The sequence below is a fragment of the Castor canadensis genome, chromosome 5 (genome assembly GCF_047511655.1).
Source record: "Castor canadensis chromosome 5, mCasCan1.hap1v2, whole genome shotgun sequence".
NCBI lineage: Eukaryota > Metazoa > Chordata > Mammalia > Rodentia > Castoridae > Castor > Castor canadensis.
In genome coordinates, this window is record NC_133390.1 from 90160031 (window position 1) to 90304209 (window position 144179).

The 144179-nt window shown below is 36.6% G+C and overlaps 3 protein-coding genes and 1 non-coding gene across 5 annotated transcripts; 3 read left to right on the plus strand and 1 right to left on the minus strand.

The window, feature by feature from the left end:
* Window positions 1-30080: 30080 nt before the first annotated feature.
* Kcnmb3 (potassium calcium-activated channel subfamily M regulatory beta subunit 3) lies at window positions 30081-46266 on the plus strand. The gene is given in 5 exon segments (XM_020168619.2): window positions 30081-30381; window positions 37631-37770; window positions 37773-37821; window positions 41187-41385; window positions 42118-46266. Coding segments are annotated over 5 exon segments (831 nt in total). The 5' UTR covers window positions 30081-30319; the 3' UTR covers window positions 42499-46266.
* On the minus strand, window positions 44815-120714 carry Pik3ca (phosphatidylinositol-4,5-bisphosphate 3-kinase catalytic subunit alpha). The gene is made up of 21 exons (XM_074073724.1): window positions 120575-120714; window positions 80286-80712; window positions 79565-79774; window positions 77443-77693; window positions 75512-75757; window positions 74678-74763; window positions 72493-72598; window positions 71861-72013; window positions 71631-71765; window positions 65622-65746; window positions 64612-64693; window positions 64135-64299; window positions 62784-62887; window positions 61800-61971; window positions 59160-59266; window positions 58580-58701; window positions 57190-57268; window positions 52727-52897; window positions 51990-52107; window positions 51730-51881; window positions 44815-51022 (listed from the first exon to the last, which is right to left on the minus strand). The coding sequence occupies exons 2-21, from the start codon at window positions 80635-80637 to the stop codon at window positions 50752-50754; spliced, it is 3207 nt and encodes a 1068-aa protein (XP_073929825.1). The 5' UTR covers window positions 80638-80712; window positions 120575-120714; the 3' UTR covers window positions 44815-50751.
* On the plus strand, window positions 63027-63984 carry LOC109696704 (small ribosomal subunit protein uS5). 2 transcript variants are annotated; one of them, XM_074073726.1, is made up of 2 exons: window positions 63030-63145; window positions 63191-63984. In XM_074073726.1, exons 1-2 carry the CDS (start codon window positions 63050-63052, stop codon window positions 63974-63976), a joined length of 882 nt encoding a protein of 293 aa, XP_073929827.1. In that variant the 5' UTR covers window positions 63030-63049; the 3' UTR covers window positions 63977-63984. The 2 variants fall into 2 exon arrangements, with proteins under 2 accessions (XP_073929826.1, XP_073929827.1); XM_074073725.1 differs by having other exon boundaries at window positions 63027-63984.
* LOC141423760 (small nucleolar RNA SNORA51) lies at window positions 84665-84794 on the plus strand. The gene has a single exon (XR_012448573.1). It is a non-coding gene; the product is annotated as a small nucleolar RNA SNORA51 (small nucleolar RNA).
* Window positions 120715-144179: the final 23465 nt, after the last annotated feature.

The following is a 144179-nucleotide window of genomic DNA, read 5'->3' on the forward strand; positions in this document are numbered from 1 at the left end:
ACAGAAGTGATAGACAATACCAATATTTTCATGTAAAAATATGCTCAATATCACTAATCATCCAAGAAACACAAATCAAGCTACAGTGAGACGCCATTTCACACACAGTAGGACAGTTGTGATAAAAAGATAATAACAAGTTTTAGTAAAGATGTAAAGAAATTGGAACCTTCATAAATTGTTAGGGGGTAATATAAAATGATGTAATAGCTTTGGAAAATGGTCTTGAAGTTTCTCAGAAAGATAAACATAGACTTATCGTATTAACCAGCATTTTTACTTCAGTTCAGGAAAACTGAAAACCTATGGCCACACAAACACTTGTGTTCACAAGATCAGGACAGCCTTGTTCATAAGAGCCAAATGAATAGTCCATGGATATATAAAATGTATATCCACTTAAACATAATATCCAAATATTTCTTGGCAATAAAAACGAGAGAAGTACAATCCATGCTGCAACATGGATGAACCTTGAAAACAGTATGTTAAGTGATAAGAGCTGGGCATAAGGAATGCTATATAAGTGTGTGATTCCATTTACATGAAAGGCCTAATAGGCAAATCTAGAGAGACAGGAAATAGATTAGTAGTTGCCTAGGATTAGAGGAGAAATGGGATATTGAGGGGGTGATGTTTAGTTCTATAGGGTTTCTTTCTCTTTTAGGTAATTGAAATGTTCTAAAATTGGTCCTGACTTTGTATGCACAACTCTGTGAATATACTGAAAACCATTCAACTAAAATATGACCTGCTGAGTTTTTCAAATGCCTTAGTCTGGCTTTTCCAACTATCTACCATTAGGGCTTTCTCTCTGTTCCAATGTTGGTTTTATCTCTTCTATATCTTTTTTATACTCTTTCTTAGGTGACAGCCAAACTGAACTTAACTGGTTTCCCTAGCATTCCTTGTACTTTCCTCTCTTGTAATGCTCCACTTGCCCCCTTCTTCCTGTAAGCCTGATCTTAAAAGTGTGAGTGAAACGCCCCTCCTCTATCCCTCTCATCTCAGTTCACATCACGTTTTTGTTCAGTCTTCTAAGCTCTCAGTTTGGATTGAATATGGGGAAAACTTTGCCTTTTTTCTCTGATTTTTTAGTCACTATATTGCCTCTATTTAACTGCTTTCACCCTCTTTTCTTATGATCACAAACATGTGAAAAATGAAGTCAAAATAACTCTTTTTTTTGGAGGAAAAGACAGTCTAAAATACAGCTGTGTCTTTTCAGCTGCTTGGGAGGATGTTTATATGTTGAATAGTTTGTGTCCAGAATCTGATTATAAAGGTCAGGTTGCCCCAACCAGAACACACCTGTCCTGTTAGAAACAGATCACCTTTTACTGAGTGAGTGGGATGACAGGCACAAAGAAACCATTCTCCGGCTTGGAGTCCAGTGCCACCACCCCAGAAGTTGCTCACAGGAGCCTGTGACCAGTCTCCCAGACTCTGGCAAAGAACAGAAAGATGATCCCTCCTCTTGTTTTACAGAGAGTGTCCTTCTCTTTCTTCACTCAAGGCTGGAAGAAAGCTTTCCAGGCGATGGTAATGAAAGCACAAGAGGGAACTAAGTATTTGTCCTCATTTTCTCTCAGATAAAAAGTGACTTATGGATCTGCAGGACATAGGGCAGGAGTTAAGATTAAAAAGGAATTACTAGAGCCACAAAAGCTGAGCTAATCGTTTAAGTACTCACCTGCATGCATTCCTTCCATTACACTCTCCTTCCTATAGATGGTAAGCAAATTACAATTTTTCTTAGACCATAATTTGGTCTGAGAATAGTAGGTAATTTTTTGTTTTGAGAAGGGCCTGGAACTTTATTTTCCTGCCTCAGCTTCCCAAGTGTTGGGGTTATAGACATGTACCATCACACTCAGCCTTTTTCCCTTTCATTTTCTTTCTTTTTTGTTAGTGGTGTATATTAATTGTACAAAGGAGTTTCACTCTATTTCCATAATCCATATAATATACTGATCAAATTTGCCCCATCTATACTTTCTTACCCCCCACCCGCTTTTTAAAGCAATTTAGTGGGGCTCATTATTCTATTTTCATACATGTGTAGGAAGTGTTTTGATCGTATTCAACCCTACCTTCCCCCTCTCCTTTGGGACTACCTCTTCCTGCTGGTTCTCACCCCCAAATGGTGCCCCCATTTTATACTCATGTCATTCTTTTCTTCTTTTTAGGTATAGATTCCACATATGAGACAGAACATGCAATGTTTGTTTTTCTGCCTGGTTTATTTTGCTTAACATGATGACTTCCAGTTCCACCCATTTCCCTGAAACAACATAGTCTCATTCTTCTTTTGGGCTGAATAATACTCCAATGTGTATATATACCACATTTTCTTTATTTAAATATCACTCATTGGACACCCAGATTGATTCCGTGGCTTGGTTATTGTGAATAGTGCTACTATAAACTTGGGTGTACAGGAATCTCTATTGTATATAGATTTACATTCCTTCAGATATATGCCAGGGGTGGTAGGGCAAACTTACGTGGCAATTCAGTACTGAGGTTTATTTTTAGTTTTTAAGGAAACTCTATACTGATTTCCATAATGGCTGAACTAGTTTTCATTCTCACCAACAATGCATAAAAGTGTTCCTTTTATCCCTCATCTTCATCAACATTTGTTGTTGTTGTTTGTTTTCTTGATGATAGACATTTTGACAGGGATAAAATGGAATCTCAGTATAGGTTTAATTGTGTTTCCTTTGTGGATAAGGATGTTAAACATTTCTTTGTGTATTTTTTTTTTTTGGTGGGACTGAGGTTTGAACTCAGGGCTTTGCATTTGCAAACCAGGAGCTGTGTCAATTGAGCCACTCCTCCAGTCTATTTTGCTCTGGTTATTTTTGGAGATGGGGAGGTGAGGTCTTGAGACATGTTTGCCTGGGCTGCCCTTGAGACTCAATCTTCCTAATCTCAGCCTCCCAAGAGGTAAGATTACAGGCATGAGCCACCAAGGGCCCAGATTCTTTGTGTATTTATTGAGCACTTATACTTCTTTTGAGAACTGTCTGTTCAATTCATTTTCCCATTTACTACTTGCATTGTATGTTCTTTTGGTGTTTCATTTTTGGAGTTCTTTATATATAAATCCATTATCTGATGAATAGCTGGCAAAGATTTTCTTCCATTCTGTAGGTTGTCTGTTTTTTTTTTAAAATTGTTTTGTTTTTTTCATTTGTTTGTTTTCTTACTTTTGGTGGTATTGGAATTTGAACTTGGCTTCATGTTTTTAAGACAAGTGCTCTACTACTTGAGCCATGCCTCCAACCCTGTATGTTGTCTCTTGACTTTGGTAATTGTTTTTGTGTGTGAGTGTAGAAGCTTTTTATTGCTTTTGTTTGTTTGTTTTTGCAGCACTGGGGCTTAAACTCACACCTCACACTTTCTAGGCAGGTGCTTTGCTGCTCAAGCCACTCCACCAGCTGAAAGTTTAGTGTACCCTTTTTTGGTAGTACTGGGATTTGAACATAGGGTCTCATGCTTGCTAGATAAGTGCTTTACCACTTGAGCCACTCCACCAAACTTTAAAATTTGATGCAATCCCAAATTCCATTTGTCAATTCTTGCTCTTCTTGAATATGTGGAGGCCTATTCAGAAAGACATTACCTATACATATTCAAGGGGTTTCCCTATGTTTTCTTCTCATAGTTTTAGGTCTTACATTTAGATCTTTGGTCCATTCCAAATTAATTTTTATACAGGGTGAGAGAAAGGGCTCCAGTTTCATTCTTCTACTTGTGAGTGTCCAGTTTTCTCAACATGAAGAGACTGCTTTTTCTCCAATGTAGGCTTGTGGTGCTTGGGTTGAAAATCAGATGACTGTAGCTGTGTGGGCTTATTTCTGGGTCTTCTACTTCAGTGCTCTACATGTCTGTTTCTGTGGCAGTATGTTGGTTTTGTTACTGTTTAGTTTAATTTGAAAGTCAGGTATTGTGATACCTTCAGCATTATTCTTTTTAGCTCAGGATTGCTTTGTCTATGCAAGGTCTTATTTTCTTCCATCTGAATTTTAGGATTGATTTTTCAGGGTCTGTGAAAAATTTCATTGAAATTTTGATGGCTATTGCATTGACCCTGTAGCTTCCTTTGGTAATACAGCCATTTTCACAACATTAATTTTGCCAATCCATGAACATAGGAGGTCTTTCCATCTACTAGTCTTCTTTAATTTTTTTCTTCAGTGTTTTTATAGTTTTCATTACAGAGGTGTTTCACCTGTTTAGTTAAGTTTATACCTAAGGGCGCTTTTTTTTGGCTATTGTGATGAGAATCATTTCTTAATTTATTTCTCCAGTGTTCAGTATCATTATATAGAGAAGCTGCTGATTTTTGTGTCCTGCTACTTCGCTGAGATGAAAGTAGTTATTAGAACTAAGAGTTTTTTTAGTGGAGTCTTTAAGGTCTTCTTAGTATAGGTTCATATACTCTGCAATAGTGATAATTTGACTTTTTCCTTCCCTATTTGAATCCCTTTTCTTTCTTTCTCTTGCCTTATTGCTCTGGCTAAGACTTCTAGCATTATATTGAATAAGGGTGGTGAGAGTGCACACCTTGTCTCATTCCTGACTTTAGAGGATGTGGTTTCAGTTCTTCCCCATTTAATATGATGTTGGCTATAGGTTTATCATATATAGCCTTTGTAATGTTAAGGTATATTTCTTCCATTCCTAGTTCCTTGAAGGATTTTATAACGAATGGATGTTGAAAAGGGCTGTTGTCAAAGGCTTTTTCTTCAACTATTGAATGATCATGTGATTTTTGTCTTTTGTTCTGTTTATATGTTGTATTATTTTTGATTTTCATATGTTGATCCATCCTTTCATCTCTGGAATGAAGTCACCTTAATAACTATGATCTTTTTAATGTGTTGTTGAATTTAGTTCATGCATACTTTATTTTGAAGTGTTGAGTATATCCTCATCTAGGAAATTGGTCTGTAATTTTCTTTTCTGTGTGTTCTTATCAGGTTTTGGTATCAGGATAATATACCAACTTAATAAAATGAATTTGGTAGAATTCTTTTCCTTTCTATTTTACGGAATAATGTGAGGAACACTTGTATTAGTTCTTCTTTAAATGTCTGGTAGAATTCAACAGTGAATCCGTCCATCCTGGGCTTTTCTTTGGTGGGAGATTGTTTATTACTGCTTTAATTTCATTACTTGTTATAGATTATAGGTTTTTTTAGATGGTTTATATATCCTCATGGTGCAATTTTTATAAATCCTATTTTCTAAAAATTTATACTTTCTTCTAGATTTTCCAGTTTATTAGAATATAGATTTTCAAAGTATTTCTTAATAATCCTTTGAATTTCTTTGATATTTGTTTTGATATCCCCTTTTTCATCTCTAATTTTGTTAAATTAGGCCTTCTCCCTCTCTCTTTTGGTTTGGCTAAGGATTTGTCAATCTTATTTATGTTTTCAAAGAACTAATTTTTTGTATCACTGTTTCTTTGTAGTGTTTTTTGGTCTCCATTTCATTAATTTCTTCCCAGCTCTTTATTATTTTTTTCAACCTACTGCTTTTGGATTTGGTTTGTCTTTTTTCCTAAGAGCTTGAGGTGCATCATTAGGTTATGTATTTGGGATTGCTGTGATCTTTTTAAATGAAGGCAGTCATAGCTATAAACCTCCATCTTACTGCTTCTTTTGCTGTGTCCCAAAGGTTCTGGTATGTTGTGTTTTCATTTTTATTTCATTCTAGGAATTTTTCAATTTCTTCTCATTCAAGAATGAGTTGTTCAGTCTCCAGGTGTTTGGCTATTTTCTGTAATTTCTTTTGTCATTGATTTATAGTTTTATTCCTTTGTGGTCTGATAAGGTAGAGAAAATTGACTCAACTTTCTTGTATTTTTAAGTTGTTTTATGTCCTAAGACATGATCTACTTTGGAGAATGTTTCATGGGTGGCTGAGAAGAACATGCATTCTGTGGCAGCCTGTTAAATCTGTTTGATCTCTAGTGTTTCATTCTGAAGTTTACTTATTGATCTTTTTTGTTTGGATGACCTATTGGTGACAGTGGGTTATTAAAGTCACCCCCTATTATTGTGTTGGGGTCCATCTGTGTTTTTATGTCCAGTAATGGTTACTTTATGAAATGTGGTGCACCAATGTTTGGTGTTTATATGTTTAAAATTGTTATATCCTCTTGATGGATTGTTCCCTTTATCAATATGATGTGGCCTTCTTTGTCTCCTCTGAATAATTTTTGTTTGAAGTCTGCTTTGTCAGATATGAATGTAGCTACTCTTGCTTCCTTTTAGGTTTCATTTGCTTTGAAAATCTTTTTCCATCTTTTAAGTCTATGTTTGTCTTGACTAGTGATAGGCATTTCTTGTAGGCAACAAGTTTTTTAATACAGACTTGTAGTCTATTTCTTTTTATTGGAGAATTGAGACCATTAATGTTAAGACTTACTATTGAAAGTTATGTAGTAATTCTTGCTATTTTATTGGTTTTGTAGTGTTTGATTTCCTCTTAGTCTATATTTACTTATGTACTTGTCTAGTGAGAATTATTTTTTTCCCAAATTTTCATGGTTGTGTTTATTTTCCTTTTCTCTGTGAAGGATTCCTTTAAGTAACTCCTTCAGTGTTGGTTTAGTGGTCATGGATTACTTTAGTTTTTGTTTATCATGGAAAGTCTTTATTTCTCTTTCAATCATAAAAGAGAGAGTTTTTCTGGGTATAATGATCTAGGTTGGCATTATTTTCTGTCAGGGTCTGAAATATATCATTCCATACTCTCCTTGCAAAGTTTTTGTTGAGAAATTTCTATCATTCTGATGGGTTTGTCTTTATATGTGACCTGATGCTTATGTCTTGCAGCTTTCAATACTCTTTCCTTGTTCTATATGTCTAATACTTTAACTGTAATGTGAGGTGGGGAATCCCCTTTCTGGTCTTGACTGTTGTGGAGTCCTAAAGCCTCCTGTGCCTGGATCATTATCTCTGTATCAAGATTCAGGAAATATTTTGGTTTTTTTTTTATGGGACTAGGATTTGAACTCAGGGCTTTGCACTTGCAAAGCAGTCACTTTACTGATTGAACCTCATCTCTAGTCTATTTTGCTCTTGTTATTTTGGAGATGAGGATCTCAAAAACTATTTGCCCTGGCTGGCCTTGAGCCATACTCCTCCCAATCTTAGCCTCCCAAGTAGCTGGGAGTACATGTGTGAGGCACTGGTGCCCAGTTTCTGGTATCATTTTATTGAATACATTTCTATGTCTTTCTATGGCTTACCCCTCTTCTCCTTCTTCTAGGCCCATAACTTGTAAGTTTTTTCTTTTAGTGGTTTCTCATAGGTCTATGTGTGATCTATTTGTACTCTTTTAGTGTTTTTCTTTATCTTCACCTGCATATTCTAATACATCTACCTTGTCTTTGAGCCTGATATTTTGTCTTCAGTTTGACCCAGTATACTGCAGAAACTTCCACTTGAGTTTTTTTAATTTGACCTATGGAGGTTTTCATTTCCAGAGTTTCAATTTGATTTTTTTTCAGAATTTCTGTATCTTTATTACTTTCCTCTTTTATATCCTGCATTGACTTCTTATTTCATTCAGATCTTGGAGTTTTCTTGGAATTCATTTAAGAGTTTATTAGTGTCTTATTTAATCTTATTGATTACTCTTACAATTATTTAAAAAAATAATTTATGATTTCATATACTTCACTGTCATTAGTGTCTGTTACTGTGGAGTTGTTGAGTTTTGGAGGAGTCATGTTGCCTTATTTTTATATCATTCATTCTTTCTTTTTTCTTGAAAGTTTTAGCAAATTGGCACATCAGTATAATGTAGGGAGATATGGGGACAAAAAGGGAGAAACATTTTCTGCTCTTCACACAGGAATGTGAGTAAAGATTCAAAATGGTTGTTCTTATCTACAGTCCTTATACTTTCTGAGCTGGGTGAATATATGTGGGTTATATCTTCTAGCAACACTAACCATTAAACAATGGTTCTGGACAAGATGGGAGCTGTTTTTGTTTTTTCATATTTCTTGTGTTTTCACATTAGGATTTGCGCATCTGGGACAAAGTCACTGGTTGGAAGTTTTTTTCTTGTTTTTGTTTTTTGGTGGAACTGGGGTTTGAACTCAAGGCTTTGCACTTGCAAAGCAGGTGCTGTACTGGTTGAGCCACACATGGCCTCCCCATTTTGCTCTGGTTACTTTGAAGATGGAGTCTCATGAACTATTTGCCTGGTCTGGCTTTGAACCATGATCTTCCTGATCTCAGCCTCTGAAGTAGATATTATTACAGGCATGAGCCACTAGTACCTGACTTGAATGGAAGTTGTTTTAATCACCTGTAATCTTTCAGTTGAAATACTCTCAGTGTTCAGACAGGACATTATAGTGACTGTGTTGAGATGCTATTTCTCACCATTGGACTGGAGGTATGACTCAGTGGTCAGGCATTCACCCATGTCCTTAGGGATGAATGAATGAATCCCTAGGCCAGATCTCCAGCACTGTTCAGGTCTAGGAAAACTTCTTGGAGTCCTTTGAAGAAGTGTCTGTTGTCTGCTTCTGCACTACTTTCACTATAGAAGCTTCTCTTCATTGTACCCTGGAGGCTGCTGCTGGCTGCAAGGAATCTTACAGCCTGTTGGTTGGACAGGTTCCCCTTTGCTTCACAAGCTCCCCAGTGTGTTTCCCAGAGTCAGCAAACATCCAAGTGGTGACCCTCAAATGCATCAGAGAAGCGGGCAGCAAACAGAGCACTGAGTTCTGTACTGGTTGGGGGAAATTGAGGTACCTAGGTATTCTGCCTGCTTCTCAAGGCTTACAAGCCCTGTCTAGCAGTTTACCTGCTTGTGGGAGAGGAGTAGGCTGTGAAGCCTGTGACTTGGGTGGTCGGGCCCAGGGCCTTCCTGCAGCACGCACAGCCAGGAGGCCTTGAGGGCCAACACTATGCCAAGCACAGGCTCGCTGCTTTGTTTCTGCTGCAGTCCAGGTGATGAGACTCGCTCCTCCCAGGTCCCCAGGGAGGGACCTCTGACCACCAAGCTCTTCACTTCTGGAGTTCCTCACTCACTGTGGCTGGGTGTCCCAAAACTCCTTGAGCTATTATTGGTCCTTGTTTTCAAGTCCCTACAGTATTTCTCTCTTAAACCCTAGGCCCTCTTTCAAGATGGTGCCTTGCTATTGCTCTCAGAGATAAGGGGAGTGACAGAATGTCTTTCTTCACTGAAGTTAGCTTTCCAACCAGAGTAATCACCATCTCACCAAATCCCCACCCTGGGTTTAAGGCTTACAGGAGTGTGGGGCTCATTCTGCAGCTAGAAATGCCAGTCTGTAAACAGAGCCAGCTAGCTTACCTGTGATTATGTCTTCAGTTTCCTTTCCCCTCCTGGGGAGCCACGGTTGGGTTGGAACTGCTTGCTGCTGTTCTCTATTACCTCTGTTTCTTGGTGACTTTCTGCTGTCCTGCTACCTCTTTTATGATTCCTGATATTATTTCTCTCTTCAGAGGATGGTCTTTCTTTCTTGAGAATATAGTCTTTCCTATGTTACCTGAATCTTTTCATTCAAAGAGTCAAAATGGTGGCTATTTGTAATGTGTAATACTGCCCTGTCTGAAAATATATCTTTTTTTTCCTTTTTTTTATGCTGGAGTTTTGAACTAAAGGCCCCACACTTGTGAGGCAGGTGCTCTACCACTTGAGCCATGCCTCCAGTCCTCTTTTTTGCTCTTTTAAACAGGGTCTTTCTATGTTGCCCAAGCTGGTCTCAAACGTGGGAACTCAAGTGATCCTTCTTTCTGCTTCAGCCTTCTGAATAACTGGGACTACAGATGTGCACCATCACACCCAGTTGCGGTTTAGTACCTTTTCATTGGCAACTCTATTTTCTATTTTGCAAAATACCTTTTCAAGTCTTAATAATTTTTCTCTTGGATTGTATGTCTTTTACCATGGAAAGTCTCCATCTGCTAACCATATAATGGAAGCCAATTAGTTGAGAGGCAGGGTATTAAAGAAAAAAAATTTATTGTGACCTGCTATTTGATCAGAAGATGGCAGATCCTAAAGTGATTATCGTAAAGGGTCATTTTAGCTAACAGCCACAAGCTGAATAGCTTATATAGAAAATTTAAGTGAGTGTATTTTTAGCCACAGATGGGTGGAAACCATAGTAATCATTAATTCTGAAGTGGTCCATTTCTTAGAGGCCCTTTTGATGTTATCTGACAGTCAACAGATGTTCTGAGTTCTACAAACCTAAAGAGAGGTGATTAAGAGGTTTTTTGACCGATGTTTCTCTTGTTCCCTTTTTCTGGAACAGCTGACTGTAGCAGTTAATATCTTAGTCATTTAGGGTGCAGCTTTTATTTGTAATTTAGAATGCTAGGCAAAGGGAAGGCAAACAAAAGCAAGTGTGCAAAAGACAAGTTAACCTATTAGTTGGTGTCATGCCTCTTCCTTGATAAATTTTCCCCGTTTCACAAATTATAAAGGTGGGAGCTGATAGAAAGTGGAGTTTCTGCAGTCATACTGAACCTTTTAGGAAACTGATAAGTGCACTGTAAATTTATTATATAAGCCAGTAGATTTATGGCAGTGCCTCGCCTTGAGTTACTCCATTTTATAAAGCAACAGTTTTGACTTAAACTACTCCACTTTGAGTGTAAGTGCCAAGATAGAATGACTCTACATTTTGTTTATACAAGTAAACAACCACCATCTGCCTGCACACCAGCACACCATGAGGCACAAACTGATAAATCATTGATTTGTGCCAATAAACAATTATCCTGGTAAATATATCAAATCAAATCAGAAACACCAGACACATATCAGTCACACCAGATGTAATCCCCTTGCCTGGGTCTGTAAAAGTATTGTCCCAAGATTGAGATAGGGCAGGCATATTGACCAGTCACCCAATCACCCATCATGAGTTTAACCCAGGAAAATTGTCAAAGTGAAGGCCTCTGCTTCTGTCTCTGGGCTCCATCTTGAGTGAAGTTTCTCCTCTCCATGACACACAGCTCATTTCAAACTGACACTTGAAATAGTGTTCTACAGACCTGCATCTGACAACTCTGCATCACAAACAGCTCTGCCTCTTCAGTTGGTAAAACTCTTCATTTGGACCCTGCAAAGACTTTTCCTTGTGTCTGAATCAGCTCTCTGTCCATGTCTTCATTACAGTCCCTCTGAACTCTGGACCCTTTATTAACTCATTCTTAGCATTCTGTAACATATGTATATTCACACTTATATAGATCTACACACATATGCATATATATTATTGTGTGAAGTGTAATATGTGATTTGAGAGTTAATATTAGTAATTGAGATTGGAATAAATGGACCTGTGATGCCAGGGACCCTGGTTATCAAATAAACCCAGTAGAACTTGGCAAATTATAGCTGAAGAAATTGCCATAGCTTATGGACTTATTGTTATTCAATAAATTCTGACATTGAGGAAAGACACAAGCATGTCTATCTGTGTTTTTGAAATAGCTCACTCACAACACTAGGTAATGTAACTGAATTTCTACCCTGTCCTAATCTTGTTTATTTTTGAGGGCGGGTTGCCTGTTGTAGGCCAGGAGTTCCTCTTCAGGTGGGCCAGCCTTAACTAGTTGGAGCTAAGATGCCAACAAACTCAAACTTCATTATAATCTCATCTACATACTAAATGACACACCACCAGCACCATGGAAGTTGACAATTGCCATGACAACAATAACAAAGACCGTAAGAGGAAAAAAAAGTAGTAGTGCTTGAATTCCCAGAAAATCTCTCTTCATTCTCAGAAAGGACATGAATATTATTAACTTGTCCTTCCCCTGCATTTCTTTTACCCAACATATATAACTTCTTGATCCACAACTGGTTGAGAGGTTGATTTGTGAGTTTATCTCCCAATTTTTCTTTTCTTGGCCAAGAATAAAGTCTACTTTGCTGCTCGATCAGCACTCAGTCTTGTTACTCATTCCACAATTCTGAGAGGAGGAAAAATGACCCAATTTGGGACTAAAAATTGGCAACAATATCAGGAGGTCATTTAATGGGGGACATCAAAGGATGTCCATTGCTTAGAGAAGGCTTTTGGCTATTGCCTAGAAATGGGGAGCAGAGCATGGGTTCATCAATCCCCTGAACTGGTAACTCCCCTTTAAATCAGTGTTCGAAGATACTCAAATTCCCATTGGACCCATTAGCTCTGCTGGAAACTACTGTTAATTTGGAAATGAGCCAAATGAGAAAGGGATTCTCTGAATAAACCCCACAGGAATACATCTTCTGTTAAACTAAGTGGAGGACAGAGAGGGAAGTAGGAGAAAGTCTATCTCAGTTTCCAAAAGGTCAGCTGCTAGAACACCAATGAATATCTCGAAACATTGCTTTAGAAGAGCTGATAGACTGAGTTTGCAGTATAGTGACTTATAATTAATCTGTGAGCACTTTTTCTACATAAAGGATTAATCCTAAAAACTTTCCTTTTAGCCAGGAATAGTGGCACATGCCTGTATTCCCAGTACTCTGGAAACCAAGGCTGGAGGATCACAACTTTGAGGCCAGCTTAGACTACATAGTGAGATCCTGCTTCAAAGAACACCTCCCCCTGACAAATTTTATTTCCTTTAAAAAAAATTTTGCAGTGCTAGGGATCCAACCCAAAGGGCTTTGCTCATGAGAGGCAATCACTCTACCACTGAGCTACATCCCCAGCTACTGCCTTCCAAATTTCTTTTTAAAAAATATTTTGCCATGCTGGTAATCAAACCCAAGGCCTTCCACATGTTACTGCCATGAGCTACACCAACAGCCCCTGGATTTTTAAAATCTGATCCACAAGAGCAGAGATCTGAGTCTCATACTCAACATTTTTTTCTTCAGAGCTTTGAGCAGTGTCCTGTCATGAGAAGCACTCACATATTCATTGAATAAATGAATGAAGTAATGACTTGAGGGGACATTGGTGGTTATTGAATGCTAATAGCCCAGTAACAGAAGAAAGCAAAGATGATGGCCAAAAGGTACAAAGTTTCAGTTTTGGAGACCTACTATACAGTACAGTGCTGTATATAGATAACAAAACTGTATTGTATACTTAGAATTTGCTAAGAAGATAGATATTAAGTGTTCTTACAACAACAATAGCAAAGATGATAATAATAATAATCATGATTAGGGATGGCAGGAAACCTTAGAAAGTGATGATGTTTTCTTTCACAGATGTTTGTCTCCAGACTCATAGATTGCATACATCAAATATGTGGAACTTTTTACATGGCAATCACACCTCAATAAAGTGTTTTTTAAAAATGATTCCTATTATCATGTAACACATGTAAGAACACATACTCACACTACTTTAATTTGACCATGTTTATGACTTTTCAGGGAAAAAGATGCACACTTTCTGTTTTTTTTGTTTTTTAGAAGATACTGCATATAAATAACGAGCATGAGAATAGTTCTATAGCTGTAAGTCACAAACAATAGACTTAAAGGGAAATCTTAGTTGTTAAGAGCAAAACTTGACCGTGTTTCCTCTTTCTATTTTTATAAGGATCCTCTGACTTATGAATGCTTGAAACAGGCTCTATACATGAAAGATTCTCAAAAAATATCTAGAGAATGAACCTCACTTAGAAATGGAGTTCTAAGTCAATTCACCAAAATAAGCACATATTTTGTAGCAGTTTTTGCCTGTTGGAAATAAGCTCTAAGGTGGGCAGTATATGGAGGGGAGGGGACAGCACGCTTGTGTTTGTGTTCTTAGTGCATGGCCCATCACTTAGCATGTAACAGGACTCAGTCATGCTGACTGAGTGCATGAATCAACTCTACAAAAGAGAGTTGAAAGAACTGAGCCTGATTAACCTGGAGAAAGAGAGATCTCTGGAGAGTGGACAAGATTGCTGTCTTTGAGTAATGAAGACCTAATGTGTGGCAGAGGGGACCTGGATACCTCCAGTATGCAGACTTTTATTCATCACATGTCAGCAGAGGAACAGCTTGACTTTAAAACCAATCCTAGAAGAGAAAGAAGTTACCTTCTTTTTCTGGCTGATTTTTTTCCCAAGGCATTTATGGGAACACCTCATTTCCCCTATTTTTCATTCTCTTTTTCTTTTCCCCGAAGGTTAACTGTATGTGTTCCTTGATTCAGCAGGAAACTCTAATTCTATGCCCTTTGATCTCTGAGGAGTGGTGATTTCTCTCTGGATCATTGCATATACATTTCAAGGCTTGGGAAGACCACGGCTGCACTTAACAGTAATATATGGTCTACTTTTGTCTATATAAGGGATCTAAGATGTGGTAAGACACAGATCAATTCTGGGTCTACTTAAGCCTCCGTAACTACTGATGGATGTCATATTGCTCAGGACATACTAAAAATCAGTATGAAAAGTTAGTCTCTAAAGACAGTGATGCATCTGTTGCCCTTAGTATTGTTTGTGTATTATCTTGCTGTCAGTGTTAAAGTTGGATTAAATATTACCTTGAATTTTGTTTGATAAAACTTTCATTCTTTTCTTCTTTATTCAGACCTCATGCCCTGTCTGGAAATGGAGATAATTAAAGAGAAGTGCTACAACTTACAGAAAGAGACACAAAGTCTCACCTTAGTTCTGCTTCTGAACCCTTACATAATCTTGGGTAAAATGTTCAATTTCTCAGCCTCTCATTGTTCTACCTATACAATAATGTTAACAAAAGGAATTTACCATTCATTCTGTCAGAGTATGGAGATATATTTAAAATTCTTGGTATACAATGTTAAATTGCATTAATTGGAATAGTAAAAAAAAAAGCTTTGAATTATGTAGTTATATTAATATTTTTCTTTTCCTCTTCTTTTTTTTTGTTTTTTGGTAGTACTGGGTTTTGAACTCAAGGCTTCATGTTTTAGGCAGGCACTCTAACACTTGAACCATACTCCCAGCCCTTGCTTCAGTTATTGTAGCGTGTTCCCTCCCCTCCCCCCTCCCACTGGTCTCAGATCTAAATCCTCCTACTGATGCCTCCCAGCAGCTTGGATTACAGGCACATGCCAAGTGCCTGTCTTGTTGATTGAGAAGGGCTCTCATTAACTTTTTGTCCAGGCTCGCCTTGAACCACGATCCTTCCAATCTCTGCTTCTTGCATTGGTGGGATTACCGATGTGTGACACCTAACCCAACTAGCTTTTTAAATGAACTAGATTGTGTGGGATCTGGCTTTGGGATGCTCAGTAGCTAAGGTTTGCAGACTGAATCATAGTGAGGAGTCTCTATGAAGAATTCATCCAAGGAGACAGAGGGCTGGGATGGGAATGTGGGCAGTTTGAGGGATGGCCCAGAAAGGGGCAAGAAATCAACTGCAGAAACCCATCAGTTTAACAGTGCCTCATGACACTTGCTCAATGTTAGAAAAGTAGAGTTAGCTCTGGCTCAACTGCCAACTGCCAACAACCTCAAGCAAGTCACTTAGCCTCCCTGGACTTCAGTTTCTTTGTGTGCGAGTCAAGGAATTTGAGTGTGGCCTACACTGTCCATAGTAGCCAGTGGCTACATGAGGCTCTTGAGCGCTTGCAATGTGGCTGGTGCCACTGAGGAGGAATTGCATTGGAAGCTTCATGTAGTTTTAACAAATTTAAATTAAAAGACATGAGCAGTGGAAAGTATTTTTCTTTTAAACACAAGTTAATAACTTTGGTAGGATGGCATTTCAGTTTAGCTCTTGAAAATTTAGTGTCCTTATTGACATGTGTTAGAAGTGTAAAATGCACACCATGTTTCAAATATGGTATGATAAAGAATGTGAACTACCTCTAATTAATAATTTTTGTATCAGTTACATGTTTCAATGATAATATTTTGGATATGTTGGTTTAAAAATATATTGTTAAAATTAATTTCACCTGTTTCTTCTTAACTCTTTTTTTTTTGTTTTCTACAAAAAAAGGGGGTTTGGACTCAGGACCTCATGCTTGTTAGGCAGGTGTTCTACCACTCGAACTATATCTCCAGTCCTTTTTTGCTTTAGGTTATTTTTTAGATAGGATCTTGAATTTTTGCCTGGGGTCAGCCTGGACACTGCTCCTCTTATCTATGGCTGCCTGGATAGCTGGGACCATGTGTGCATGCTACCCTGACTGTATTATTTCTTGAGATTGGGTCTTGCTAACTTTCTCCCTTGGGCTGGCCTAGAATCTCTGCCTCCTGAATTACAGATGTGAGATACTGTTCCTGGCCTCTTTTTAACTTTCAAAAACATGTCTACTAGAAAAAATTAAGTTAAATGTCTGGTTCAAATTGTGTTCTATTGAATAGTGAAGAGGTAGATTATCTCAACTGCATCTTCCAAAATAAAGCCTACTGTCAGTAGCTATTGGGAAGGTTCATCATGTCAAAGTAGAAATTTGACTTATAGCCACATTCCCAGCTAGCTGTGACATTCAAGCAAGTGAAACATCAGCTTCCTCATGTGAGGTCTTCATAGTGTTGTGGGGTTAGGTATGTAGCTCAATGGTAGAGCGTGTGCTTAGGATGTGTGAGGTCTTGGGTTTGATCCCCAGGCCCCCCAAAAAGTGCTGGTTTCGTCCATATTTGACCCACTTTTTTTGATACAGGGTCTCCTTAATAGCCCAGGATGGCTTCAGACTCTCAATCCTTTTGTCTCACCTTCCCAATTGCTGGGATTACAGATGGGTACTACCATGCATGATGTTAAGGAATAACTTGGTGACCTTCTGGCCTCATTACTTGTGTCACAGATGTAGCTTTATAAAGAAATAAAATTCATATCTTTAGAATAATTATTACTGAGTTTGGGTCACAGCTGTAGAAATCCCAACCAGAAACAGATTCACAGTATGCACACAAAGTAGGAATGAATTTGACCACTTCCTTAATGAGGAACAAGGAGCCAAAGGGGTGAGATTGAAGGTTGGTTACCCATCTTGGATTCCTTCAATTTCCTGAATTCATACTTCACTGAGGAGAAGCTCAGCCCACAACACTAATGAGACAGTGCCCCCCCAACCATCAACCACACCCTCCCCACTGACTTTCCCAGCTCAGATGAATAAATGGTTTTTAAGCACTATGTGTCAGGTTTAGGGGTGGCCTCTGGGGTTCTCACTTCCCCCTGATCCTTTCCCCTCAGCTGCTGGCCTTGTGTGGTGGGGAAGTTAGAAGCCACATCCTCTTTAATGAAGAAATGGAACCCAACCTGTTTCTTGAGTGTTAAAATCAAACATAAAAGCATGTAGAAAATAATTTTCTCCTGACAAAGCCTGGTTTTCAAATTCTGTTACGTTGCTTCAGCCAACAAATCATGTATTTGTATGTCAGAGACTGAATATTGACATTCATATGGAAAATTCTGTATATTTCTTCCTCCTGGTGTTCCAGACAGCTATGTGTCTCTGCCTCACTAGAGAGAAGCAATACATGGGGAAATAAAAAGAGAAAAGCCCATGAATATATTTCAGAAATGAAATGACTCTGTAATACCAGAATTCATGTGGGTAAAAAGACTCAACAAACTCTCTATGTTCCAGATGAACATTTCATGGAGAAAATGCAAAGAGGGAGCCAATCCCAAGTGTTAGGACCTAAGGATATGGTTCTCTCTCAGGCCATTTGTCTCCTTACTCTTTGACTCCTTACTGTCCCCATCTCAGTTACCTTATGGTGCGTAAGTGGAGGTGGTGGACTACACGCCTAACAGGATACATACCAGGTTTTAGAGATCAAGTGTCTAGGGCTCTCTTCCTGAGGAGCAGCTGGGAATAAATCAAGCTTGTTAGTAAAGAATAGTAAGAATTGACAGGCCATGCTATAAAGCATAATTTGCCCAAGGGTAAATAGACCTTTGCATTTTGCATTTGCGATCTGGTCCAGACTATGGCTTACAGAATTTGTTGCTGCTTTTTGTATCTTGGATGGGAAATAGAGCATGGATAGCTCAGCTTAGACAAACCAGATGGGACAATCCATGAAGTTGCTGATCATTTTTGCCCATATGGCTGCAAACCTGGGCAAGCAATTGTATGCTCTGGGAAAAAAACCTGTCCTTAAAGGAAGGCCTGTTTCCTTGCTGCCAAAAGTTAATGGAGGTTGGATAATTTAACCCTGCCATATTCATAGAGAGCTGGCTTCAATTTATAATTAACAATTCATAATCACTTATGATTAATAGCTTCTATCCAGTTATAATATTGCCTTCAATTTATAATTGATAATTGGCACATAGAGGAGCAAATTTGATTGTATGTCTATTTGCTCCTTTCTGGATCAAATAGACATAAAGTCTATTTGACTTACCCATAAAGTAAGTTGATGGGTACTGCTGCCTTTATCATCTTGGTTAGTGCAATTGTATCCTCTATCTATGGTTTTGCATTCCAGTTTCAGTTACCTGAATTCCTCTGTGACTTGAAAATACTAAATGGAAAATTCTAGAAATAAACAATTCATACATGTTAATTTGTGCACAGTTCTATGTAGTGTGATGAAATTTTGCACTGTCCTGCCCTGTCTCTCCTGGAAGATGAATCATCCCTTTGTCCAATGCTCACCCATTAGCCAGTAGCCATCTTAGTTACTAGATCAACTCGTTTCCCCACGGTGCTTGTGATCAAATTGTCCTGATGCAGTAGCCTCAAGTATGTCACAATGCCTACATCACTCACCTCACTTCATCACTGGGCACTGTGTACTCTCACATCATCACAGGCAAAACTGAGTATAGTAAAATTAGAAAGAGAGAGCGACCACATTCACATGGCTTTATGGCTGTGTATTGCTACAGTTGTTCATTATATTGTTATTGTTTTTAATTTCTTACCATGCCTAATTTATACATTAAACGTTGTCAGGCATGTATGCATACGAAAAAACACAGTAAATATAGGGTTCAAAACTATCTGTGGTTTCAAGCATCCACTGGGGATTTGGGGATGTATCCCCTATGGATAAGGGGAAACTACTGCATTTGACCGGGTAGGCTTTCTATAAAAGAAGGCCAAAAATAAGAATATTTACCTATTTTAATAGATTTGTGAAATTTATTCATTTTAACCAAAATGACTTAGGAAAAAGAAAAAGTGAGAGACAAATGGCAGAAACCCAATTCCATCTAGTTTCTGCAAAAAGTGAATGTATTGACTCATGTAACAGGGAAGTACATTTAGGAGTGGATTAGCTTCAGCTGGATCTAGGGGTTCACACACTGTCATTCAAGCAACATTTCTCTCTTTACCTTTTTGCCTCTTCTTGTCTTCTATAGGCAAGTTCTGTTCATGTGATAAGAATGATGGGTGAAATAGCCATAGGCTAAATTATTTTGAGTAAAAAATTGTCCCCATATAAACCTTGGAAAATTTTTCATTCACTCTGTTTGGGCAGCGTGTTCATTCTTAAAGTTGTCCCCTTGGCTATGGGGATGGTACACGTGAACTGGATCATCTGGGTCCAATACTCATCCCTTTGGTGGTTCCTATAACTGAGAAGTCCCTAGCACACAAAGGGCTAAGAAGAGTTTCTATGAAGGAGTCAGAAGAGAGCTGGGAAAATGGGATGGTCAGTCTTGGACAGTTTTGCAAATGATTTCATAAAGTAACTCCCTTCCTCTCATTCTACCAGATATTGCTTTTTTTTTTTTTCTGGAACTGTCTGAGTTTCTCTGGTTTCAGGAGGCCTCCTTTAATCCTCTCCCTCTTCTTTTGAATTAATGAAAGCATTTTAAGTTTTATAAATGATTCTATCACACAGCTGATCACAAAAATGACAACAAAGTTAGTAAAAATAAAATCATATTTTAAAAAAAGGGACTTTGCTTAGCGCCCTGAGTAGAGTGTTTGTTTAATAATATTTATTGATTTGATTTGTGTTTCATTGTGAAAGAAGGCCAGCTGCTGCAGGCATGGGTCCTGTGCCCTCTGAAAGTCTAAACCAGTGGCCAGTGTGTGGCATCTGTGTGGCAAATGCTTGAGAGGTAACAATGATGGCCTGCTGCTCAGTTGTAAACTTTTTTTTAATATAAATTTTTATTAGAAAATATTCTTTATACAGGGGGATTTGTAGAGACAATTCTGATTAGACTTATACTGTACATTATTTACATTGCCCCCATTGGCTTTAGTCATAAACTTTTCTAGTGCTCATATAACTTAGATCCAGTCAGGATTTACTAAATAGCATATGGCAGAGTTAAAATACTAAAATCCTGGTCTTTTACCAACTCCTGCTATCTAAGCAAGATCCAGTCTTTGCAGTGCTAAGCCCAGGACACTTGTGCTGATTGGTGTAAAAGCTAAACAGAAAGTTTGGAAGAAATGGAGGAGTTAGTGAATTATGTAGGACTGGCATGGAGCTCAGTGGTAGAAAGCTTTCTTGCATGCTCGAGATCCTAAGTTTGATCCCCAGTGATAAAGACATCTCTTGGGAGGAGGCATTGAAAGGAGGAAGGTTGAAATATTTTGTAGGGGTCAGTAGAGAAGAGAGAACAGTGGTAGTATGTGAGATCACGGGGAAAGAGAAACGTAATACAAATTTTTAGGACACATTCATGGATTGTGATTTCCTCCCTTATTTACCCTGCTCAACTCTGTTGGCGTTCAAGTCAATCAGTTAGTGCTCCCTTGTTAAAAGTAACAGAAAATACAAGCATTTAGTGGGAAAAAAAAACAAAAACAAAGAAACCCCAATCAACCAACAAAAAACATTATTAGGAGTTTGACTGCTTGATTCAGGTAAAGTATGTGCTAGGCTCTCAGGCAATGTGTGGTCAGACTCTAAATTCTGTCTGACTTTTGACTCTGCTGTCTGTTATGTTGTTACATTGGTTGCTATAATGAGAAGCTTCAAAGCCCAGTGGAACTTCAAACAACTCCTAATAAATTTTCTTTATGTCTCATTGGCTCTGATTCAGTCCCTGAATCACATGCATGACCAAGGAACTGTGATGCTTATTGACCAACCTTAAGTCATGTGCTTTGCCCCTGGAGACAGAAATGTGGGGCAAGAAGGGAGAGTGAAGGAAGGGTGCTGTCCAAAGAAAGTTAGGCATGGGCAGGGGGAAGAGTAGAAGCTGGCTGGTGAACACAAAAACATTGACAAACCTTAATAAGAGGTTGCCTTTGTTGTTTCCACCCAAGGCTGTGTTTGCTTTTTTTTTTTTAATGTGACACTATATCGAGACCTAAGGGTACATAAATTTACCCTAGTTCTAGACACTTAAATTTGTAAAGTGTTCTTGATTTTACAAAGTTCTTCCACAAATCCTTTTAATAGTCCCATGTGGGTTATGACCTTCTCCTTTTATAGGTAAGGGAGCTAAGGTGCTGGAAGGTTAAGTAGCTTACCCTCCAGTGTGAATTTCCAGTGACCAGAGGAAGTGGCATTAAGGCCCAGATGGGCTGACTACAGTCCTTGCATTTCCGCTCCAACAGGAGAGAGAAAGAGGCTTAGTTGGAGCAGCTCTAGTTGGGGGAGGAGGAGGGCACAGGATGCAGAGAGAGATCAGTGGGGTTATCAGCTTACTGTAGTGACTCACCACCCTGAGTAGAGGTGTTGGTGAAGGAGACACATGTGACTCAGACTTCATTTTGGGTAACGGATGGGGTGGATGCTGTCATTAATTAAAACAGAGCATGCAAGGAGGAGCTGGTTCTCTGTCTCTTGGGTACATCTCCCATCTCACTGTGGTTCTGACACCAATCCTCTTGGGGCCCAAGCGATGACCAGCCTCTTTGCCCTCCCTGTGTACTCTTTCTTGTAGGCCTGGGATGCAGAGATCTACTTCCACGCAGCACTCATGGTGGTCCAGGTGTCATGTCTTCTCTCAAAGTTCCGCTAGGACCCATGTTCCTTGCTGCCAATTCAGACCAGGGTTTAGTCACCCTGAGAGTGAGTCCTGATGCTTGGATGGCCTGAATTTCAGACATAGTAGGATGCCTCAATTTCCATTCTTTCTTTAGACCTATCCCTCCAGTGTTGCTTTGAAGGCTGGTGCAATGGTTGGGCCTTGGTGTCGCACACAGATCCAGCAATTGCTCTCTGTTTAGCACGGGTGTTCTTCAGTGATAACTTCTGATCACCAGCCACAGCTTGGAGGGCCCAGAGTGTTTTGCGGTGTACTACTGTGTGGCTGGGGGCCACTGGGATGGCCTCTTCTCAGACTTTTAGATAAACTTCCTTCTCCTACTTGGGTGAACCAGAGTTATCAGGTTTGTCTCTTATCCTTGTCAATCCAACATTTTCCCACTCAAAGCCTTTATGCCAGCTGTGCCCTTGATTGCATTCTCTGCTCTCTGCTTGGTTGGCTTTTCCTGGCCGTTCAGCTCCCAGATTAACTGGCACTTTTCCATTCAGTGTTTCTTGCCTTTATTCATTTCTATATCATCACCTCATTTCTCTTTCTTTATATATGGATGTATTTGGATTAATTTTCTTTGGGTTCATGTTTCTTATCTCTGTCCTCACTAGAATGAAATCTCCTAGAAGGTAGAAACCTCTTTGCTTATGTTGATGATTATATTTTAGAGCCTAAAAGGTATCTGCCACTAGTATGTGCTCAATACACTATTTATGAACCATTATCTGGATTCTGAGACTACATTGTGCCTGGTCTAACCTAGGTGGGAGGGAGGGGGAAAATGTAGATTTTGTGCAGGCTGAATTGGAGCACTGTCCACTGGGAGATGTCCAGCTCCCTCTGCCAGAATTTGCCTCCTTGTCTATTGGACTCAGCTTAGGAGATGTGTCCTCTCAACAGTCATCCTTGCCTTGACCCCAAAGCAGTACCAAGCATCCCTTCTTCCTTGTTCTGGTAACATCTTCTTCCAGTCTTTAGTTATCCACTTGCACATAGAAGAGTATACTTGTTTGCTTGCCTTCTTTCCCCCTATGACACTATGACCTTTTGCCAGCAGGAATTCTGTGGAGTTTGTCTTTAGGTCTCTTACATTCCACAATTATTAGTGTGGGGAAATGCAAGTTGAGTGCATTAGTAAACTGAATGCAATAATAAAAATAATTGATTTAACAGACATCACTCTAAAATCATGTGACTGAAGAAAGAAGCCTTTGAAACTTTGGCTACTTGTCAGCAAAGGAACTGATGTCATCATTTTTGTGTCATGTTCTTAAGCTTATCTGAGCCATCCCTCCTATTCACAAGCCAGGATAGAAATCCAAACAGTTGTGTCCTGAGTCACTCAGGATAACTAACTCCAGATTCATGGTCCTGACATTCTCAGCTCTCAGTTATATTAATCTAAACTGAGTTATCGTCATGAGCTTCAGGGAGATCAGCCTCATTAATCACAAGGGTTTGTGCTGGGGAGGGCACCTACCTCATCTTGCCCATGTGTAGATCTAATGACGCAAGACCTGAGGGTCAACTCAGGCTCATTCTATTCACTTTTAATTCATTAGTGGTTTTATTCTGCACATCCCTCAGCTCACTGTGCTGCCAGAGATTAGAGATCTGAAGACGTAATTCATTGGGCAATTTTATGTAATGCCATCCCTGAGATGAAATTTTAATTGGGAAAGAAAATTAGTTGTGTTTTCAGCAACCATTTTTAAGCTGCGTATTGCATTCCAGGCATGATGGAGGAGCTAAGGACAAGTATGAGTAAGATAATGTCCTTTTCTTTGAAGAGCCGGGTCTAAAGGGTAACGTGAGACAAAGGACAGATGATTTAAAACCAATTTGAGCAAAGTCTTAAAGGATAAATACCAGCTGCTCAGACAAAAGAGAGAGGTGCAGGGAGGGAACAGCAAGAACAAAAAAATAGGGGAGTGTGGCTCAAGTGGTAAAGGGCCTTCCTTGTAAGCACAAGGCTCTGAGTTCAAACCCTAATACTGTCCCTACCCCCCCCCCAAAAAAGGTAGGAAGGAATGGCCAAAAAGCCATAGGAGGACACACCTGAGAAGTATCTGAGCCATATAAGGAAACTAAATTTTAATCTACAGACCAGTGTTTCCCAAAATGTGTATGTGTGTGTGTTAGGATACTTAAAATCTACTCTGTTTAAAAATTTTAAGGGTGCAAAAGAAAAAATTGTAGGTGTACAATACAATATTGTTAAGTATGGGTACCATGCTGATAGCAGAGCTCTTCCTTCCTCCCTTCCAGGGTCCTGTGATTGTGTCACATTTTCTTTACTCATTCGTCTGTTGATGTTTAAGTTGTTTCCACATCTTGGCTATTTCACACAGTGCTACAGGGGTTGGGGATTTAGCTCAGTGGAAGAGCGCTTGCCTGGCAAGTGTAAGGCCCTGAGTTCGGTCCCCAGCACTGGAAAAAAAAAAAAAAGGAAAAAAAAAAAAAAAAAGCAAAACAAAAAAGACAAAAAAAAAAAAAAAGGCAACTGCTCACACAGTGCTACAATGAACATAGGAGTACTAATAGCCTTTTGAAATAATGATTTTGAGTTTTGGACAACATACCAGAAGGAAAATTGCTAGCTCTGTTTTAAATTATTTGGGGGAATCTTTATATTGTTTTTCATAGTGGCCACTTTGATTTACCTTACTATCAGCAACATACAAGGGTTCCAATTTCTTGTTACTTTTTGTTGTTTTGATAATAGCTGTTTCTGGTTTTGATGTAGGCTGACCTTGCCCAAACTAATGTTGAGATTTAATTCTTCAATTCAGCAGTTTCAGGAGATGGGGTCTTTGGCAGACAGGTCATGGGGGTGCTGCCCTCATGAATGGAATCATGCCTTTCTTCAGAGCCTGGGTTAGGTCCTTTGAGTCTGGAGTAGGTCTCTAGAGAGCAAGTTGGGTTTCATGGGACTAGATTAGTTACTACAAAAGTGGGTAGTTATAAAGCAAGGTTACTCCCTGGTGTTGTGGCTTCTTCTACATGTACCTACTAACCACTCTCACACAAGCTTCCAACATATGATGCCATCTTCCATGTTATGACATCACATGAGGACCTTACCATATGATCTTAGAGGAGAAACTTTCAGTTTTTCACCGTTGAGTATGATGTTAGTTGTGTGCCTTATTACAACTAGGTAAATTCCTTCTATATCTACCTTGTTGAGAGCTTGAATTAGCAGAAGGGAGGAAATAAAAGAAGATTAAAGCAGAAATAAATGAAATAGAGAATAGAAAGACAATAAAAAGTCAATGAAATTGAGTTTTTTAAAAAAGTTAAACAAAATAGACAAACCCTTAGCTAGACTAAGAAAAAACAAGAGAGAAGACTTAAATGAGAAATGACAGAGACTTTAGAACCAATGCCACAGAAATAAAAAAGGAATATGAATTCTCTATGAACAATTTTATGCCAACAAATTGGATAACCTAGAAGAAATGGATATGTTCTTAGAAACATAAAACCTTTGAAGACTAAATCATGAAGAAATAGAAAACCTGAACAGACAGTAGCAAATAAGGAGATTGGATAATTAACAAAAAAAGTTCTAACAAAGAAAAACCAAGGACCAGGTGACTTCAATGTTGAATTTTACCAAATACTTAAAAAACAAATACCACCAATCATTCTTAATCTCCTCCCCCCAAAAAATCAAATAAGAAAGAGCCCTTCTAAATTCATTTTATGATGCCTGCATTACCCTGATACCAAAGGCAAACAAAGACACTATTTAAAAAAGTGAGACCAAACAAAAATATATGCCAATATCCCTGATGAACAGAGATGCAAAAATCCTCAACAAAATACTAGCAAATGAAATTTAACAGTGCAATAAAATGATCATAAACAATGACTGAGATTTTATCTCTCTGGGATGCAGGGATGGCTCAACTTATACAAATAAATTAATGTGAAATTCCACATGCACTAAAGAATAAAACCCACATAATTATATCAATGGATGCAGAGAAAAAATTTTATGAAATTCAACATATAGAACATATTTTAAGGAATATTTGGTCTGTGTGATGATAAATTGCTCTTGTATGGGAAGAGTTTTCATGATTAGTCAAATTTGGTAAGCACTGAGTTAAGACAATATTAATAATGTTTAATTGCTATCTGTTTTTATTGGGCAGTATGCAGCATCCTGTGTTAGACAGAGGCATACACTGGAGAACAAATAGATACCATCTCATACTAATAATGCTTGCAGGCCAATAAGGAAAGGAGGAACTAAACAAATTGTTACAAATAATTGACTGGATAAGCCCAAGTGAGAAAATTCCCAGAAAGGAGACTATAGAGTATTATAGAGGGTAAGGTGACAAATAAGAATAATTAACATTCTTAAAGCCTATGTCATGAGTCAGACTTTGGGCTAAGGGCTTCCCAACCCTGAGTAGATTTAACTAAAGCTAAGTGGAGCACACACTAATGTGCCTTTTGCATTTCCTGATAGGGACATAACAATAGGGCATTTCCCAGATGGATTTGACTATGGAAGTCCATTCAGGAGTATCTATTCATTTCAGTGACAGCTTTGGCAAGACTGCTGAGAGATACTGAAGTGTTCTTAGCTGGGGAAAGATATGGCAAAGTTTCATTTGCTAGAACACATTTATTTTATGATCCTGGTGATTCAAATATGGCTTTAGATAACATTTAGGGATCCCCAGTCTTGCTATTTTTCAAAATACTGACCTATTAAATTTCCTGGATAACTATCTGTATTTTAAAAAAAATTCCAGATATGTAGAAAATTGGTAACCTTGGTTGTCCCTGGGGAGGAACTAGGTGGCAGTGTAACAGGGACAGAAGGAAGATTCTTCACTGTAAAATAGTAAACTGTGACTAAATATTACACATTGAAACATCAGTATGTGAATTTAAGAAAAGTTTCCATGGGTGATCTGAATGTAGCCAAGTTTGAGAACCACTGGTAGAATTAGTGAATTAAAAGCAAAACAATGTGAAACAAGTAGTTAAAATTTTCTATTTAGAATTAGATTTGATCACTGAGAAGTTATTAACCTTATACAAAACAGCTTTCCTGTGATGAGGCCCAAGAGACAGAAAAGAGGGAAGCAGAGATCAAAGACTATAAGCTCTTTTTTGGTGGGCAACCACAGGGGGAGCTGTTGAGCCCTGACCCCTCTGCTCACTAGCTGTGGGATTTTGTTTAGGACTTACCGGCAAACTGTAGGAAGTCTGTCACATCGAATCCCCTACTCTGTAAATGCCAATGGTACCTCTCCAATCATGGCAACAACCAAGAACTACCCCACAGATTTCCAAAATTCCCACTAGAACCACTAACATGGAATATGTGTATAGTATTGAACGCTGATGGGAGAGGTCACTACCAGCATGGTCAGATCCTCAGGACCATAGTTTTAAATTTTAATTCACACTGTAGAGGGGCTGTAGATATGAATGGAAGTTCTGGACAGGGATAGCCTACTATTTTTATCTTTCAAGCTTACTCCAGCTGGTTGGAAGTGGCTGCCCTTCATGTCATATGCATAATAACTTTTGAGGTAGTGTCCCTCGTTATCTGATCATTCAGGAACTGTTTACTAGGCAACCATGCTTAGTCAAGGAGCTGGTGATTAGTAATGAATAAAACAGATTTGGGCCTTCATGGAGCTAAAAATTATAGTTCAGCAGGAGCTGATGAAGGTGTCTGCCAAAGAGTCAGTTTCAAATTGACCACCAATTTATCTTACTGAAACAAGAGTTATATGAATCACTACTGACTTCCAGGCATACTCCTGGGATTTTATTTTTAAAACTTAATTATATAATACAGGTTCATTTTCCTATCAGTTGTCCTTTTCTTTTCAGAAAGAGAAACACAACATAGCTTCTAGTTGATGGAGAATTCAGATTACTTGGAATTTTTAGACGGGGGTTTGCTATGTTGCTCAAGTTGGGCTCCAATTTGTGATTCTCCTGCCTCGGCCTTCTGAGTAGCTGGGTTTATAGGCATGCACCACCACACTTGATATACCCATAATTTTTATTAGTTATCCATCTAGTTGTCTATGCCAGGATAGACCAGTTCTATGGCTCTTAAGAGGTTGTGTGAGTCAGTGTAGCTCTCTGCTCTTGGAAAATTCAATGAATGGATGTACAGCTTTAGAAGGGTGCCTGGCTTACTAAGTGTCCAGTAAGTGTCAGCTATTAGTATTATCACTCAGATCACCAAAACATCTGCAGAGAGGTAGTGTTGCTTTCTCAGGTGTGAGCCTAGTTCATAAGGTCAAGTGCCCATCTGATTAGCAAAAGTGGCTGGAGAGGATGTCAGGATGAATGAAAAAGGAAGGTCCACATAAGACTCCAGTAGTGTGTGGTGCAGACTCATTCTTCCTTGTTTTTAATGTAATATCAGATATGACTTTACTTTGGACAGTTGAAATTGTTACTTACATCAACAAAATTCCCCATCCTGGATGGGGAAGGTAGGGCTTATTTATTCCCCTATAAACAAATACAGACACACCAAGAACAGAAGCTGTTATAAACTTTTTAGGCTGTTGTGAATGACTTGTGCATCTCTATACTTGGAAGCACAAATACAATTTTCATGAACAAGGAGAATTTCAGCTACAAAACAATTCTTAGGTGGTGTGTAATTGAGAGAATGAAAAAAGAATGAGGAAGTAGTTTCGTCAGCATGGAGAGAGAGAAGGTTTCCTTCCCCTCTGAGTAAAGCATCTATTAAATGCAAAAGAAATGGCTGCATCTTTGGAGCCGGGAAGCCACAATGCCAGAATTTTGTAATAATAGCTTATTTTTTAATTTTAATTTTTTTTGAAACAGGTTCTCACTACATAGCCCAGGTTGGTCTTGAACTTGGAATTCTCTTGCCTCTGCCTCCATATGTTAGGATAACAGGTATGAAGCACCATTTTTCATATATGGATCTCACAAGAGTTTATGATACTAAGTCTTACCATAATCATATACCTCATGTTGAGTTTTTATTTATTCCTTTTTTGCTGAGGAAAGCCAAGACAAGGAATTTTTGTAGAGTTGCTTGAAGTTACAAATCTAGCAATTGAACCCAGTCTCCAAAGTGTCTGCTGTGAAAACATTACCATAGTTTTGAGGTTGAAACAAATACATAAAAATAGCAGCAAGTCATTCACTTGTTCAAATAGAGTTACACACCAAGTTTCAGTGGGAATTTACTAGCACACTGGAATGTGAAAAGGAAGCTGTCACATGTTCACAAGACTAAGGAGGAAGTAGGAGGCAGAAGAAAAAAATACTAGTTGCTATCAGTTTTTATTCTAAAACTCTGTCAGTTCTCTAAAAACAAATATTTACTGAGGACTTAGTCCATAACAGTAACAGAATAATAATGTAAATCAGAAACATTAAATAATATTGAAATAGTTACAAGTAACAGTTATATATTTATAGATGTGATTATGCTTACATTCTTGCTCCTGCCACTGTTTTAGGAGATATTAGGATTATTTTGCCTTGACTGAAAAACATACAGCAAAAGCGGTTTATTTGGTATTCTATCAACAACAGCTCAGTAAACTACAATACTGTATAATAATTATAGATGTTCACGATCTTGAGAATTTTGAAAGATTTCCAAATTCCTTTTAAGTCATCAAAGACAGAGAAATGGTATTTAAGAAATAGTTGTTTCTTAACTTTGAGGTTATTATTATTAGTTGTGACAGGGTCTTGCTATGCAGCGCAGGCTGGCCTGGAACTGGCAGTCCTCCTGTCTCAATCTCCTGAGTGTTAACTTTGAGATAGTTTAATGGTGAGTTATCTTATGGCCCTTCGAGCCTTGAAAAGTTGGGAGGTCATGTATGAGATAAAAGCTAATTCTTTTAATCAGAACATGCAATTAACCAGAAAAGCTGTTCTCTGCATTTGTACTCCTACAGACAATTTGTGAAAAAAGGAAACATGGTCAGGACAAAACATTCCTTCTTCTTATGAACTGTGCACTAAGTGTGTCCCTCTCCAATTAGCAGATGTCTCTTGGGCCTCAGACTTCCCCAAGCACTTAGGTCTCTATGACGATGCACCTGGCTGCTGGAGCGGAAACACAGGTGCTAAGGTGGTGGCTTGCATTGGGCAACAACAGGCAAGAAGCATGGCTGTAGAGAGCCCTGCAGGTTCTTCTTCAGTTCTAGGGCTCACGGCTGTACCTGCCAGCAATCTGCAGAGCCACCCAGCAGGCTTCCCTGAGTCCCCACCTCTCCAGGAAGGTTCTAGCAGGCTGGCAGCCCTGGAGGCACCAGTGCTTCTGATGGCTGTTGCTGCACTAGGGGCTGGGGACTCCCTCTGGGACTCCATTTCCGTTGATGCTTGAGCTTCACCTTCTCATGCCCTTAGAGGGCATGACTCAGTGAGAGGAGTCCATTTTGTCCAGTCTCCAGGTCTCATGCGGCCGTTCAGCATCCCCATTCAAATTACACTCCAGGGCAGCCGGAGGCACCAGGGGAGGTGAGTCGCCACCAGAATCTCACAGCCTATAAGGGGCATCTTGCTGAACAGAGGTTAGAAGAGGGGGCATAAGGAGCTTGGAGCTTGAGTTTGGTCTTTGAGCTTGGAGGATACTCATTTGCCTCCTTGGTACCCTGGAGGCTTCCCAGCAACAGTAATATCCTGGGGGCTGTATCCTTTCTTATTGAATTCCTCTTCTAGATTTCAAGTTCTTAGAGACCAGGTCCCTTTTAAAACTGTATCCCAGCACGGGAACATTGCTCAGCACATAGTTGGTGCTCAATAAATAGTTGAATGAAGGAATGAGGAAATGATACCAGCATTTGGTCCCATTGGTGAAGCCTTGATGTTACCGCCCTGGGTTGAAATGCCCACTCCGTCACTAAAGCAGCTATGTGACTCTGGGCAGGTCACTGTCTCTGCCTCACCTTCTTATCTGTGGAATGGAGATATGGGGAGTCCCTATATACTCTATATCAGTGACACACACGAACTCTAACTAGGTCAGTATATTTTGTGTGCATTTAGCTATTGTATTAAGCATCCAGCTCTACCCTTTAAGGGGGAAAGTGAGACAGATTATCTTCAGGACCCTTTCTTTTCAGGGGAGTGCAAAGCAGAGCCTTTAGTGAGGGGGAGCCCCTGCTGAGGACCCTAGGGTTAGGGCAACCAGGCAGTCAGAAGCAGGCACCCAAATGCAGAGAAGAGCAATGCCAGAGGGCATTTGAGAAATGATATTGTAAAAGTGTGCTAGCATATTCTTGGCAGGGGTATACTTCATGGCCAAGTTTGTGTGCTATTTGGAAACTTGGGTGATTTATTAGTGGCTTAACAAGTGGAGCTGAGAGCTGAGAAAAGAAACATTGACTACTATAGTGGTCATCGTGTTTACCCATGTACATTGCCCTTAATTATGCTTGTGGTATTTGGGAGTGAGAATGCAGGAGGAGTAGAGTCTTTCTCCTAGAAATGAACTAATGCTTTTGTGAGCAGACAATTAAAGCAAATCACTGAATGGGAAAAGATCAAATGACAAACATGCAAACAGGCAAGTTTTAATGCCCCAGTCGTAATGTAATTAACTAGATAGAAAGGTAGTTGTGTTGTCCTGAAAGCAGCATATCTCATGTTCATTTCTGAAATGCACAGATTGTCGCTCTTTCCTCTTGTGAACTTGATGAACCATGCTGCCCTACTCAACTTCATTTGCTATTGCAAAAGGAGTTGTTAAATAATTTTGTGATTAAAAATAGAAGGGTAAAAACAATTACCAAAGTCTTCATTGCAGATTATGGGGAAATATTAATTCAGTATGTTACATACATATGTGACATAAGTGTCAGATGAATTTTCTAGGGAACACTTCTTGCACAAGTTTAAGTGTTAGATGAGAGGCTGCTGATTTTCGCCAGGCCTCCCCCAATTTTGTAATCAGTTTGCCTAGGTCTGTGCCAGAAACTGCCTATAGCAAAGTGTTGTTCCCTGTCTGATGGGAAAGTCATCCTATGTGCAGGAAGACATCAAGGCAGAGTGAACACTGCCTTGACTATGAATAAAGATCTCAAGGTAAGTGCACAGGTTAGAAGTGAAGAGGTATTCCTGGCTGAAAGGAATAAAAATGCCTTTTACTCATCTTACTTACAGAGAGCAAATTTGATCATTCTTCAGTGCTTTGAGTCTTTGGATGAAAGGTCCTTGCCAATACCAAAGTGTTAATTGCAGGGTTGTTTATACCCTCAGAAAACCAGAGACAACCCAGTAAAAATCAAGTGTAAGGACATGGTTAAGGAAACTCTGGCATATCTCATTGATGGAACATTATGTAGCCAAGAAAAGGTTACAAACAATTGTTAATGACATAGGAAATTAAGTGATAAATACAAGACTAAAAACTAGTTGTGTGCAGTGGCTCGTCTTATAATCTTAGCTACTTGGGAGATGAACATTGTGAGGATTGTGTTTAGAGGCCAACCTAGGCAAAAATTTCTCAAGACCCCATCTCAACTAATGGCCGGGCTCTGTAGCATGTGCCCATCATGCAAGCTACATGAGGAAGCACAAACAGGAAGATTGTAGTCCAGGCTGGCCTGGGCATAGAAAACCCTATTTTAGTAATAGCTAAAGCAAAAAGGGCTGGTGCAGTGGCTCAAGTGGAAGAAAGCCTGCCTAGCAAGTGTGAGGCTCTGAGTTCAACCTCCCAATACTGCCAAAATAAACAAAAAAACCAAACTACATCTAGTGTGATTTAATTCATTTAAAATAGTATAGAAGTATAGAGAAAGACAAGAAGAACCCAGCAAATGAATGTAATGACCCATAAGTGGTAGAACTGTGGGTGACTTTGTTCTCTTCCTTGGACTTTTCTGTATTTTCTAAATCTTGTACGATGTGCATATAAAATGAATATTACATTCATGATCCTATTACATTTGTTGATGATTTTTTTATGACTAAGTTGTGGTCAGGACTCATAAATGTTCCATGAATGCTTTGTGTGTTTTGCAGAGGACATAGTCTATATTTATCATTTAGCTAAAACTTGTTAATTGTGTCCTCAAATCTGTTTCCTTACTGATTTGTCTGAATGAGCTATCAGTTACTGAGAGTATGTAAATATTTCTCATTATTTGACAGTTTTTCCTTATAGTTCTGTTGATGAGGTAAAGATATAGACAAATTAGAATTGTATCTTCCAGGTAGACTGAAGCTTCAATCAATGTTGCTATACTGTCTTTTACTTCTAATAACGTTATTATTATTTTTTTTTTTTGGTGGTGGAAATGGGGCTTGAACTCAGGGCCTTAGGCTTGCTAGGCACGCTGTCTACCATTTGAGCCACTCCCTCCCAGCCCTTTTTGGTTTAGTTCTTTTCTGAATAGAGTCTCAAGTTTATTCCAGGGCTGGCCTGTACCATGACCCTCCTATTTATGCCTCTGGAGTGGTTAGGATGACAGATACACCATATCACACCCAGTTTTTTTCAATTGGTTGAGATCAGGACATGAATGTTATGCCAGGACTGGCCTCAAACTGTGATCTTCTCGATCTCTGACTCCCCAGTAGCTAGAATTACAGGTGTGAGCCACTGCACTCAGGCTAATAAAGCTTTTAGAATCATGAGGTTCCTATCAGGTTGCTTTTTGTTGCACTTTGCCTGATTTTGTTTCTCTTTTAAGGGCTACTTCAGATATTTTAGCATGTAGACTTGAACTTATCACAATGAATTCAAATACCTTTATCCTCACCACCCCCCACCCAAATACCAGGCATTCAGAACACAGTAACACTGTTCCCCACTCTACATTATATGATCTTGTCATTTATCTTTTTTCTGCTTTGGTGGGACTGGGGTTTGAACTCAGGGCTTTGCATTTGCAAAGCAGGCGCTCTACCACTTGAGCCACACCTCCAGTCCATTTAGTTCTGGTTATTTTGGAGATGGGGGTCTCAGGAATTATTTGCTTGAGCTGGCCTCAAACCTTGATCCTCCTGATCTCAGCATCCCAAGTAGCTAGGATCACAGCTGTAATCCTAGCTGACGCCTGATTTATCTTTTATTTACTCCTATATTTCTTTTTAATTTCTGTTAAATCTCAGTTCAGCCACCTGGATTTCTTCTGCCTAAAGTAAATACTTGACCTTTTCCTTTAGAGTCTATTGAGGGCAAACTCAGTTTTATGTGTGCCTAAAGTGTCTTTATTTCATACTTAGGCTTGAGAGATTTTTGGTTAGGCATAGAATTTTGTATTTACTTTCTCTCAGTATACTGACGATGTTCCTGTCTTCTGGCTTCCATTCTTGCTAGAGAGGAAGAAGTAAGCTCTCAGCTCATCAGTCTTTTGAAGGTAATCTGTCTCTTTCTCTGGCTGATCCTATTTTTCTTTCTTATCTGTGTGGCTGTGTAATATATCTGTGAATGTGTCTAGGTGTGGATTTCTTTTTATTTTATGTCATAGGGCTTCTGGAGTCATCAGACTGGGCCCTTCATCAATTTTGAAATTTGATTTTTTCATTTAAAATATTGCTTCTGACTACTGTTTGAAATTTGGAATTCTGCCTACATATCATGTTAGACATTTTCAAAATATCTTTCATGTCTCTTCACATCTCTGACATTTTCTGTGGAAAGATCTGTCTGTATTATACTTTGGCTATTTTTCAGATGTATCCAATTGACTGTTAAATCTGTTCATTAAATTTTTTACTTTTAATTAATTTAATTTTCATTTCAAGAAATTCTATTTGGTTCTTTTTAATATTAGCTTGGTCATATTTTAGAGTGTCTAACTCTTGATAGTTTATAAACTTTATTTCTTTAAATATCATAAATACGTATTTTATATTCTTTCCAAAATCTGAATTTTTGGGGCTCTAATTCTGTTGTTTACCTTTTTGTATTCAGAGGCCCTTCATTCCTTGTGTGTCTTATGATTTTTGAATGTAGACACATACTTCTTGGAAATTTATGGTATTCTTTGAAGTCCTAAGTTCCTGGAAGGTTCCCACAGAGGAGGTATGGATATGTTTCTGCAAGGTGGTAAAGGGCACTACCTACTTGAGAAAACATTAAACTTACTTCTTAGCTTGAGGTTTTTGGAATACCCAGGTAGTATAAATTCAGACTGCAAACTTTGCCATGTGTGGTGGTGGGGGCCTGCACTAGGGACTACAGTGAGGCTGAGGCAGAAGGATTTCAAGTTGAGGCCAGCCTGGGCTACATAGTGAGATTTTGTCATAAACAAACAAACAAGCAAATCAAAACAATAACAGATTAAAAATTCTCCTGAGGATGTCCTTAGTTATAAAATTTCAGGGGCGATTACAATTTTCTTCCTCTACTGGGTGTCAAATTTTGAGAGGTATTCTCCTTGCATCTCCTATGGGGTGTCTCTGTGTGTTATTTCTACTTTAACACTGAGTCTTAGGTACCTTGGGGCTCCAACTCCAGCTGAATGGTATATTAAATTTTATAACTTGGTGAGGCCCTGGGCTTTGTTTCCTGTCTTTGTGAGCCCACAAACTGTGTGAGATTGAAGTTCAAATTTACCTAGTTCTCAAATGCCTTGAAGGTAAAACTTTACTTCCATCACTTTCCCCTTTTGGGTCTCTCCCAGGCTGTCCTCAAACTTGTGATCCTCCTGCCTTAGTTTCCTACATGCCAGGATTACAGGTGTGAACCACCCCGCCAGGCTTTGGGCTTCCATTTTATGTACTTTTTGTGTTTTGATTTTTTTTTCCAAATCTTTATTTTTAAGCTTTGTCCAGAATTCTTAGCTATTTGCAATTAGAGTGAATGTAGTCTGAAACAGAAGCCTATTACTTTTATAATTATGAAAATATGTCTATATGTTAACTTTTAATGATCATATTATTAAAAGAGCAAACACGAAATAAGCTTCTTTACAAAGGATTTGTGTGGTTGTCAATTTCTCATAAGGCCTTGGAACAAAGTGGAAATAGTATAGAAATGGGAAGTCTGGTCTATGATGTTTCTGGCTGTCTTACTTCTATATCAGACCAGACTCTGACAGGTTCTGCCAGTTTCATGTCACATACCATTGTATTTAGGTATGTTTAGTGAATGTATTAGAAATGACAAAGACCTCATCATGAGTGTCGTCACCCATGGATTCCAAGGCTACCTTACAATACACTTCAAGGAGACCTTATAATACAGAGCAACCACAGTGCTGTGTGAGAGCACAGAGGACGGTGAGGGGGCTGGGTGTTGAAAACTACAGAAAATATCCAAACCTCACGTTAGGGCCAAGACTCTGTCCTTGAACACTGGATCAGATTTGTTGATAGATTATAATTTTTTTTATGTTTCCATTGTCTGACGAGGGGATGATAGAGGAAGAGTAAAGTATGAAGGGAGATTAAAGCCACCCACACCAGGTCCTCAGATTTCGAGATGATATTAACCATGGAGTGCTGCTATTCTCCCAGGTCAGGATTTCTGGGTACAGGCTCCCAGGATGACCTTGATTCCCCAACATTCCCCAACTCTTCACTGTCTTCAGATGCTGTTGGAAAGAGTAAGGGAGAGGGATTAGGTGTGATATATGATTTTGGAAAGCAACAAGTAGCAATTTCTTTAAGAGGAGTTTTTTCTTTTTTGGCTTTGCTTCAAAATTTAGTAAGCTTTTTAGGCTTGATGGAGCCTGAGAATTAGAGCTGCATTTGTTTGGCTTATATTTCATAAAGTCTCTTAAAATGGAAATATCACTGGGACTCAAATGGCTGCTGCTTGAGCAAGGAACTGCCAAATCAGTGGCACTTAACTTAAGAAGTTTAGGACTGTGGCAAACCAGAGAACGCAGCCCTGTCCACAGGGGGAGCTGCTGCAAGGCTTGGCCAGCTGCTTAAATGCAGGAATGTGGAGCCTGTGATGTTTTCAAAGGCACAAATCAGCATTTATGAGTAATGTCATGGTTTTAAAGTGTTAGTAATTAATCCCACATTAAAAAAAAAAAAATCCCAAAACCAACCCCAGAGAGAAGGCCAAACAAAACACATGCATGGGCTAGGGTACAGTCCATGGGCCTCCAGTTTGTGACCTTTGCCTTGGACTTTACTGTTCACTAGACACACAACTGTGAGGGAATTTATCACAGCCTTTGCTACAGCAGGTTTTCAGGCAGAGCCAAGAGGAGAAAAGAAATGAGGGACACCCATGCAGAGCCTAGGCAGGGAGGAGAAGCAGGGGGAGGCAGAGGAGCTTTGTATCTGAGTAGACTGGGCTGTGAGAATGCCCAGGGGTGGACATGTGGCCTCTCCCCAGTGAACAGGAGTGAACAAGAGGAACCTACTGTTTTGGGAGCTGCTAACTCCACATGTGAGCCTTTCTAACCAGGCTTTCCGTGTGGAATTCAAGAGAGAAGGTAAAAAGTATTTTAGGAAAGGATATGCACTATCCCTGAAAGATAAATCAGTTGACAACACTCATTTACATAAAATAAATGAAAGCTACACGTAGGTGATTCTTTGGTAGTCATTGATTAAACAGATCTCCAAAGACTTCCACCAGACACAACAGTCCTTTGTCTTGTTAAAGATATCCAGTAACACATCATTTTAGCTTATTTCTATGGACTTTTTACCAAGCTCTGAACATGGGAGCTTATGTTGTACTGAACCTGTTCATGCTCCTCGGGTGGCTGCAAATGGGATTATTCCTCTGCTCCCATGTTTGTAAATGTAAATTCTTTATGAGCTTATCACAATATCTCCCCCCCACCCCCAAAAGGACAGCCCTTGCTACCTCAAGGAGGAGGAGATACAGAGATCACAGCCATAGAGACCCTCCAGATGTGCACAAGAAGCTGCCGTTCAGTGCTGGGGAGGACTGAGCCATGTTGCTGGGGTTTGCAATGATGGGCTTCTCAGTCCTATGTTCTTCTTGCTTGGAACAACCACTCTGAAGCCTTTCATGCTCAGGTAAGAAAGAGACACAAAGGCTATAGTTTCCAAGTCGATGAGGCCCAGGCAAAGGGGGAAGGCTGACCATGGTTTCTCCATTCTTGGACCTCCTGACAGTAGTCTAGGACAGGGAAGATGCAATCATCTGTGTCTCCATTCATGCAGGGAAGAAGCTCGGTGTAGAGAACAAGGTGGTAAGAAAGTGGAATATATTTCTTCACTCCCGCTTCCCAAATCTCATAATTCACATATACCTTTATCCATAATCTACAAATTGGATATTCATTCAGGTCACACATTCTCCCTTTAAAATGTTGATTTCCCAGGGAAATGCTGTACCTTCTGGGTGAACAGAATCAAAGTTTTTGAATTTGACAGTGTCTGCTTGGTACATAATAGTTGCTCAGTGAGTATTAGTTTCCACCTTATCAAGTACATGTAAAAGCGAGAGATGCTTTCACTTTGGACATCCAGAGAGCAGCAGAAGTCCTAGGGGAGAGGATTCCAGTGCGGGAAACGTGATAGAAAGATCATAGAAAATGGAGTGTCCTACTTTTGTTATTTTCATATTCAGCTCCTGCCATCCCTTGGTTACCAGTGTTAAGGGGAAAGGTAGAGGTCACCATCCACTATAGTACAGAGTGTCACTATTAAAAGGGGAATTTTCTCTCTGGTATAAATACCAGGATAAATTGTTCTGCTTTTTATCAATAAGCTTACATTTACTCAATAGATAAAGGAATCTTGCATCTAGTTGTATTTTCTTTATTGTTTTGGCTGCTAGGAAGCTCACAGCCAGATTTGTAGCTTGGTTCTCTTAACTATAAGGTCCAACAGCTGTTCAATTAGAGGTTTGTATTTTACTCCCGAGTTCATTCTAGCTTTTTCTCCTCCTTTTCCTATTATTCAATTTTCCTTGTCTATGTATTTTTATACATACAGCCATGTTACATTTATCCATATACATTGAATAAATGAGTGCTTGTGTGCGCATGTGGCTGGGTCAGATTTTTTTTAAAATATGTGGTATATTTGAGAGATGGTTTAAGGATGTCTGCTGTAGGTCAGCATCAAACTGTTGTTCAAATAAGTTTTACTTATCTAAGCATTTCTCAAAATTGTTTGGTTAAAGTAATTAAGTGAATGCGTAAGGGTGGCCAGCGTTCATGCCTCATCATCTTGAACCATCTTAGAGAGAAGGTTTTCCACAGAAGATAATCGTTAACAAGGCTTGGGTAAAGCCAGGCATCATGGCTCACACCTGGAATCCCAGCTGCACAGGAGGTAGGGGTAGGAGGATTGAAGTCTGAGGCTTGTCTGGGTAAAAGTATAAGACCTATCTGGAAAACAAACTAAAAGCTAAAGAACTGGGCTGTGACTTAGGTGGTAGGTGCTTAGCGAATGTGAGGCCCTGAGTTCAACAGCCCTCACCTTCCACTCAAACTGTGGATTTTATCACAGCAGTAGACAAATAGACACATGATGCTATTGGAGCAACATAGTCATTTTTCAACCCTAAATATATCCTTGGTTCCACCTGGAAGGCTCTGGCCTGGTCCTTGTACATAGAGCAGGATGTCATACTCTACATGGGGACTTTCTGAAATCCAAGAGAGATTCAAATCACAGTTAGTTTGTACTTGGTTTAGATTTAGAGAACTTAAGGTCTCTTAAGGCAATTCTAAAATAGTATTTCAAAATGCCTAGCTTAAATAGATAATTTAGTGATGAAAAGTAGGCCAGAGCTAAACCTATGAAAGAACTTTATTTTCCAGTTTTGTAATTTTCATTTGCCCAACAGTTTTCTTAGGCCTCCTCCAGGGACTGCTCTTTACTTTGTTTTGGAGAACTGCAGTAATTTTATTTTAACAGTATCCATATTGCTTTTCTATGCTGCTGTAACAAGTTACCATAAGCATGGGGACTTAACACAAGCTTATCACCTTGCATTTCTGTAGGTCCAAAGCCTGACACAAGTGTCACTAGGCTGACATCAAGGTGTCAGCTGGGCCACATTCTTCTCTGGAGGCTCCAGAGAATCTGTTTCCTCTTTCTTTCCAGCTTGTCCTGGCTGTCCCCACTCCTGGCTTGTGTGGTCCATCCTCTCCATCTTTGAAACCAGAAATAGCAGGTCAAGTCCCTCTTACACCTCATGCCACAGCACTCTAATATCACTTCCACCATCATATCTCTTGCTCTCCACCTCCAGTGATTTTTATGCCCCGGGCCTTGAGGTCAGGTTAAACCATATAGTATGCCTCAAGTTTATTAAATTAGTAAGAAAAATGTTTATAGTCAATGAATGATATTAATGAGAATGCACTATGACTGTAAAGATTGCTGATCCAACTTCTTGTTTAAGCAAAAAATAAAGGAAATAAACACAGAGGCCCACCTAGATGTGAGTGAAGGATACATGAGGAGCTGTTCTCAGCATTTCCTCACCCTCATTTACATCACCTCTGACTTATTCTCAAATTATTTCACATATGTAGGTCCTTTCTCAACACCACCACCAGTTCTTTATGGCAGGAGCTCTGTTCACCACTTCTGTAGCATCTAGGACATTCTGTGTGTGTGGTACCTATGCAAATCCTCAAGGATTGTTTTCTAAGTAAAATTTAATTGAGTGCAACACTTATGGTGCATCTAGCTTGTGAGAGGCAGTGTGCCTTATGGTTCAAGGGGCATAAAGACGAATAGGATATAGCTCCTGAGTTTAAGGAACTTACTGACTGCAAAAACAAGGTAAATATTCTAATAGAGAATCCCTACATGCTTGCATTTGACTCTTTGACTCTCTGAAGCACAGTGGGTATATGAAATTGTACCTTCTGCAGGCTGTGGTACTCCTTCCAAAGCCATGTTTTCATCAGGACAAGCCTGTGGGTATATCTCAAGATGATGAAATACGAGAGATAATTCCCAATGTAATTCTTGGTGGTACAGGAACATTACTCAGAGGTGGTCTCTCCAGATACTATTAAATACCATTAAATATACAAAATTCCCCAGCCTCAACTCAGACTTGAGCCAGAATCTCTAGGATGGAGGCCCTGGAATCTACATTTAACAGATGCATCATGTAACAAATGCCTTCAGGTGATTCTGAAGTCTGAAATCCACAGTCTAAGGGAGTCTCGGATTGGTACAATGAGAAATAAGCCAGTAGGATTGGGGCTGAGATTGAACTTGGCAATTTGCTGCTGTTGATCCCATTTCTACGTCTTCCATACTTCCTGATCATTATGGGACTTCTACATTAATAACAATCCTACATCATTTTGAAATGGACAAATGCCTGGGGCTGCCTCAATAGAAATGCAGAACTAAATTTTCTAGTAGGTGAAAAACATGTATATATATATATTTTTGCATTGAAGCATGCAGAGAGAAGAAGTGAATTGTACCACTATCCACACACATATCATGGAGGACTGGCTGAACTGTGCTTTCACCTGCGGTGTGGACTGCCATGTGCAGGGCAAGTACCCGTGTCTTCAGGTGTTTGTGAACCTCACTCATTCAGGTCAGAAGGCTCTCCTACATTATAATGAAGAGGCTGTCCAGATAAACTCCAAGGTAATGTAGAGTTCTTGCTACCACCATCCTTCCATGGTTGACTGTCCTGGATAGGGCGCAGCATTTAGACTACAGGGATAAATGTTTCCTTCTAGTGAACATTTTTGTAGTGGTCCAAGCAGGATAAATGAACATAAAAGCATTGTTGGAAGAGAAATGGGATATATCAAAGGAAATGCTTTATTCCAGCTTCCTAATGTGGTGTCTGAGATCTGCAGCCAGGCAATGGGCAGTCTCCCTTTAGAAACTCCTCCTCCCTATAGTAGCAACATTAGAATGCACTCACAGCCTACCTTTAGTCAAGCAGGCAGTTTTTCTTGAGGAAATTTAAAGAATTAAGTTACACAACTTAATTTTTAATATGGTTTAGAGCTTATATTTACACTTAATTATAAAATTTGTATCATGTCATGCTACACTTTGGTGTCTTTAATTATGCACTCATTTTAATATCATGTGTCCTGTTTTTGATTTTGGATGCAACAATTTCTAAGGTCTCAAACATTTTTATAGTCCATTAGCACAGTGCTCCCAGCGCGTAATGGATATGGTAACAAACCAAGTTTTTGGCCTAGTACCTGGAAATGGCCATTAGCTCTGTAATATTTGACTACCTTCCAACATTGAAAGGTCCCACTCATAGCATTAGCCTAAGGTTTTCTCAATTAAAACTGTTAAGTACTCAATATTGGTGACAGCACCCTTATGTTTTTTCCTCCTCCACACTCCTAGTGCTTTTATACACCCAAGTGCCACCAAGATAGGAATGATTTGCTCAACAGTGCTCTGGACGTAAAGGAATTCTTCGATCACAAAAATGGAACTCCTTTTGTGTGTTTCTACAATCCAGACAGCCGGTCTGAAGATGTCATTCTCATAAGAAAGCCTGACCAAATGGTTGTCTTCCACTGTTTATTTTGGCCTTCACTGACTCTGCTTGGTGGTGCCCTGATTGTTGGGATGGTGAGATTAACACAGCACCTGTCCCGACTGTGTGAAAAATACAGCACTGCAGAGAGGAGGGAGGTGGTAGAGCCCCCGTTTGCAAGACACCACCAATTCAGACTGTATGGGATATGGGGAAGAGCAAAGGAAGGAGCACAGAGAGCTTAAAATGGTGACCAAACTAAAGCACTGGCCTTCAGACACTGCAGTTTAAGACTTAGTTATGCCTGTTTGCAAGCTAACCATGTAAAGGGTTAAGTATCATTTTCATGTGGAGAAACACTTTTAAAAAGCTGCATTATGTATTCTATAAATATGGATAAATTCACCATTATTTTTTCTACTCCAGCTTTCCTTCCACATGGACCAAGGAAGCACAGAGCAAAATGTGTTCGAAGTCATTATTCTTTATCTAGCATCAGCTTTATCCAGAACATGTTAGTATGAAAACAATGAGGAAGGCGTCTAGTCTATTGAGCATGCAAATTATCAGCCTAACTCTGCAGTACAGTTCACGTGAAAACAGTCCTCATAAAAAAGTTCTTAGTGAAGAGCAGTTCACTACAAACACTGTAGAAAATTTAAGAAAACTTAGGCCTGCCATAGTTTTTAAATTTTTCTTTACCATTCTTAACACAAGGAACATTCAGTAAGCTCATAGTTATTTGTACTTAACCTTGTCATGTGCCATGTAATTTTTCTTACAGTAACATTTTTCTAGTCAATTATGCTTTCGTTAAGCCCGTTTTACTCTTTGTGCACTTCTGGTGGGAAGAGAAGAAATGACTAGAAATGTGTCTCAAAGGAGAAGCTTACTTGATTTCAACTTTCACCTCAGATAATACACATTGTAGAAAAGTTCCACATTGATAGTCAAGTTGTCTACACTTTAATGAATTAACCATGATTATTAAATAATGGTGTAGTAAGACTTCCAGCAAGTGCTTTCCAGATTCAGTTGAGTACAACTTGAAAACAGACTGCTCCGGTTTTCCAATGTGCCTCAAACTATCTTTAAATTTTTTTAAAAAGGGGCTAGTGGAGTGGCTCAAGTGGTGGAATGCCTACCTAGCAAGCATGAATTCAAACCCCAGTGTCAACAAAAAACTTTTGTTTTACTAAAAATTCTTAAGTCATGGACAATAGAAGGAATGAGACTTTTGAAACAACTTTTATAGGTAAGTGTAACCAAACCATGCTTTGATCCTATGTCAGTTTAATGTCTTTTAGAAATTAATTTCAAGAAACAAATAAACTGAGTAACTAAGTAGAGCAATACTGACCAGTAAATAACAATCTTGGTGTCTCACCCTCTCTTTTGTGTGGAATAGTGGCGAGAACATATGTCTAAAAGTAGGATTCATTTCAGTTTGCAGGCCATAGTTACAACTTTTTAAATCTTTAACCTCCTTATTTAATTTTAAGACATAATCAAGGTAGGGCATGTGAAATACCTAGCTTAGTTCCTGATGTCTAGTAGAGGTGTTCAAAATGTTAGTAGTTAAGAAGACCTTGTGCTGCATTGTGCAGTGGGTACAAGGTAGGGTGAAGAGAGGAGGTTCTCAGCCCTGCCCCCATTCTCTTGGCTAATATACATCCGAAGGCACAGAACTTGCTATTTAAAGTTCTGGGAAATTATTTTGTAAACCAAAGACTTCCCTGTAATAAAATATATGCATGCATCCACATTTTAAATCATTCTGAAAATGGAAATTCTGTAGGTTTCTTAAATTAAGGACACAGCTCTATTCCATTTCTTAGTAAATTTGACTACCACCTTAACAATATGCAATGCTTGTGATTTTTCTCCTCTAACAAACTCAGAACTGTTAATTTGAAGCCTAAAGTGGGCATTTCAATTACTGCAGTTTTCCATTTGGGTAGTGGCTACTTGAATCATCCCAGAAACAGAGACATTATAGTTGGGGAACAGTCAATTTAAAGTTCAAGCCATTTGGCAAATGAATAAAATTTAAGCAATGATATGTTTAATTGTTTAAAAGTATTTAATATTCAATCCCCATGTGCATTCCTGGTCAAAGAAAGGCTCAGCCTTACCTCTTGCAATGTTTAGTGATAAACCAGCTTGTTTCCAGCCTAACTTCACTTTTAGATACTGGTATTTAGCAGACTTGTGGAAAAAAAAAAAGTGCATTTGCCCATAACTAGGCATACATACATTCATACCCATATGTATATACATATTTCTGCTTAAAATACAAGTATGTAATTCTTTATGCTTTAAAGAAGTTAACATACATTTCTTTAATATTACTTTACCAGAGCAGAAAAATGGGCTTTTACAGCATAATAGTTTAAGGTTTTCAATCAAGTATTTGTAGTCATTTTTGAAAATAACTCAAATTTAGTTTGATTTTGATTATTAGCAACACTGATTTGCTCTGCAAAAGAAACGGCAAAGTAGAATTATCATAGCTTTTTGTTTACATAATACACTAAGGATCGTTTGGACACAAGTCAAAGTTATTTTCTTCTTCTTTTTTTAATAAACAGCATGATGTTACAGACTGCAAAGTTAAAAGCAGACATTGACAGTTTCTGAGAAGCACAAACAGTAAGTGCAGTCACAGGCCAAACTTCTTGCTAAGAATAGCAAGACTGGGAAGAGGTCTTAAATTTAGTGATACTGTATTATTCTATATTCTCAATATAATAACACATGCATCTTGCTGTGTCAAATACTTTTTTGGGCCATTGTTAAAAGAACATTAGAAACATTTTTTTCTATCTAGCGCATTATACCACAGGACTTCAATTCATTGAATGAACAAAATATAAAGAAACAGACTTGCTACAATTAATGGGGCTAAGAAGGGTGGCTTAAGTTCCTTGCTGAAGTCTCCGAAGTGAAGTTGAAGCTTCAGGCATTTTGATGTGTCAGTAGTGCTTCTTTTGGTGGTGCTATATTCCCCAAGATATCAAAGTGTTGTGTTCCAAAAGGACACATTCTTTTAGATTTTACTTAATTAAATCAAGTTCAAAGACTTAAATTACATAGAATTCATTAATTGTATTTAAAACTTGGGTTCTCGGGGATGGGTGTGGTGGTGTATCCCTGTAATCCTAGCACTTGGGAGGTGGAGGCAGGAGGCCAGCTTGGGCTGCATGGCTAGATGCTATTTAAAAAAAATCAAAACAAAAAACTCCAACAAAACAAAACAGAACAGAATTTGGGTTCCCTAACAAAAAATATTTCTATAAATCAGATAAATGTGAGTTTTCCAACAGTTCTTAGGAACATAAATAAAATCTGCTAAGGGACTTTTCCTTAGGAAATCAATAATGACCATTTTTAGAAACTCACTAGAATTAAGGAGTTTAGTAAAAGATATTTTAAACATGAAACACCGAAGCTTGCTAACCTAGAGGGCTCAACAAAAATAAGAATACTTAAAAATATACACGGTCCTCTCACAAAATTATTGTAGCGACAGGTTGAATGAGGTTGCAGTCATAGACCACTTGGCTTACAAAATGTACTTAAAACCTTTTTCTATACTTACCAACATGAAGAATGGAGTCTACTGTTGGTAGTGAAAGTCAGTTATACCTAACTAATTATAGACACAATGGGCTAAACTTGGCCCTCCCCCCCACACTTAAAATCCTTAAATATTTGTGTAAAAACTAAGTCAGAAAATATTCTTATGGCTTACATCTGCCACTTTCTGCTAACTAGAATGATTGAAATATTAATATATTTAAAACCAAGCAAAAGGAATGGTGCTGCACTGATAAAAAAGAAGGGCAAAACCTTAATTGAGTGGAACACTTGAGAGAAATAAATAAGTTTAAAGACTAGCTTCCTAACTTGGGAGACTCCTAACAATTTCTAAACTCTTCTGAATTTTAGAAAGTTGATAGATGTTTACACCTTTTATAAAAGATCCCTCTTGACTAGGGTTAGCAATGTGTGCATGCGTGCAAAAATATACACAACAAATGCACAAATAATGAAGAAAAGACAACAGAATGAATTTTAAATGGCAATTCGAAGAACCTAGTACCACGAACCTCTCTGCACTATAGCCTTTTCCAAATGGCTGGAGAAAAGATTAAATTCTAGCCCCAGTTTTTTCTTAATGTCTTCTGTCCCATAAAAAAAAAGCATGTAAATTCTGACTATAAACCTAAAATATAGTGCTCTGCAAAATTTTTGTAACATGAGAGGCTGAAGTATTGAATTGTAACTCATCTATTTTTTTCCCTATAAGCCTTCTGAGGTAGAGCTGACCAATCCAATCTTATCAGGACCATAGTTATTTTAAGCTAAATCCCATTATCTTTTCAGAGAATGAAAATAATTTTTTATAAGGAAAGAAAACAGGCTTCCCAGGCCTTGGCACATAAGATCCATTTATAATTTTGATATAACAATTAAAATGGTTTTGTGTTGTACTTTTAAAAGCAGCCCGGCTGTGTTATTGTATCACCAAGAGTTCCTATCTGAGGATGCTGTCAGGGTGCATGCTATAGCTCAGCCTTCACAATCTCATCCTTGGTAAGACAGTTAATTCCTTCATGTATGCACAATGCATTCTCACAACTATTCAGTTTCCTTTAGACTTCTCCTCCAAGCAGGACAGATATAAAGAATACAATTCACTTAAACTACTCCTTTGTTCTGCCCCCTCCCTTCACATTCCATCTCAAAACATGACAACATGAGAGTTGTCTTTAAATGGTAGAAGCACCACAATTTATGATACCACATATTATCTTTGAGTATTTTAGTGAGGTCTTGGACATCAAAATAATTGTTAAAGGTGGTTTCTGAGTATGTGGGTCCAGCCCAGGTCTGCAGGTTGTACAGACGTAGAGAACAGAGGAACTTGTAATATTCAGAAAAGATAACAGATTAGCTTTAACATACTGCTGGAAATTAAATTTCTCCAAAAAGCTGACAAACACGGGCTATGGACCACAACATGAATTAAACAGATTTGCAAAATCATTATCTAAAGAAACAGATCCAAGTTTATGTGCTGTGAGATTTCCATGGTACCTTTAAAATAGGCTTACAATTTTTTGCTTAAATAATGCCAAATCACTCAGTTTTTGATGGAAGAAGAACACAGATGGACTATGCTTTACCTGTGTGAAAATCACCAATCCATTTAAAATAAAATCCAAGAGGCTATACACAGTCTAATCAAGTTATCATTTTCCTGATTAATAAGAACTACACTTTACACAAAATACTTTATCAGCAGCTGTTTTCATCAAAAAACCAATAGTCATAGTTTCACAGTTGAAAAAGTTACACATTAAAATATTTTACAATTCATTATATATTCACCAGGTTCCCATTTCCTAATGGGCTTGTAATATAAAGCAGAATAGAAGGGAAAACCTCAAAGTTGATTACTCTGACACTAAGTTTTACAGAGAACACTAAGAACCACAAAAAGCTTAGGTTGTATCATAAAACAGCAACCAAATTCCATTCTTTTTAAAAAAATCCAATTAGAAACATCTTTTTTTAAAAAAACAAATTCCACAATAATATTAACAGATTTCAAATTAACAGCAGTCTAAAAATCTTCAAAATAAATGTTTTTGTATAGCTGAGAATATGGTAAAAAGTTAAAGCATGATGTTCAAACAGTTGAATATTTGCTACAATGTATTTGAAGTTACTTTTTTAGATTTGCTTTTTTCCCCCTCCAAACTAATTACTGAAGGAATATTTTTCAAATGAAACTGTGTAACTAAAAGTCAGTTACATCATGTTCAATGACAAGGAGGTCAGCTATGGAAACTGACCAGTCCCTTGGTACTGATCTTTGATATTCAAGTACCTGGAAGCAGCTGTATTATTGCTCACTTGAAACAGATCCTAAATTACCCCATGTAGTTTGCAATTCACTTTTTGGTCTTTGCCTTCCTGAACACTACCTGTCATTTCTTTCTTAAGTTTAATCTGTATTCTTTACAAAATTTGTCTATGCTTCTCCAAACAGAATTGGGTTGTAATTAATTCTTGAAAATAAATATAAATGATGAAATAAGCTATGTGGCTTGTATGTTTTAATGGTGGAGGGGTCCTGGGAGTATGTGGGGAGGGGTGGTTGTGGGGGAGCTATCTAAACTATTGTGGAAAAATGCAAAAAAAAAAACAGTATAAATTTTGTGCAAGGAGGCTCAAGGCTTTTTTTTTTTGGGCACTTAGGTAAAACACAGTCCTCTGTTAATTCTTCATTTTACACCATCAAAGTTTTGTACCATTTCACTGAATTTTCCTATAATCAATCCCTGATATACAAAAGACTGGGATGTTAGTATGTGTCAACTGCAAATATCTAAATAACACAAAATGTTAATTGTGAAGCTTAAGTAAGTTATGAAATCTTCTATAGTTGCAAAAGGATATATCTGGTTTTCTGCTTAAAACAGTTTAAACTCTGTGTAACTATTCCAAGACAGTTTACAGAAATAAGTTCACTTAAATTTCAAATTTATTTTTCTTCTTGGCAATACTATTTACATGCTTTAGTGAAGTACCTAAATCTTCAGTAATTATGCCCTTTAAGGGTTCTAAAGTAGCCAGATATTAAGAGTATTTGTATTAGAGTCCCTTGTTCACTACTCAAGACTTCTACTATTGGTATCTGATTTTGTAGATGAATACTTTAAAAGTGATGCTGTTTTACTAGAGTATATAATGTGCACTCTTTACAAAATTGTTCTCCAATAATATATGCCTAATCTAGAAAACTGTCAGTAAATTATTGCACTTTTCTTTTTTTTTGGTGTGGCACCTGGACATTTGCTAAAGCTATTTCCTAGGACATTAATCATTCATTTCAAATACTGAGTAAAATATCAGTTCTACAGTGATGACTAGCATTAGCTTCTACATCTGGGGTGAGCATTTTTCAAAATGTTTAAGAATGTGTCCTGTGCTGAATGAAGATGGAATTAAGACTTGACCACTTGAAAATGGAAAATGATCTTAACATGTTTAATGTCCTACTTTTTATTATCAAGATATGGATAAATAGATTAAAAGGGTAAAAAAGTTATGGTTTCTATTCTCCCATACTATAAAGTACTATTTATGAGCATAATACCTCAGCAGAAGGGTTGAAGCAATCAGGATGATAGTCTAAATTGTGTTAATTTTGGTAACTAATTTCATATGATTGTGCCATTCTCAACTGTAAAGAGATGGAAGATGAGGGACTCATGTGAAAACAGAAAGGAATAAAAGGAAAAGAGGATGAAGACCATTCTGCTTTCCTCAAGTAGTTATATACTGGTTACTGATTTAAATGGGATAGTGCCTGAGCCTCATCTATAGACCAGGAGAAAAGCTAACCATGCTGCTACCAACAATAAAAAATTTGGGGTGCAAAACAATGCATGACTATGGGACAGATTATGTAAATAAAGAATATATATTAATGATAGTTTCTATAATATAAATAGCCTTTAATAAAAAAAATAATCTTTTTAATAACATTAATACTCATTTCTATTTTCTGGAAAACATGCATGAAAAAATGTATTCAGTTCAATTGCAAAAGGAGAAGAAAAATCAACTTAAGGTGAATACTGTACAATTCTGGAACAAGAACTACTCCTGCTCATACTTTTCTATGATGATTATTTTACTTTGTGGGGGCCCAGAATTTCCCTAGGAAATAAGAGTTAGATCCTTGTAAATACTGTCCAGAAGAAAACAAACAAACAAAACAACAAAAAACTCTGCCTTCTAACAGGTCTCATTTGTGACTGCTTCTAAAACTGTGCAGATAAGACCCCAGATCATCAAAAGGTTTGATTTATTAAAAAGAAAATGTCTCTAGTGAAACCTCAAGAGTCCCTTCCACCCCAACCATTTTTCTTCATTAAACAAGGAGTTAAAAAAAAACCAAACCCACTTCAAATTGTAAATTTGAACAGCAATGGGAAAATAAGAAACTTTCATTTTTTTCATTGTAATTTAACATAAACCTCTGTTTACTTAGACCTAAATGTAATAATGGTCTTTTTGTTGCATCCATATTTTAAAACATAAAACATATGCAAGACAAATAGAACATCATTCTTTTCCTTCTCCATCATTTGTATATTTTGGGAATTTTTGTTTTGTTTTGTTTTTTAAAAAAAGATACAAACAATCTTCAAAGTTTACCTTTTTTGGACTTAAGGCATAACATGAAATTGCGCATTATTCTAAAGCTTAATTTTGAAATGAACTAGTTTAGTGCTATCAAACCCTGTTTGTGTTTACATTATTTAAATTATATAGTATTTTATTTCTGTTCTTGCTGTAAATTCTAATGCTGTTCATGGATTGTGCAATTCCTATGCAATCAGTCTTTGCCTGCTGACAGTTATTAACAGTGCAGTGTAGAATCCAGACATTGGGTTTTCAGTTCCTCAGTTACCATTTCAGTTCAATGCATGCTGCTTAATTGTGTGGAAGATCCAATCCATTTTTGTTGTCCAGCCACCATGATGTGCATCATTCATTTGTTTCATAAAATATTCCAAAGCCTCTTGTTCAGTTTTATCTAAGGCTAGCGTCTTTCGAATATATGCAATATCATCAAAAGACTGTAGTTCTGGCATTCCAGAGCCAAGCATCATGGAGAAAAGATTTATGAAGAGATTGGCATGTTGCCGAATAGCTAGATAAGCCTTGTAACACATTTCCTGAAACCTGTAAGTGGTGAGAACATTTTGGTCAGTATGGAGCAAATGTCACAATATTTGAGAGGCTTACTCAGACAAAGATATAAAAAAATTGTACTCCTTCCCCTATTCCCCTTGCCAGTATTTTCTATTTCCTTTTCCCTACTAAAATGTAAAATCCATGCGGATAAAAACTTTGTTTACTGCATTATCACAAGCATACAGAACAATGCCTGTTTAGAGTATTCATTAAATACATGAATTAGTCCACACTAAAGTAAAGCCTTTAGGGCTCATGCTAGGGTCAGAAGACTGAGCTACAGATAAAACATAATTTTACAAAGGTACTTTAAGGTCTAAAATGATTACCAATGTACCATAAGGTGGAAGAAAGATTATGAATAAATATGGAAATTACAGATGACTGACTTTCCTCAAGTTATTTACCAACAAGGAAAAAGGGTGGAGTCCAATTATTTAAATAGGCAACAAATAAAAATTTTAATGTGCTATGAAGTTTAAGGATTACTAAATTTTTAGGCCTTAATTAGTTCAATAAATGGAATTAGTTTTCATTTCCATTCTTCACAGCATCAGATAAACAAAAATAAAAACATTAAAAATATTCTGGTTTTGCTAAATAGCATCTATTATTTTGAACTGTTTAAAAATATGAATTGTTTCTGACAGAGCAGCAAGAGTCTTTATTTTGTGTTTTTGATTTCTTGAGCTTACCTTTCAAATTCTCTTGTCTTTGTGCACTCTTGGGCTCCTTTACTAATCACAATTAAGAAATCTTGTGTCAAGACAAATGGCACTCGTTCTCGTTTATAACCAAACTTTTTCTTCTTGTGATCCAAAAAGTGTCCAAAATCTATATGAAACAGCTTTCAAAAATAGGAAATTATATTATAGTTTGACATATGCAGCCATACTGTATCTTGAATTAAAGTATTTAAAGAACTTCAAACATTTCAAAGAGAAAAAGCCATTACTTGTCCATCATCTTTCACCATGATGTTACTATTGTGACGGTCTCCAATTCCCAAAATGAAGGTAGCGACACAATATCCAGCACATGAACGTGTAAACAGGTCAATGGCCGCATCATATCTACAAAGAAGACATATAAAGACCTCATGACTACTGTGGAAATACAGATGATCTAGCCCAAACTCGGAGAAAGTGGCTGAAGTTTCTCACTGACATTAGGTAAGGAAGTAATTATGTTCAAAGACCTGAGGAAGTTTGATAGTACTAGGGTTTGAACTTGCGAGGCAGGTACTCTACCACTTTAGCCATACCCCCAGCAGAATTTTGAGATTCTGAAGTTTTTAAGAGTTTCTAAGGAAATTTCTAGATGCTCTCTGACCAAAGCATAATTTTTATCATAGTGAAAAAAAACCCTTATCATCAAAATTAACTTTTTTCTAATCATTTTTATTAACAATGAATTAGAAGTAAAATTTTGAATGTACAGTATTAATTTTTTAAAGGCAGTAAGAATACATGTAAGATATATAAGGAGAATGTACAGGATTTATCAAATCGTAAGGAATTCTGTTCATTTAAAGACAGTAATTTCAAATATTTCAAAAGTCAAGTGTATTTTTTTCCAAAGTAAGTATAATTATTTTTTTTTGGTCTAACTCAGAGGAATATACTTAACTACTAACAGACTCATCTATCAAAAACTTACATTAACACAGGAAGAGAGAATAATAAAACTCACATTTCCCCTTTGTTCTTGTCTTTGAGCCACTGATGTAGTGTGTGGCTGTTGAACTGTAGTGCACCTTTCAGGCCACCTTTGCACTGAATCTGCATGATTGTGTGAGAATTTCTCACCACCTCAATAAGTCCCACGCAGTCACCAATTGACAGACAACCATAAGGTAACATTCTGAAAAATACATTTATGATTAAATGATGGAATTTTAAAATGGAAAATATTTTAATAGGCCAAAACAACAATATTTTATTTGTAAATTTGTCATGCATGACCTTTACTGTCTTAACCTACTTTTAATTTTCTTTTTTATAGTGTGACAAATACATTCCTGGCAAGATCCTTAAAATTATATGCCATCATTTATTGCAGCCTCCATTTGAGAAAGCACTCAATTACATATCAGAAAAGCATTATTATAGCAAAAAAATATAAACACTTATGACTTTAAAAAGATGGGTGAATTTTGGTCAGGTGTGTTGGCTCATGCCTGTAATCTTGACTAGGGAGCAGAGATTGGGAGGACTGTGGTTCAAGGACAGTCTGAGCAAAAAGGTGACAAGACCCCATCTCAAACAATAAAAGCTGGGTGTGGTGGTGGCATATACCTGTTATCCTAGATAGATGCAAGACATAAATAGGATGTATGGGTGCAGGCTGGCCTGGGCATAAATATGAGATCCTATTTAGAAAAATACCTGCAGCAAAAAGGGGTGAGGATGTGGCTCCAGTAGTAAAGCACCTGCCTAGCAAGAAAAAGGCCATGAGTTCAACAACAACAACAAAAGGATGGGTGCATTTAGATGTTTAAGTGACATCAAAGTAAAACTTGAGGATGGCAGTTCTTAAATTTCTAGTCTCAGGACACTTTTTATACTTGTTGAAAAAAAAAAAGCTTTTATTTATGAGGATTATATCTACTGACAAGAGAAATTAAAATAAAACTGAAGTATTAATTTGTTCAAACACAATTATGTGTTAATATAAATAATATCTTTTATGAAACAAAATACCTATATTAAAAAAAATTTAGAGATATGGGTGTGGCTCAAGTGGTAGAGTGTCTGCTTAGCAAGCCTGATACCTTGAGTTCAAAACCCTAGTACAGACAAAAAAAAAATTAGTGAAAAGGGTGAAACACATTTTCCAAAAACTTTGAATTTCTGGTTTGGTTAGCTGGATTTTCAAATATATGCTTCTGTAACCTAGCTATACATAATATTTTAAATAGAGCATGTAAAGAAAAGGTGCCTCAGACAGGCAACTGGAAAAAGGAGGTGCATAATAGCCTTTTCAGATCATTGTAGTTTTCTTTGATACTATTCTAAAACTTGACAAGAGATAATGACTTAAGTTGCAATATGGAATCTGAAGCCATATCAATAACCTTTTCTTACTGTTAAATTAAAACTGATTTGTTTGTCTTGCCTTTGAGTGGGTCTTTTACATTGGTCATTTAGAATGTACTAGTTTAGTGAGTTTTATAGCTACTCTAAATGTTGATACTTTTTATTACACCATACTTAAAAAAAAAGCCCACAATTATTAGTATTACCCCAATCTCAGCAGAACACTGTTAAATTTCAGTGATGGATACATATTTTTCAAAATTTTAATTTTGCGCCCAAAGCTCAAGTTTTGTCATTGGACACAAATACCATCAACAGTTGTTTTCTTTGAAGAAATAAACATATATAGTTCATTTTCAAGAAAATGTCTGCCAAATACCCATGTCTGAATAACCATAGCTTGCCTCTTAGGTTTTTGAAATAGGTTTTCACGACGTAGCCCAGGCTGGCCTTGAGCTCTCGATCCTTCTTGCATAAACCTCTGGAGTGTTGGGAGTACAGGTGTGTACCATCACCTCCAGCCAATCAGTTATTTTATTTTTTTAAAAATAAAATGGCATTCTATGAAAAAAGAGGCTAGTTTTGCTCAAAACTTATTCCCATAAATGCTTTTCCTTGATATAACCATCATATTTTGGCACATGGCAGCGTACTTCCTGCTTTTTCACACTGAATATTACATAGAAAAAAGCATTAAATAGTACATGTAGTCAAGGTGAAGCCATAGGATTTTAGGTGACAATAAAAAAGGATGGCTTTCCGTGCTTTGATCTCGTAAGAGCACTGTCCACTCGTTCTACCTTTACTTTAGCTTCTAAAGTAATGTCCACTTACTTTCACTCTCATTTTAATTCCTTGTCACCTAGCTTTTAGTCTACCTCTCTACTGTAAACTCTTGTTATAACTATGAGTCATCAAATTCAAGGGCTTTTTCACAGTCCCTATTTTCTAACACTCTGAGGCACCTGGCAGTACATACTGTTTGGGAATTCCTTCTTTTGGATTCTGTTGATTACTTTCTCTGGTACCCTACCCCTTTGACCATTTCTTTTATGCAATCTTTTCTACCTGCCCTGGTAAATACAGAAATTTCTTAAAAGTTGTATTCCATGCTCATTCTCTCTTATGTCATATTTTATTACTATTGAGCATATGCATATAGTTTAGATTCAAGCTGTCCTATAGTTTTGTTATATAAAAAGCAATGTTATAATAAACCTGAATCTAAATTAAATGAGTGAAGTACAAATAAAGGTACTGCTGACTTTATGTTAAATTAAGTATCTCTTACTAAAATTGAAATTCAAATAAAAATTTTTGCTTAAGTTTACTTAAGAAAAAATATTCAGAACATAAGACTGAAAGCTCCTTATTTCCAATGATCTTATTAACATTAGATATTTCTTCCTGCATAGCCAACTAATTTACAATTCATAGTCTTTCTAGTTCTGCAATCTCTTTTACATTCTACTCCTAAGAGTGGTGGTGCTAGTGGCATGTGGATATCTCATGACACAGGAAATTATACCAAAAAGTAACTTGATGCATATAACGTTAATTGTCTTTGGAAAGCAGCATGGATTAAGCAATGAATCAGAAGATAAGAATTTGAAGCTGATGGCTTAATTTATGCCTTAGCAGGGTATTTGAAATGTCTTTTTCCCTTCTTTGCAGTAAAGGATACTATTATTCGTCAATGACTTTTTCTCTTTTTTAATATATACTAGCTACTCTTTTTAAATCCTGTTTTATTTTATTGTTGTGCTGGGTGGGGGTACACTGATTCATTTACAAAAGTTCTAACAATATGTCACAATGAATATCTCCCCTCCTCTCATTCCTGGAATAATTTCAATAGGTTATCATTTTTCCATCTGCATTCATGTGTACACAGTATTTGTACTATATTCACTCTTCCACATCCTTTCCCCCTCACTGGTTACAACTACCCCCCAGCACCAGGCAGGACCTGTTCTACCATTCTGTTCTCTGATTTTTGTAAAAGAAGAAAAAAAATGACATTTTTGCTTGTTTAAGATAGCTACACAAGGAGTTTCCTTATGGCACTTCCATTATACTATCTACTCTTAAGAGGCATACAAATAAGCTTTCTTCCAGTATTATTTGCTATTGCTTCCTAGTCTACCTTGTTGCTGCAAGTAGACTTGACTTTACTCATGTTTACCTACAGACAAAAGTACTTTCAGAGAAGATGTATTTTGCTTGGGTGATGTTTTTGAATTTATGAACAGGTGAATCACAGAAGGAAAAACTATTAGAAGCAACAATAACTAGAACATGTGAAGTATATTAGAGAACATGGAGATAATACTGATTAACTATGGAAAACTGGATAGAAATAAAGGAACTAACTAAACTTCAGTTGGTTTCATAAATTTTGCTGCAAAAGCGAGTCAAGATTAGAGGATTTACAAAGCTCTAGGATCAGAAAATTTCTATTATGAAACTTGATTTTAAACTTTTGTTTGTTTTGTTTTTATGAGACAGGGTCTTATTGTGTATTCTGGTCTGGCTTTGAACCTGTGATTCTCAAGAGTCAGCCTCTTGAGTGTGATTACAGGTGTGTACCACCAAGTCTGGCAAAACTTAATGACCAATTAAAAACAGAAGCCTTGCCGGATACTGGTGGCTCATGCCTGTAATCCTAGCTACTAAGGAGGCAGAGATCAGGAGGATTGCAGTTCTAAATGAACCTGGGCAAATAGTTCATGAGACTCTATCTCAAAAATACCTAACACAAAAAGGGCTTGGTAGAGTGGCTCAAGGTGTAAGGCCCTGAGTTCAAGCCCTGGTACCACAAAATAAACAAACAAAACAGGAGTCTTTTGTGTCTCCTGTGTCTTATTTCTAATGGTGATATTTTGAGCCATTTGCAGAGTCTTTACAAGCTTACCAGACAGTTCTTATTTAGCTGAAATCTCACCAGCTATTCTAAGTAAAAGGAAACAAATGAAAGTACCACAGTATAATCAACTCCTTTGATTACTATTGTATACATCTTTATATGTTTCAATATGCTTTTAAAATTAATACTTATTAAGAGTTTATCTTTTCAAAATAACTTTCAACATATAGATTATTTTATTCATTACCTACCGAAGATCAAGGCCTTGATTTTGCCAGATATTTTCCATAATGCGAATAATTTGAAGTGTTAGCATATCTTGTCGTAAATCTGAAATTCAAGAAATATGTATCACCATTTAATGCCATAAATGCAAATTTGAGAATCATGCCATCACATTGTTTTCAAATGGAAAACAAATAGAACTATATTTAATCCTCAAAACAATTTATAAGATAGCAATATACTGATTTATAAATTTACTTCTAAAGTATCTGCATAAACATATCTGTGTAACAATGTAAGATGAGCATGTATTTCACAAAAATTCTAAATACATTTAAAGTATATATTTTTATGAATACTTAAATTTGAATATATGTTTATGTTAAAATATTGAGATCAATAGAATTCACTGATGAATTGTCATTTCCTAACAGGAAGCCACTGACGAACCTCCTCCTTCAGTCTATTCTCCATGTAAATTAGGACTTTTTTATGGTCCTTAGCAGACTACACTCTTCCTTTGTCCCATGGTTGTAATTTTATTTTTAGAACTATCTGTTTAACATTCCTCTTTGTCTTGTAGACTGTAAGTCCCAAGAGGGCAGGACCCAGAACAAAGAATATTTATGGAATGAAAGGATGCTCACACCATTCATACAAATCAAGTGAAGTAAATGACAGAACTGATTTCAGGACTTCTGATTCTGAAGAGCTCCAGGAAATGCCACCAAAACCAGGGAAAATCAACTGGAGGCTGACTCTAGGCCAGAGAGGCTATCATCTATTCTTCTGAGAGCTGCCCTGAGAAAACTTAGTCATCAAATCTTTGCTCCCCTGTAACTGTGTCACCATCAGCCCCTACCCCTAACAAGTTTCTACTTCTGTCTGTAGTTCAGGATGCTATATAAGCTTCAATCACTGACTGTACTTCAAATCTCATATTTTGTGGAACTCCCTTGTGTATGGATGTAATTAGATGTTTTTTCCCCCAGGAGCCTGCAAGGGTGGAGATGAGACAATTTTTGCTCCCCCACACATGTATAGTGACTGAAAAGAAAAGAAGTACTAGATTTAGAATTGTACAGATCAACCTCCAGTTGTCTTCCCTGGTTAAGAAGATTCATGACAAATGCGTTCCTTCTGGAGAGTCCACCTTTAGGCAGATAAGGAGAGCCTCTACCTGCATGCGCTGCTTCCTCAGTACCCTCAGTTAAAAGTCATCAGCACACCAAACCGTCATATTTTAAGGTCACATTTCCTGAACTCCTTCATATGTGCATTATAAACATTAAGACATCTGCTTATCACATGTGTGGTCCTTAAATGGCTTTCAATAGTTTTCATGGTTCATAAATATCCTATGTATAAAAAATAGCTAAATTCATGCATCATAAACTTATTAATACTCTTCCTTACCATCGCCATTTTTAAAGATGATCTCATTGTTCTGAAACAGTAACTCTGACATGATGTCTGGATTTTCCCAATTCAACCAGAGTGGCCTTTTTGCAGAAGACATAATTCGACACTCTTCAAGCCTTTAAAAATTGTTAAAAATTTTAATAGGCACTTTAGCTCTGTTATATTTTTTACCCTCACATTTACGTTAAAACATGTATAGAGTATAGCTTTTTGAACTTTCTCAATTTTTAATGTGTGAATTGATTTCTAAGAACTATAAAGAAAAAATGTCTACATAACTATGATTCAACAAATCATTAGTTTTACAAATACTACTTTCCATTTCTTATGTATGATACCAGAAATTCTGACCACAGGTTTCAAACTACTATTAAAGTAGGAAAAACTCATTCTGAATAAATGTGGTTCTAAAGACACTTTCACTATTCTATTTTGCAGGGTAGAAGTATGGGAGAGGGAAGCATATGTAATCGGATATTCTAATTATATGGTTCATTTTTACTTTTCTCAAGATTTTATTTGGAAAAGGTACTTATTTAAATATACCAATAAAACTCCTAAGAAAGTACCTTACCTGAGATTTCCTAGTTGATGAGCAGGGTTTAGAGGAGACAGAAAACCCTGTAGAGCATCCATGAAATCTGGTTGCCTCATCTGCTCAACTAAAAACTTCATCTGTACCTGATGAAAAGCATGATCAAAGTTAGAAATGGATTTCATAAAAGATAAAACTAACTGCTAATCTTTTTTATACACTGAAGAACTCTGTATTGTGTCATCTTGAATCTATACCCTGGACTGGCTGCATTCTAATGAGAATGGGTTCTAATATACAGAGCAGCATGCTCAGTGAGAGAGGCAAGCACCATGTACCTTCCTGTGAGAAGATGAACTCTGCTAGCTGACAGAGGCACACTTTGGCTCTAGAGCAGGACTGGCTGACCAAGACCTACAGCTCACCTGCTAGTTTTTATAAATCAAGCTGCATTAGAATACAGCCATGCCCACCCATCTCATATTGACTGCTTTTACATTAGAAGAGCAGAGTTGAAAAGTTAAGACCAAACCACATAGTCTTTAAAATCTAAAATATTTACCACCTGGCCCTTTTAGAAAAAAAAACTGCTGATCCTTGTTCCAGAAGAAAAACTAAAGAGACCATGCTATTTTAGCTTAATATTGTTACTTTGAGGCTTTTCAGAAAACACCACATTCATGCTGTGTTGGGTAAAAAAGATCTAGTGAGGCTAAGAGAAGTTGGGAAAAGACTTTGTACAAATACCTGCTACAAGAGTCTGACACAATACTCAGTTTCTAGTATGTACCTACAAAGAAATAAACCTCTTAATCATTTTGAACCAGAGCCAGAACCAGATTTGACCTGAGTGATGAATTTCATGCTGCTAATTAAGCCATTATGTATCACATAGTCAATGCATCATATGAAAACTCTTGCACAAATGTCCAAATTCACAAATACTAGTTCACAAATTCACAAATAGCTAGTTTCTTTCTATAGCTCAGTTACAATATAATTTTGTTCTTTCAAAGCAATCTAGTCTTGCCCATAAATTCCAGCATCAGAAATAGTACAATTATTTCCTAATATTCTGTATTTGGACACATATCCCACAACTTCAATAAAACCAATCACATACTACATGACATTAAGTTGAACAATGACTTTATTTTTAATTAAAATTTTTTGAGAAGAAACACTAGGGTTTGAACTCAGGGCGTTGTACTTGCCAGGAAGATACTCTTAACACTTGAGCCACATGCCCAGCTCTTTCTGCTTTTGTTAGTTTTTTAATAGGATCTTTTTTTTATGCCTGGGTGGGCCTGTATTGAGATCCTCCTATTTCATTTGTAGCTGGGATGTACCACTGAGGCCAGCTTTTTTTGTTTTTGGGTGGTACTAGAGTTTGAACCCAGGGCTTTGTGCTTGCTAGGCAGGCACTCTACCACTTGAGCTATTCCACTAGTCCTTTTTTGTGTTGGGTATTTTTGAGATAGGGTCTCTTGAACTATTTGCCTGGGCTGGTGCTGAACTGTAATCCTCCTGATCTCTGCCTCCTGAGTAGCTAGGATTGTAGGTGTGAGCCACCAGTGCCTGGCTGAGGCCAGCTTTTTATTGGTTGAGATGGAGTGTCATCAACTTTTTGCCTGGTCTGGCCTTAAACTACAATCCTCCCAATCTCTGCCCCCCAAGTAGCTAGGGCTAAAGGTATGAGATACCACATTCAGCTATACACAGGGACTTTCTTTTAGATTAATACAGCAACTTTCTTTGATATTACTTTTAGTCAGGCATGGTGGCTCACAGCTATAAAGCCAGCTACTTAGGAGGCAGATATTGGGATGATCACAGATCAAGGCCAGCCCAAGCAAAAAGTTAGAGAGACTGCGTCTCAATCAATGACACGGGTATGATGGTGTGGGTCTGTAGCCCCAGCTATGTGATGTATAGTAGGTAGGAGGACCATGGTCTGAGACAGGCTCTAGGCAATAATGCGAGATTCTACTTGAAAAAATAACTGAAGTAAAAAAAGGGTGGGGGTCAGGCTCAATTGGTAGAGTGCCTGCCTAACAAACTCAAGGCTGAGTTCCTGAGTTCAAGCTTCAGTAATGTTTTAACAATTTTTTTTTTCCTTTTAGTAATATTAATGAAGATGTTGGAAAAATCTATTTGGTACTACTAATTTATGTTTTCTACCCTTTAGATATTAATAAACTGGGCTGTTTGTTTTACCATTTTACTGGAGGTAAGGACTTTACTTTTTACTGTAGGATGTGGTAGACTTAGGATGCAGTAGATTGAACTAAATAAAGAATTGGGAGTAGGAAAAGGTCATGAAAACCTTTACTTTTCATATTCCTTACTTACACTGAGCTACACTGCAGGTGATTAGAGTATGTGATATATTTACTGAGTGTCTATGAGTCTGTTTTAAACTTAGAAATGTAAACACTCATTATGTGGGTCATTATAATAAAATAAATGAGTGAATAAGAAAGACTCATTTTAATTATTTAGGGCTATATAAAAAGAAAAGATGAGAAAGTAGAGGGACTTAGTGGGAAGCTGTGGAATTTGGATCCAAATCCCAATCTGCCCTATGCCAAGAGCTATAATCTACAAATACACTAGGCTTCTAAATAACACTGTTATCACTGCAATGAAGAGAGTCTCAAGAAACAAAGAGTCACATACCTTTTGTGTTTCATCCTTCTTCTCTTGTTTGAGAATGTCAGTTAAGTTAATGAGCTTTTCCATAGCCTCCACTTGCCTATTCAGGTGCTTCAAATACATCCCACAGGCACGACAATAGGACTCCAAAAGCAGGCCAAACCTCTGACTAACTGTTTTATTGTGCATTTCAGATCTAAAAGAATAGTGTGAGATCAAAAAAAAAGAATAAATATGTAGTCTTAAATGAGTATATACATAATCTTTAAGACAACAGGGAAACCCATTTTCTAAATCTAGTAATTATTACAATCATGCTTACAATAAAATGATTCAAAATCTACCATTTAGAAGAAAATAAAATGTCACGATGTACCCCACCCCAGTACAATAATGTTAATAAAAATAAAATTTTTTTAAAATAGAAGAAAACAATGAAGAGTTTCAGGTAGTTTAAAATATTTTAAGTTAAATTTAAGATATTTTAAATCTACCTTCCAGGTCCCATTTTTACTTTTTAACATTAAAAATCATAATAGACACAAATCTCTTTCTAAATTTATTAAAAATAATATAGTTTATGACCTCAAATTTTGAGAACTAGAAGATATATTGCATTCTGCAAAATGTTTATTAGCTTTTTTTCTAGTAGGAAACACGGAATTTTGTGATTATTGCTCTGAATTCCATGGTGAGACTTTTATTTTTGGCTATTTTAATCTGAATATATAGTAATCTGCACATAATAAATTTTACTTAAAGTAGAATCAAAATCTTTAAAAGTATTTCATTCTCACATTCATGTATAAAATTCAGTTTTGACTTCTATAACTTATTTAATTTTAAATAAAAAAATTTAGGAGTTCATTACTGGTGCTGCCTATTTTTAGTATTGAAAACTATTCCAGACTAATAAAAACAAAGTACATAAGTAACTCAGATTTATATTTATCAAGAAAGCAAATAAGATACGTCTCAAAAATTTAGCAGGGAAATAATTTGACTTACTTTAAATGCCAAAAGAAAAAGTGCCCAATCCTTTGATTTGTCAATGCTTTCTTGAGTAAAAACCTCACAAGCAGGTTATCCAAATATTGTTCGTATTTTAGGACCTAGGTAATTAAAAGAAGAAACAAAAACTCATCTTCAAATGAATCAGGGCTATTACTGCATGGCTGGAGTAAAAGAAAAATTATTAGAGACAAAGTAGATATTACTGATAATAAAATGGATTTTTAAAAAAATGTAGCTTCTTTCTCCGGAAAAAACACCAAATGGCGGATGACGCCGGTGCAGCGGGAGGGCCTGGAGGCCCCGGGGGCCCAGGCATTGGAGGCCGCGGCGGCTTCCGTGGAGGCTTCGGCAGTGGCCTCCGGGGCCGCGGTCGCGGCCGTGGTCGGGGTCGTGGTCGGGGCCTCCGGGGCCGCGGTCGCGGCCGTGGTCGGGGTCGTGGTCGGGGCCGCGGGGCTCGTGGAGGCAAGGCCGAAGATAAGGAGTGGATCCCTGTCACCAAGCTGGGCCGTCTGGTCAAGGACATGAAGATCAAGTCTTTGGAGGAGATCTATCTTTTTTCCCTGCCCATCAAGGAGTCTGAGATTATTGACTTTTTCCTGGGGGCGTCCCTCAAGGATGAGGTCTTGAAGATCATGCCTGTGCAGAAGCAGACTCGGGCTGGCCAACGCACCAGGTTTAAGGCATTTGTAGCCATTGGGGACTACAATGGTCATGTCGGGCTGGGTGTTAAGTGTTCCAAGGAGGTAGCCACTGCCATCCGAGGTGCCATCATCTTGGCCAAACTCTCCATTGTCCCTGTGCGGAGAGGCTACTGGGGGAACAAGATTGGCAAGCCTCATACTGTCCCATGCAAGGTGACAGGCCGCTGTGGTTCTGTGCTGGTGCGCCTCATCCCTGCCCCCAGGGGCACTGGCATCGTGTCGGCTCCTGTGCCCAAGAAGCTACTGATGATGGCTGGTATTGATGACTGCTACACTTCAGCCAGGGGCTGCACTGCCACCCTGGGCAACTTTGCTAAGGCCACCTTTGATGCCATTTCCAAGACCTACAGCTACTTGACCCCCGACCTCTGGAAAGAGACCGTGTTCACCAAGTCTCCCTATCAGGAATTCACTGACCATCTTGTGAAAACCCATACCAGAGTGTCTGTGCAGAGGACCCAGGCTCCAGCTGTGGCTACAACATAGGATTTTTTTTTAAAATATGAAAATAATAAAAGTGAATTAACCCTGTTAAAAAAAAAAAAAAAAAAAAAAAAAAAAGTATTATGCTAGTTAATACAGTAGGTTTTGGAAGTTGCATAGATTTGGAATAAAACATTATCTTCTACTTTACATTATTTTACCTGTACCAGCTGAATTAGGTACTGTGAAAGTTTGTCATCTGTTAAATATTTTTCCAAGCACCGAACAGCAAAGCCTCGAACCATAGGATCAGGGTAATTACAGTCCAGAAGCTCCATAGCCTGTTCTGGTTTGATTGGAGGCCAATCTTTTACTAAGCAGTACATCTGTATATGTAGAAAGATTTAAAAAAAATTATACTTAAAATTGAGGACAGTTGTGAATGAAGACTCTAAAATATTGTCTTAACCTCTATTTTTAAACTTAGTTTAGATAAAAGATCTTTAAAAGTGCTTAATATTTTCTATTCTAATTAGTTTTATCTGTGAAAATGATGTGAATAGTAATTTTTCTCTACATATTACCACAATTAAAAATCTTTTTCATCTCTTAAATGAATGCAGATTTTCTGAGAGAGAATTTAAGTGACATATCACTTTTGTGTAGCAGTTACATAGTAAACTCAAACATGAATTTACCTGGGCTACTTCATCTCTAGAATTCCATTTAACAGACAGAAGCAATTTGGGTAGAATTTCAGGGATAGTTACACAATAATGTCTGTTGGAAAAGACAAAACAAAATTAAAAACATTCTTCCGTGTTATTCAGAACGTCTAGATGTTTTAAATACACCAGTATCACTTACAAGTACCAGAATAATTTGTGTCTAAGTGAAAAATAAGACATTATACTATTACTTTAAGTAAGTGTAAGGAAGAAAAGAAAAACGAAGGAAATTCTTAAGCATTTAGTGGCTAGATCAACTAAGTCACAAATTACTGATCTAGAACTGTAATTTCTTTTTTTTTTTCTTGAACTTTATTTTTTAAAAAATCTAAGAAAGTCATATTAGGAAGTTAGAATTAAAAACAAAAATTGGTTGGGTACATGCCTGTAATCCCAGGTACTTGGGAGTGGGAGACAGGAGGATTGTGGTTCAAGGCTAACTTGGTCAAAAGTTATTGAGAGACTATCTTAAAAACAAGCCAGTATGACAGTACACATTTGAGGCAGTAGGAGAATTGGTGCTGGTGGCCAGGTAGGGCAAAGTAAGCATGAGACCCTATCCAAAAAGCAAACTAAAAGCAAAAGGAGTTGAGTCATAGCTTAAGTGGTTCAAGCTCCAGTACTGAAAATTTAAAAAGTCTTCCAGGACTGGGGAAAATAACTCAGTGGTAGAATGTATGTTTAGCATGCACAAGACTCGGGTTTAATCCCTAGTACCAATAGAAGATTTTTAAAAATTTAAAAAGCTTCAAAAATGCAATGTATAAACACAGCATGTTTTTCTAGAAATATAAATCTATTCCCATAGTTCTAAAAGTCAATGTTAGTAAGAAAAAAACCCAATGCAAATTATATTTTATTTACTCTACTAGGTATGGTAAAGATATGACAGGATTAAACCAACATCATTTTTTTTCTGTAGTAAAGAAACAACAACAAAAAACAACAAACCCAGAGAATCTCTATCTTAAAACACTTGCCTGTGGCTCCACAGAAAATCTTTCTCTTGCTCAGTGATTTCAGATAGAGGATCCCGTGTACAAATTGCTCGGAGCTGTTCTTTGTCATTTTCTCTTAATTCATTGTCTCTAGCTAGCCTGTTACTCTGTGAAATAAAGTAATATTTTATATGGTTTTCTTTGTCATAGATCTTCCCCTGGATTCCTAAGTGATTTACCAAAAAAAGCAAATTAATTTTTAATAAACTTTACATTACTTATTAACTATTATAAAATAATTTATTTTCATTATAAGAGAAGCAATATAAGATACAGCATTTGTGGAAAAAATCCAGTTACTTACTTGGCTTATATTATTACCAACTGTTAGCAGAGTAACTGCCAGTTAATTAGGAGGAAGACCAAATTTGGATACTGGGACAGTAGTGTATCACCTACTTCCCTTCCTGATAAGGCCTTCCTGGTATCCTATTAACTAATCTGCTAGTTTCTGGCATAAGAAATAGTTAAATAATAAATTAAAAATGTAAATTCTCTTATATTCCTTGTGAAAACACCCTTGCTGCAAAGCTCTTAAATTTAAAAAGGAAAAAATAAGAGGAAAAAAGGAAACAGAAACATTTAGGAAACTAAAAAGAAAATAACCTATCTTTTTATGTATTTCTGCATAGAGTATTTATTCCCCTTAAGTATAGATGTATTAACTGGATAATGAATAATTATGAATGCGTATCAATTATACTACACAAAACAAATACATATTCTTTAGCATTTCTAATGCCATGAATGAAAGTAGACCTTCATGCTAGTTCTTTTTTATATATTTACACAGTGAACTTATCAACAGTAGGAAGAAATACTACTTGCACGTATTTGTTCAACAAGCATTTACAAAATAATGTACTGTGTGTCTTCCCTGTTCTTTCTGTTGGGGTTACTCTGTACTAACACAGCTTCTATTCTAAAGGGAAATCAGGTAAGAAAATGAGTTTGGTTTGATGGAGCCAGTAAGCTCAATCACCAATAGATAAGGGAAAGGAGACACAGAAGGTGGAGTTCACAACATGTAAAATTTGCAGGTCAGGTTGAAAACTTTGGGTTTTCTTTTTAGTGAGAGCTATTTAAGAGATTAATGCCACAACTCTATTTATGTTTCACAAAGATTATTCTGGCTGCTCTGTGGAAGGATCAGTTAGGAGGCTACTGAAATAGTCCGGGCAAGAAATAATACCTTATCCCTCATATCATCATGAATAGAAGTCATTACTATTTATCATCTGAATTCAGGGGACTCTATCTACTTTTACATTATTTACTTATTTTTATTTGCTCATATTTTAATCAAAACAATTTACAGAAGAAATGATAAAAATGTTAGATATTTTTACGATAATTCGGACATAGTGAAACCAAAAATTTCCCCTATTTTTCTCATTTTGAAATGCATCTTTTGTCAAGCTGTAAGCTACGTTGTCAAAATGCAGATTTTGAAAACTGATGGTTCATAATTTTGTTGAAGAGCTAGATGGCCATCTTCTTTGCTCAACAAGTGCAAAACATTTCTATCTTTTTAAGTGCCAATCAGAATGATTAGGGAATTTAAAAATGTCTGCATCATCCTTTTTCTTGCAGTCACTTTTGTATACACACCTGCCTCTACATTTGCCCATTTAGAAAATGTATTAAGCAAATTTTGGTAAACAGCATTATAAGGATTATTAACTTGATTGAATTGAGATGCCAGGAAATTAGTATAGCACATCTTTACTGTGCTTATGAGGGCATTTCCAGGGAGGATTAACTACTAAAGAGGGAAAGACCAAACCTGAATGTGAGTGGCACAAACTGATAGGTGGGGCCCAGATGAAATAAAAGTGGAAAAAGGAAGCCCTAGTGTGCATTCTCTCCCACCCTCCCTATCATGAAGTACTGAAGCCTCTGAAACAGAGCGAAATAAGTATTTCCTTCTTTAAGTTATTTTTTAGGTATTTGTCACAACAATGAAAAGTCTAACATAGAAAAGTAGTTCCAAGAAGTGGGAACACTGCTGTGACTAAATCTGACCATGTGGTTCTTAAGCCTTTGAAACTGGTTTATGGTAGAAATTTGGAATAATTTAGAGATATGGGCTACAGAAATTCTGGGATGGTATAAGCAGAGCTTACTGGGTGATTCTTGTGGAAGCTCTATAGACCAGAATGTGGATAGAAATGTGAACTTTTTAGCCTGTCCATATGAGTTTTCAGGTGGAAATGAGAACTCTTGGGAGTTGGACTAGAGCCCATTCATGTTAAATGCTGGCAAAGAACTTGTCTACATTTTGTCCATGCCCTGAGACTTTGAATAAAGTGCATTTAAAAGGAATGGAATATCTAATCTGGCAGAGGAAATTTCAAGGCAGCACAGTATTTAGGCTGTGACATGGTTATTGCTGGCTGCTTACTGCTAGGTTTACAATGAGAATTGGGAACAAAAAGCAATAGAAAGATCTGAAAAACTTGCAGTTTGGTCATAAAAAATATGTAAAGTTGGGGCTAAGGAAGGCATGGTTGCTGAAGAGATTAACAGCCATTAAAAAAGAACCAAGTACTTTGCACTGGGACAATAGGAAAGATGCCTTGAGAACATCTCAGGAATTAACAGATGCCCCCATAAGAGGCTGAAGGGGGTAAAAAAAGTTTAAGTTCATTTATAAGATTTTCATTTGAGAAGAGAGCACTGTGGGCATTGTGCTCACGTAAGACCACCTAGGATTCCATTCCCTGTGCTCAGCTATCCAGGCATTCAGAAGCTAATGCCACTATGATTCAAGGTGGCTCAGTCACTGCTTGATCTGGCAGCAGATCTTGGCATTGTACAGATGATGCTGGTTTTGTAGCCATGGAACAATGCAAGAGTTGTGGGGTCATGGAAGCTTCCACTGGGATTTCAAAGAAAAGCCTGGGAGGGCAGGCAATGTGCAGTAGGGTACACAGGTAGCCCCTGAGCAGCAATGAATGAAATTGTGAGGGTGAAGACACATGGAGACCCCAGAAAGTTAAAAGATGCCAGGAACATCTGCTGAGGAAAGCTTCAGGTAACAAGCAAAGTCGGTCCTAGAGGGACGTCATGTGGGTTGTAACTGGCAAGGCCATAGAGGTGGGACTGTCTAAGTCAGTTGAAACATACATCCTATCATCACATTGTCTAATGCTGGACACGGAATTACAGGATTTAATGTATGCTCTGCTAGGTTTTCGTCTTGCTTTAGTCCCATCCCTCCTTTCTGTGCCCCCCTTTCCTCTCTTTTGGAATTGGGAGTGTTTACTGTGTTGCTGTACCTTAGAAGTATGTAAGTTATTTGATCTACAGAGACTCAAAACTAAGAGTTTACCTTGAGTCTCAGAAGAGATTCTGAACTTGGACTTTTGAGCAATAATGGAACTATGGTTTTTCTTTTCTTTGGAGATGGGTCAAATTCATTCTGCATTCTGAGATGGAAATAATCTTTTTGAGGGTTGGGGCAGAATGCTATGGTCTGGGTGTCTAGTTAAGAAGGAGTGGGCTTGTAATGGCTAATCTTGATTGTCAAATTAGTAGACTGAGAAATGTCTACAAGATTAATAAAGCACATTTCTGTATATGTCTGTGGGAATGTTTGAGACAGGATTAACTAAGGGAGTCAGACCTGCTCCAAATGTGGGTGGCACGATCCAACAGCTGGGGGTCCTGGATAGAATAAAAGAAGAAGAAACAAGCATTTTCTCTTTTTGCTTCCTGGCCACCATGATGTGAGCTGCTATGCTGTACTTGCACTCCCTGCCACTATGGACTTGAAGCCTCTGAAACCAGGAGCCAAAATAAATCTTTCTTTCCTTGTTTTTCTCAGGTTATCTGTCACAGTAACAAAAAGTTTGACTAATACAAATATTATTAAACATCATGTAAGATGGAAAATACAAGGCTGTTCAGGTACTTATTACAAAATACTGAGATTAAATCTTTCATGCTGAATGACTAATTGAATGAGAATACCACATTTCCCATTTGTCCTTATAAATACATTGTTCATTCTTGAGTTTAAGAAAATCCATGTAGAATACTATCAACTGATATTTAATTTATATATTTCACTATCATCATTATAGTCTGGAGCTGGATCATTGGTCTTTTCTATTCTTTTTTTGTGGTACTGGGGTTTTAAACTCATGGCTGGGCCTCATGCTTGGTAGAGTATATGCAGGTACTCTTACCATTTTTAGCAGCAAGCCCAGCTCTTTTTGCTTTATTTTTTTGATTGGGGTCTAGTACCTCCTTTCTCACTCTCTGGATTTTGTTCTATTTCCCAGGGGCTTTTGGTTATGTTTAGAGACATTTTTGATTTTCCCAATTTGGCATGGTGGTGTGCTTTTGGCATTTATTTAGTAAGACAGAAGCCAGGGATGGGCCTAACATCCAGCAATGCACAGGAAAGCCCCTCCGAAAGGAACTATTTGGCGTAGAATGTAGGGCCAAGGTTGAGATATACTGTTCTAGAGTCCTATTTTCTGTCTCAGCATTTGTATTATAAATACCTGCCTCTGAAGTTTCTTTCTCTTTGTCAATATTGGTACAAAGTGAAAAATCTGTCCAATAAAAGCTTAAAAAAACCCCATAGAAACAACAACCCTACAAAGATGGTATTTGCAGACTTTCCTTATACTTTTGGAAAGACAAAGCAAAACACTGGGCAATGCAATAAGAAAGCTGGAGGCTTATGTAATAGTGATGATTTATTTTACTATTATATCATCATTCTAGGCTATCATATCCTTGTAGTTCTTCTAAATCTTCATATCATTTTAGTTTTTTTTTTTAGAATATTGAAAGTAGTGAATAAGGATGAATTACTTCCCAGTAGGCTGAAATAATAAAATACCTTAAGATACAGAAAAACCAAGATTCTGTAATGTATCTTAGATTCCTAAGAGTTATTACATACTCAAACGGTAATTCAAAGAGTAACTTATTCTATTATAGAAGGAAACAATTTTTCTTGTTTCTTTGAAAGAAAAATGCTTCTAAGACGGAATATAAATCATGAGACAGGGGTAATATGCATTTCCCCTAAATAAATAAATTTGTAATTTCCCTTAAATAAATTTATTTAGTTTACAAAAGCAATTAGTAAACTCCTTAATAGGGGACAGAGCTACAAACTAAGTACAGTGTTCTAGGATGCCTCCTGGTGCTGCTGTTACTTGCCTGGTTTAGGCATATTTCAGGACCTCTTGGTCCTACAACAAAGTCAAAGCAAAAATTATAAATTTGGAGAGAAAGAGATACCAAATAGTAAAATTATCTTCTCTTACCACTGACTCCTTTGCCCTTAAGAAACAAGGGACAGTTAATTGTCCATATTGTGGTCCTAAAGTTATGGTCAAGATTAGACAACTGGAGCAGTAATTAAGCTATGTTTTATATGCATCTTTTTTGAAGGACATGGACTAATGTGGTGAAAACTTGGTTTTTTCTCTGTCTCCAAGTTCAACTTAACAAGGTATTTATTCTTTAATCTCAACTTTAAGGTTACTTATTCAGGGAGGTACTTCCCAAATCCCATATACATTTTACCCATAGAGTCACCTCTCAACCCTCAGTTAGTAATTCTTATCACATTATTGTTTTTCCTTCATGGCACTTAACCACAATTTATAATCTTATATTTCTGCTTACATCTGTTTAATGTTTGTTTTCAATATTAAAATGAATACTCAACAGAGATATTTACTTCACAATTACATTATCTAGTGCCTATCCTAGTGTTTTACACATAGTTGGCATTCAATAAATATTTGTTAAATGAATGAAGGCAAGCTAGGGCACTGCATAAACCAAGAAGAAACAGCTACAGGAAGAATATTAACATACAGAAAATTTTATCACAGTAGTCTCGTACATCTCAATAGCATGTATGCCAGTGTAACTAAAATACATGAAACCAAGTCCATACAGGTATGTACCCGTATCTACAGACTTCTGATACACAAGAAGCTAAATGATTTGCCTTACCAGTCCTGCATGGGAGTAGCTAAATCCTGCTTCTCGAGACACAGACCAATTGGCATGCTCTTCTATCACTGACATATCTGGAAACTTCACCACACTGCTGAACCAATCAAACTCCAATTCTAAGCATGGAGTTTCCTAAGAGATGGAAGAAAGGTTATTACACATATGTTGTGCTTGACTGTCACAAGAAAACAAATAAAAAGTCTAATTTATGATAATAAAAGCCTTACTTTATTTGGGTTTGACCCAGTAACACCAATAGGGTTCAGCAAATCTTCTAATCCATGAGGCACTGGCCAAAGATTCAAAGCCATTTTTCCAGATACTAGGGTGTCTGTGTAATCAAACAAGTTTATATTTCCCCAGGCCAATGGACAGTGCTCCTTAAAATAACAGAAAAAAATTCACTACTCTCTGGGTAAATTTACAAAATAAATTTCAAAACACTTTTCTTCCATGGAAAAGAGAACATGAAAACTGTGTCTATAATCTCAGAAACATGAACTCTATGAAAGCCACATTGACTTTCTTCAAAATTGAAGCATTTTTTTTCCTTTTTCATACTGGAAATTACATGTGTCTTCTTTAATTATAAAGCAGGCATCACCTGTGCACATAGTCACTGTTATGCAGTTACTTTGCACATTTAACAAATCATATCAATATGAACTCAGGAAATATTCATCAAAAATTAACTTCTGAAGTTCTCCTAAGGTATGAAGTTTTAAAATAGGTTTGATATACTAATATATTCTAAATAAAGAGAAAATCACATCCATTTTATGAGAAAATTTTAATCAGTGGTATAATTAGACGGTTTTAGAAGTTAACAAAATTAATTATTCCTTCTGTAATACTTTACCTCTTTAGCACCCTTTCGGCCTTTAACAGAGCAAATGGAAAGGCAAAGTCGAGCAGCACGAGGAAGATCAGGAATGTATATATCATAATTCAGCCATTCATTCCACCTATGTAACATTTTACCGAAAAACAGCTTTATTCAGAGTACAAAAATGACTCCACAAATAATCAAGAAAAAAATCAAGCAAATAAACAGTAAAGTGATGCACTGGAACAGGCTCTTTACAAGAGCAGATCAAAGTGGCCAAAAACATGTAGAAATAGTCAATGTTATTTTTCATATAGAAAATGAAAATGAAAATCTCATAGGTGACAATATGAAAACTAAGACTACTTTGGAGTAGTAACAATATGTACTAACAGGAAATTTCATACACTAAGACTGAGAATATAATTTGTTACAGCCAATTTGGAAAGCATAATCTACTAAAAGTGAACACATGTACACCCTGTGATCCAGCTCTACAGAATGTTAACAGCAGAATTTAAATTGTGGGATATTCATATAATGGGATATTGCACAGTAATGAAAACAAACAAGAGTTATTACCAAAATGAATGAAATCCTACAAACATAATAGGGAATAAAAGAATCCAGACATACAAGAATGCCTACACTTTGAGTCCATTCACATAAAATCCAAAAATAAGTGAAAAGAATCAGATATTGTAGAAGACTAGTGGTTACCTTTGGGGAGGAGAGAAGGTTAAATACATTGGAAACAGCAAAGGGCTTTTTGGAGTACTGGTAAATGTTCTATTTTTGGGCCTGATTTAGTGATTGCAATGATAATCACTTTGTCATAAATCACTGAACAATACAGTTATGATTTGTATGCTTTTGTGCATGCGTACTTTCACAATAGCTACTTAAATTTACTAGATTTTCAACATTTTAATAAAATATTATTAAATAAATTATCTTTTGCTTTGAAAAAGCTTTATTTTAGGATAAATGTTCTGAATATTATTTAGGAGCCATTACTTGGGGCTTATTGAATTGCTTGGATTGGTAGGTTTATAGTTTTCACAAAATGTGGAAGAATTCTGGCTATTATTTCCTCAAAATATTATTTTTCTCTTCTTCCTACAACTACTCCACCCCAACTTGTGATAGACATGTAGTGTGAGTGGGAAATAATGTGTTGTTTCAGGAAAAAAATTTAAAAGGTTACCACATAACTTGTAATTTGAATGATGTACTTTTTGACCTGTAACGGTTCAGGCAACGTGATGAACTAGTAGTTCCCTTCACCCTGATGGACAAGGCTAACCTGTCTTTGAACTTTTTTAGGCTGTCTCTAGAAAGATGGCCACCTTTAGCAACTGAATTACAAGATGAGACTTTCTCTTGATTCTTCTACTATTCAGCCTAAATTTCTTATGAGATTTACTTCTGGAGTATTTATTAGTTAGTCCTTGTATTAAATCCACCTTCAATTTTCAGTGGTTAATTTAAGTTTCTTTAAAATATTATTTAATAATATTTTATTTAATAAATAAAATTAAATAAATTAAATAAATTATTTAATAATTTAATTTAATATTAAATTATTAAACAGGATAGACTATTATTCCAGAATAACTCTACAAAGAGAGGTAAAGAAATAGGATGATGACAAACTTTTGAATTATAGTACCTTTTATTTCTTCATTACATCAAGGCAGTAATAATTTTAAACATTCCCAATAACTCCTCCCCATAAGAAACTGCCTTCTTTCCAAACACCCTTCAACTGAATGTTGTAAATATCTATTCTTTGGAGTGATTTGAATGAAACTGCCTTAGGGTAATCTGGCTCAAGAACTGTTTGTCAATTCTTACTGCTTTCACGTCACAAGAATGAAGATAAGAAAAAAAGGTGATAGATTTTGATGTGGGGAATTATCAGGACAAAATAATAATTGTATTCTGGTCTCTCCTTAAAGCAATAGGAAGAGAGAATGAGAAAAATTGTTTGAATAAAATTTTAGACAGACTCAATAAAATGATCCTGTAATTGATGCTCATTTGACATAAAGTACTTATGTCTGGAGATTACAAACATAAATATCTGGAGATTACAAACACACATTCATATATGTATATACACATGTGTTTAACTGTATAAAACTAGAGATGTCTTCACTTTTATTAATCACACTGACAAATACTAACATGACCTTTGGAAGTTTATCTCCCTTACCTTGGATTGGAACAAGGTACTCTTTGAGTGTTCACATTGTCACATAAGGGTTCTCCTCCATGGTAGATACCTGTTCGAACATATATCTAAAAAAGAAAAAAAGAAGGTATACACAAAAATATATTCATACATACCACATATGCACATACACATACTAGGGAGAACTGAGCACTAAACAGTAAAATAATGCAATTAATATGAATGAGAAAAACCAAAGAAAAAAGTTTTGTTTAGATGTAAGTTTTCTGTCTTCCTTTTCCTCTTCATACATATAATAAGCTAATACTGATAGAGTCATCATCAAAATTTGATCCATTTATAATGGATCAGAGTAAAAAATTAATAAAGGCTCACAAATCCCTTTTAGCTAGATATGTAATTCAGAGGTTTTTTATTTTAGAAAGATAAATTGATATATATATGTATATATACATATATATGTACATGCATATATTATTTAAAGCCTGTGGCAACTAGAGTAGCACCACATAAAGACATTAATATTTCTGTAACAAAGATGAATATTTATACTAAGTGGGATTAATAAAGACTATAAAAAGGCTCACTTTAGATCAGATCAGGCTTTGTTGCCACATGAATTCTGTAAAACTTTTGGTTTTAAGGGCCTAGAAAAATGATAACAGAATTACAGTAAAAGGGCTTAGAGGTGTATAAAAGCTAAGGGAGATATAAATTCAAATATAATACATTACATATTTATTTTCTGAGATTTGAATGTTTTTCTAGTGATTTAAAAACATACAAGCCAACAGATTATACAGTTCAATAAAAAAGGTTTACATAAAATAATTAAGAATCAGCATCTGATCTTACCTTATCAATGTCTCGAATATTTACATTTACATAGGTTGCACAAAGAATTTTGATTCTGAGTGCACTATTTATAACCCAAAGGGATTTTGTAGCTGTTTCTCCGTTCATGTACGGTGTAGCTGTGGAGATACGTCTGGAATAAGATGGCATTGTGAAACAGTCCATTGGCAGTTGAGAGTAAAGGCTTTCTTTAGCCATTAGCATCAAATTGGGCATCCTCCCAAGCATTATACAGCTTCTTATATACTGTAAGAGATTAAGGAAAACCTATAAGGTTTTTCATTTCAAAGCAACATATAAGAGTGTTATGAAAATTTACATACTAATCTGCAAAGGTGATTAAAAAATCATACCATAGATGTTTATTTTTAGTACTTATTTATAAACATTTAAAATACTAACATTTGAGAGCTAGCTTATAGCATAGATCAAAAAGCTTTTCTGAATTTAAATTATACAAAAGAAAAGATATGGTCAACTTTTTTCTTTGTTTGGTGGTACCAGGATGGGGTGGTTTGAACTCAGGCCCTCATGCTTGTTAGGTGGGTGCTGTAACTACTTGAGCCATATTTTTAGCCCTTTTTGTTCTGGTTATTTTTGGCATAGGGTTTCACTTCTTGCACAAGTGGCCTGGATTACAATTCTCCTATTCTACACTTCCCACCAGAGCTGGAATGACAGGCATGTGCCACTGCACCCAGCTCTTGATTGAGATGGGATCTCACAAATTCTTGGCCTGGGCAGGCCTGGAACCTTGATTCTCCCAATCTCAACCTCCCAAGGAGCTAGGATTATAGGTTTGAGCTGTCCCTGGCATAAGACCAACTTTTAACACTACAGTTCTACTCTTAACTGGAAGGAAGGAAAAAAATTAAAACAAGAACCAGATACTCCTAACAGAAAAACAGTATCACTTATTAAGCCTCTATCATTCAATTAAACTATAATGATGTTTCATCTAAGGATTGTTGCCCATTGCTCTTCTGTCCAAGCATTTCCTGAGAAACATTTGCTTTGTTAAAACAAACAAACAAAAAACAGAACAAGGAACTGGGCATGGTGGCTCACACCTATAATCCCAGCGTCTTAGAAAGCAAAGATCGGGAAGAATGTGGTTCTAGGCCAGACCCGGCAAAAAGTTACTGGGAGCCCTTCTCAATCAATTAGATGGACATGGTGACGTGCATGCCTGTGATGGAAGCTGCACAGGACACAGTAAGACCACAGTCTGAGGTTGGCCCAGGAAAAAAAGCATGAAACCTTCTCCAAAAAAACAACTAAAGCATAATAGGGCTGGGGGTATGATGCAAGTGGTAGAGTACATGCCTAGTAAGCATGAGGTCCTGAGTTCAAACCCCAGTAAGGCTGAAATAAATAAAACAAAGCCACATAAATATAGGAGATTCATAAAATCATAGATATTAAAAATATTAGAATACATTGGTTCAAATTTTGAAATGGTAGTGAGGATAGAGATGTTTAATATAAATGCTACTATTTACATATTATAATGGTCTATTATTACCTATAAGCCCAACTGCATCATAAACAACCTGAAAGCCAGGACATGTTTTACAGATCAATACTTTTATGCACTTGTTATTGTAATTTCATAATGAGTAGATACATAAGAGGTAGAAAAAGAGTAGGAAGTATTAAGAGTACATGTTAACAGGCCATGAATTTTTTGAAATGTTCATTTTAATTCTATTCCCATTGCTTGGGAGAGGATAAAAATGATGAACTACCCCATATTTTGAGGCTAGTATAACTGCCAACATTTTTAGACTTTGAAAGAATTACAGCAAAAAACAAAAATCTTTACAAATGAGATTTTCCAATATTATTTAATTTTCAAATAAGTATATCCTAAAAATACATATGACCACTTTTTAAATTTAAAATTAATATTCTTGAAACTTATTACTCACCTTATATTGACTCAGAGGATATTTTTCTAGGAAGTATTCATCACATCCACATACTTTTAAAATATACTTGCCCTGATATTCTAAAACACAGAGTTTTAGTTGTTCAGAGGAGAGCAACATACTTCGAGTTTTTTTCCTGATTGCTTCAGCTATTACTTGTTCTGGCACACAGTCATGGTTGATTTTCAGAGTATACTTCTGCTTATCATTATTTGGAGAAACTATTACCCAAATCACCACTATTATTTGTCCTGTAATAGAAAAACACTATTAGATGTATTATCACGTCTATTTCATTTTTTAAGAGATAATTTTCAGGTTATATACTTCCCATTACTTGAATCATAATCAGAAATGATTTCTAATCTACCTAATTAAATATAGGTAAATACCTGGTAGAAATAGGAAATGTTCATATCTGATGAGATTGCCAGAACATGTCCAAGCCTACTGTTTTATGGCAATCACACAAGAGTGGGGGTACTTGGCCCCAAGTACCTCAGGCCAAGCTAATTTCCATTTTAAACTGCACGAAATGATTAAGGGCACAAGCCCTGTGAATAATCACTCATGATGGTTTCAATGACTTAACCGTGCCTAAAAATAGAAAATTATGGGAAGGAAAGAATCAATGGTGACTTATAGATGTTGAATTAGAATAATAAAAAAGATGAGGAAGAAAAGGTCAGAAGACGAAGAGGAAAGTGGAATTGGATTTTTCAACTTTCTCCTATTAAGATCAATTAAGCCAGGATACCCCACCTAGAGTGTGAAAAAGAAAAGTTTGAAACTATGGGAACTATGTTCACATTCTAATTTTTTAAAACTTTTCTGTATATTGGAAATTTTTCATAGTAAAGTGAAAAGAACATTCATTTAAAAAAAGTTTGCTAGAAAAGAATTGATCTTATGTTATATTGTGTTAAACTACTTTGAATAATATGGGTGAAATAGAAATAAGATGTCTTATTCTAACAGAACTTTATATTTAATAACATGTGAGAATTATTCTACAATTTCAAATTAAAAGCTTCATTTTGTTATTATTATTTTTTTTTGTTGTACTAGGGGTTGAACTCAGGGCCTTCACCTTGAGCCACATCACCAGCCCTATTTCTGTGAAAGGTTTTTTTTCAAGATAAGAGTCTCACGAACTATTTGCCCCGGCTGGCTTTAAACTGTAATCTTCCTGACCTCTGCCTCCTGAGTAGCTAAGATTACAGGCGTGAGCCACCAGTGCTCAGCTCATTTTGTTATGTCAAAAAATAGTTATTTATCTGATATAACGACATTTAAAATTTCTAAGTCAAAACAGTTTATAATCTTCGTGTTTCATTTAATTCTAGAAATTGGCACATTAAATGTCACATATACCTACAATATCACTCATTATGATCAGATTTAATTATTGCATGTAACAAAATTTTCTATATATGTAGCAAGAATTTCATAAAAAATAATTGTACTTATTTATCTATTTATTTTATGATTGTACTAATAATTGTACTTATTTATCTATTTATTTTATGTTTTGCTGAGCTGGGAACCAAATCCAGAGCCTGGAGCATGACAGGCAAGTGCTCTACCACTGAGCCACATTTCCAACTCCTCTTGTTTTTATTTGTAAAAAGGATAGCTACTCAGGAGGCTGAGCTGAAGAAGATCACAGTTCAAGGCCAGCCTGGGCAAATGGTTCATGAGACCTCATCTTCAAATAACCAGAGGAAAATGGACGGGAGGCATGGCTCAAGTGCTGGAATGCCTGCTTTGCAGGCACAAAGCCCTGACTTCCAATCCCAATTCTACCAAAAAGAAAAAAAAAGGAAAAGTAGGCTCTGATTTTGTTAGTAGCCTCAGAAATAGTGAATTTCAAACTTTACCTTCTTCAGTTTTACTGAGTTAAAATTCACCAAGGGATCCACACAATATTGTACAATTCACTCAATCAAATGTTAACTGTCCACAAGTTGTATCCTTAGCACTCAGCTATATTTTGTCAGTATAAGCAGCCCCTGCCTTTCAAGCTCATCCTCAAACTAGGAAAGAAAGACTATACAAAAATAAGACATAAGTAGAACATTTTACTACAGTAGTGATTACAGTAGATTGACAACTTTCTTACCTTTGTCTAATTTATTATATATGTGCTTTGGCAGTTCTGGTGATGACTCTACATTTGGAGGATACACATACATTGCTCTACTATGAGGTGAATTGAAATCCCTAAGATCCACAGCTTCTTTACAAACGTTCAGAATATTTCTTCGGAAGTCCTGAACTTCTGGATCTTTAACCATGTCAAATTCACACACTGGCATGCCGATAACAAAACCTTAAAAATATTGCGTAAAAAATATTGCATTCCAATAAGTATACAGTGTGGACATGTTTCTTACAAACAGGAAACTGTACAGTTTTGGAAGATCACAATAGAGTTAAGAAGTTTCTTTGAGCTTAAACTCTTTGATGAATAAATATAATAAGAGATGAAAGGTCTCCAATATTTTAGTGTTAAAATACATCTTTCATGTTATCAGTATATTGTGTTGATACCTGTCATCAATTATTTTTTACAGAATAATAAAACTTGGATATAACAAATCTAAGCCCTCTTATAAATCAAATTTCTTAAAGAAAAGGTTATCAAGGTATTAAAAATAGTTTCATAGCTCAATAGTCAAAATACTTTAGATATATAAAGATTTTTATTTAGATAGCTATTTAAGATTACAAAGGTTCTGGTTCAGACAAAATATTTTAGTAATGAGGTAACAGTTATGCTTCATGGTTATTTGCATTTTAGACTAGATGACAATGCCATTTAGCTGAAAATTATATCATACCAATTTCTCGATTGAGGATCTTTTCTTCACGGTTGCCTACTGGTTCAATTACTTTTAAAAAGGGTTGAAAAAGCCGAAGGTCACAAAGTCGTCTTGTTTCATCAAAAAATTCTTCCCTTTCTGCTTCTTGGGTAACGCTTACGAAAATGTAAGAAGATTCATCTTGAAGAAGTTGATGGAGAGGGTATTTTCTTGCTTCTTTAAACAGTTCATGCTTTATAGTTATTAATGTAGCCTCACGGAGGCATTCTAAAGTCACTATCATTCCATTTGGTAGTAAACATTCTACTAGGATTCTTGGGGGCATCAAGTGGATGCCCCACAGTTCACCTGATGATGGTCGTGGAGGCATTGTTCTGATCTTTACAAGATTTACATACAGAACTACTTTAAGGAATCAGATGTATAATTACTCCAAAGCAGTAACCTAAGTGAAAAAGAAAACACCTGTCAAAAGAGAAACTGAAGAACACATTTATGGCAATGATAAATGTAAAAAATTCATTTTTTGTAGTTGGAATTGATTAGATAAGCAATAATAACCATCTTAAATATTTTAATGGAGATTATTCTAAATTAAGAGTATAAAGAATTATTTCTGCAGAAATTAGAAAAACCACTTCTATTTAATTAAATTCAGTAAGTCATTTAAAAAACATATTTAAATAGATTTTCTTAGTTAGGTCTTATCAAGACAGAGCTGAGGCCATGGGAAGAATTAAAACTAAGTTATAATTCAAATCAAAACTGCCATCATATTATCACCTTTATAATTCTCTGTTATTTTATGGAGCAACAAATTTGGGCTAGAAAGGGTCTTTTAGGGCCATTGCTCTTATTTTAAAGATAAGTAAAGTCAAGTCTAGAGAAGTCAAATTCTTTTTCTCTTCACTTCTTACCCACAACCTGCAGTAATGAGAAATTACATGGCTTAGTCTTCTTTCTTTCTTAGATCAATCCTTATAGTTTCTCTTTTTTTGGTGGTGGTAAGTGGGATTGATTCTGGTCCACCACTTTGTTTTCAAAGTATGGTTTAGGTAAATATTTGCAAAAGAACAAAGTGTCAATAACGTATTTTCCTTGAAATATAAGGAATTTGCAATAATACATGCATCTGCTCAAATAATCCAGTCCTAATACTTGTGATTAAAATGAACTGATCTACAGCAAATGGAACACATGACTCTGTCAACAGAATGTTCTAATCACCTGTGTTAAGAATTCGTTAAGATTTTAAAAACTATTAAGTGTTACTATGATTTGAAGGCCCTTAATTTTTAAAACTTCAACAATCTTGGGATTTCTTTTGGAAGATACTAGCAAAACCTATAAGACACAAGTTTTTCTCCTGTTTATATTTTCTTTTATTCAGGAAGCTAAACTGTGAGGGTGTAACAAAATGTAAAGTGAAAGATATCAAAAAGAAAAGAAAGTTAAGCAAGAGAAATGAAAAAAACTGTATTTGATTATCCATACTATAGACAAAAGCTGTAAATTACACTGCCTGTTCATTAAAGTGTATGCGTGCTGACTTCAGGCCCATGCTGGTGCTGGGTATATGATGAAGAATAAGATAAGACATGGTCTTTGCCCTCATAAGACAAAGTCAAGAGTGTGAAGATAACGTACATGCTGTGTGTGGAGTAATTAAACTCACAGTTATTAAAGAGAATAAATGCTATAATAGAGAAGTGGCAGGCTCTACAAAAGCACAAAGTCTGGTCATCTGACTCAATGGGTGGGAAGGTCTCCAACAGAACATAACATATACACTGAATCATTTAGTCTTGATAGACTCCTCTGCCTCACACCATCAACATGTAACTCATCAATGGATTTTCTTAATTTGTCTACATTCTTTCATTCCCACTCTTAGTACCTTGGGTCAGCCCACCACTATTTCCTGTCTGGACCACTGCAGAGACCTAACTGGTTTCCTTGCAATTTTGTTTGTCCCCTTAGTCCTCCCTCACCTCACAGCCAGTATGACCTAAAGAGCAACAGGGCCTATTTTGATCAGATACTTTTGCTTTACCAATTCTCATTTGCAAACAAGTGATTATTATATGCTCCAAAGTTATAGTGGAAAATGTTCTTCTAACTTACAAAAGAGATTCACTGAAGTTATAAGATTTAAGATATTATTATATTTCCTATACTTTTAAAATTCAGATGGATCAATTTGTGTGCACAATTACAAAAGTGACTTAAATTAGGCTTTTTAAAATGTACCAAAAACTTTGAAGAATGCAAGGGAAAATGCCAAATGACTACTTTTTAAATGACAATCTGCTTGCATAAAAAAGTTCAAATAAGAACAAAACCAAAACCACAACCCACACCAAAACAGCAGCTGTGTTTATGGTCTTCTTTGTTGAATAGTGCTAAGAAGTCTATGTCATAGAACTACTGGGACAACTATTTTATGTAATAAAAATTACCCAGAGATTCTCATATATTCCCTAAGAATAAGACGAATCTAGTGTGATAGGCATTATTGATTTCATTCCTTATTCTATTATAATATATTTTGGGTAACTATTAAATGCTCAAGATACACCCTTTTCATAAAGAAAACAGATGTGATCATAGCTATAAAACACTTGGAGGGCTGGGGATATAGCTCAGTGGTTAAGTGTTTGCCTAGTATGCATGAGGCCCTGGGTTTGATTCCCAGTGCTCAAAAACCAAAAACAACAGAAATAAAAACACATGGAAATCCTGGAAGACAGGCTCTGGTTGACATTATAACACAGAAAACAGAAGATGCTTTACTTTATTTGCCTAACGGTTATTTGTCTTTTCATGCTAGGCCTTATTCTGGTACAAATTAATGTAGAAAAAGCATATGGAGTTAACATTTTACTATTTAGGATGTACTATTCTCTTTAGGGAGCATGGTAGAATTATTGATGGTAGTATGATGAGAAAACCAAAGGTCAGCAAAGTAAGTTACTTACCACCAGAAAATGGATTTTTTTGAATCTAGGCCTAGATGATTTTAAAACACACACTCTAACTATGATAGTGTTTATAGACAGTTATGGCCAGACAATACTCAATGATGATGAACAAGAGAATGGACTCTAAAGTTTCACTAGATTCACACTCCAGCTCCCTTTCCTTAGTTAATAGTTGTGTGGTACTAGGCATTTTAGTTCATCTTATTGACCATCATTTTCCCCTATTTGTTAAATTGGGATAATAACCATCTACTTCCCTGAGTCGTTGTGAGGCTCAGATGAGGTAACATGAAAAACATAAAGGCAGACAGTAAGCACTCAATAAATCAATAAATGTTAAACACTCTTAACAAATTTGTAAAGTATTGTTAACACTATCTTTTCAAGTTATTTTGAACTGCCCAGCACTGGTTCTGCTTCCCCCCCCCCCCCTCCTAAGAGTGGTTTAGTTTTTATCACAGAGAGAAGGAAGAACTTCACCAGGTAGAACCAGATTCAAGTGCTACTACTTGAAGGTAGCGCTGGTCATGCAAGACTCATACACAGGCCTGGAACAGAACTGAACAGTTCAGAGGCTGATGCTTTTGCAGCTACTTCTGGTTCCCCAAATCCCTAAGATTTCTATTTAAATACAGCTATTGTCAGTTTAGGTGTATGGAATCCCTTGCTATCTGCTTGTTTTGAAATATACCTATTTATGCCAGGCTCTAGGCTAAGTATGAGATAAAAACACAGGTAAAGAAGATGCTTTCCCAGGTTGGTGGAATGGCTCAAGTGGTACAGTGCCTGCCTTGCAAGTGTGAAGGCCTGAGTTCAAACTGTAGTACCACAAAAAAAAAAAAAAAAAAAAAGAGAAGAAGAAGAAAGATGCTTTCCCTTCTGTTTTTGAGGGACTTATAGTTTACAGGCATTTTAACAATGTGATAATGGAAAAACCTGAGAAGATGAGAGAAGGCTTCAGAGAGGTAGTTTCAGCAAAACATTACAGACTATCAAGGTCTCTCTCTCTCTCCGCCCCCCCGCCTTGCCCCTCCCCACACTCATACTCACACATAGGGGTAGGGGGGAAGACTTGGATGTAGGGAGAACTACATGAGAAGGGCATTCTAAATGGCCACAAGAGTGAGTGTGCAAAGGCACAGTCCATAAAAGAACACAGCCTGTTATACCAATATAAGCTATTTTTTATTGAGTTTGAAGTGCATGCGCACAGGTAGGGTATGTGATAAGGAAGGAGGAGTGAAAGGTAGGTGGAGGCTAGGTAATTAAGACATTTTGAAGGATTTGAATTTTATGTTGTACACTGAGTAAAAAGGACCCTAAGTGTTTTGGGCCAAAATGATGTTTTTTCCTTGATTTTAAAAATTCTCTTAGATTTCTTTAAAAATTGCTTTTCAGATACAGGAAATAATACATGACCACCAAAGTGTCAACAGCTACATCTTCTTACACTGACTGTATAAAAAGAGGAAGCAAAATAAACCTTCCTCATATATACTTTAGCTCAGGTCCTATACTAGTCTATATTGTGAATGGGGAGACATGGTGTTAAAAAAAATACAATATTTGAGTATATAATATATGAATGTATAATATTTAAAATAAAAGGGCCTTTAGATCGTAGAAAAATTAAAAATGTTGATAAAGATGGAATTATCAAATTTAAATGCATTATCTTCTATTTATAAAAGAACTTATTTAAAAATAGAGGGGAATAAGTTGCTATAAAATTATTTCTTTCAAATACTACTCTAGGCAATTTGAAGGTGTAGGGATGAAGACATGCTTACTAAAAATACTAATAATAAAACATTTTTTTGGGGGGGGCAGCACTAGGGTTTGAACTCAGGGCCTCGCACTTGCTAGGCAGGCACTCTACCACTTGAGCCATTCTACCAGCCGTACAGTAAGATATTTTAAGAGTCAAGGAATAACTTTTGTTTCTGAATGTCACGACTAAATACTCAAACTACAGGCACACTTAAGAATAAACTAGTTTTGCTTATCTTATTTAAGATATTTATATAATTTAACATATTTAAATAAATTGTTTCAATTTGGATAGTCCTATTTTCTTAGAAGAATATATATAATTCAGTTTACTCTTTTTTGATGAGTTACAGTCCTCATTATAAACACAATTATTGTGTAATACACGATAATAGCAAAGCTCTTTGTGATTATAAGGAATGGGAGAAGGAGGATGTTCTGGTCCTAAAGCCAGTAATTCCAGGTTGAAGATGGTACTTTTTCAAATGCTCCCCATTTTCCAAGTTTTCTAGTAGTCTATGGTCATCTCTCTCTCTCTCCCCTTCTCTCCCCTCCCTTTTGGTGGTACTGAGGTTTGAACTCAGGGCTTCACACTTGCTAGGCAGGTGTTCTACTGCTGAGCTACTCCATGAACCCTTTTTTGTGTTGGATATGTTCGAGATAGGCTTTTTTTTTTTTTTTAAACAGCAATCCTCCTGATCTCTGCATCTTGAGTAGTTAGGATATGGTCACTTTTTCATTGAGGGCAGCCTGCCAGATCACTGTAACATCCCCTTTTATTGTTTATGTCTAGTCAGAACCAACACGTGGACACCATTTTACAACAGCCTACATACTAAAAGCCAACAGACCAAATGATGTTGTGAGGGGCTTTGCTATATGACTTCAAGAACACAAAATATGTCACAGACATATGTTACTATTATCTTCTTTGCCATCCCTGGATGTGCTCTTTTGCTAATACTGATCTTAAATTTTGGCAGCCAAAATCTAGTATAATATTCTAGAGTCAATATTACTAAGGTAGAACACAGGAAATTATTACTTGACTGAAGATTTTGAGTCTATAAACACAGGCTAACATAGAGGTGTTTCTGACTTTAGAAGATTATGTTTAGAAAACATCAATATTGTATCTGTAGCAGAAGGTTATTAAAAATAAAAAAATCTATTTTGAAACATACACCTGCAGGTTTAGGTGATATATCTAGGCTGACGTGGTTGGTAGACTCCGTTATATCAAACAGTCATAATTTGCTAAACAAGCTGTTATGTATTTTCTAGAGCTCCGTGTTTCACAATATAGGAGTTGCTTAAATGTTTGTTGAAACACCAATGGGTTTTACAAATACTTGTTTCTGATTTTCCTGTAATGTTAAATAAATATTGATATTTTCCACCCTTACCTCCAAACAGATGAACAGGAACACATTAGTATTTTAAGTTTTATAGCTCAGTTATATCTCTATTTGCTTACTAACTAGAAAATAAAAATCAGCTTTCCTAATTTTTAAATTACCAAGTGAATCTTAAGTTTAGTTTGGCTTAGAACAGAACAAAACGTCCTTCTATTCTTCTTATAGAAATGTGATTGAGTTAATAAAGCAATGGTCTTATTATCCTATTTGGATGTTACTTTAAATATTTCTAGAGTTAATTATTCCTGTTCTTAATGTTATCACAGATTCTTACAGGTATTTTCTGTAGCTTAATACACTCTTATTATCAACATCCATGTTTGATTTTTTTTACTAGACTATGAACTTTTCCAGGATAGGCATGAGTGTGACTGTAATCTTGAAGCATTGAAAAAAAAAGTAGAAAACTAAATTGTTGAAATTATTCAAGAGAAAATGTACTAAGGGCTGAAGAAGGGAGATAGCAAAAGGAATACCAAGATAGAAATAGATGGAGATATCTTGTAAAGGAAAATTAAAAGCACTCAAAGACCAACTGAATTTGGGGAATAAGAAGCATATTTAAACAAATTTCACTGCAATGAAAATTCATGGGAACCAAGTATCCTTCGGTACAATTTTCTGAACCTCAGTAAGGGCCTCTACAATTCTCTTCCACTCAAGAGTCACTGAGCTGCTGCTGGAGTAAGTCCAAAGGGACAGCTGTAATATATACTAGCTCTGGAAGGATGCACATTATCCACTTCTTCCAAAGTGCTGTTCCTCACTGACCTTTACAAGCTGACCATGAGAAAACAGATTTAATTCATGTTTTTTAACAAAACAGAAAGATCTTTATAACTTTAGGGTAGAAAATCAAGTTCTCATGCCTAGTGTATAGAAAATTCAAATTTCTTTAGTAAGGGACACAATTCATTTCTACTATGAAGTTCATTATGAAAATACATTTCAGAGATTTATTTGCATCAGAGATTTTGTGGCACTCCCTCACATGAGGTCAAGTTGGCTTAATGAATTAAAAAAAATAACGACAAATATTAACACTGAGCTGAGTAATGTCCATGGCAATGTAGACTTCTCATTATCAGCCAATGTGAATAAGGTGGGTTAAAAGAATCTAGTGTAAACAGCAGAATCAAATGCAGTAAAGAACCATTAATGAATTAGATTATAAATTCTTGATCTTAGGTTATTAGGTAAGTTATAAACTTAACTTTTTACATACATACATAGATCATACCAAATCTTGGGATGTGTAGTAACAATTTTCTCAAATTGGTCTTTAAAAATTCAAATTTTATGAACCTGGGATGTTGCTCAGTGGTATAGCATTTGCTTAGCATTCTTGAGGTCTTGGGTTTGACCACTAGCACTGAGAAAAAAAATCAAATTTTAGTGTGCACAAGGACAAAATAAAATTTTGTAAAATTTAAGCAAAAAAGGAGACTAAACAATAATCAAAGTAAAGGTGAGAGAGACAGGACTATGAAGAAAGGCAAATGTAGTTACACAATGTAGAAAATAGATATTTCATCAAAATGCAATATAATTTAATAGGATATAAATTATTTAAGGAGTTTTCTAATTTCCTTTCTCATCTTCCTAAAAGATACATGGCAGATTATCTTAGTTTCACACAAAACAAAGAGCAGTCAGTCAGAAATAAATGGCAAGCCAGGCAACTAACTCTCGAAACTCCATTTACAGTTACAGATCAAGATGACAGTCTTTGTAAGTTTTGATTTAAAAATGCAGAACTAAAAGAATGACTAATACTTCAAATGGAAAATACACTGATATTTTGCCTATGTTTTTCTAGTAGAATATTTTTGTTTCAAATCTTTGATTCTTCTTAATTAACCAGAAAAACTTTGTGAGTAATGGCATGCACTGGTAAGATAAGTGGGCACTATTAGAAGTGTATCCTCCTGACCAAAGTAAAAGCAAAAGCTAACCAGACCACAAAAAGTCTAATCAGTGACTTAAGCTTTGACTATAACAAATGAATAACCAAGGAACCTAAAAATTCTTTAGACTTCTGTATATTTTTAAAATATGGTACTACTATTGTTATTATTACCATTATTATTTAGTAGCAAGGAGAACGATGTGTATTAGCTCAGTCTTGTTCTAAGTAGAAATGGTACAACCAGAGTGCTTCTGCTTTAGTAGAGATCAGAGCTTCATAATCCTCAGTTCCACCGACCCTAGGGAGAACCCTGAAATTTTTCAGACTTCCCTGGTAGGTACAGGCTCCTTTGTTTCACGTAGTCTCCCCTATTTTCTCTTGCTCATGGGATGAAGACATAATTTAGTCACGACTGGGACTCATATTCAAGTGCTATTCCTTCTGATGGTCCTCATCTAGCATCTATACACATTAAAACTTGCCTGTACCCCACTGATTAATTAACTTTATGATTTTAATGATGACGAAGAAAAGATGAGTTTGGCATACCAACCATATACTGCCACCATAAGTAAAGTAAAACAGGTCAGCTATAGGCTTCTCAGCAGAATCTGTGGCTCTTACATTCCTTGCAGATAGTTTGCATCCACAGATAGCTTTTATTCACAGATTTTCAGTCTAGTCTGACCCAAATAAATACACAGCTAGCAACTTTGGGTGGGGAAGTAAAAGCAGGCATAATATTCACCTATTTGCATCCAGATACATTTCATAGAAAGTCTCTTTGTTTTAGACCATTATTTTCATTTTTCACTGACTCAACATTCCAAATATAACAAATTTATCAGTATTATCTGTCAGAGAGCCAAAATGATCCAAGGGAGATAATCAGGGACCGATCATAAAGTTCCACTACCATCTACAGTTCCCAAGAGAGTCTCCTATTTCCTGAGGCCAAATATCATAGAACTGCAGCTATGGTGTCTGTGCCTACAGCTACATACTCCCAGACACAAATAATGAGCAAAGCAAATATTCATATAACGTAGCCCTAACTGGCTGTAGCAAGAATGACATTTTCAAAATCGAACAAGGTCTTAACAGTGTTGCAGTGATCACAGTGCTGATTCTGCCAATACTGACAGGCTGAAGAGGTGTAAATAGACTCAACCAATTTGTTTTGCAGCAGGAAAACAACCTGCTGGTAAGTGAATCAAATAAAAAGATTAGCTTAAAATATGGAGTACTTCTTAAATGTGTGTATCAATTTTACATAGGAAGGGGCCAATCTAGTTGTCTGTTGAAACAGAAACCATCTAATGACCTTGTACTTAAAAAAGTACTAAGAGGACCTTGCTTTCAGTTTTATCTATCTGAAGACATAGTCTCTGATGGCTTGCCTTACATAATTAAGCAATAGAGTAATTCAGTGTCACAAGACACACACTGTAAATTGCAAAGCAACATGCAACACTGGAAAAAAATCTGGCTTTAGAAATACTGAATATCTTTGTTTATCATATCAATCCTGAGGTCCCTGACATTTTTGTCTAGTTATTTATCTACATTTGCTTTTATCTTTTGTCCCGGTATCACAATCTCAACCTTCAACTGATTTTCCTTTTTAGAGGCTATTATAATCTCTCAAGAATTCTTTCCTCTTATACCATTATCTATTGATAATTTAACATTCTTACAAAAAGATATAAAGCATAGAATATATAGTGCACTAAATTTTCATTTTACTTAAGCTGATCACTTAATGTCTGTTCTTAGCCTGCTCATTTTATATGCCAAATTTATTGACCAACTTTTTTTCCATTTTACTTAATGACATAAACCCATTGAAAGCTACTTGTAAAAATTTTCCATTTTCTTCAAACTATATTCTAATAAATATAAGATACTGTACTATTTAGTGATGAATCCCTTTGTCTATCCATAGGTAAAAATGCATTTCAAAGAGTATGTAATGACACTCAATAAAAGGCATGAAATATAATAGCAACTTGATTTTAAAAATTGTTTTTTTGGCCAGGCATGGTGGTGTTCCCCTGTAATCCTAGCATTTGGACAGGAGGACAGGAAGATCATGAGTTTAAGGTCAACCTGAACAACAAACAACAAAAAAAACATGAAACAAAAATTTTGTTTAATGTTAAAGACCAAAAAATAACATTATATTCCAATTTAACTGCTTGCCATCTGTCCAATTTCCTAGCAATAACAGAATATTTTTGTATTATATTAGTAATGATGAAAAATTTTATTATAATCAATTATTGGCCAACTTTAACAGTTATTTATCATCCATGAGTATTTTATCTCTGGTAAATGGGCATTTCATTAAAACAAAATTTGAGGTAATGGAGGATAGCTGTTTGGCAAGCAAAGGAACAAGATCTCCCAGAAGTGCAATCAAAGAGAAGGAGGTTAATTTTAGCATAAGCATCGCCTAGCCAAGATTTGAAGAGTTCTATGAATGATAGCAACCCAATGTGGAGGCATGTAAGAATATTTTTTAAAGAAGTCAGTATTTTCATTTTTATTCATTGATGCTTTACATCAGTTGACTAACTGATGCATAAAGCTCAACAAAAATTATTTATAGTGCTTTCTTATAAAATGTAGCAACTGAGAAAACTTTTTAACTTGTTATTTAGTATAGATCATTATGCTGTTGTCCTAACAACTGCTTCACATGTTATGATTCATTTGTTAACTTTTCCTGAAATTAAAAAAAGGCACAGAAGGAGATGTAAGAAAGTTTGAAAAGGGGATTTTCAAAATCTAAAGTTCTCAGCCTTCTCAATTGACTGAAGAAGTCACTCAAGAAAGGGAATGAGCTGGGTGCTGGTGTCTCACACCTGTAATCCTAGCTACTCAGAGATCAGGAGGATCGTAGTTCGAAGCCAGCCTGGGCAAATAGTTCACAAGACCCTATCTCAAAAAAAAAAAAAAAAAAAAAAAATCACAAAAAAGGGCTGGTAGAGTAGCTCAAGGTATAGGCCCTGAGTTCAAACCCCAGTACCACAAAAACAAAACAAAACAAAAGGGAATGATTGAAAGAATAAAGTGAAGAGATAAGGAAAAGTTCCTAAGCTGGAGAAAGACATTGTACCCAACATGGTAATTACAGGGATGAATATGTGGTAGAATATCCTGATGTGAAAATTCAGAGTGAGAATACCCACTATACTACACAAAGAGCTAATTCTATAATTTCTTAAATTATAGAATTAAGGTTAAAATAAATCTAGAACATAAACTGCCAACTTCACCTAACACTAATATAATCTTTATTATTTGACAGTTGCCTTACGGTCTATGTGATTACAATTTGATGATCATACTAATTTTGAAGGATATTAAAAAAGTATTTTCAGTACTGACAATATCAATACTGAAAAGTCAGAAATTTACCCTCTCATGTAAAACTCTCAAAAGGAAGTACTTTAAAAACAAAATTTTAGGTTCTATTTTTACTACGTAAATTCACCAAATTACAACAATTAGTGCTAGGTCTCTCTCTTTTTTTTTTAATGTGCTTTCATGTCCCCTAGAATCAGCTAATTAAAACATGCTTGGTTCCTTTGTTACAACTGGGTTTACCCAGTGTTCTTACCCATTACTAGTCTACTGACAACAACAACATTAGCACTAAAATTCAAATGACAGTACTGTATTTATGACTGCACTTTAGTTTCCACAAAAGCAAAATTCTGAGAAGAGCATGAATCATTATCCCCAGGGTTAAAAAAAATGTTTCTTTGGTTAGAATATGAATCTTATATTGAAACCAGTAATTTAGCCTAGAAATTCCTTTGCTGAATAAAAGGAACAGAATGTTTCTTTTCTCTATTCTCACACTACAAAACTACCAGAGTTGTCCATCTGTCTGCTTTTACTACTCTTCCTATCTGGTGTGTGGTGACAGGAAAACGACCTTTAGTCTATTTTCAGTACTGCTCTTTTGTTCTGTCCTGTCAGGATGTCATTTTTCCAGGACAAAACAATCTCCCAATCTCTTTTTCTCTTTCTCTCCTCCCCCTTACTCTCTCTCTCCCTATTTGAGCACTATTACAAAGTTATCACAACATATACACAGGACAATTTAAAAGTTGATATCTATTTCCATAAAGTGTTTTAAAAGTTCTTGGTGATACAGTATGTTCTTAGCATGAGGGAGGTCCTGAGTTCAATCCTCAGTACCAGAAAACAAAAACTCAGCTTCGTATCTTACATTTCATCTTAAGTTACTTAAGAAATTACCAATGTCATAAATTAAAATTAAAGCTGTTCAAGTCCACTCCCGGGCAAATTTCCCCAGTAAAAAGTCAAAATGGCCTACGCTATTTTATTACTTTAATACGAGGTACCTCGTATTCTGCCTTCCTTAAATGTGGGCATTCTCTATGACATCATCACCTTCACAATCTTCAGGTTAGAAGAACCTTTAGTATTTTTTGACTTCCACCCATTAAGTCATCCTCAAATACATGACTAGTTTTTCAATCTTCTCTATCATTATTGGACTCCAAAGAGTTCTTATATGGAGCATTGACCTGTCCCTAATTCAAAAAGCATCTTTAATCAATTGTTCCCTATGAGATACTGCCAGTTAAAGTAAAGTGATGAGTGATGGAAAAGGCAGACAATATTCATATGTGTATATAAATGAAGGTGCAAAGGATAGAGTTCCAGGCTTTACTACCTCACAATCAACAAGGCAAAATGTAGCAAGGACAGGATTTTAAGTGTGTGTGTTTAAGGAAGTGCACTTAGCCAATGAAAAGGACTTCTGACAGGTAGAGCATGAGTAGGACACTGCCTGTCAGGTGGGCAGTGTGAATCAAAGTAAAAAGCCCTGAAGGAACACAGTATTCAATTTCTTTCCTGCCCAATTCATTACTCATATTGCCACTAGAACTAGCTACCTAGAACATATATCTAATTACACCATTATTCAAGTGAAATGGTGTAGTGATTTTATGAAATTTATAGTTTGGCTCAAACTCAAAGGGTCATCAACCTTTTTAAACTATGCTCTTTCTCGCTTTTTTCCCCCACATTTTCAACTCTAGTCCTCTCTCATCTTCCAGCACGTGGAAGGCTGAGGCAGGAGGATCAAGAGTTTGAGGCCAGCGTGGGGTATGAGGGAAACCCTGACCAAAAAAATAGATCAGGTAAAGTCATCACTAAAAGCAAAGGATTATGTGAAAGTCTAGTAAGAACCAAAATGCTTTTCTTTGAGATAGAGCTAAAACATAAGCAACACCACACAGGAGATGTGATGGCTAATCTTGATTGGATTGAGATACTTAGGACATTAGTAAAGCGTACCTCTGGGTGTGTCTGTGAAGATATCTCCAGAGATACTAACAGGTGGACAGTAAATGAGGGGGAAAGATCCAACCTGAATGTTGGTAGCCCCATCCCCCATAAATAGGCTGAGTGTCTGGATAGACTAAAAAGTATAAAAAGGAGAAAGCTAGCTAGTACATGCAAACTCTATGTTTGCTTGAGAGAGTACATCTATTGCTGCTGCCACTGCCCATGGACATTAGGCTCCACTTCTTCAGTCTTTCAATGTGGACTCATACCAACTCTCTAAGGAGCTGCTAGGCTGTCAGCTTCGGACTAGGACTGCATCATTGATACCCCTTGTTCTGAGGCTTCCTGCTTCTTGGACAACAGGATTCTCTGACTCTCAGTGTGAAGGTGGTCATTGTTGAACTATCCAGTCTCTGATGTAAACAAACCGAATACATCCCTTTTTATAATTATATACAATTTATATACATATATGTATATATATTCTAGTTCTGTTTGCTACCAAAAGTAATTCTAGAGAAACAGAATTGTATGCATGAATTTCCCTAATTGATTTTGTGATTTCTGGAGCTGGCTCCCTACTTTGATTAGACATAAAGTTGCTAAGGACTCTCCTTCTAATAGTATACATGATACAAAATAAAGTATTTGGTGCTCCCAATTCATCACTTGTGAGAGGCAAGGAATTTAGTGACTCTGTACATATTTTTTGGAGATGCCTCAAACATTGCTTGTTTACTGTTGATGAAGGGATTAAAGGCTCAAGTAGATTAAAATGCTACAGTGGAATTGCTATGTAAAACCTACTCCTCTAGGGTCCAGAAGAGGTGCTATTCACCAATCCTTTAACTTATTTGTGAGGGGAGCACCAGTATCCTTGAAGAACTCTGTCACTCCTCTTCTCGATATGCCAGACTTTACAGTGGAGACACAGCCATTCAACTGGGAAACTTAAAATGTGATGGGTATAAATTGGATGCTAGAGTTGCAGGGGCTAAGTGGCAGCACTCAACCACAAAAGGCAAGGTAGACATAATGGACAGCAGAGGAAAATCACTGATCAGAATGGTTTGAGTTGTGTAGGCCTAGAGTTGCAGGGGCTAAGTGGCAGCACTCAACCACAAAAGGCAAGGTAGACATAATGGATAGCAGAGGAAAATCACTGATCAGAATGGTTTGAGTTGTGTAGGCCTATGGAACTGGCTAATTAGTTATGCTGTTTTCAGAAGTGAAATAGATAGGAAGTCTACTAAATTCTTTTTTTTTGAGACAGGGTCTTGCTATGTAGTCCAGGTTGGCCTTGAAATGGTGATCCTCTTGCCTCCACCTCTCTGAGTGCTTGGATTTACAGTGGTGTACTACCACAAATGGTTAAATTCTTACTTAATCTGCACAAGAAATATTCAATGCAAATAAATGAAAGGCTACTTTGAATCCTAACAATAAAGAATCATGGCCCCTCAACCAATTCCCAAACTTAAACCAGTTTATAGACCCAGACCCCCATCAATGAAGAGGAAGTCAGGTCCCCTTGAAGAAGGCTTCTATTTTACTACCAAAAAGTTTTTAAAGTTGATCTTTCTTCCACCCTTTCCCAAAAGGACCTACATTCAGTTTGTGGGGCAAATGTACATTGGGGAAAAGGAAGTAATAAGATCTTTTAGGGCCTACTGGAAACTGGCTCTGAAGTAATGCTGATTTGGGGTCACGGTACTCTGACCCTCCAAAGCAAGGGCTCACGGAGGTCAGGTGATCAATGGAGTTTTAGCCAAGGTCCAACTCAGTGGATCTGGTGGGTACCCTAACTCATCCTGTGATTATTTCTACTGTTCCAGAATGCATAATTGAGATAGCTAGCTATACTTAGCACTTGGCAGAAGTCCCAACATTGGTTCCCTATCCTGTGAAGGGAGGGCTATTATGGTGGGAATGGCCAAATGGAAGCTGTTAAAACTACCTCTGTCTGGGAAAGGAGTAAATCAAAAACAGTATCGTATTTCTGGGGGGATTTTCAAGGTCACCATAAGGCCTTAAAAAATATAGGGGTGGTTCTTCCCAAAATATCTCCATTTAACTCTCCTTTTTGCCTTATTCAGAAGTTGAATGGATCATGGACAGTGACAGTTCATTACTGTAAGCCTAATAAGGTAGTAACTCTGCTTACAGCTGCTGTACCAAATGTGGTATGCCACTATTGATCTAGCAAATACCCTTTTCTCTGTGTCTATCCATAAGACTGTAAGATAGATCCGTAAGATCTATCCAGAAGCAATCTGCTTTTAGCTGGCAAGGCTGGCAATACACTTTCACTGACCTACATTAACTCTCCAGCCTTGTGTCATTACTTAGTTCAGTGGGATCTTCATTACCTTTCTTTTCCACTGCAAGCTGAGCATAGTAGCTCATGCTTGCATTAGGCAATATTTTAACTTTTTTTTATTCTTCTTGCTGTACTGGAGATTGGACCCAGAGCATTGCTCATGGTAGGCAAGCTCTCTACCTCTTGAGCCATGCTGCCAGCCCTGGTGGCTTACGTTGTAATTCTAGCTACTCAGCAGGTAGAGACTGGAAGGACTGAGGTTTGAGATCAGCCTAGGCAAAAAGTTCTCAAGATTCCATCTCAATCAATAAAAAAATCTGGGTGTAACAGTGCATACCTGTCATCTCAGTTATGTGGGAAGCATAAATAAGAGGAAATACATAAAGACACAGAACTGAAATAGCTGGTAGTATGGCTCAAGTCATAGAGTGCCTGCCTGGGAAGCCCAAGATCCCTAGTTCAAACCCCAATACAGATTTAAAACAAACAAACAAAAAAATCCTGGGAAGATTTTGATGGAATTGCACTGAATTTATAGATCAATTTCATGAGAACTATCATCCTAACAATATTCATTTTTTCAATTCACACACAGTGTAACTCCCAAGAAATTTAGGTCTTCTTTAATTTCTTTCACCAATATTTTATAGTTTTCGGTATACAGATTTTACATATTTTATGTTAAGTTTATTTCTAAATATTTCATTGCATATTATTGCAGTTTTGATTTTAATTTCATTTTTGGATTGTTTATTGCTAGAATATAGAAATGCAATGCATTCTTTATTATCTTTTCTCTTACAGCCTTGCTAAATTCACTTATTAGTTCTAGATTTTTTATTTTGTAGATTCTTTAGAACTTTCCATTTATTTACATGCCATTTATTGAGTTTTACTTCATTTCCATCCTGTATGTCCCTTCTTTTTCTTGCCTTATTGCACTGGTTAGGATCTGTTCCTTAATGCTGAATAAAAATGGCGAGAACAAACACCCTTGCTGTATTCTTGCTCTTAAGTGGAAAAGCAGAAAACTATTCACATGAAATATGTTAGCTGTTTTTTCAGACATCCTTTCTCAGGATGAGGAAGTTGCCTTTAATTCCTAGTTTGCTAAGACTTTTTATTTGAACTAGTGTCAAATTTTACCTAATACTTTTTTTTCTGCATATACTGAGATGATCATAGGGTTTTTCAACTCTATCTTACTTGTTGGTGAATTACAGTGAACTGATTTTCACAAGTTAAACTAACCTTGCATTACTGGGATAAATCTCACTTGGTCATGCTCTATTATCTTTTTAAAATGTTAGAATACTAAATTAAATATGCTAATATTGTATGAAGAATTTTTGTATGTTCATGAGGCTACCAGTTTTCCTGTGATGACTTTATTTTGGCTTTGGAATCTGGCAATAATAGTCTCATAAAATGAACTGTGGTGTTCTCCTTCCACCTGTATTTTCTGAAAATTTATACTCTTTCTTCTTCCTTTAGCATTTGACAGAATTATCAGCTATGTTACTAAGGACTTGTGACAATAGTCTTCATTGTCAACTTAATTGGATCAAGAGATACCTAGATTAGTAAAGCACACTTCTGGGTATAATTGTGAGTGCCTTTCCTAAGAGGATTAACTAAGGGGGGCGGGAGACCCACTTGGAATCTGTGCAACACCATCACACAGGGTGTGGCCCCAGATGGAATAAAAGGGGAAAAAAGAGAAAGCCCTGTAGTGCAGGCATTCTTTCTCTACTCCCTAGGCACCATGAGGTGATCTACTTTGTTCTACCACACCTTCCCTGACATCATGGACTGAAACTTTTGAAATTGTGAGCCCAAATATATCTTCCTTCCCTTAAGTTGTTTTGCTCAGGTATTTTGTGATAGTAATGAAAAACTGACTAAAACAGAGCAGGATTATTTCGTTGGAAGGTGTTTATGTACTAATTTACTTTCTCTATATAGTTCTATTTAGATTCCCTGTATCTTTTGGGAGTCAGTGTTGGTAATTAGTGTCCATTTCATCTAACTTGTCAAACTAATTGCTATGAAAGTGTTTCTAATATTCATTTATTATAATTTTACTACATAATATCTGTAATAATATTCTTTTATTCCAAATATTTTTAACCTAAATTTTTTTTTTGTGCTGGGGAGGGGTACACTGTGGCATTTACAAAGGTTCTTACAATATACCAAATACTTGAATTCAACCCCTCCACCATTCTCCTTTATCCCTCCCTCCACTCCCCCACCCCTTTTTCTGGAATAGTTTCAACAGGGTTTTTTTTTTTTTCCATTTACATTCATATGTACACAGAATTTACACCATATTCTCCTCTCCTCACCTCCTCTCCCCTCCCACTGGTATCAACCCCTTGGGGCAGAACCTGTTCTGTCCTACTGTTCTCCGATTTTGCAAAAGACAGAAAAAAAAGAAATGATATTTTTGCTTAAGACAGCTACTCAGGGAGTTTCCTTGTGGCACGTCCATGTATATATGTATTATAACCTATTTTGGTTCATCTCCTCTATTTTTCTTTTTTTTTTTTTTTGTGGTGCTGGACATCAAAACCAGAACCGTCTGCATGGTAGGCAAGTAAGTACTCTACCACTGAGTTAAACCCCCAGCCCATCTTTCTTTCTCTTAATTTTTCTATTTTTATCGATTTCATTTAACTCCTTAGTTTCATCAATTTTTCTTTTCTTTCTTTTTTTGGGGGGGATGGGGAAGGAAGGGGGAACCAGTATCTTTCTGTAAAGCCTAGGCTGGCTCTTGATTCAGCCTCCCAAGTGCTTGGGATTACAGATGACTGGCACCATGCCCAGCCCCTGATTTTTCTTTATTTTCTATCTCCTTGACTTCTGTTCTGATCTTTATTATTTCCTTTCTGCTAAATACATTGGGAAGCATATACCCTTTCTTTTCCATGTTCACAGGTAGCAGCCTGAATAACTGCTGACTTTTCTTCTAGTATAAGCACTGAAAGCTATATATTTCTTTCTTAGCACTGCTTTAGCTACATAGCAAATATTTTGTTGTTTTCATTTTCATTCACTTAAAAAATATATATTTTTTGCAGTACCAGGGATTGAACCAAGTGTGCTAGGCACACTTGGGTCACACTCCCAGACCTTGTGTTTGTATTTGTTGTTTTTGAGATGGGGTAATGCTAATTTTGCTGTGGGTAGCCTTGAACTTGTGAGCTTTCTATCTCAGCCTCCTTATTGCTTGGACACAGGCATGCACCACCATGCTTTAAGTTGTAACTTCAGCAACTGAGAAATAGAGGTAGGAGGATCCTGAGTTTGAGGTCAACCAAAGCTACACAGTAACTCTCTCTCTCAAAAAAAAATTACTTTTTCTACTTTCCCAAATGAATTCCTTTTTCACTTATAGCTTATTTAGAAATGTGTTAATTTCCTTCTTTGAGAATTTTCCTTATTTCTTTCCGTTATTGATTTTTAACTCCTTTTTAATTATTTTTGTGAGCCAGTTTTCTGTTCATCCTGGTGAATGTTTTAAATACACCTTAGAAGAGTATGTATTCTACTGCTGTTGGGTGGAGTATTCTGTAGGTGTTAATTATGTTGAGTTGGCTGATTGCTTTAGATTAAGACTTGTTTTTCTGTCTACTCATACTACTAACTCTTGAAAGAACAGTATTGGAATCTCCAACTATATGTGTTGAATTGCCTGCCTGATTCTTTCAATTCTGTCAATTTTTGTTTCACGTATTTTGTGCTTCTGTTGAGTGCATAAACACTTAGAATTTTATCATTTTACTACATATACTATCTGTAATAATATTCATTTTTTTCATCCCAAATATTGTTAATTTACATCTTTTATTTCAGTGGGTTTCGTGTGTGTGTGTGTGGTGCTGGGGATTAAACTGAGGACCTCCTGCACACTAGGCAAACACTCTACCACTCAGCTAAACCTCTAGTCTGTTCCTTAATTATTCCAACTAGAGTTTTTTTAATTTCAACATTTCATTGATTTTTCTCTTCTTTCTTCAGATTAAATTGTATCACATTTTACCCATTAGACTTATAAAATTAAGGGAAAAGAAAACACCATTAGAATACTGCTACACAGGTAATGAAAACAAGAGGGGAAAAGTTGTAGTGAAACAAAGAGGTCCAACAACCTAATACTTTTATTCTTGAAGTTCTGAAATATGAGAAAAACTGAAGAAAGAATGTTACAGAAATAAAAGAGAAAGATGTGTGAACTAAAGAGACATATTTAGATTAAAAGCATTGCTGAGTAGAAATGCGAAAAAAGAAAAAAGAAACAAACAATACCAAACAATAAAGGATGAAGAGCCTAAAAGCTATAAAGTTTTCATAAGAAGGGAACTAGATAATCAGCAAAGGTACAAATTATGTGACTGGCAACACTACTCTCATCAATAATGTAAGTGAAAAAACTATGCACTAATTAAAATCTGCTGGAAAATAATTTGGCCAGGAATTCTGTGTGTATCAAACTGTCATGTGGAAAAAGCAAACAAACAAAAAAACCTAAAAGCTAAAGCTATTTTTAGACAATTAGGTTCTCAAGCAATTCCAAAGCATTTAAATGAGTAATTACTAAGGACAGAGATCAAAACAGAGGAAGGCATCACATTCTGGGACTGGTAGAACTGACACTGTGGCTAATTCACAATAAGTAAATAATTTTAAAAAGCAATCCTGAACTAGTGTCATATTCATCATCATAAAAAATATTAAATCCAAGCTGAAAGATTAAATCTGCATGGCCAAAGTAAAAAGTGTTTAAGAAAAAGAATACAACTGGTTCTAAGCAATAGATGAAAGAGTTGAGGAATCAGGCAGATTCAGGACATGCTGAAGAATGTGTTTATTTTCACAATAGGAGAAAAAGAAAGTAAATGGAACCTTATGGAAAGATAAGAAATGTATAAAATCATGCTTAAAATGAAGAAAATAACACAATTTTGAGCAATGTGTGAAATGTATAAAAAGATAAACCGTATGACTTGACTACTACAAATATTCTTTCTAATGTTGAACATAGGTTCAGGAAAGAAATCTAACCTCAACATTCCACTTGCTTGTAAAGTGAAACATTTTTACATAATCATATCATTGTAAATACTATTATTTTGACTATTAAAATCTACCTACAGTCAAAATATAAGATGATTTCAGTATGAGTATAGAACAGAATGCAAAGGTATCATTACTTGCCAATGTAAAAACTAACTATATACTTCTTGTGGAAGAGTGGGAGAAGAAATGAAGAATGAGGTACTATTATTTTTAACATAGTGAGGAATCAGGAATATCAATGAAATTTGATGTGACAGGAAATAAAAATTTAGTATCTTAAAAGCAGAAATATAAAAACAATATTCAGAGAAAGAGAGAATGGAAGAATAGTGAGATAATGATTAAACAGGATAATAAAATTAAGAGACCGCAGAAAATTTCAAAAAGTAGAAGTGGAATACTCAAATTTAATAATCCTCAAGTCCAGTGGCTACTAACGTAATTCTTGTATTTCTCAAAAATTCCTATTATTTACTAAAGTATATATTTCAGCTTACTATTGGGCAGGATTATTACAAATATTTGCTTTTTATAAAATTACTTTTAAAGCACCTGCCTTGCAAACTTAAGGCCCTGAGTTCAAACTCCAGTATTGGCACAAAAATTTTGTTTGTTTATTTTAAGGTACTGAGGGACTCTTTTTGGAAAACTTTTAAGACAGTAGTTTTTCAAGTGTTTAGTTTCTTTCAAAGTAGTACCCTAACTTCCATTTTCTATGTTTCAGTGCCAAAGATATTGGCAGAAAAAGTAAGAAGCTGACAGCTGGGTATAAGTATGTTACAAGTTGACTGTAATTATCTTAAATGTTTCTTTTAAAAGAACAGTTGCTACTAAATATTTCATTGCTAACATTCGTTTAAACCATAGTTACATGTTCAGCACAGTAGATCTGAACTTTGCAGCTGGTCATTGATTTCCATCAACACCTTAAGAATGAAGTCTACAGCAAGGCTAAACACATCTAAACTTTGGAAACTGAGCTATCGAAACTATAATGGAAGTCCACTTGAATGCTTACACATGTGTAGGTTTTTGCCTTAACAGTTACACAATAAAACATTTCCTATGCAAATACTGGCCAGATTTAATTTAACCAAGTATTTGCGGGCTTCGCAGTAGGTGCTATTATGTTTTCTGCAAAGGACAAAAATAAGCATAAAAAAGCAGAGTATAGGAGACTGTGTGTGAAAGTGAGAGACAAATAGTTTAATATCCAACAATCACTTCATGCCTTGGAGGAATAGGCACTATTTTATAAAGTATAAATATGATGAATATTTACTAACATACGTTCTCCCTAAACACAATAGAAGATCAACTACAAGTGAGCCAAAAGAACAATGCTCAAACATGTATGGATTTATCACAGTGAAATCCCCTCATGTTATTAATGTATGCTGAATCAGAAATAAAAATAAAAAAGAAAGAGAAAAACCAGAAAAGAAAAGCAGATTAACTTCAGTGTGATTCCCAAATCTATACTTGCAAGCTGGGTAACTTGTAATCAAATACTTAATTTCTCTCGGCCTCATTTTCCTCACTGAAAAAAATGGGACTAATCACTTCATTCCTGCTTTCTTTACTGGAATGTTAATCATATGACAAACATTTACTGGTTTGGGCTTATGCTAGCGGTCTAAGACAAAGTGGCATCCTGGATCTCAAGAGGCTCCTCGTCTAGTGAAGTAGCTATGTAAGCAAGTAAGCATAAGTTTAACATGTGTAATGTAATAAATAGAAGCTATGGAAATACAGAGGAGGAAGATCTGCCTCTGAGAGTATGTGCAGAAATACCTTACACAGATACGAACTTCCATATGAACTGAAGATAGTATACCAGTCAACAGTTATTCAGAGGGGGCATCCAAAGCAAGTGGTCTCTAACAGCAGAAGTGTAGGAAGGCCTAGGTGAATGTGAGGCAGTTTAGAGTGGCTATACTGTAAAGTGTTCCATGAGGGGAAGTTGGAAAATTAGTACAGAAAGTGGGTTGATGCCAGTTTCTGAGAAGAATTCTAGTAAATTAATGAGATTGTGCTTTATTCCTTCCTATCATGTCCTGGGATTGTGTGCATGAGAGTCATGATAAAGAAAACTTATTAAAGCCTTCTTTATTGAATTTGAATTTCATTTTCTTTTACTTATTCTTTTCTGGGAGGAGGGTGCAGTACTAGGGTTTGAATTCAGAGTTTGTGTGCCAGGCAAACACTTTATCACTTGAATCATACCTTCTAACTCCAGGAATTTGCATTTTAAAATTTTTCCTAATTGATTCTCATTAATCCCAAATTTGAGGAGGAGCAATATAGGTCATCTAGAATTACTAAACTTTAAAGATGTCAATTTTATATTTTAAGGTGATCACTGGAGCAGTGTTTAAACACTGCTAATTTCTCCCTGGCTCTCTTCCATAAAAATTTCCGTCTACACAAAGTTCTGCTATTTGCATGTCTGATAATTTTGGCAACACTGTGGAAAGTAAAATGAAGAGAGTAGGAAGTAGAGACTGTTCAGGATAATTCAGTGATATAGGAAAGGACTAAACAAAGGAAGTGATTATAATAAAATCAAAAGACATTTAAAAAAAAGTTTGGTTAAATTTAGCAGTCAGGGAGAACAGGGTCAAGGTTAGCAGGAATTTCTAACTTAGGTAAGTGATGATACTACTAGACAAGGAAAAGATCACATAAAAGAGATGTGCAAACAAAATTGAAGTGTTAAGTACTATTAATCAGGTGTACATCCCACACTGCTTTGCACGTGGACTGTATTTGTATTTCTTTTAGCGTAAAAGTAACCCATACATATTACAGAAATTCACTCACTTTAAATACTGACTCAAGTGTCTATTATGGGCATGGAACTCTGGTGTATATGTAATGGATATATAGTACATATATGAATGAAGAAAACAAAAGTGAAAATATGCTTAAGACAACCATTAATAGCATTTTTGATATATTTTCTTTCTTTTGGAACTGTGCTGGGGTTTGAACCCAGGGCCTTCACATGCTAAACAAGCAGCTGTATCACTGAGCTACATCCCCTGCCCACCATCCATCTATTCATGTGTATATAGTCTCTTTTTTTTGTGACTATTTTGTTTTTTACAGTGCATATAATTTTGTATTTTGCTTTTTTCACTTCAAAAACATTTCCTCAATAACTGTAAATTCTTCACAAGCAAATTTTTTTTTTTTTATAGTACTGGGGTTTGAACTCAGAGCACTTGCTAGGCAGGCACTTTATTACTTGAGCCACCCCACTAGTCCTTTCTGGTGTTGGGTATTTTTGTCATAGAGTCTTATAAACTATTTGCCAGAGGCTGGCTTTGAACCCTGATCCTCCTGATCTTTGCCTCCCAAGTAGCAAGGATTACAGGCATGAGCCACTGACACCCGGCCTATAAGCACATTTTCTATGGAAGCTGTAACTATTTACTTGTTAAATACTTAAGCTGTGTAAATTACTATATATAATGCTGTAAATGGAATTACTGGGTCAAAAACATGTTAATTTTAAAGGCCTAAAAATTGTCCACTCACTTTCCAAAAGCAGTCCATGGAATTAAATGAGCAAGCACATTTTATACCTTTCCAGAAAAAGCACCATTAGAAAAATGTTTTTGCTGACTGAAAAAGTAAAAATATCATGACTGATATTGACTTCTTCAATTACCTACTGAGGGAAAAACATTTCCTATATGCTTGTACCTCCTCTTTAGTAAATGAGCCCACCTTCTCAGTTTTTTGTTCCTTCAGCTAGAAGGCACTTCATGCTTTTGAAAATATTTGTACCTTAAAATTTAAAGGTAAACACCTGTCTACTGAATTTTTGCAAAATTCTAATCCTGGCTTGCACAGCTTTTAAATTGTTCATTTGTATGGGGAGGGTGGAGAAAGAATAAATGTCAATGACTTCAGAGTCAAATGCAGGGAATTTTCCTGGTTAGTACTTCTTTTTTGGGAAGACAGAGGAGGCAGTACTGGCATTTGACTCAGGGCCCACTTGAACCATGCCTCCAACCCCTTTACCTTTGGCTATTTTGCAGATACTAGCTGAGATTACAGCTGTATGCCACCATGCCCAATTTATTTTAGTTTTATTTTGCAGCACTGGGCTGCATGCTTGCTAGGCAGATACTCTTACCGCTTGAGCCACTCTTGCCAGTCCATGCCCAGCTTATCTGAAATAGGGTCTTGCTAAATTTGCCTATGCTGGCCTTGAACTGTGATTCTCCTTTATCGGCCTTCCAAGTAGCTGGAATTACAGGCATGAGCCACCATGCCTGGCCACTACTTCTAATTCTTAATAACTTTTCCTACATAGTTAACATTCTCAAATACATGTCTTTCTTTTTCTCTTGATTTCTTATGATTTTTCGAATGTTTCTGGGATCTCTATTTCCCTTTGACCAACTTTATAATCAACATTATGCTAGTATTTACTCTAATTTTTTAAAGTACATTTTGAGGGTTAATGCTCAGTTACTGGTCTTGGTTTTTTCACTCAAAGTCATCTCACTTTTACCTGCTTATAGTCCCTCAAATGAAATTAAGAACTATCTTAATTTTTCGGCTAAGCACCAGTGGCTCACATCTATATGCTAGTTACTGGGTGGGGCTGTGATCAGGACTGTGGTTAGAGGTCAGCCCAAGCAAAAAGTTAGCCAGACCCTATCTCAACCAATAGCTGGGTGGAGTGGTGCACACCTGTCATGCCAGGATATAAATTGAGATCAGGAAGACTGCAGTTCCAGGCTACCCGGGGCAAAAAGATTTGTGAGATACCACCACCACCACCTCAGCAGTGGTGGTGGTATGCGCCTTGATGGTGGGGAGCTTACAATAGGAGGATCATGGTCCAGGCTGGCCTAGGCAAAAAGTAAAACCCTATCTCAAAAATAACCAGAGCAAAAAGGGCTAGAGGCATGGCTCAAGTGGTAGAGCACCTGTCTAACAAACACAAGACCGTGGGTTCAAACCCCACTACTGCCAAAAATATAAAAAGAAAAAAAAAAAACAAAAACAAAACCACCTTAATTTGTCAAACACATACCCTAATAAGAAAAGCGAGGCTTGTCATAGTTGGAATTTCCCATTCAGAAACATGACAGTCCTTCCTCCCTCCTATGTATCCCAATAAAACTTCTGCGTTCTTTACAAAAACACATATTTTTCATTAATTTTTATTTGATCTAACTGTTATAAATGTTTTCTTCTATTAGGTTTTCTAAACAATTACTGCTGTTATAAAGGTGAACTAGTGATTTTAAATTTTGTCTTTTTATTTGTTTTGATAGTACTGAAGTTCGTTCGGTCTTGCTAGGCAGGCTGAGCTACACCTCCAACCCAGAATTTGTTTTTGGTGGTGGTACTGAGGATCCAACTCAAGGCCTCATGCTTGCTAGGCCCACATTCTACCATTTGAACCACACTCCCAGAAATTTTGTCTTATATGTAGTTACTGTATGTTCTTATTTACTTTACTAATTTCTCAGTTGACTCCTGGTTTTTCTAGAAATGCAATCATATCAAACTAAAAATGGGAAAGGCGCAGCTTCTTTTTCAGTGTTTTCTAAATCATGCCTTACTGCATATGTGCAAACTTTTAACAATGTAGAACTCAAATACAATGGTAACTTTAAATAAAATAGGAGCAAAAAATAATTTAGAAGTACATTGTGTATTTTATGATTACCAAGTAAGAATTATCCTATAGGCTAAGCATAGTGGCTCTTGCCTAAAATCCCAGCTACTCAGGAGGCAGAAATCTGGAGGATTGTGTTTCAAGGACAACCTAGGCAAAAAGTTGGCAAGAGCCCATCTCAACAAATAAGCTGATTATAGTCGTTCATGCCTGTAATCCTACAAATGCAAGAGGCATAAATAGGAGAACTAAGGCCCGAGGCTGGCCCTGGGCAAAACTGCAACACCCTACCTCAAAAAATAATCCAAAAAAGGGCCAGGGACATGATGGCTCAAATGGTAGGAGTGTCTACCAAGCAAACATGAGGCCCCAAGGTTGAATCCCAGTACTGCCCCTGCACTCCAAAATTACTCTAAGAATTTAAGAATGACTTAATATGGCCACAACAAACAATATTTGTGCATGTGTATTTTCTCTGATACAAACAGGTATATACCCTCACACATAAACCTACACTCTTTTAAATGACACTTGTATTTTATATACTGCATATATAACTTTATCATGTTTTCATATATATTTTAAATTGACATATAGTACTTAGATATACTTGTAGGGCATGGTGTGCCTTTTTAATATATGAATTTTAATATAATGATGCAATTATGTGTTTTTGATTGCTGAATGTATCTATCTTTGTACAAAACATTTCTGTATATGGTAGTACATAAAATCCATGTACACTGTGCTTTATGAGTGAAGAGATTTTTCCAGGAAAATGTACACACATATGTACATACAGTGATCATATTTTCTCAGCCCAATTTGATGGCATTTTTGAAAAAATGCCTCATTCCTTGGATGTATGAGTCATAGTAAAACAACATGGAAGTAGGATATTAGGAATTACAAGAATCTCACACCTTGTCCTGTGATCAATGGATTACTGTTATTTATCTTTTTTCCCCCATCCTTTTTTAAGTTTATGGATTTGCCGAAGGAAACTTAACCTACTAGGCAAATTCAGTTTATGAAAACACCAAATGGGGTTCTAAGAACCTCTCTGCCTAGAGAAATGGAAAGACTAGAAGATGGAAAATGTAAATAATGTGACAAACCTACATGTTACTCTTTCTGTAATATTCATTCCCTTTGTATAAATACCAATTTATGTCCTATCTAAACAGTATGAGGAACAAGCACTTCCTCTAGAGCCTTGTAGAGAGAAACTGTATCCTCAACTATCATGTGCCATTTTTGCTAGGTGGCCAAAGGCATGGCTTCTGGACCAAGACCAAATCACACTTACATGGGTAAGATGAGAAGTTCTGATGCATTACAATGGGGCATTTGCTATAATTCTAAACCAGAGCTACACTACTAACCTGCCTGCTAATGATTTAGTTTGACTGTGACCCCATTAAACCACTTAGGTTTTGGGAGCCTGAAAAGTTGTTAGTGAATGGAGTGGTGACTGAAATGATCTTTCCAGGGTGCTAAGGTCTAGAAATGAGCTTGTGCAAACACAGTCTGTGGATGTACAGTCAACATTTTCTTCCAAAAACCTTTTAAATTACCCTTTAAGTACAGTGTATATGGTTTTTGAATAGCACCTCAAACAGAAATGTTTTGTACCAAGATACAATGTACACAAAGAAATCTAAAACACACAATAGTTACATATGCAACATATAAAATATATGTATATAAAAGGGTCTAAGCATGAGTGATATGTGTATGTGTATCACAGAGAACACACATGCACAGATGAGTTTGTTACGGCTGTATCTGAAGGTTACCTGGAGGACCAACAAAATTGCTCAGGAAGCCCAAGCAGCAAGTTCTCTTCCAGGAATAAATTATTATTTCTTCGATTGAGCTAGAGGCTATATATTACAAGCCATGTAGTATGAACATCACATTTGCCTAAGTAATAGAATCACATTCAACACAGTGAGATGTTCATTCGTAGGCAGCACTGGGACACACCAAAGGAAAAGCAAATTCACATCTTTAAGCTCATGCCCACTTTGAAGAAAAACTCAACAGTGGTACGTGACTGCAGTATTTAAATTAGTATGGTATTATGTTTGTATGTTTGCTGAAGTTTCATGTAAATTTAATGTGATGAGATTGCGCTGTACTGATTACACGTGGAGTTTCATTTTCCTAATCTTTGAAATAGAAAGACATGTATCTTAATATACTTTATACACTGAAGTATTATTATGAGCATTAAGAGAGATAATGTATAGAACGCCCATAATATTTCTCCTTCTTCAGATCCATGATATTAAAGTCTGGATTTGAGAGAATTAAAGATAAACTCAACTGTACATTTACACAGTCCAGGAAATTTTCTCCCCAGCTTTTCAGCTATAATCATTTATGATGACATTTAGATGTAAGTAATTAATTCTTTTTTTTTTCTTTTTTTGAGACAGGGTCTCACTATGTAGCCCAGTTGTCCTGGAACTTGTGATCCTCCTGCTTTAGCTCCCAAGTGCTGGGATTATAGGAATGTACCATCACGCTCAGTTTAAGTAATTCTTAACTTCAATTCCTAGTTTAGTCATAATTCTATAGTATGGAAACAAACTCCTGATCAGTACTAGAGCAGTTCAAAGCCACGTTTTTTATTGTGTACAGCAGCCCCGCAGGAGGCTAAATTTGACAGTTTTATACACATTAAAAATGGCTGGACATATACTTAATAAAAATCATTATTTAGATCCCAGTAACAGTGAAAAGTTTTGACCAATTATGCCAAAATTACTGATACTTTCTAAAGCAATCTCCATATAAGGTAATAACTATACAGTTTTTAAAAGTGGGTAGATTTTACTATTGTCCTGGTTTATGAGACAGAGAGAGACTATAGTCATCAATTTGAGTAAATTATATAGAGCAGTCTACCCAAAACTGCTAAAAAGTGAGAGATAAAAAACCACAAACATTATGTGTACCATAAGCTTAAATATGAGTGAATCATTTCATTTATATAAGGTCCCAGCAATAGTATTAAAGCCAGCTAGATGATGTCAGGAAACTTTTATCAGTGGTACCAGGAAGCTATTTTAGTGATTAAAGGGAAATAGAGATTGAACTTATAGAAATAATCACATGTACGCTTTATTTTCATGCAAATGACTTGTAAAATTTACACAATGTCCATGCAGTGAACACTAGGTAATGAACAAAGATTATATATACCTGTATATGTATATATATGTGTATATATGAATATATGAATAAATACTGTATATTATAAAGGCTTCATAGCAAGCACAATGAACAAATAAGTACAAGCAGCTTTAAAACAGGACATAAGGACTATATAAAAGTCATGTCACCCAGAAACTATATGACAATATGACACAACTGTTATCTCTGTACATAAAAGAAGATAGGGAAAGAAACATCCACGACCATGAAAATAGTACTGTTTCAATGGCAGAGTGCTATTAAGATATCTGCTGGAGATTCTGAGAGTCTAGAAATAGACAGCAAGATTAATCTGTAGGAAGCCAGACTAGATGTAAAATATGTACAACTGGGGTGAGAACGGTGCCTCACATCTGTAGTCCTATCTATTCCAAAACAGAGATCAGGAAGATCAGTTTGAGGTTAGTCCAGAAAAGTTAGCAAGTCACCTTCTCAACACATAAGCCAGGCATGTTTATACAAGTCTATAATCCCAGCTACATGGGAGGCATAGGTACGAGGGTCACAGTCCAAGGCTGGCCTGGGCAAAAAAACCCAGAGATCCATCTTGTCTAAAATATAACCTAAAGTAAAAAGGGCTGGAGGCGTGGCTCAAATGGTAGAGCATCTTAGTAAGCCCTGAGTTCAAAGTCCAGTACTGCCAAGAAGTACCATTTACTTATACCATTTACTTAATACCTGCTTCCCATACATTCTTCATTCCTATCAAGCAAGATTTCCGTATGACAATATTTCTAAGCATTAGGTACAAAACCCAATTCAGATCCTAAAACTAGAATAAAATTTAAAGTTTTAATAGAACAAAAAGCAGTAAAGAATTGACAAGTGGTCTAAGCTTGTTAAAAAGCAATCATCCAAGGATCAGATCCATTATTAGATTCTCAGAATAGACAGAATTCAACTCACTACATAAAAAGTTGAAAAATAAATTGGTGAATATGATATGGTTCTTACTCCCAAGGAGCTCAAAGATATTTACTGAGTGGCTTACTATGTGCTAGGCACTGTCCTAAATGCTTTCATGCATTACTTCTTTTTTATGTAGGTAATTATTATACCTCTTTCTGGGGCAGAACTGTGGTCTGAACTCAGGGCCTCGAACATGCTAGGCAGGCACTTTACCACTTCAGCCATGCCCCAGACCTTTATTCTTTAGTTACTGAAGATAAATAAATACCTTGCAGTTTTGCCCAGGCCAGCCTGGACCACCATTCTCCTACTTATGCCTCCTCTGTAGCTAAGAGGACAAGTGTGAACCAGCTTACTGGTTGAGATGGGAGTTGATCCTCTTCATCGTCTCTTCCCAAGTAGCTAGGATTACAGGCATGAGCCACTATGTTCAGCTTTACCCTTCTTTTATAAATGATAAAATACATACTATGTAGAAAATATTTAATGTACACTAGGTAAAAAACTTGCCCAAAGTTAACTAGTAATCTCGATAGTCTGGCTCCAGAGCACATACTACGAACCCTGGTGATTATATATTTAGGAGAAAAAAAAAATTAAAGAAGCCTAAGTATAGGCAGGGGGCATGGCTTACGTGGTAGAATGCCTCCTAGCAAGTGCAAGGCCCTGAGTTCAAACCTGGATATTATAAAAAACCAAAACCAAACCAAACCAAAACAAAAAGGTCTCACTGACCATATTTTGTGGATTTTCTAAGACTGCCCACACTTTATATTCTTTACTGTTATCAGATTACTTGCCTCAATTTTTGTTGGGTAAAAAATGATTTGCAGGAAAAGTGTATTAATTTGTGTATCTGAAATTTATAATCAACAAAAAAGAGCACAGCATTAATAATTTAGCTGTGCTTTAACAGTCATATATGAGATTTACTTAACATGATTTTGAGGAAATCTGGAATCCCACAAGTCTCACTAAGAAAGCTTGAAGTTGGCCATTTCTAATAAAGAAATAACCAGTCTCCACACTATAACACTAAGTCTAAGTTGACTCTTACTATCAAGACAAATTTCTAAACTGCTTTGAAAAAAATAATGTTCAGCTTTTAGAACTGGCATATAGTTAGAAAAGGGAATGCAAGTATCACTTTTGTAAAATCTTTAAGATGGTACCTCACACAGTCTCAAATACAAATAATAATAATTAGGGCTTTTTTTTTTTTTTGTGGTACTGGGGCTTGAACTCAGGGCCTTCACCTTGAGCCACTACACCAGCCCTATTTTTTTGTGAAGGATTTCTCGAGATAGGGTCTCGTGGCACTTTTTGCCCAGGCTGGCTTTGAACCACAATCCTTCTGATCTCTGTCTCCTGAGTAGCTAGGATTACAGGCATAAGGCACTGGCACCTGGCAATAATTAGATTTTAAGGAAACTTTCATAAGGCAGATAACTTTAAAATGTTTCTATTGATATAATTTCTTCCTTTTCCTGCTGCCATGTATGGTTTTTATTTCAGACTGCAATTTATATATACTGCCTAATTTAAATATTTTTCCCACAGTTTTCCACTAATCTGCTTTACATTTGATGAAATACACCACAGATATCTATTCACAGACCAGTACCTGATTTAGCAAACAACAACAACAACCTCCAAAGTTTCTGAACTTACCAACAAGGGAAAAACAATTTACCCACTTTTAGGCTAAAGGCTGTCATTGTTTTAAAATACAATTGTACTTTCAGGTCTAGACCTACAACAAGTCCATCATGAAAAGTGCTTGGAAAATCAAGATCTCTCAAAGAAAAATAAGCCACAGAAATCTGCTTAGCTTGCTGAAAAATGAATACATACTCAAAACAACTCTAAATAATATCTTATTACCTGAGCAGTTTGCGTGATCACCACTTTCTAATCAAGGACAATGATTTTTGTCTCTTTCCATATATTTGTCTGCACAAATATATGCAGGATAGACCTAGAAAAAAGAAGTTTACTAAACCTCTGAAATTATGTTTCTAAGACTGGAAAACATTTTTAGAAAACAGTCTGCTGAGAAGGGTTACCAAGGGAAATTATAGAACATATTTTCCTAGAAGTCTTTAACAAGTAAGGATGATGTCCAGTGGCTATTAAGGGTGCTGTGACAGGTCTGCTGGCTATCATGTCTGCTGGCTATCATAATGCTGACCACTGGTCCGCAGTAATGAACAGCTCTCAATACTTGTCAGTCATTTGACTGCTCCCAGTGCCAGTAAGCAAAATGATCACACCTGCAGTCCTGCAGGATGCTTGGTTTTCCACAGTTGCTAATGTTTTTAGGAAAATTAATAAATAAACAAATAAATAATTTCATGCCATTCTTTTTCAATGGCAGCTGTTGTATGTCACATAAATTTCACACAAAAGCTGTGAAATATGTGCAACTTTATAAACAGGCAGACAAAAAGATTTTAGATTTAGTTTCTGAAAATACACTGTTCTCCCTCTAGGGAGTGAATTATTCTTCTCTGAAATCAGAAACAGACTTTACTAGAACTTAGAATTTAGAACTGTAAAGAACCTTAGATATTTTGCAAGTGAAGAATAAACTAAAAGGTCAAGATCTAAGACCATCAAGTTAGGTCAAGATCTAACGTCAAGTTAATAGTTGAATGTAGAACCCATACTTTCTGATATCTGATACAAAGTTCTTTTCACCGTAACACACAGCCTCTACTTAACCTATCAGTTTTTGTTTGAAATGTCTACATATATCAACAGAAATATGTAACTAGTTAACAACTTATAGAAAAGTCTTTTTTTTTTCTTTTTTGAGGTACTAGTGTTTGAACTCGGGGCCTACACCTTGAGCCGCTTCACCAGCCCCTTTTTTTGTGATAGGTTTTTCAAGATAAGGGCTCATGATTTGCCCAGGCTGGCTTTGAACTGCGATCCTCCTGATCTCTGCTTCCTGAGTAGCTAGATTACAGATGTGAGCCACCAGCACCTGGCTCAAAAGTGTTTCTTATATACTTCAAATCTACACTCAATAAATGATCAAAAAGAATGGCATACAGGAATTTACCTACTTTTCACTACTTTTTCAAGTGTATAGCTACTAGCTTTTCTTGTAAGAAAAGCATTTTCATTTCCAAATATAACTCCACTCCAAAAATATCAATGCTTATAAATCACCTACATTAAGGCACTATGCTAGGTGCTGAGAATACGAGAATGAATTAATATAACATGGTCTCCTCTGTTCAAATATCTATGTCTAAAATCCTCTTCAAAATATTGTCTATACACTTCTGTAGTACTGCATGAGGCACATTTCTCCACTGAGTCTTACTCCTGGTGAGTTAGGACAGTTATTTTCATAACAGGATGATTCTACTCTCGTACAGCTCTTTTTACATTGTAACACTGACTTCTTTGGCTTCTATTAAGCATATGTTTAAACTCTGAAGTATACCTAATATGCATAGTCTGTTAAGCGTTCTTACAGATTTTTTAATACCACATTTATTTCAAATAACGCTTCCTCTGATATGACTTTGCTGTAACTGTGATTACATACTAAAAGTTACTAAAACACTTATAAATGAGTACAATTTAAAATGTCAAGCTAACAAAATGACACAGAACAAGTAATTGCTACGCCAATTATAAAAACTTTATTTTTATAGTAGATGTAAATTTAAAATAATAACTATTATATATACATTTTTCCTAAACAGTTTTATGCAATAGTTTGGGGATCACTTAAATGATCTCATTAATATATGAGCTACTTAGCAAGCAACATATTATAATTCCTATGGCATCAATGCAGAAAAAGAGGCAAAAATGTGATATAATCTGTTTTCCTCCTACACATATATGAAGTTGGAGGTAGGACTGGAATTTAGCCCCTAGGTTTTAGACCAGAACTAATATACAATAAAAACTGCTTCACTTTAAGGAATATTAACCTTGAGGGAAAAGATAGCACTAAGCCACCACTTTTATTGCAAACTTGAAAATTCTTTATTGGACTACTGAAAGTTTAAACTCCCTAAACTGAAAAGGCAGAGGGGGGGGAATAAAAACATTTAAAAATTCCTTAACTAGGATTAGTTGTTAATAATAAAAGATTAAATGTGGATAAGGTATGTAGCGACAAAACATTATCAGTGCATCTAAAATTAAATAACCTTTATGGATGGTGGAAATTTCCAAGTTTCAAGTTGAATCCTCATACTTAACTGTATGTTGTCTATTTCTCTTCTACATCCTAATGCTTTCATTTCTTTTATCCAGTTTTAAATTTTTTATTGTAGTGTTTTTTCACAAAAAGTCATTTATAAAATTCACTTTTCAAATAACCTTGAGGGGAGACTCAGGCAAGTATATTTAATTTATACAGAAATAATACCGGTGACAAGAAACTTCAGAAGAACAATTATGTTATTGTAAAGTCACTCAATATTACCAAATAAACAGATTATAATCTCTACATAAAATTAAGAAACATGTCTCTCAAATAGAGAAAAATATCAAGAACTTTAATTTGCTGATATGTGTAACTGATCATCTAACACTCTTTGTGCCTATCTTCTGGACTTGGTCCTAACCAGAAGAGCAATTTTCCAGTACTTCCTTTATCATTTTTTTTCAATAATCGTCGATAAGCTTTTAATTTAACCTTAAAAGGTTTGAGGTTTGAACTCAGGGCCTTCTGTCTGCTAAGCAGGCACTTTACCACTTAAGCATTTTTGCTTTCTTTAGTTATTTTTTGGTTAGTCTTCTACAGTTTGCCTGTGGCTGGCCTGAGACTACATTTCTCCTTTCTAATGCCTCCTGAGTGGCTGTAATCATAGGTGTGCACTACCACGCCTACCTTAATAACTGAGATTGGGGGTCTTGCTAACTTTCTGCTGGGATTGGCCTCAAACAGCAATCTTCTTGACCTTTGCCTCCCAAGAAAGTGGGTTTACAGGCATGAGCCACTTTGCCCAGCCCTGTAAATCATTTTTAATTTTAATTTGTTTTCTTCTGAATGATCAAGTCTAACTTTATCTTTGGAGATGATATAAAGTAATCAGCTTAGAGTGAAGAGGAAATGGAGGGTTAGAAGTGTGGCTCAAGTGGTGGAGCACCTGCCTAGCATGCATGAGGCTCTGAGTTCAAACCCCAGTACCACAAAAAAAAAAAAAAAGTAATCAGTTTAAAATTCTCTTCTCCTTCATAGTTGTAGCTTAATACTTGCTATCCTGTCAGGTTCATATTTCCAGGCATAAGTATTTTCCATGCAACTTGACCAACACCTGGGTGTTTGGCAGTGGAATGGGGTTCTAAGAAAATGAAACCAAAAGCCACAGTGGTTTTTGGTACCTGTCACCCCCCCACATAACAGTCAGCAAAATGGAAAATAGAACTTATTACATCAACTGTGTCTGTCTTTGATCTGAGAAGTCCACTCACAAGATCTAACACCTCCTAAGAGGAAAAGAAATGAATATTAAGTACCTGATCCAAGTCAAGAACTTTTGGTATCTACGTTATTTCATTTAATTCAACCACTGTACTGAATAATAATTACCTGTATTATACACATTAGGGAATCTGTCCACAGTAAACCTGCCAATAGGTTTTAGAACCAGGTTTTGAACACATTGGGCTTCAAAACCCATACTTTTAGTGTTCACAATTTTAAGGCTACATCACTGAGTACCATGTAAAACATCCAGTAGAATCCATTTCTATTACAGATGAGGATAAAGCGTGAAGAGATTGAGACCTGCCTAAAGACACGATGTGATTTTTTTCTTTTTTTTTTGGGGGGGGGAGGGAAGGAGATTTGAATTCAAGTCTCTTGATTTCCAGTACAGCATTGTGTCTAATCATGATCCTTCTATTTGTCTCTGTGCTTGGGACAGAGTGTCACTCTTGGTATGATTTATTTCTCAAAAGCTCTCCAAATGAAAGTCACATGTGTGACAATTTCAGGGATGTACATGTTTAGTGAATAAGATATTAAATGTAGTTGGTGAGAATAAAAACTTAATCAGTGCTGATGATTTATTATATGTTATAAAGAAGTCTGTCTCCAAAATATTTATTTATTCAGTCAAGTCCCCACAATGTATTATATATGACTATAAATTACAACTGTATATAAGATAGGAGTCCCTATTCTCAGAGAATTTACATCCTGGTAAAGGACAGAGACAAATAAACAGGCAATTACAATGCAGTGAGGAAATGCTCTGACAGTAGGAGGACAAGATGCCATGGGAACAGGAAGCAGGGACGCCTAACCCAGACTGGACTTTTCAAAGGAGGTAATGTGAAAGATGAGTAGGAGTCAGCTAGCTATGGCAGGAGAATTGAGTGCACAAATGTTTCAGGAAGTACAAACAGCATTTGCACACAAGAGCAAGGAAAGGTCAGGGGAGGTGTGGGAGTAGGGAGGAGAAATGAACCTAGAAAGAGAAGCAAGGAACAAATCATACAGATCCTTGAAAGTCAGGACTTTACAATCTTGTGTATTAGAATTACATGAACTTTAAAACAAACAATAAATAAACAGAGAAAGTTCTGAGCTCCATCTCTAACCAATTAAATCAGAATCTCTGGGGAATGAAACCCTAATGCTAGTATTTTTTTTTTTAAAGTTCCCCAAATGAAGGGTTGGAGACATGGTTCAAAGTGGTAGTGTGCATGCCTAGCAAGTACAAGGGCCAGAGTTCAAACCCAGTACCACCAAAAAAAAAAAAAAAAAAAAGGTTCCCTAGATGATTCTAACATGTTGAATTGAAAAGTACCACTTAAGTTTCTGCCTGGAAGCCAGGCGGGTAGGGCAGAAGGGGGGGAAGGGGGGAGAAATGACCCAAACATTGTATGCACATATGAGTAAAAGAAAAAAAAGAAAAGTACCATTTAAGCTGCAAAAGGAACTAAGTATGCATTATTGCAAATATGGAAAAAAGTTGATCTGTGGGCCCTATTTTCTCTAGTTCTATTAAAATTGAGCTGGAGCGATTAAAGGTAGCATAAAAGAATGAAAGGAGTCAGAAAACATTGGTTTTATAAACGAGTCTGTCACTTGCTACCTGTCTGACCTCAGATTAAAATATCATTTCCTAGGCATAGTAATATTGCTCTGTCTACAGAATTCTTATATAGCTCAAAAGAAATAATACTTTAAAAAAACCTTTCTGATTATACTAATAAAATAAAAAAAATGATACTCTGAAGACTTATGTTTCTAAAGGTGAATAATTTTTTAAGATCATAATATTTTTTCACCAGAAAGGAAATCTTTTGCAATGCTTAAGAACCCATTTCATTTAAACATCACCCCTACTTTGGAATTCAAGATATAGAATAATACAATAGAGAACTGATCCTTTTAATGCTACCCTAGCTGCTAATGAGATCAAATGGGATTAAGTTTTCGCTCTTCAAATAAACAGATCAACAGAGCAAATGCCCTTTACAGAGTAATCACAACTGTTTAAAAATCTTTATTCAGTAAAAGGCACTAGTAAGGGAATTAGCTAAACACAAAGTAAACTGATTAAGAAAAAAGTTATTATGATCAACTTTATATCAAATAAATATTTTATTTCTAAATTTAGAGAGTTTTTTTGTTTTGTTTTGTTTTTTTAAGGGAACACTGATTTGGGATGGAGAGGATCTTATCCTGACAGGAAGGAAACTCTGCCTCCAGGACTGTTCCATGCATAAAGCCAGGCAGGGTCAATGCTCTTCTAGTCTCCCTTTCACCTACCCTTCTAACTTAGAATATACGCTTTCATGTAACAATATTTCAGTCTGAGTACACTATTTGTATTTAAGAACACTTCTTTAATGATATATCCAATTTACTAAATTTCAAAAAGCTTAAGAAAAAAAATCAGTGTCCTACATTTCTGTGGGTTCATTTTTAATTCTTAAACTGACAGAATCCCTTTCAACCTTTATACTCAGTCAATGACAAAATGTTACCACTTGTTACTTTATTATTTCCCTCATGATGCTATTACTATTCTGATGTCAATCATTTCTTTCAATCATTCGTTTTGTGATTTTAATGGGAAAGCACTCTACTTTGAAAAATTCGTAAGAAACTTGTGAAAAGTTATGCATTAAATTTTCTTTACTTTTGCTCTTCCCCAAAGTCCCAAAACATTAAAAATTAAAAAAAAAAAACCAACATCAAACACACACACACACACACACACACACACACACACAGAGCTCTCTCCAGATAATTTTGGCTGATGACACTGCAGAACACTTAATCTGATAATTAAAATTTTCCAGAACATGTGTTTAAATGAGATCTAAATTTAATACTTTAGTTTAAAAAATTGAGAACTTGAAAACAGACATCCTAACAAGTTCTAATGCAGTTGCTTTGAGAATTTCATTAATTGATTTATCCCAGCTAATTTAGCCACACAGTATTTTAAGTATTTTCCAGGACTTCCCTCAAAATACGCAATCCAGCATATAAATTCCACACGATGCAATGTAAACAAATACCCAGAGAATCTAGTTTCTGAGCAGGAAAACACAGGACCAAGTGATTAAAAAGTTGCAGGAGAAATTAGGAGACTGGAGTTACCTGGCATTTACCTACCCACGTTTTCCAGGGGTCCTCCCTGTTCTTACAAACTAGGATCCAAACACTGCCCTGCCAACCTATGCCCTGCATGTGCACAAAGGCGCAGTGATGGAATGAGGAAGCTTCCCTAAGGCGAGAAATCACAACTCTAATTCATTAAAGAATATGCAGACTGTATTCTACAAAGCCCCCTTTTGTTATGCTCCCCTTGCCCTTTATAGAACTATGTAAACAGCTCCCCAATTATTGACATCCAAGGAAATAGCTTTCGATTCCCAAGTCTAGTAACACGGTTGTCCACCATCGCCACTATTCCTTCAGCATCCTGAAATAAACCCTGGAGCCCCGGTCACAACACAGCGCCTGAACGTCTGGTGTTTACCTAGCCCATTCTGGGCGCTAGCTACCCGACCTTTCGAGCCACTTCGGAGCTATGAAACAAGCATCGCATCATGAAAGACTTAGTAAAGACAGAAGTCACATGAGACAATGTCTCGGGTCTATGAATGAAAAGCTCCAAACGTTCGATCGCGTCGTTCAAAGGGAAAAACAACCTGGAAAGGATGAGAGGGGAGCTTCGGGGTGGAGGGAGCGCTTTTCCTACCATACTCCTACCGGGCGATTTAAACGCAGAGACCAACGCTGGGCCGCGGGGCTGTCGGAAACAGAGTCCTCGGGCGTGACAGCCCCTCGGCTCCGCGAAGCTCCCCCACGCCGCGCTGCCCTAAGCAGCCGGGCCACCCGCGGGCCGGTGGGCATACAGAACACCGGCGACCAAGCCACCGTGCCGGTGCGGCGACCCGGGCGCACTTCCTCACCCTCCAGCTGCCCCATCCCCAAAAACGGGAGGGGGAGGAAACCGGGAGCGAGGCGGCGGCCCGCGGGGAACCAAGAGGGAGCGGCGAGTCCTCGCCTCTGCGGCTGGGAGAGGCCAGAGGGAGCGGCGATCGCAGGCGAACTCCGCCGCGGTCAGACACTGGGAGACGACCAGCCGATAGCCCCCGCCCAGTACGGCAGGCGCGCCCCGGAGTCCCTGGCACCCACCCGTCCCCGGCACCCACCCGTCCCCATCCTCACCGCGCCCGCTCGCGGCCAAGTCCGCGCTCTACTCACGCTCGGGGCTCCTCCAGGCTCCGTGGCTCTAACCGCATCGGGTCCCAGCCCCGCGGGCGGCGGCGGCGGCGGCGGCGGCGGCGGCGCCGAGGGAGAGGAGAGCGGGCGGCACGGCCCCCGCCTCCCGGCCCCTCTCCCCCGCCGCTCCGGAGCAGCCCGGCCGGGCCCGAGCCCTGCCTCGCCGGCGGCCCCAGCCCCAGCCCCAGAGGCCGCGGCAGCAGCAGTCCGAGACCTCAGCGGCGGCACCGGAACTGCCGCTTTCTCCTTCTAGCTCCCTCTCCTCGCTAGCCCCCGCCACACACCCCCGCCCCCGTCTCCTTTCTCTGTCGCCCCTGTTTTTTTTTTCCTTTTGTTTCCAGAATAAACTTTATTGGTCTCTTTTTCCGCTCACATCGTGTAAACAAACAACGAACTCTTCCCCACCCCCTAGACTCCCTCCCCTCCTCCGGCAGAGGAGGGTGAGTGCAGACGAGGGGCTGAGCCTACAATGCCCCGGAAGCAGACTTGCAAAAGGGCGGAAGTGAAATTAAGGCGAGGAGGAGGGGGATGTGGGCAATTTGGCAACAGAGTGCTACTGCGCCTGCGCCATGCTTTTCCGCCCGGAGTTGGGGGTACTGTTGGGGCTCTTTTTTTCTGCCCTGTCTGTGTACTGCTTGGTCTTCCTCAGTAGTGGGGCGTTGTGTCATCCTAGGACAGCGTACGTGTGGTGTATTTGCTTCTACTAGTGACACGCAGACTAGGGTAGAGATATAGAAGGAAATACTGGGAGCGAGTGAGTTTATTCACTTTTACGGCGACCAAGCGAAGGGGGCGCGGTGGCTCCTTGCTGTTGTCAGTGGCTAACCAAAAGTGCCCATGGATTGCAAGGCGCTGCTGCGCGTCCTTCTGCCAACATTGGTTTAACCTGTAACTATGCCAAGGCCTACTGCAGTCCTTTGACTCACTCGGGGCAGACTTCTTGCTATGTCTTCCTCCCCACACACACCCCCTTTTTTCTCGATTTGAGTCGGCTCGTATTATGACTATTAAGACGTGCTGTTTTCGCGTAAAGCGAACTAAGATTTCAGAAAAGCTGTGTTGGCCGTAGATTGAATTCTCGGTGGTGTTTTGGAGCTGCGTACCAGAGAAGTCTCATTTTGCTCGAGAGTACACTGACGGGATCTATTGACTTGAGATTACTACTGATAGGGGGTCCGGTACTTTGCGTTTCTCTCCCTCTAGTGGTCTTTCATTGTATTGAAACAAACGGGGGCGCAGTGATCTGAACTCAGATACAAGTCTCCCAGCGTTGGTTTTCCTTGAATTTTTAAGGAATAGAGGATTTGCAAGTGACTCAACCTGAAGATTTTGCAATCCAAAGTAACATCCAGAGCGAAGACGTCCTCACGCCTGTAGTGCTCCACAAGTCTTAAACGATCCGTTCATCTATGTGATCATGGTTTCATTTGACTGTATTTCTCAATTTCCTGTTGTCTTTCTTTTCCACCCTTAAGTGCCACCTAACATTCCAGCGTTCATGCTTCTAAATATTTTCCTTGAACTAGTGTTTTTCAGAAATTTAAGAATTTCTGAAATTTCAGAAATTTCGGAGCAGGGGATTAAAGATAACCTTAAAATTGCTAGTCAAGGTAAACCGTAAGACCTTTAGGTGTTATTTCCCAAGTTGTGTTTTCAAGCACAGAGTTCTGTGAGATATTAATAGTACTTGGTGGCAAAATTTTTTGCTGGGGATAGTTTTCTCTTTGCAAAGTGTATTTTTAATAAGTAAGGACGTGCTAATTAAATGATTTTTTTTGTTATGAAATCGTGTGTCATATCTGGTACTTGGATCCTTGACAATATTCATCGGCTCAGGAATAGAATTATCACTTAATTCACAGTTGATGCCCTTGGTTTATTTGCTGGCCGTGTGCTTTACATGTCTTATTTTCAAGGATGTTTGCGATTTTTGTTTTGTTTTTGGGATACTGGGATCAAAGTCAAGGTCTTGCACATGCTAGGCAGGTGCTGTACCACTGAACTACATGTCCAGCCCTGAGTGCAGTATTTCTCACTTGTTTACCGTTTACTGTTTAGTAGAAAACATCTAGCAATAAACATGTCATTTATCTTAATCACAGTAAATGTATACGACATAAAGGTTTACATTTCAATCATTCTTTGTACAGTTCATTGACATAGATTACACTGCAACAATCTCCACTGTCCATCTCCCAAACTTTTTCATCTTCCCAAACTAAATTTCTTCCTCCTTTTCTGAGAACCTGATGACAAAAATGTTACATACTTTGATTTTTTTTCCCCACATGTCTCTAAGGCTCTGTTTACTTTTTTTCAGTTTTTCCTCTTCTCATATTTATCTCAACTGGATATTTTCTGTTGATGTTTCAGTTCATTTATTTTTAATTCTCTTAATAGCTGCATAGTCCCACGAAGGGACTTTAAAAGTTTTAGAAATTATATTTTTCAGTTCTTTTAAAAAATTTTTTAGCAGTACTAGGGTTTGACCTCAGGGCCTTGTGCTTGTGAAGCAGGCTCTTTACTACTTGAGCCATGCCCCCAGCCCTTTTAGTTATTTTTTGGATAGGGTCTCATGATTTCTGCCCAGCATTGCCCTGCCAAGGGCTGGCCTCAGACCAATCAACCTACCTCTGTCTCTCTAATAGCTGGATTACAAGTGTGAGTCACTTGTAATCAACTTGGTTGAGATGGGGTCTTGCTAAGTTTTTGTCTAGGCTGGGCTCAAACTGTGTTCCTCCTGATGTGCCTCCCAAGTACCTAGCATTACAGGCATGTACCACCACATCTGGCACTCAATTCTTAATTTTTTTATTCTGTTTTGCGTGTGTGTGTGTGTGTGTGGTACTTGGGTGTGAACTCAGGGCTTCATGTTCACAAGTCAGGCACTCTTACTACTTGAGCCACTCTGTCAACCCAGTTTTGTGCTGGGTATTTTCGAGATAGGGTCTTGTGAACTATCTCCCTTGGCAGGCTTCAAACTATGATCCTCCTGATCTCTGCCTCCTGAGTACCTAGGATTATGGACATGAGGCTGTGCCTGGCCTTAGCAATTTGTGTGTGTGTGTGTGTGTGCGCGCAGTACTGGAGTTTGAACTCAAAACCTTGTGCTTACAAGGCAGGTACTGTACCTCTTTTTACTTTGGTTATTTTTAAGATAGGGTCTTGCTCTGTGCCTGAACCTCAGTCCTCCTATTTATACCTCCCATGTGGCTGGACTACATGTGTGTACCACTACACACACCTGAAATGGGTTTGCATGAATTTTTTGCCTGGGTTAGCTTCAAACCACGCCCTCCCAATATCTGCCTTGGGAGTAGCTAGGGTTACAGGCTTCAACGACCATACCTAGCTTCAGCAAATGTCTCATGAATAAATGAGGTATTTTGTAAGTTCTGCATGAAAGAATCACATTTAGTAGGAAACATGCTGATTGTTAAAAAGGGACCAGAGCTATAAAGGACGTATGGTACCAGAAGTTACATGCAGTCATGTGTTCAGATATGAGCTCTAGCAATGAAAAAAATCTCTCAACCTTCAAGACATACACATCATCTTTTAAAGTATGACTAAATGGCTTTAATTTTAGAGTGAAGAAATTGATTGTTTACAAATAGTGTGTCTTTAATATAGAGTAACATTCACAAGTAAAATTTATCAAGTTTATTTGAGCTATCATAAATTATTTGTCTTCATGAATTCCTAGTTTCTAGCTATCTGATTTACTTGTGCCTCTTCCAGACTGAGATTTTTATACCTTGCTGATATCTTTATGATATTAAATGGAGGAGAAAAAGCTCTTAAGGGAAGAATAACCCATTTTACTCCATTTATAAAAAATTCAACATTGTTAAGGAAACAAATTTATTCTCTCTTGATTATAAGAGAATAATTTTCTTAACTCAATAGTTGTGGTTAAAATTAGTCCTTGCAATGACAGTGGATAGCCCAAGGCTTTGCATGCTACTCTGCTAAGATTTGAGGTTAGGGCCTTGCACTTGCCACACAGGCACTCTACCACTTGAACCGTGCCTCCAACCCCCAAATTTCTAATTAACAGCAAGAATTTTTGTGTGGATCTCATAGTTAATTAAACCAGCTGTGTTAGAAGGATACAGTCATGAAGTTCTGAAAGAAGGGATATTTTAATGTCAGAAAAAATAAAATTTTAAACATCCAAATGATTTTTAACGTACCTTAAAAATAGAAACACCTGGATATTTAAAAAAATGTATTTATTTTCTTCTTTCTTTTGGTGTAACATTTTCATATGAACAGAAGTTTCATAATACACTAAAATCAAATTGTAGGAATAAACAATTTACCAGTGAGAATGTCCATTTCAACAATATCTTTCCTGATTATAGCGACTGTTATGTGATAATAAGATAAAGCTACTGTTCTAATTTAAGTATTGGGTCTTCACAAATGTTATTTTATAAGAGTTATTATTACATTGGTATAATCACCCTAATCTTTTCCCCAATGTATATACACAAAATAAATTTTGTTATTACTATTTTGGGTGGGTTTTTTTTGGCAGAACTAGGGTTTGAACTAGGGACTCATGCTTGCTAGTCACTCTGTCACTTGAGCAGTACCTCCAGCTCTTATCTTCATTTTTTGAGACAGTCTCACTATGTAGTCCAGGTTGGCCTGAAACTCAAGATTCTCCTGCTTCAGCCTCCAAAGTGCCAAATTACAGGAATGCAACACCACATCCAACTTATCATTATTTTATTATTTTTATGAAAGGGAAACAATCTAAACAATTGAAAGATTGGCAAACAGTAAATAAAATAAAGTAGAAGTTAATAAAATGGGCAGAAATTCCTACTTTCATGTAGTTTTCATTCTTTTAAGGGACATAATGAAGAAGTATATAGTATTTTAGAAGATAACAGAGCTCTGGAGAAAAGCACAGTTCAGAAGGGATAATAGAAGTGCTGATGTGTGTAAATTTTAAAAGGATAGCCAGGGAAATCCTGACTACTCAGATTTGAGTAAAACCTTGAAAGTAGTCAAGAGAATATAGGGAACAGGAGTTGGGAAAAGAGTGTGCCAAGCAGGTCAAGTAGATAAATGAGATCAACCTATAGCAACATGGATGGAGCTCAAAAAGATAAGAACTTGTATTTAGACACCGTTAAAAATAGTTCTTAAATAGCAGGTTCCTAGGTATAGGTAGGAAAATGTATGAAAACTGTAGGAAATCTTACTCTGAATTCACCATTATCTTTTTTTAATATACTGTCAGAATTTTAAACTTTTGCCCATCTGTTGAGTGAAAACTGAGATTCTGTTATCAATTTATTTTTCTTTAATATTATTACTAATGAGTTCCCTTTTCTGTTGTCTCCTTTTAAAAAATTTAAGTTAACACATGCACAGAGTTAAAAAGAAAATAATACTAAACAGATTATACAAAAGACAGTAGTCTCCTCTTCCTTCTGTCCTATTTTTGACACCAAACCCATGATATCCTCTGTTCTTTCAGGTATTAGTATTATATTATTATTTTGCAGTTTCTTGATTTAGCTGTTTTACATAGATGCATGTATACCCTGCTTCCCTTCATTAATACACTCTCAGTGTAATTTTCAGTTAAGGATCAGTATTTATATGACTGCATTAATATTATTAACTGCAGAGCCAAGGAATTCATATTTTATTTCTTGAAAAGCTTTAAATTTTTCTTAAAAATGATATCATTTATCACATATATAAATTTTCTATGCATCTAGTCTTCTAATTACTTATTTAGTTCTGTCATATTTCTAATACTAGTTCTCTTCCCCCAGTGCTTAGATAATTTATGGATTCCACTTGATTCTTTCTCAGAGATCACATCCTGGAGTCTTTCATCCTGCTGCTTCAGGCTGGACTAGTTTCTTTCTAGTCCTGTGCTATTTGCCATCTGGGACTTCCTTTCACTATTTCCTGTTGTACAGTCCTTGTTTCCTGGATTCTATGCTTTTCTCTTGATTACTTCCATATTTCAGATGAGTAGCTTGCTGAGAAAGAGTGAATGGGAAATAAATTCCAATACACAACTGGAGAACTATTGGAATTCAATAAAAACATTTCCAGATAGTCAACATCTCAGAGAATATACCCTATCTTTGTGTGAACAGTATAGTACATATGATGAGACATTATCCCAATGTGTAAGTTATTAATCCATTGACTTTGAGTTAATCAAAAGGTAGATTATCCTATTTGGGCCTTACTTAATCAGATGAGCCCTTCTAGAGAAGGTAAAGAATCAGAGAGATGCTCTTCTGCTAGTCTTGAGATGAGAGGCCAAGTGGCAATTCCTGAGTATAGCTACTTGTTGCTGAAAGAAGACCCCAGCTGAAGGCTAGCAAGAAAACAGGATCTTGGTCATGCAACCTCAAGGAACTAACTTTTGTCAGCAACCTGAATAAGCCTGGAAGAGGACTATGGACTCCAGATGAAACAACAGATTCAGAAGATGCCTTGGTAGTGACCCTTAATGCCCTAGGCACAGAACCTAGCTTTGTGCTCAGAGGCTATCTCACAAAAACTGTAAAATAATAAATGGGTGACTGAAGTTATACTGCTGGAGTTTTTGGTGGTCCTGGGGTTTGAATTCAGGGCCTTGTGCTTGCTCGGCAGGTGATCTATCACTTAAGCCATGCTTCCAGAATTGATTTAGTTGATATATGGCTACTTTATCTATTATAAGTTATTTTCCTTTTTATAATTAACAAATGACATATGGTAAAATACTTGAATATGTACTTATTTGGTTATAAATTGCTTTCACCTATTAGTTTTAGGATTACTTGATGATTCCTAAATTGTCACCATTTTTAAATGACCTGGATCAATTGCCTCATTTTTAAGTAATCTGATTTTCTCTGGAAGCATCTAGAGATATACATTTCTACTCTAGGTGTACATAACTTTATGATTCTAATAGTATAATTTAAGAATAGTGATACAGTTTTCTTTATTCATACAATCACAGGCTTCATTTCCATTTTTAATCTGGAGGTTCTTTTCTGTGAAAATTTTTATTTTGATTATTTTTTCCCATTTTCTCTTTTCAAGAATTCTTATTAGTCATCATTCTTTTTTGTGTTTATGTCAAAATTATCTGTACTCTAGTCCATTTCTTTTAACATTTTCTTTGGGGTACTGTCTTAAACTTACCAATCTGAACCCTTTATTGAATTTAAAACTTCTATGACCAGGTTTTTAATTTTATAGTGGTATTGTTTTTTGCTCTCAGATTATTACTTACAAAAAATGACATCCTGTTTTTAAATCATATGCAATGACCTTGCTTTTCTTACTAAGAAAAGAACCATAACAAGTTGTGTGGATGTTTTCTTTCATTCACTTTCTCTTATCTGGGTTGGGTTCCCTCCCTCTATTTTGTTTGTTTGAATGTTGTATGTCATTAAATGTCTGATGACACAGGCTATCCACTTATATTTCAGAATGAGGCACTAAAAAAATCTGGGCGGTACTATCTGACTCACAGGCTTCATTGTAGGGTGATCAAATGTTAGGATTCCCACAACTAGGGTATTTAGTTCATCCATATTTTGAGCCTGCCAGTGATTCTAGTGAGGTGAATCAACATTCTTCTCTTTGGTAGCATCCTCCTTTTTCTGTTTCCATCACTCTGCTTTTCATCTTTCAGAAATTTCTTGATATCTTTCACCAATTGGTTTTCTTGATTTTTCTCCTTTTCTTTGTGAATTTATCATTTTCAAGAATCCATTTAATAGTATTTTTAGAAAGGATTTTGTAAGGAGAGAAATTAGATTTCTATAATCAATGTACATACATTTCTGGCTATTTTAATGTATTTATATTTGTTGATGAGTTTTATAATCAGTTTTCCATGTAATACCAGTTTACCTACCCATCTATTATGGTTTGGATCTTAAATGTTTCCCAAAGGCCTGTAAGCTAAAAGCTTGCTCACCAGCCTTTGGTGCTCCTGAGAAGTGGTGGAACCTTTAGGAAGTGAAGCCTAGTGGAAGGTGGTTAGGTCATTGAGGGCATGTCCTTGAAGTGGCTATTGGAACCTTGGACCCTTCTTTCTATATCTGCTTCTTGGCTGCCATGAGGTGAATAGCCTCCTCTGCCATGCATTTCCTCCATGATGGACCATGCTGCCACAGGCCCAAAATAACATGAGCAAGTGATCAAGAACTGACGCCTCTGAAACAGCCAAAAAACACTTTTCTCTTTTAAGTTACCTATCATAGGTATTTTGTCACAGTGACAAAAAGTTGACTAACACATCTGTTGAATGTTTCCCTGCTCTTAGTTTTCTGAGAATATGCCTTCTAAAAAAAAGTGAATCATGCCCCAAGACAAGGTGAAAGTTACGGTAATCCTCCCAGGCCAAAAAGGGCACGTTGCATGTTTAAGTGATGTGATAAAGTGAAATTTTTAGATTTATTTAAAGGTGGCTGGTCTTTAACAGAAGTTGGATGGCATTGTGGGCAAAATAAGTCAAGCCTCTATAGTACAATACTGATCTCTATGCATTCTGAGTATTTGTGGTTTTTCTTCAATGGCGGTCTCCTTGGAACCATATATCCACATATACCAAGGATGTACCATACATCTGCAGGTTAATTGACTTCTTTGCAATATTAAGTCTTCATTATAGGAATTCTCTGTTTATTCAAATTATCACTGATATACTTCAATAAATTACTATGAGATTCTTCATATAGAGAAGTTTTGTTTCCTGTAATCTTATTGATAGATATTTCATGATTTTGGTTGCTATAGATAACAAATCCTTATTCTATTCCCCCATTATATTTTCTAATTATAGAAAGCAAAATTTTGATTGATGTATTTATCTTGTATCTGATCACCTTTATGAATTCCTGCAGGTTCTGAAAATTTCTTTCATATTAATATTTACAAATGTAATTTACAAATGTGTATCATATTTTATAACAAAATTTCTAGGTTCAATACATTATTTTTCTGGTACTGGGACTTGAACTCAGTACCTTCAGCTTGAGCCACTCCACCAGCCCATTTTTGTGAAGGGTTTTTTCAAGATAGAGACTTGTGAACTATTTCTCTGGCTTGGCTTCAAACTTCAATCCTCCTGCTCTCAGCCTCCTGAGTAGCTAGGATTACAGGCGTGGGCCACCAATGCCCAGCAAGAATAAGGTGTTCTACTTTTTAAATTTTTTTTGGCAGTGCTGGGATTTGAACTCAGGGCCTCATACTTGCTAGGCAGGCACTCTACCACCAGAGCCACTCCACCAGCCCTTGGTAAATTTCATGAATAGGGCAATTTATTTTCTTACAGAAATTAATCTATGAATTTATTCTATCTCCTTTTATCCAAGTAAAGATTGTATACTAGAATTTCTCTTTATGAAAATCTGTTCACTTACTTTCATATGAGAAGTGTTAAATGATCAAATAAATTTGAAAAAATGCTATCTTAAAATATTTAACACCTAGCACAATGCCTAGCACTTAGCAGTAGCTCAAAATTATTTGAGTGAATGAATGAATGTATCCAGCCTTCCCAGGCATCTTCTTTCTTTCAGACTAACTTACCTAACCCTAGACAGATGAGGAATGTTTTCTAAAAACTCTCCAAGGTGAATATTTCATAAAATCCCTGGAACCCCATATTAGTGTTTAACTCAATGCCAGGAAACTTCCTTACTCTCAGGCTATTTTGCTGTAGTATAAGTCATTTCCTTTGATTCTTTCCTTATACTGCTAGAGAACAGATTTCCATTCCTGTGTATAAAAATGAGAAAAATTATATGGAACTCAAAATTTAGTTTAAGGTTTGCTTTAAAAATTCTTTCCTTCTGTCTCTATCATAATTCTCTACAAAAAGACAATTCTGACCCTGATGGGGTCAGTGTAGATTTATTTATTGTAGAAAATTGGAAAAAATAATTTTGGGGGGCAATACTGGAGCTTGAACTCGGGGCCTCACACTTGCTAGGCAGGTATTCTACCACTGGGAGCCACACACCACCCACCCCATGTTTAATAATTTTAGAGAAAGTTGATACTTAAGTATGAAGACGGGTATCTTACACTTCTCAGTACCCTTGCACTAATGGTTTCTAAACTTGCCCATCTTTTAAAACACATGAGGAACTTAATATACCAAATATTTTAGTTCCCACATCAAATGTATTAAATTCAAATCCAAGATAGTTGATATTTGGAAACTTGTAATAAAAACAAACTCATAACGAAAATTTTCCAGGTGAATGTGTATTTTACTGTGTTAAAGTTTCCTATAGGTAGAACCTCACTTAAATTATGCAAATATTGTTTACTTTAAGCTATAGAGTGAATTATGATTATTTATATTAAAATTATCCTTTTTATGTACCTATTCCTAATTCTTTCCACATTTGGTAAGCTATATGCATGGAAAAACCTTCAGATAATTTATTTCTTACACTGTTTTTGCCGAGTCCTTCATTCTCCTCTAATTTGGAATGTTTTAGTCAAAAACAGCATAATTGCAACAGTTGTCTTGTGACCAACTTTGTGGATTTCCTGCATCAAATGCCATCTACTTCTTGGTCTTTCTCTTTATTTTTGTTGTTCTCCCATTTTAATGAACCTCATTCCTGGAACAGCCTAAGAAAGGGAGCATGGCACATAATTTTATTTGTTTATTAATTTTTTCTGCAGAATTGGGAATTGAACCCCAGGGCTTCATGCATGCTAGGCAAGTGCTTTACTACTAAGCTACATACCTGCCCGTAAGGGACATACATTTTTGAGATTTTTTTTGTATTTCAACATTTTTTTCTTTAGCCTTCACATATGATTAATAGTGTCTTAGTCAAACCATGCTGCCATACAGCAAAAACATAACACTAGACTATAGTTCAAACAGTAGAAATTTATTTCTCATGGTTCTGGAGGCTGAAAGTCCAAGATCAGATCAGGGTGCCAATATAGTTAGTGTCTGGGAAGGGTCCTCTTCTTCCTGACTTGAAGACTACTGTACACATGGGATTGGGGTGGAGGCGGTTGGGGGCCAGGGAGAGAGAAAGAGGAGCAAGCACACTTTCTAATAGGGGTTCTACCCTCATGACCTGATCTAAATCTAGGTAATGATCTCCCAAAGACCTCCACCCTCAAATATCATTATTTTGGATTAGGGACTCAACATATGAATTTGAGGGGAATGCAACCCAGTCCAAGGTGAATAACATACCTGATTACAGATTTAAGGTAGAAATTATATTCTTACCTAGCAAGTACGAGACTGTGAGCTCAAGCCCCAGTACTGTTAAAAAAAAAAAGTTATATTCTTGCTGAGCACAGTGATGCTTGCCTGTAGTCCAGTTACTTGGGAGGCAGAGAAAGGAAAATGCACTCAAGAGTCAATGAGTTCAAGACCAGTCAGGGCAACATAGTGAGATTCTGTCTTAAAACAAAAACAAAGAGATTGTATTCTCTTAGAATTTTGAAGACATTGCTCCATTTGTTTTTTAGGTGTGATATATTAAGAGGTTCCATGCTGCTCTTGTCCCTGTCTTTTGGGCATGAGGTGTCCTTCCATTTTGGAAGCTTTTAGGATCTCCTCTTTATTCCTGACATTCATGTGCTTTGATTGGGGTCATTTTTCATAGATTGTGCTTGGCAGTAGGGGACCATTTTATGAAGTTGGTGATTTGTGTCCTTTAGTTTGGGGAATATATTTTCTCTAAATATTTCCACACTTTTATTTTCTTTGTTCTCTTTTCCTGAAATTCCAGTTTGTTGGAAGTTTTAACTTCTGGATTAAAACTCTATTTTATTTACCAGTTCTTATATTAATCATCTCTGGCTATTGCGATAGCCTTTTAAAACTTTACCTTTTAATATATCTTCTGAATTTTGCTTTGATGATGTTTGATCATAGTTATAATTTTCTATAGCCATTTTTTGTCTTGAATGGTAATTTAAAGTATTTCCACAAATTCTCTGATACTCTCACCAAAAAAAAAAAAATGGAGCCTACATCTGAGTGTGGTGGCACATGGATGTAAGCCTAGTATTCAGGAGGTGGAAGCAGAAGGATCACATCAGGAACTTGTCTCAAAAAAAAAGGAGCCTAAAGATTTTATCAGTGAAAATGGGCTAGACTGAGCGACTTGTATCTCTGTGTGATTTTGAATACTAGGTTATAAAAGACACTGGCAGGACTGGAGGAGTGATTCAAGTTGTAGAAAGCCTGCCTAGCAAGCATGAGGCCCTGAGTTCAAACGCCAGTACTATCAAAACACAAACAAAAAAACAAAGAAGAAAGGACACTGGTTTTCCCTTGCTTTTTCTCTAAATAATACTTGCTCTGAAGGAAGTCAGTTACCATATTGTGAGAACACATGACAGTTTGGTGTAGAAGTCTATGTAGTGAAAAACACTACATGTTTCCTGCCAACAGCCATGTAACAAACCATCTATAAGAAGATCCTCCAAATCCCCAGAAAATGCAACCCCAGCTGACAACTTGACTGCAATCTCATGAGAGACCCTGAGCCAGAATCATTTAGCTAAATTGCTCCCAGTCAGATTCTTGATTCACAGAAACTCTGTGAGATAATTAATATTGCAAGACGCTAAGTTTGTAAGAGTTTATTTTGCAGCAATAGATAACTAACACACCTTGCTATTGAATGTTTTTTTTTCAAAGGTAAATTTATTTTTAAATGATAATGACATAAAAATGTACATATGTATGGCGTAACATGTATAGGTGTATATGTTGTATAATGTTTAATTCAAGTTAAGCATATCAATCTTCTCAAGTGTTTATCATTTCTTTATAGTAAAACTAGTTTAAATCCTTTCTTCTAGTTTTTGAAATGTACAGTACATTATCCTTCTCTATAGTTATCCTACTGTAAACTATAAATAGTATACCAGAATTTCTTGGCTTTTCTTGAACTGTAATTTAGTACCTATTAACCAATTTTTCTCCAATCATTCCTCCCCCCACATTCTCTCCAACCTCTGGTAACCAACACTCTATACTCAATTTCTGTAAGATCAATATTTTTATATTACACATGTGAGAACATGCAGTACTTGTCTTTCTTTGTCTGATTTATTTCACTTAATATGCAAAATCTCCAGTTCCATCCACATTATTGGCAATGATGGGATTTCATTCTTTTTATGACTTAGGAGCAGCCCATAGGGCACATGTACTACGTTTTCTCTATCTGTTCATCATTTGATGGACTGACTGTTCTTTTTACAAATGTCCTACTGTCTGTTAATTTACAGGGCATTAATCGTCTTTAAGTTTTCTTTTGCTCACTGAATTGTCTCTAATTCCTTTGAGTTTCGTTCTTTCCTTCTTCTTCCCTCCGTCCCTCCTTCCTTCCCTTCCTCCCTCCTTCCCTTCCTTCCTTCCTTCCTTCATATTTTGTATTGAGTATAGTTGACAAAAGCCAAAGAGATGGAAAAGAATACAGATTCTGGGAAAGAGGAAGCAAACAAATAGCAAATGTCTGCTACAGGAATCAAGTAAAGTAGGAGGAAAACATAGATATCCTGTAAGAGGAAAGAGGGCTATGAATGTATTCTAGAGGATGTTTTGTTTTGCTTACTCGCAAACCAAGGAAAGCATTAAACATAAAAAGTCTGTTGACCCAATTTCACTATAATCAGCGCTCAAATTTCTTAATTCACATCACTTTTGGCAAAGATTTGTAATATAGTGTAAGTTGGAAGTACTTGGTGGTGATTCTATACTGTTTTGCTCAAATTCTCCTGTTTTAAAGCTGTATGATTGATAAACCAAGACTACTAAGAAAACCTACATCTTGCTTATAGAACAAATAGATTGAGTATTGAATTAGTCTAATAGTTTTTAGACCTTTAGGTAAATGATTCTCTATAGATTTCATTACCTATAGTCTGTGACTTTGAGTAATGATTTTTTCAAATTTTAAGAGCCTTTTTATTGTAAAATAGGCATATTTATCACAAGTTTGTGATAACAATTGAATGAGAAAAGATTATTAGAATAATGTCCAGCATAGTGAGCCTCTCTTTCTTCCTCTCTCTGCTTCTGTTTCCCTTCTTTCTCTTATTCTCACTCTACTTCTTTGCTTCTTCTCCCCCCCCACAACCTTATATTTCTTTATAGTATTAGTATTATTTTCTTTTTATTGCTGTATGTTACATTACACATAGTAAGGGGTTTCATCATGACATTTTCACACATGCATACAATATACTTTGATCATATTCACCCCCTCTATTACTCTTTCTCATCCCCCACTTACCTCCCCCCTTTTCTCTTCCCCTTCTACTTCCTCAGTATACCCCCTTTTATTTTCCTGTACTGTTTTTTTAAATTTTGTTTTGGCAGTGCTGGGGTTTGAACTCAGGGCCTTGCATTTGCTAAGCAAGCACTCTACCATTTGAACCACACCCCCAGTCCTTTTTGTTTTATTTTCCCCTAGCTTCCACAAGTGAGAGAAAATATGGAATATTTGTCTCTGTGGTACTGGCTTATTTCACTTAACAAGATGATCTCCAGTTCTATCCATTTTCCAGCAAATGACATAATTTCATTCTTCTCTTGTTTATGATAGTACTGGGATTTGAACTTAGGCACTTCGTAAGCACTTGCTTGCTAGGCAAGTGCTTTTATCACTTGAGGCACTCCACCAGCCCATTTTTGTGATGGCTTTTTTCAAGATACAGTCTTGTGAAAATTTGTCTGGGTTACCCTTGAACCATGATCCTCCTGATCTCTGCCTCCTGAGTAGTTAGGATTACAGGAGTGAGCAACCAGCACCCAGCAATTGCATTCTTCTTAATGGATAGTAAAACTCCATTGTATATAAAAACATTTTCTTCATCCATTCATCTGCACCTAGGTGATTCCATATTTTGACTATCATAATAGGGCCAGATATGCTTTTTATGGTCACTGAGGGCTTGATAAAAGAGAAGGCTTTTGAAAGGGATAGTGATGATGGTGGTGGTGGTGATGATGTATATGTGCATGTGTCTAGGCTGGGACTTTCTTACAGGTAGAGAATAGCCTCTGCAAACTACAGAGGTATGGGAGTGTATGTTAAAATTGGAAGCCAGCAAGTATAAAATCTAAAAACTTACCATGTATCAAACTTATAACTTTGTGAACACTGAGTCTTCAAAGACCGAAATATAGTTCTTGCTAGAACAAGAGCTATTAATCAAGTGTGCATGTGGTATCTTATTATCAAAGATAATTTGAATTATCAAATCACCTGAAAGGAAATACTTTCATAGTATGTTGTCATAGTGTAAGTATTTGTCTAATAATCTGTCAATGTTTATTGGATGAAAAAAATGATATATCTTGAGACATTTTCAAGAGTCAGCCAGGTAGAAGTTATATTTTCTTTCCCAAGTATTACTACTATCTCTTTACTCCCTTCAATGCTTCAACATTTATGCGATAACTGCAGTGTTCCCTTTTATTTGGCCCTTCTAATTGTTTGCTGCCATCTAGTGTAATAAAGTTGATGTTGTGATGTTTTTAATTAAAATGGTTTTCCATTGATTTTTGAGGAGTACTGCTCTTCACAGTTCATTTTAAAATTTAAACCATAATTAAAATTTCATTAAAAAGTGATGGTCTGTTTAACAGGGTACAATGATGGTTTTTCAGCTTAGATTCTGCATATTAAAGCTAAGTCACTAAAAAGTATCTGGATAAAATTCAAAACATGGAGAGTCCAGTAATGCAACTAAAATAATTTTAAAAGTTGGAAACACTCCAAAGCAATGGAATGGGATGGGTATAATTTGGAACAACTTCTGTCTGGTGTTGCTGTGTCCTGGTTTCTACCTACTCAAAGTTTATGTAGTTTTTCTGACAATGACTTTTAAAATGTCAAATGAGGTGGATCATATTATCTTGATAATTTAAAAGCCCTGAGTAAATTAAGGTCAGAAAATATTTAATTTGCTCCCTGGATTTTGTTGTTGCTACAGCCTGAAAGTTTGTGTCTCCCCAAAGTTTTATGTTGAAACATAATCCCCAAGGCAACAATAATGTTAAGAGGTGTGGCCTTCAGGATGTGATTAGGTCGTGAGAGTACAGCCCTTATGAATGTGATTAGTGCCCTTATAAAACAGGCCTGAGGGAGCCTGTTTGCCCCTTCCACTGTGTGAAGACACACAAAAGGCACCCTCTATGAAGAATGAGCCTTCAACAGACACCACATCTTCTGGTGCCTTGATATTTGACTTCCCAACCTTCAGAACTATGAGCAATAAATTTCTGTTGTTTATAAATTGGCACTCAATCTAAGGTATTTTTGTTGCAGCAGCCTGAATGAATCAGATAATTTTCACATATACCTATCATAATATCATTTTTTCTTTCTCTCCTGCCCCTCTCCCTTTTGTCTTCTGTGAAATGGGAGATATGTTTTGGTTATGATTTCATATTTAGAAAACTTGTGGTTCTGAAAGAAATATTGACTAGGTAAGATTGCTATGACATCGTTTCTAGACTCTCAGGGCGAAAGTTTAAAATTAAGTTGGTTTTGAAGTCAGTACTTTCTTGCTGTGATGGAAAGCACTCTGACCCAGGGCTTTCTGCCCTCTGGCTTGGGGCTTCTGAACAAATCCTTGGAAGCCACCAAATTAGAATTGGAATGCTTTTTTAGACTATTTCATCTTTCTTCCTTTTCTTTTTTTTTCCCCAATTCTCCATCCATTTGTACCAATAAATTAATTCTTACACATAAGAAATTCAGTAGGTGGGCACTGGGAAACCTGAATTCTAATCCTGGCTCCTGTAGTAAGTGGTGTTAGTTAAGACACATACACCATTCTGGGCCTCACTTTTCTCAAATGTTGGGTTTAGGTATGTTTTGAGTTTTGTTTTTTCCTTTCCATATCTGTGAAAAACAAGAAAGTACTGACTTCAAAACCGACTTAATTTTAAACTTTCACCTCGAGAGTCTAGAAACGATTAGTTTTATTTAATTTCTGGATTTGAGGGAAAAGCAAAAGATAGTTAGAAAATAAATTGTTTGGTGGTACTGGGGTTGAACTCATACTTGCTAGGCACATTCTCTACTACCTGAGCCACAGCCTCAACCTGAAACCATTATTGAAGAAGCAAGAAGCAGTAGTAGAAGATATTGGAGAAATAGCAAGGTTAACTGCTTTTTATTCTTTAGGTTCAGCTGCTAAAGGTAGCAGGATAGTTTCAGGCATCTTGTCCCCAAAAGGACACAAAATCCAGAATTGGGAAAGATACATCTTCAAAGTGAATAGTTTTTCATAAGATAATGCAAAGCTCAAATGAGATAAAATGGACTTAAAAATATAGGAAAGTATTTGAGGTCTGTATGTCTAAATATTCAAAACACAGGAGATAAAGACTACGTTGACTATGTTGTAGGCTGTAACCATCTAGGTATATCACTCGTGAAAATTGGACTTCTTTTTTATGAAGTAATTATAGACTGTGGGATTATGTTATGCACTGAAGGGTATGTGGAAAGAGTAGGTTGTTTTTTCCCTTCAAACATTCTTCTGCCTTCAGATCTGTACACTGTCAAGTCACCTCCCCATCATCCCTCAGTACTTCCCTAGGAGCTGTAGTTCCTACACTTAGTGGTATCAGGCACAGGGAACATTTATAAAACAAAACACTTAAATGCTGGGAGAAATTGTGTGATTAAGAACATTAGAAAAAGCAACCACTATCCACTTTTATGATCATATCAAAAAGAGAATGCATTAAAATTAGGAAAAACATAATCTCAACATCAAGTCATTTTTAAGTTGAATTATTTTTGTTGTTGTTTTTGGTAGTACTGGGATTTGAACTCAGGATCTTGTTGTTATTAGGCAAGTGCTCTACCAGTTGAGCCACAGACCCAGCCCTTTTTGCTTTAGTTTTTTTTTTCAGAGAGAGTCTCATGCTTTTTGCTAAGCTTGCCCCAGACAGCAATCCTCCTACCTCTGCCTTCTGCATAGCTGGGATTACAGACAGGTATGAGCCATTGCACCAGGCCCTAAATTAACTAACTTAATGGAAAATTGACTGTATTATTCTTATTTTTCTTATTTTCTAGTAGATTGGTGAAAATATCTTTATGTACTGATGATTGAGAATCACTACTCAGAGGATAAAAATATAATTTTTATTTCAAGTAACACAAATTTATTGAATATTTTAATCTTTCCCAGCTAGAATTTATATTCAAATATTTCAAGAAAGTCTCAGATAATAACTTAGTTTCAAACATGATAAAGAAAGCACAAGCTTTGGTTCAACATGCAATGTTAATTTCTTTGCTTATGTCTTATTCTTCTGGTTATATTTTGTCATAAAAATTTACCTCATTCCCAAAAGCTATTTGAGATAGCTTATAGCCCCTACTGTAGTAAAATAGGAGGAAGAATTAAAATAAGAGAAAAATAATGATAAGGAAATAAAATAAGGAAAAATAATGTTGGAATGCATAAATGCGTGAGTCCTATGTAGACTGAGCATCCCTAATCTGAAACTATAAAATACGAAATGCTCCAAAATCTTAAACTTTTTAGGAACTGACATGATGCTACAAGTGGAAAATTCCCTGACCTCATGTAACAATTTACAGTTAAAACACAGATATAATAAAAAATTGTATAAAACTATCTTCAGGTTATGTGTATAAAATGTATATGAAGCAGAAACAAATTCATACTTGGATTTAGGTCCTGCCCCCACAATAACTCATTGTGTATATGTGAATACTCTATTCCAAAATTTGAAAAGTCTGAAATCCAAAACACTCTGGTCCCAACCATTTCAGATAAAGGGATATTCAACCTGTATATACTTTTCAGATGAACCTCATATTTCAATGTAAGATTTCTAACAGCCAAAAGAAAAAGGGAAGCAGATTTATTACCGATTGCTGTATAACAAATTACCACAAAAGTTAGCTGCTGTAAACAACAAATGCTTTCTCTGAGGATCAGGACTATTGGAGTGGCTTAGCTAGGTTCTGGATCAGAGTTTTTCATGAGGCTGCCACTATGTGAAGGCTTGAGTGAGGCTGAAGGATCCATTTCCAAGATAGTTCATCATTTGGCTGTTAGTCGAGGCTAATGGACTGGCCATTATGAAGGCATTCATTCTCCACCATGACTTTCCACAGGACTGCCTGGGCATGCTTACAACATGGCAACTGGTTGGTGAATGATTTAAGAGAGGACGGAGAGGAAGCTCTATTGCCTTTTATGATCTAGCCTTGGAAATGACATACTAACACTTCTGTCATATTCTGTGGGGTTACCCAGATCAACACTGATACATTATAAGTTGTAATTGAACAGAAAAATGAATATCAGGAGGCTGGGATCACTGGAGACAATGCTGGCAGATGGTTACCATTTTGATAAAATTATAAAATTCAGTTTTATTTGTTTAAAAACAAGCCAGTTTCTTGGAAAAAGGAAAGTTTTTTTTTTTCTGGACTGAGATATGAAAGAAATTTATTTCATGGAAAGTATATAAAGAGAACATTATATGAAATTGTGTACAATGCTCTCAATGACATATAAAAATAGCTCAAATAGTAAGTACAAATGAATGTTTTTATGTTATACCTCAATGTAAATTGATTGTATAAAAATGAAATATGGGATGGGATGTGACTCAAGTAGTAGAACATTTGCCTAGTAAGCACAGGGCCCTAAGTTCAATCCCCAATATTTCAGAAAGGAAGAGAGAGAGAGAGGAAAGGATAGAAGAAATGAGGGAAGGAAAGGAAGGAAGATGGAAGGAAGGAAGGAAGGAGGGAAGGGAAGGGAAAGGAGGAACAAAGAGAAGGGATGGAGGGGAAGGGAAAAGAAAAGAAAGAAAAATAATTCAGTAAAAGGACTGGTACAAGAAATTTACACAATCGGTCAAATTCAAGGTGTTCAGATATATGAGTATGATCCAAGGATAATTTTTAGGGAAACTGGAATGATGTTTGTCAAAATGGAATAATTTTACCCCTGGATTATACATATTAGTGTGCTTTGGGGTACTTGAAACCAGAGAATTAGCATGCCCCCTCTTTCTGAAGTATTAAAATTACATGAATATTTGGAGGCAGCTGTGAATATTTTTCTTAAAACATTTGTCATATAAATTTACAAGAAAAAATCTGCATTTATTATTTTCCATTTATATTGATTTTCTGTTTTATATTTGTTCAATTTTTTTGTGTTTTTATATTGTTATATGCCAGAATTACTGGGAAAGTTGAACTTTTGTATCATTGGAAAAAACCTGCTTTATTTGCCCGCCTCCACAATTGGGCACATTATTGCTGTGAGCCTAGGTTAAATAAATGCAATTTCCTCTTTGTTATGCTCATCCTGAAAGTAGTGCTTACAGCTAGATCACATGACTTCTCAAGTCACCGTATGGAAGTTCACGTGTATGATTTTGAAGATTGAGACTGCCTCTTTTTAAACCCCCGTGTGTGTTTATTTACTTGCATATTTATGATTTTGATTATAGAAAATGATTATTTTCTCACAAATGAGCTCAACTTCTGACACAATTTTCCATGATCAAGTATTTTGTTTACAAATATAAAAAATTATGCTTAGTTTTACTTTTCATGGCAATTAGTTTCCTAGTAATATAAATGTACCTGAAATTCAGTTTTAAAAATTATTGTAATGCTTCCTTGTTTTCTTAAAATGTACTATTATACATTTAAAATTATGTCTTCACTTAGGAGCACCCATTGATGATAGAAAAAGAAATTTTTGATGCACAAGCTTAAAGACTATGGACATGTAAAATATTCATATTCAAAGAAAATAACTGAAATGATCAGAGTATGAGCAAGTGGAATTGTTCCTGGAGACTCTTTCATAGAACTCAACAGGAAAAGCAAGTTAGCATACTCCAATCACAGTAGAATCAGACTAAGGAGCAGCAGTGAATCAAACATGTAGAATATGCTCCAATTCTGGGTTATGGATGGTAGCAAATTAACCTCAAAATGTTGGTGACTTAACAGTACAATGATTTTAGGTCCAGTGACTAGAGTAGTTCCCGTCCATGCAGGAATTTAGTCAGCTTCCATATTGTGACTTATCTTAAGACAGAGCTTCCAATTTCATTGAAATAAAGGCAGAGTAGTGGCCACCAGAGGCTAAGAAGGATGGATGAAAGGGGATAGAGGTAGGTTGGATAATGGGTACCAAAATACATTTCTGTAGTAATTGTAATATACTCCAGCACTGTGGGGTTGCTACAGTTTGCAGCAGTTTATTACATATTTTATAAAGTGCTAGAGAAAAGAGTTTGAGTTTTCTACTACAAAGAAATGATAAATATTAGCTGGGCACTGGTGGCCATGCCTGTAATCCTAGCTACTTGGGAGGCTGAGATCAGGAGGATCACAGTTTGAGGCCAACCTGGGCAAATAGTTAATGAGACCCCATCTCCAAAATAATCAGAGCCAAATGGACTGGAGGTGTGACTCAAGAGGTAGAGCACCTGCTTTGCAAGGGCGAAGTCCCGAGTTCAACCCGTAGTCCCCCAGGAAAAATTAAAAGAAGAAATGATAAATGTTTAAGGAGATATAAATACAAATTTCCCTGGTCTGATCAAACACATTACATACATGCATTGAATTGTCACACTGTACCCCATAAATATGTATAGTTATTACATGTCCATTAAAATACTCAAAAGGATAACACAGCTCTCATATTTGGAAAATCATGCACTGGTTCATAAATGCTCTGTTTTAGAAACGACTTTCGTTATTTTCATTTACGGACCATAACTAGTTGTCTGGGCTTATCTCACTGCAAATGTGGAAGGAAAGTGGAGGAACACGTGGTTATTTGGTGAGCAGTATGTCTCTGCAATGGCTGCTTCTCTGAGCATGAGTCTTATGGTAGATAGCAAAATAGCTTTAAATTTTTCTATGATATAGGGGAAAAACTCTGAGTAACTATATAAAACCAACTCTCTTTCAGAACCAACTACACAAATTATGAAGAAAAGTCACTAAAAATTTTCAGAATTAAAGAAACACACAATAACAAACAGAACATAAGAAAACTAAAGCTGCTTTTAAAATCAGTTTAAAAATCCTTGTGAACAGTGAAGCCATTAATTGGGAGAAGCTACAAATTTGGCTAAAAAAACTTCAACAGGATACGTGTTTAGTAAATAGAAGTGATACCCAGGGCCCAGTCCTCACATGAAGCTGTGGGAGCTGCATATCTGTGGAATTTATTAGCTTAACACTGCATCATTTTTTGAGAACGTCTCATCTCAAAACCTTTTGTCTTTTTTTTTGTGCAGTATGTGCAACAGCATGGTACAAATGACAAATTATAGATGCTTTTACTGAAAACAAAAACTTCAATCAAAAATGAAGTTTGAGGACTAGAGGCATGGCTCAAGTGATAGAGTGGTTGCCTACCAAGTGTAAAACCCTGAGTGCCAACCTCAGTACTGCCAACAACAACAACAAAAAAACAAATTAAGAGCTGGAAGGAGTTGTGCATGACTGTGATCCCAGCACTCAGGGGAGGAAAAGGCAGGCAGGAGAGTCATGAGTTCAAGCCCAGTCTGGGCACTATAACAAGACCCATGTCAAACAATCAAAAAATAAATGAATAAATACAAATAAAGAAGAAAAAAACATAAAGTTGAGGATTTTATTTTATTTTCATTTTTCTTTTATTATTCATATGTGCATACAAGGCTTGGTTCATTTCTCCCCCCTGCCCCCACCCCCTCCCTTACCACCCACTCCGTCCCCTCCCTCTCCCCCCCTCAATACCCAGCAGAAACTATTTTGCCCTTATTTCTAATTTTGTTGTAGAGAGAGTATAAGCAATAATAGGAAGGAACAAGGGTTTTTGCTGGTTGAGATAAGGATAGCTATACAGGGCATTGACTCACATCGATTTCCTGTGCGTGGGTGTTACCTTCTAGGTTAATTCTTTTTGATCTAACCTTTTCATGTCAAACAATCAAAAAATAAATGAATACATACAAATAAAGAAGAAAAAAACATAAAGTTGAGGATTTTATGAAGAAAGTTGATTTTAAGGACCATGGCCCATTCATATTTAAGTGATTAAAAATTACAACTTCAGAGGTAGGTGCTGATTCACGTGGTAGAGCACCTGCCTACCAAAGTGCAATGTTCTGAGTTCAAACCCCAGTACTGCCAAAAAGAAAGAGCAAAAATTACAGCTTCAGTGGTAAAAATTTCACTATCTTCACTGAAAAAAATATCTTTGACAAGTAATCCTGAGATCATAAAGTATTGATTAGGGAACCAGTCAGTCTTCTTATGTCCTTAGTGACTTGTTCTCACAAAACATTTGACCATAGCCTAAAATTTTCAGTTGCATCTTATTTTCTTTGTAGCTGCATCCTAAGCCTCTCCCCTTGATTTTCCTTCATAGCTTATGATGTAGTAAAAACAAACACATAAAAACAAACATACAAACTTCTTGTCCTCATTATCCACATATTTATTAGACTCTGAGATTTCTAAAATATTTTAGAAAGAAAATTGACATTGACATTTGGTAGATGCTT

What these genes read in the sequence shown, in the direction of transcription:
- Pik3ca (XM_074073724.1), bottom strand. Translation starts at nt 80,637, where the DNA reads ATGCCTCCACGACCATCATCAGGTGAACTGTGGGGCATCCACTTGATG. An exon ending in CTAGAGATGAAGTAGCCCAG is followed by an intron (nt 64,300 to 64,611) that starts GTAAATTCATGT and finishes CTACATATACAG; the next exon opens with ATGTACTGCTTAGTAAAAGA. An exon ending in CATCTTTAAAAATGGCGATG is followed by an intron (nt 57,269 to 58,579) that starts GTAAGGAAGAGT and finishes CTTGAATTTCAG; the next exon opens with ATTTACGACAAGATATGCTA.
- LOC109696704 (XM_074073725.1), top strand. Translation starts at nt 63,050, where the DNA reads ATGGCGGATGACGCCGGTGCAGCGGGAGGGCCTGGAGGCCCCGGGGGC.